Below are 120,548 nucleotides of genomic sequence, written 5' to 3' on the forward strand. Positions count from 1 at the left end.
CATCTCAGGGCTTTTTCCAACATAACCTTTAACCTAACAAACAAACACTGGCCATTATATCATCATCAGATTTTGAATTGGTGTCAGACTAAAAATTCAAAACATTCAATATCTGTTGGACTCATTTTATTATCAGGATTTTATTTTCAGTTTTTTTTCCCGTGATACCAGACCTTGTAAATTGTCTGTCTGAGTTAAACACGCAGATCAAATATTAATGCACAACTGAAAGAGAGTGTTACAGTAATATGTGACTCTTGGCGCAGGGTGGCTGTGGGCGTAGAGTGAAGCAACACATGTCACTTGGGTCAGAACTGAGTCCAGGTATTATTCAAGGTTAAAGAGTGAGCGAGAAAACAAGAGAGGCAGGTTAATGAACCATGACTTCAGACACAATGACGCACATGATGTGTAACAGAGTCCACTGTTCCACTGCTGCCTCTGTTATTCTAAAAGACAGAGGAGGAGAAGACAGAAGGAAGACCGACCTAAATCTCCCAGTCCATACATCCCACACTTGTTTGCTCTCCTTCCTTCTTCATTTGTTTAACCCATAAAAACACGTCCAGGCCAGAGTTCATCACCTGCCTTTCAAGGACATGAACCAGTTCTGTCGTCAACACACCTCAGGAGTCAAGGGTTGTGGGTTGGGTTGTATGTGCAAGATACCTATCATCTTCCATCCTCCACATCAAGAATTCTCCTCCACTTTTTAGTGAATATACAACGTGAGGCCAATACTGTCCTGTGTAAACAGGTTGATCACTATTCAACCTGATATCTGAAATCAGATATTACGTTTGGAGGAATTAATGAAGCAGTGTCATCTCTCCCTGCGAGTGGGTGTTTAATAAATATTTGATGCTAAAAAAAGGCAGTTTACTCAGGCCCAAACACCAAATATGCAAATCCCCATAATGCCTGCTGTGAGATTAATGTCCCTGCTTTGTTGTCTCTGCTAATGCTTTCTGCTGGCTGGTGACCGAGGGGATCAGGTGCAGGAAAGATGGTCCTGTTTGCTTTTCATCCGGCAGCATTTCTCTGTTGGTTTATTATATATAATAAAGACAGCAAACAGAACAGGCAACATGTTTCAGTTAGATAAGTTAAATGAGGCATTCTCTCTCTCTCTCTCTCTCTCTCTCTCTCTCTATGTATATATATATATATATATAAGATTTTCATTTAAAGATACTTTTTTATTTTTTTTATTTTAACAGTGGACCATCCCATGAATCTGCAATACCAGTCCATTTTGACACTCAGTGTGCATCAATTATAGCAGGCTGGTCTGTGGCTATATGAAGTATGAAGCTGTAGTTACCCCTCTTGTGTCATTTCTTGGGTGTAGTGAGAAAAGTCCAATAAAGAAGTGGTTGGGGAGGTAGGATGGATGATAACCAGGCTTTCCCCCCATATGTAAGTAGGGTACCTTATGTAATTATGTAACACAAGTTACATACTTCTGACATGACTTCACATACATAGGGTGAGTAATGTAACCAAACTCTGAACATTTACCAACATTAATAACAGTCCCAAAGTCATTATATGTCATGATATGTGAACTGTCTGTCAGCGAGCTTTATTTTGAAAGTCTGACCAGACCTTACATAGACCATTTATTATTGCCAACTCGGCTTTACTGAGCTTTATGACATAATTGCAAATAATTAATGCGAATTTGAAAAAATGAGATATGATTTAAGACTGTTTTTGTCAACTTTGATAAGAGCCATGCTAGCTACGCTAACTGGCTGCTGGCTGTAGCTTCATAATTTGCTGCTTATTATATGAGTGAGATAAATCTTCTCAGCCGACTCTCATCAAGAAAGCAAGCGAGCATTTTTCAAATGAACTCATGTTTTACAGCTCTGAATACCTACTGTACACTACCTGCCCAGCACAAACTGCCAGACAGACACAGTTAGCAACTAGCTAGTGAACATAGTGGAGCATTAAGAAGCTAAACAGCCAAATATCTTTCTCAGGGGTTAATGAAGACCAAAACAGAGCTGTAAAGGAGAGTGAATATTGGACTTACATTGATCAGAAGAACAACTCCTAATGAATGCTAATGTTGCTAGCCGGAGCTAGCTGGATGTGTAAATGGGCAACAGGTGATTTGTCAGTGTTATTGGTGCATTCCATTTACCTCGGCGGTCAGAAATCGGAGTTGATGTGTTCCAGTACAAGTAAAGTACAGTTCTAGTCAGGTTAGCAATACCTGAAACAATGCACACAGAAGCAACATGTCCACAGAGAAGAAGTTGGACAGTATTGTGGGAAGTGCTAATAAACAGTGTATTCTACAGCTTTCACAGCTGTTGATATGCAGGACAGGCATCTTGGATTTTGAAGTCAGTGTTGGTGAAATGCATCAGGAGTAGAAATCCGACTTCAGGGGACGCTCCAGTCTAAATTCCCGACTGGGAATTCCAACTTCCCAGTTTAAATGGAACCTATTACAACTTGTTTCTGTTGCCCCTAAGTGGCCACAAAATCAGTTAATGCAGTTTATAGTTTACCTACCATCACTACAATACTTCAAAGTTCAAACCTCTCTCACAGAGCACTTACACTCTTACAGAATTAAACTGTCTGGTCTGGCGGATTTGATGACACATGGTGCAAATGGCTGATATGTTTTAATAATAGAGGTTTTGACCTTAGGGAGCAGTGTTTATGGCTCTCCCTGAGAAACCATGGGCTGAAAGGATTCATTGCGTCACGTAGTGCTAAACTTTAAGGATTGTACCTTTAAAGCCATGACATTTTGCTGCTGGGATCTACTACACTGTAAAAAAGTAATAATACATTCAGTCATTACCACCATTGTTTTCCAAAACTCCTCAGATTCCAGATACTGCTGTTTTTCCAGGACAGAGGCTGCAGTGTTTAGCGTTGCTGTCATGGCTACTGCCATGCTCCACAGAGAATATTATGCCTCCAAGTCCTGGATCTGTAGTCTTAATCCAAACCATTTACAGACACAGAGAACAAAGCTTTGCCTTTATTCAAACCCCTAAACAGGGGTATTATATATCCCCTTCCTCCTCTGTCTGTTCTGATCTAAAAATGGTTTGCTGGAGTATACACGTGATGGTGGCCAACTCCTTATTTAATGGTTTTAAGTTATGTCTCTGCCTATTCACAGATCCCTGTGATGGGAAGAGACAGAGGGATTATGTGATGGGGAAGAGAAGTATTGTCAGACACTTTTTGGACTACACTGCCTGTATACAGTGAGATAATCACTGTGAGTGGATTTAAGGGAATTGACTGAAATACTGAGTAAAGTAGAATATGTAAGATGCAATGTCATCCAAGTACGCTGTTAACATAATTGTAGCTGTGGCGGAACGCACCGGTCATTTAGTGGATGATTTTTTGGAAACAGCTCAGATCTCAGTGAGTGAATAACTTTTTAGCAAAGAAGCACCGTGGGAGCTGACTTTGACCTCCAGTGCCAGACAACAAACTGTTACCCAGTGCATCCGCTAAAATAGTTAAAGGTGTTGTCTGTAACATTCATCCATTAAATGTGGCCTTACGTCTCCCCCTTCCACTGCATTGACACCAGAACACCACTGTTGTTCTTATCATCTGCCCCCTCAAGTGAATGCCACAAACTAACGGTGCTAAAGCTAAATGGCAAACGTTGACATTGGTAACGCTAATAAAATAATTATTCCACATTTAATAAATGCGGCGAGAGTTAGATAACACTGATACCACTCTTACATCTCTACTCTAAATATGAATCTAGTGCCAGCAGTCGATTAGCTTAGCTGAGAAAAAAGAGTGGGAAAACTCTGTCCGAAGGTGACAAAATCCAGCTACCAGCACCTTCACAGCTTGGTCACATCTGGATTGTTTGAATTGTGCAAACGGCAAAGTAAGGTGTGCTGAACTATCTATTGGCTCACGCACAGTGACTTCCTTTTTTCTTTTCTCGATTTTTGTACAAATGAAACAAATGAGATGTTAATTATAATGTAATTCAGAATAATAATGTTAATTCTGAAAAATGTGGAAGTGTTGATAGGTGGATCTTTTCACTTGAGACAGACGGCACCAGTAATCATGATTTAGATAGGGGTAGGCTCGCTGTCTCGCCTTTAGCATACACACTGAGAATGAGAGTGGTATCCATCTTCTGATCTAGGTGATGCGAGGAAGCACTTATGGCCGAACACACTTTGATTCAGCCGATCAGGATGAGGAACCACTGGCAACTACGGGTGGGATTTAGGTTTGACGACCAGCGAGAGAAGCAAACTGTTTGTTTGAAAACAACAACAGCGGCTCTTGAAGACGTTAGCCTAGATGTTGCTGTAGCATCAGTTTTATCAGAACTGGAGAGTATATTTCATTGAGAGAAGAATAAAGAACAGAACTGAAGGCTTTCCTCGATGGAGAATATGTTTTTTGCTCTTCTCTCCACTGGACTTTGTAAGAATTGATTTACCAACGGGCTCTGCTGCGGTGATCTGATTGGCTGAAGTTAGCCCGTGATAGACAGAAGGTTTGTCCAATCTGGCATGTCAGGTTAGTACAAAGTTGGAAAGAGTGCAAAGAGAAAATATCAATAAAGGTGCAAGTCTAAAAATATTCATAAACATTATCCTAAGTCCAAAATACACACAATGCCAAAATTATATCAAAAATCATATGTTGCTCATATCTTGTTATATTTATGAGAAGTGACATACAGGCATGTATGTACAATATCAAATCTCCAACACAGGTAAGTGTATATTGTTAAATTTAAAAAGAAATTCATAACTTTCTAAACTATTCCTTTGACAGAACTCCACTCAGCCCCTCAAGAGACACATTACACGGTTTTACACAGCGTGTGATTGTGCCGACTTTGGCTGTGTTTCTCTTCGGTTCATAACTCCGTCCACAGCACCTCTCAGCTGTGACAGCATAACAACAACAAAAAGCTGTTTTATAAAGCAGCTCTGTGGTGAGGTAAGTGGAAAAACAGAACAGCCACATTGTTGTTATTGGTAATACTACTGGTTCTTTTATTGAGTCTTTTAAAATTCGACACGATTACGTCTCCTTGATTATTTACTCAACTTCAGCTTGCAGCGCGTACAGCGGAATCTGTCACTTTGAATTAAGCACAGTCGTTCTATATTCCCGTAACGTATCATATGGCCTTCCTGAGCTACATTTAACTTGGTTCCAGTTGATGTTTTAGGAAACCACTTTGGAGCATGCACGAAACCCTCAGTGGCCTTTGTTTGAGACCAATAGTTAAAGCAATTTTCTCGAAAACTGTTACGCACAATCTTACAGTAGCCTGTCCAACTTGTAGTAGCCCTCAAGCAGCTCCCTGCAAACTTCAAGTGTGCCTCCTTTTTCTTTCTTTTTCTTTTTTTTTTCCAGCTTGAAGGCCTCATTTATATTTGCCCAAAGTTTCCCTGAGCTAAGCCTCTCTGACCTATTACCCAAAGTCCCACAAAACCAGGTTTGTTCAAGTCCCTTTAAAAAACACACGTTTTTGCCAGATGTTGTTCCTTGTTTCTTTCCACACTCTCATAAAAAATTATGTTTTGAGAAAAAAAAAAGAATGTTGTAATGCCATCAGGATATGCTTGTTGTTGTGCAGGAGAGTGATGTGTTCCTGGGGATATGAGAATGAAATCATCTTTGCTGAGTGCACCTACAGGAAAGACAAATCAGTCTTTCTGACGTCCCACTCCACCACGTTCAAAGTTTCGACACAGTGGTCGTTCACTTTCTGAGCTGCATCTCGGTCCCTCCTCCTGCCTCTCCTCAGCTGCTGCCTGCTTCAAAACACCTCCGCTGGTAGCATGTTTACATCAGGCACAGCTCCTCTGCCTCTTTAAGTCATTATGTTTAATAGGCCGTCACAGCACGTCCGGCTCCGACTGTTCCTCTTAGGTTGCAGTGATCTGTTCACTCACTTTTTCTCTCCTTACATAATAATTATCAGCCTGTTCGATGATTCTCTGCAGGGACAGGTACACATAGAAATTCTGGATTACTTACCATTTTCCGAAGTAAGTTTTAGAATAGTTTTAGTTTTTTAATATAATTCAGTATGACTTGAAAATCATCTTGCAAAAATGTTAAAATTGGTTGGCACAGTAATGTGAGTAGAGGCAGTTCTGAAAACTCCTCATTGGTGCGTTCAAAGACAGACAGATGAACATCATTGTGGCCAGTTTTACTAGCTCCCAAAGAAAACCCTTCTCATTAAGTCTGTGGATTATCCAAAGCTATCAGGATCATGTCCTTGGTAGATTCTGATGAAGTATTTCAACCATTTGAGTGCCAAAAACGAAATTCTTGTCCCCTCCATTGTATTTGGATGGAGGCAGATGTCTCAAATATCTCAGAAAGTGGACAAATAAACCAAAACTAAACCACTGTGGCTATGTGGATAAACAGTATGCATTTTGTGATTTTGCTGAGCTGATCCTTTAAAGCGGCTATAATTATTGTTTTTTATCAACATTGGATCAAATGACTGTGTGTAAAGGGAAAGGTGTCACTTATAGTTACAGAACCATAAAGATTAATCACCGTCACCACTGTCATATGCATTGTTTCCTGCCAGCAGCCTCTGACAAACCCACTACCTGCCCGGCACCACTCAACAAACAGACACAGTTAGCATATAGTTGGTTAACATAGTAAAGCATCTGGCAGCCTCAGAGAAAGATATTTATCTCAAAACATAGCTGAAATATGAAAGAATATTGGACTTATAATAATAATTATTATTATATCATAGTATTGGACAGAGACTCAATCCCAAATGAATTGTAACTATCTATCTAATTTTCTCCACACTTTTTGGATGACATGAAACTCACGCATCAGTCGGGCACCTCAGGCTTCCAAGTGGAGGATGTTATTACATCAGATTACTGCCCATGGTTTTGGAATGAAATGTCATAAACTGTATTATTCAGTATTTTATTTACTTTCTACTTACTCACCTTCACTCTCTCCTTAACTGGCTTGTCACTCATTCAACCAATGGAACTGTGTTGGTAAATCAGCAGGTTTTGACCCAAATAAACCCAAATGAGAGCAGAAGAACCCGTAATATCAGTAACATGAGAATGTTACACATCCTCATCAGAAAAACCACCACAGGCTATAGGTTGTCTGTGCAAGCAGCTCATTATGAGCCATATTTGCATTTCTTGTTAGGCGGCACCTCTAGTGGCCAGAGTAATCATTACGGCAGCAAATGAGGGACAAGGGTATAAAGAGTGACAGGGAGGAGGATGTATGGGTCAAATAAACACTGCAGAAGTCTGCTGTTTGGGCCTTGGGTCAGAAACCAAGAGTCAACTGTGAGTAACTTATTTTAACGTTTTCATTTAAAAATGTTTGTTAAGGTAGTTAAGTAACATCACATACATAACATAACTTATGTAAGTAATGTCCTTATTTCAACCCAAACCACGATATTTTCCAAAACTTCAGTAGTTTTCTTGCCTGAATTTAACAAAACTGTGATGTACGACCTGGGCAGGATCGAGGCACAGATATTTTGACATGACATGACAAGAGCCTGGGGTCAGGGGCCCCCTACCATCAACTGCCTGCATAAATAATGTTCAACATACATTTTTAAACATTAAAACATTTAAATATCTTAAGAATCTCTGATATATCAATCAATGTTTACATATTTATTCATTTTTTAAAACATACACATTATTTAGACTTTTCCTTTAAATACAGGTCTAATCAGTCACCTATTAATACAGATATATAAATAGATCAAATATGTGCTAAAGCGGGATAATAATTATGTGGCCTTTAAGTCTTTTTGTGTGTTTAACAAATATCAAAATGTATGTGCGGTGAATATAGACTCAGCAGTTGTATCTACCCATTTATTCTGGCACTGCGTACGATGAAGGTCCATTACGCCTGTCGCTGGTACAGTCATGACGTTTTGGAAACTTGCTCTGGCAATTGACCTATTCAGTCATTTAGGTATGAGTATGTGTTGGAATGTTAATAGCTAGCAGATTATATCCGCCCCTTTTTCACCCTGACTTAAAAAAACATCATATTAATGTAAAAAACAACAACTTCAAAATGAATTTGAAGTGTTATTGCTGTTTATATCAGTCCTGCTGATGCAGACAGATAAAGTCTCTGTATGTTTTTCAACCATTCAATTCCAGACTTGGTACTACCTTTATTTATGTATCACAACTCTGTCAGGTATTTATTTTGAACACAAGATGGAAGCAGATATAGGGGGCAGTGATTTATCCGTGCGTACTGTAAATCAGGTAATACAAACATAATGTACAGCTCTGTGTATTACAGCACTTTAATCTGTTTCCTGAATCAACCAGAACTCATTTTCATGGGAGGAGGCTCAGCGCTCCGTGTGGTGCTGTCGAATGAATGACGACCACGGATACTGTAATAGAATCAGCCCGCCACTTTAAGTCATCCCTCTGCGGACAAACAACAACATACAATGATCAGATTGTGCCGCTTTATGTTTCACTGTAACGCAGTTGAACAACTTCAGGAGATAAGAGTAAACACAAACGTAGTCAAAGCTTATATCAAAACACGACAACAGATTTGTCAAAACAGTTGCTAGCTCAGACTTCTACATTCTTCTTATTTGGACATTCATAAAAACTTCAACAGACGATATAGATTTATTATCAGAGACATAAATGTAAAAGGCTTTCGTAGCTCTACTGTAAGCAAACAAGTGGGTAACATACGTCATCAGGTACTGTACATGACTCCTTATCCAGCCTTATTTTTAAACACCATGAATATACATACAGTTTGTTAAAGGTGCAGTATGCAAGAATTCTCCAATCCAGAATTTATATTCTATACTCCAAACATGGACACTTACTGCTGCCGTTAGCTGGTCAGCTCAGTTTACCATGCAGCTAGTAGTCTTATCAGTTGACTCAGCCGGACTCGGAGCTCAGAGCACCTGGGGGACTCTTGGTGTAGACATCTTTGAATCACGTCAAAACGTTTATTTCTTCATATTCTGTTGATAATTCTATTTTCACTGAAATTTTTCCTTAAACTCAAATTCTTGCACGCTGCACCTTTAATGCAGCCGTAGGACAAAGATAAGAGACAGACAAAAAATTCTCTTGTTGTACAAAAATCACACCACAAGTTCCCTCAGAATACTTTTTTAAACCACTGGTGTCTTGCAGAGGCCTTCCATGCCTCTTTTTATGACCCTGGTAGGAGGCCACATCATTGCAAAATATCAAAAATACATGTCTCTCCATGGGGAATTTCACTTACTGAATATTCCACGTCTCTACAAGACACTGCACACAGCAAGTTCTGAAATCTACAAATGAAAATGTACAGTGACACAATAAAAATGCATATTACTTCGAGATATATCTCTCTCTTGTCTTTTTTTTTTTGAGCAGTTGCAATGACAAAGACCACTTGAACACTTATTTATTCCTCAACATGCAAAATCTTGACGGTTAAAGTAATTATCGTACGAGTTGATAAAAAATTATTATACCTGCACGACACATGAAACAGCAGAAACATCCCTCTAAGCCACCATCATCACACTGACATGAACAAAACGTCCTCGAAAAAAGTCACATTTCACATAAGAACGTACTGCAGGTGTGTCGGAGACTGTAGTTCTTTATGATCAGAACTGTCTGGGTGCCTGATTTCACTTTGCTTGCAGTCAGCTATGGTAGTAAGGACAGTTGCATCAGGTCATGCGTCTGCACTGTGTATAGGAGTTTACAGCAGTCATGCATAATAAAGATTACCCTGCTATATAAATGATGAACACTAGGTGGCAGATTGCACCCACTTTGCACACAGCTCCAGTCTGCCTGGGAATAAAATGTCAAGTCATGGCAGGGGAGGGGAGGGACGTTCAGACATTACACTGGGAGTCAGGTGTATTGCTTTTCAGAGAATGTGCGTTTATCATTTATTGAGATTTCTTTCCCAAAATATGCATACTGAGACTTATCAGACACAGAACAACTCAATCTAAAGAAAGTTTTCTTCTCTGTCGCTTTCTCCAACTCTCATCACACATTTTTCTTTCCCTTCTTGCTCCAAACAAATAAAACCTCTGGGTCCTCCCCTCTTCCCTCTCTCCTCGTCCGTCTGTCTCTTTGCTCCCCTGTCTCACGGCCTTGTCTTTCATGTTTTATCTTTCCATCACTCACAATCCCCCACCTCTGTATTCTTCCCTCCTCCCCGTCTCGTCTTCCCTTCCTTCCTTCCTCCCTCCTCCTCTCTGCAGGGCAGCCGGAGAGACTGGCATTTCTCTAACAGCAGGAGGGGAATCTGCACCCAGCCTCGGCCCACGCTGGGCAAATGGAGGGTGGGTGTGTCATGGCAGAAAGAGGTGTGTGTGTGTTTGTTTAAGTATATGTGTCTGTGTGAAGGTCTGTGACTGGAACCACAACACTAGACCTGCCAACACCTGTCTGCTACCCTATGTACGCTCTTCTTGTCACTTATTCATCCTGTTGCATTAAACCAGAGGTTTCAGAGGGACACTGTGGACTCCCCACAGACAGAAAAATTCTGCAGTTTAAAATAATAAAAGTAATCATGCACTAATTTTCAGAACTACAGTTCACTTAATTTGGAAGCTGTAAACAAGAAGTGTAACGCTGCCATGGGCTAAAACTTGAGCCCCGTTTGTTTTGACAATATTTGTTTACATTTTGACAAATTGGCGCCATAAAGTATGACAAATTAGTTATTAGCTCAGCAGGTAATTGGATTTTAAAGGTGCAATACTCCCTATGAACTCATGCTCAAAACAAATAGGGGGCAGCATATCATCAGAATAACAGCTAAAATCAGTCAGGCCTGTCCCGCTCACAATATCATCAGCCCTGTCGATCATTTGGGGAAAAAAATCAGGTGTTTACCTACTCTCTGAAGTGTGGTCTTTGATTTTCTGGAGGCATTTCTTCGTCAGAAGTCGTACGACGTAGATATGTCGTCCCATTGACTTCAATACAATCAGCACTGCAGTCCCACTGTGGCCCCAAAGCCAGATTCAGCGATATAATGACCCTTCCTTATTTTTAAGGCTCCTCGAGAACACTAGCTGCTTAGCATGCTAATGTCAGTAGATATCTCTGCAGCACAATACATAGATGCCGTTAAGTGTTACACTGTTATTTCCTCACATTCTGTTGATAATTCAGTTAATTTAAGAATGTTTTCAACTAAAATTCTTACATATTGCACCTTTAAGGTCGCTATTTGATTTCATTTTCAATTTAAAAAAATGTCAGCACTGGTGGCTATCGTATCTAGATTTGTCAAGAGATCATTCGTTTTATGCCCTGACAAATGTCATTTACATCCGTACAGTCGTATTTTTCAACAACTTTTCCCCTCAGGGATTCGGCAATAAACAAAAAGACATTACTGTAGTTTGTTATAAAGTTTGGTTTCCCAGATCTGTCCTAGGTAAAACCTGCTCCCAAACAAATCAATAAAGGATCTCTGTAAAAGAAAATAAACCCAATATCTCTGAAGCTGTCAGAGTGTCCTGTGGTGCCAGTCAGTTGATCATCTTTGTGCACACAGTGTCTGGAAGTGTAGCTGCGGGCTACCGGTCAGCTAGCTGTGTCCTCTTTGAAGTGTTGTTTTTTTTTCTTTGGACGTGTGTAATCAGGCTGGGTGGAGAGAAGAAAATATACTGACAGAATCACTGATCCTGCTTTTGATTTCCATGATCAAAACTGAAAGCTCACTTCAATCAATTTTTGATTTTGGATTGAACTTGTGACACCACTGCTATCACCAGATCACTTTGATACTGAAGAAAACTTAAAAAACGTTGATGATTCTGCACGTTAGGTCTGCAGCTGTAAGAGCATCTTCTGTTCTATGATTTCTACGTGGGTTTATAGACATTTATGCTCAGTGAACATCTGAGATGGCGTCCATCTGAGGAAAGTGTAAGTCACACTGAATCTATAAATAAGTGCATCACATCTGTGTGTTGTGGTTGGACTGAGTTATGACTCAGAGAAGAAAGAGTGTGAAACGATTGCGACAATCAGGCGCAAAGGGTTTGAGAGTACCTTAATTGTCTTAAAGTACAGTTTTTAAAGCCTATTTGAGCTGTACATCACAGCTGCTGCTGCTGCTGCTGCACCTCCAACTACTAACTGTTTCACAACTACAATAACTAACTTTTGTTGCTTACAGAGCGGCAGCATGCACCTGTCCCTTTCACCCCAGACAGTGTCTTTGCCTTCAACTCTCCTGCACCTCCTGGGGCGCCGCGCCTCACAGTTTGAAAACTCCTCAATTGAGCTAATTGTTTGGCAGCCTCTATTTCGGTTTCAAGAGATTTGGCACAGTCTGATGATAATGACGATAAACCACAAACACGGAAATCCCCCGAATGCACCTGATAAAAGCTGGCAAAGATTGTTCATCGAGGGCTCTGCTTTAATTTGGAGACTCGCTTCAATTAAATTTAGTGTCTTACACTTTCTGGGACTCCTGCCAAATGTGACTAGTGTCAACACCTGCTGAGGACAAGGACAAATGAAAAGAGTCTCTGTGCAAAAACGTGGTCAGGTGAGAGGGAATCTTTGAATGATAGTCAGTGGGGAGGAGGGGGACAGTCATGCTTCAGTCTCACTGTTCTTTAAGACAGCAAATGAAAAGTAATGCTTGATAACAGGGTGAGTTAGAGAGGAGAAGATGAGGTACAGCAGCAGGTGAGTCAGGGATGAGCGCCCGCTGCGTCAGTGTGATGTGCCTGTTTAGCTTCAGCGGCGATAAGACAGGAAGAGGGCAAGTTACGGGTCGATCCCTCTGCTCTTTTAAAGTGATAAATAACTGTGTGGGAGGTGATTGCAGATAAGCAGAGGGGGGAGGATGGAGAGTCAGGGTGGAGAGGCAGAGATGAGCTGTGTCAGGGGTCAGATATGCCTGTGTAGCTCCGGCAGCGGTGAGGAGGAGAGGGCCGGTCGCGGCTCAATTCCTCGGCTCTTCATGAAAGACAGCAGCTGGTCGGGGATCTCGGCGAGGACGTCTTTAGCCAGCCGGGCCATGCTGAGTACCTGGTTGCCAGATCTGTCGATGTAGTCTCTGAATGGAACAAACTGGAAGCATTGCAAACAAAGAATTAATATAAATTCTTACAATGTTCATGTTTAATTAGCCCTTTTTTAGACATGAACTACAGTACACACTGCTGGTTTCATGTGTCTGTTAAAGAAAAGGCAACTTCCGTTATGTTAACGTTTGTTACAGCTTTATTCCGACGAGACATGACGGCTACAGGAAGGAATGCTCACATAATATTCGGCGCCTGGTATGTGAGAGGAAATTAATGATGTCTCACTCTGCATCAGTGATGGATTTTAAAAAGTAGCCTATCATACCGTCAAAGCTTTAATTAATGGCCTCACCCCCAACAGTGAGTCCCTGCATTAATTTTCTCATCAGTTTCAATTAGGCAACGATTTATGCTGCCATAGGGAGAAAGAACATTGCGTTGTAAGTCTTTTTTGCTTACAGGTAGCGTTGTTCCGAATAGTCACAAGCTGAAACATTTTTTTTAACCTCACAACTGAAGTTGTCTCATTCACAGTGTATCGAGATCTGCTGAACTATTGATTTTGAAATGCACACTTCCTATTCAGAAACTGGGCCTTTAAACGGGCCGTCAGGACTTTTGTAAGGTTTGATGTTGTAACTGAACAGTGCCTGCCCTCAGCCACAGCCCCAGCACAGCAGTGGTCACAAAAACACTGACAGAGCTGATGCAGAAACACGGTGGGCGATGCCTGCTCAGACCTGTAAGAGTTGACCAATCAGAGCACACTGGGCTTTTCAGGAGGAGGGCCTTAAAGAGACAGCCATTAAAACAGAGCGTTCTGACAGAGGGTGAATAGAGGTGCTGCAACAATGAACATTATGAGAACAATTATGTATTTTTCAACATTAAAGCTTGTAAACATTTTCTCGAAGACACCCAAAATAAAAATATGAAACTAAATGTAACTTAAATGCCCATTCCAATTTGCCACAGACCAAGTCAACTTATTCAAAGTGGTCGAATTGTCTGACGTTCAGATAATCAGGAAAACTTATTTTAACATAGACTCACGATAGACATCCGTTTGGACTCGGACAGAGTTTGATCAGAGATTCAGGTCATGTGTTATGCTAGTAATACCCACTGTAGCCTCGAGCCTTTGGCCTGCAGCAGAGATGAAAGTGGGCTAGAGAGGTCTAGTAAGCTCCCTTCTTTCTAACACACCTCCTACTTGTTTCATTTTCAAACTACAGCCCAAACCGACTAACTTTTAACATATACAGCAGTACTTCCAAACACCTCTACAGACTTTGATGTGCACAATCTGCCTCCCCTTTAAAGATTTATAACTTTAGAATTGGCTCATTTGCTGCATATCAACGTTTATTACCCTGGGTTTATTTCCTTTTGTAACAATAACGCTGGTAAGGAGGCAGAACAGGACCTGCATTTAATCTCTATTTCTCTGTATTACATATTGTGCTGCTTGAGCATGAATGTTAATCTGACGACAGAATTCAAATTGGATTTGCTATGTTGGAAGTTGGAAGTTTCTGACTTTGTCGTACCAAGTAAAACATAACTTTTATATGATATTAACTAAGGTGCTTATTTAGACATGAGACCGATGTGGACTTGCCATCGCATTTGTCTGAAAGAGACTGTGTATCAACAATGAAACTACTCATTATGTGCCATTTTGATCCACTTAGTTTGTAAATGTAAATATAGAAATATAAATATACAAGTCAAGATAATACTTTAGGCCAACGTCTCTTTATTGTACACAGTTGGGAGTTCTAATGGGAGCAATTGACTGTTAGTTATAAGAGGAGAAAAATAATCAGTGGCCGCACTGAAGGCATTTGTCATATTGCATCATTAACAGGAATGCATGGAAATGTAAAGTGATTGAACTTTGTGTTTTTTTCTCTGCCACAAGTGTAAACATCCTGATTGAATTAGTGTCATAATAAGGTTAAAGGCAATCAAAGGATTACTGTGAGCATGCTAATGTGATTACTGCTGTTAGCGAAACAAACTGGAGGGACGGGACTGTGAAAACATGATAGCGATATCAATACAACTTTACAATGAGAAGGCATATTATCCAGCTATTAACCCCGTGTGGGGTGAAGCGTCGTACAATGATGCCTTTACAAAACAAACCCCTCCTCTGTGTTCACTGATAGTGGAAAAACAACGCAATTAAGTCAAACCTTTTGTATGTAGGAATATATTATGATTACTATTACTGTAGCTCATTAATGCGATGGCAATGTTGAAATTTTTGCAATAACTAGCTGCTCTGCTGATATCTTACATACTCACATTCTTCCTCTCTAAGTCAATACATTATGCATTTATCATTGTAGGCGCTCATTTATCATTGTACCCTCTGCTCTGACAGCTGACTGGCCAGTCTTCTCCACACTGCACGCATATTTAACAGTACATTGTTATCAGAGGCAATTTCATATGCTTCCTGTTTGTGTTCTTATCTATCTTAAAGGCTCCCCAAAATGACTGTTTACGGTTCTGGTTTTATCAGTTCCTGATGGGGTTACTGCTCTCTCTCTCTATAAAGCTCACTGTGAAACAATTTCTTGCTGAGTTTCAAAATGATAATGGATGAAGTGTCTTTAAGGGCAGGGAATGTCTTCGCTTTGTTTGGCCAGTTTTTATAGTGACGATTAAAAACTTTTCTACATTTTTTTTTCCATAAATTTACTTCTTAGCTCTAAAAATCAGATTTATGTAAATTACATGATCTGCTTGTTGAGATATTTGAGTAATGTCACCTGTTCAGTAAAAATAATCAGCGGATCACAGCTGCTGCAGACGTCCCACGTTCACTTTGAAGTGAGGAAGGAGTCATCAAAGATCCACAGCAGAAGGTTTCTAACCTTTACGGTTATGGTTAAATACAATTTGTTTTGGTAGATATACAATTTAAAATAGCTGCAACAGTGCAGAGCTGTGGAAAGTGATGGGTTTCCCTCATACAAGTGTTGTAGCAGAGAGAGTGTTCTCCAGTTGAACATTAACAACACAGCAGGATTACTCCAGAACACACAGACCCAGTTTTGTTTTATTAAAGATATTTATCCTGTGATGTTGGACAATAAATGATACTTTCATTTCATTACTCTCATACAGGGAGAAAACTGACTGTAGCATGTTTCAAACAGTAAGTTACACAAGATACAAAACGATGTGTTTTAAGCTCCTAAAGACTGGTTCCCCCTTCATATGCCTCACAGTGGTTTGTTCCACTATACGTACATTTACGTTAGTTATTTTAAACCAAATGAACTTTTCTGATCTTTTCTGTTTTCTTTTTTGCGTAAACCTAAACCTAACCAAACGTTAATAACAATTGAAGCATTCAGCCTGCTTTATTTTGAAAGTGTGACCAGGCATTTTATGTTACGTACTGTTGCCAGCTTGACCGCAGAGCTTTTATTTTGAAAGTCTAATCTGACACTGCATATAATGTATTAGTCTGACATTTTTATTTACTTCCATTTACATTTACCATTCAATTGAGCAAAACAGATATGCAGTTCTAACCAGGCTGCATTTTGTTTGATCCGTTACCTCACGGTTAAATCGTCGCCATGTTGTATCTTGTCCCTTGTGTATTGGTGCTCAGCAGCTGCTTCTTTTAGGAAAAAGACTGCTGGGACAAGCCTGAAGTAATTTAGCTTTCATTTATTCATGATAGTCTAATAATAGTATGCGTTTCCTGCATATACATTCAGTACTTCTGGTGGCACCTTTGTGTCCCCTTCAGGAATTACCAAACCAACACAGCACAATGTAAAAACCTCATTTAAAAAAATCACAATGTGCTAACATGTATGACACTGTATGCACTGTAGTTCTGCAATAGCTTTAAATGTGTTATAACTTTACATAAATCAGTCGGTTTAATATATAAAGACATTTAAAACAGATTTGTGCTTTTTATCTTGGAAAACTCTTGCAGTCTTTTATACATTACTCCACTGAATTGGATGGATGGACTCTTGAGCTGTGTGACTGAGTAAAACCAGAATCAGAGAGCAAGACACTGAGCCTGTTCTGTGGCCCACTGTAAATGAGTGATGTATATTGTATGAGGCCATCCCCAGTGTGTATCCGAGTGTGTGTCATCCTCCTTTCAGAGATATCTCCCCCATGCTGCTGCTGTTAACAGAAGCATGCTCGAGTCTAACCTGCAAGGTTTAATAGAATTATGATGAGTACCTGTACAATGTCTCTCTCAGCAAGTCGTCCTCTGGAGGACACTCTCACCTCATCTCCATCCAGCTCCTCCATAGCTAAAAGGATGGAAAAGCAACAGAGAGAGTATGACTCAATACTGAAACCGCTGAGGGAGAATATAAAGGTACAAGGTGCTCCTCTGTATTTTCATAACGTAATTGCTGAGGTGGAACACAGCGTGGGGAAAGGAACATGTATTCGACGGAGAATAGCTAGAACATTTCATGTAGAGAAAAATAGAATTTTCTTGAGCAAAAATGATGCACAATTACACTACAGGTCAGAAAATTGAAATAATTCTGGCTACTCATGGGGCAAGCCTCAAAGTGTAGCTACAGGAGCACTTTCAGACCGCCATTTCAACTATGGCCAAAGTGTGCTCTGACGGAGCACAACGTGCACAGCGTGTCTCCTGCATCTGGACTCGCTCCGGCTAAGACATGAAACAGCTGGGATGTGTGGCGCTGCCGGGGACAGGTGGCTGAGCACAACGTGAGAACAAATCAGCAGACAGACACACACAGAAAATATTAGTGGAGAAACACCAGAACTGACGGCATGAAGCAAGAAATGACATGCTGAGTTTAAAAACACTTGTACAATGTATTCAGAAATAGAGTGTACGGACTCAAGCCAGAGCAAAATACAAACAGAGGTAATTAGACCTGGCAATAAGGTGTACACACACACACACACGCACACACAGACATGCACACACACCAGTATGACCTTGTGACCCCTAAACACGCTTGAGCGCCTTCACAACCAATCCCACCATTTAATTGATCAAACAAGTAGAAAATGATGGGCCGTCCAGTGATGAGGCACAAGTCGTCACACCCTGCTGAGCAGTAACAGACTGCACACACACAAACGGTCCCCAGTGAAAAGTCATTGATCTGTGGCCAGTAGGACGCCTGCACACTTGATTCCACTGACTCTCTGCAGCGAGGAGGAGGAGCCACGGCATACTGTTGTATATAAAGAACCAATTATGATGCAGCTGCTATAGTGGTTTCCTGTTTGCTCGCAAGCGCCTCATCAAGTCAAGGAAAAGTCAAGGCCAGTCGAACGCCGCCTTTTATATAAAACATCACATACTTGTGTCTTCGCAATGTCAAGGCTGTTGAATTTAATCAACACTGTTTACATTTCAAACACATTCAGTGCACGTTTCTTCCCATAGCTGCTGCTTCCTGTGGTCGGCTATCACGTTCTGCTCAGCTACAGGCCTAATTGAAAGGTACACTGCTACATGACCTTACTATTTTAAGGGTTGAAAACACATGCGGCCATTTTGAATGGATACAAGTGATGTGTAGTCTATTGACGAGAAACATTAAAGGTGCAATATATAAGAATTTTAGTTTTAAAAAGCTCAAAACAACTACAGTTATGAACAGAATATGAAGAAATAAGGGTTTTGACATTATGTTAAGGACGTCTATGTATTGTGTTGCAGAGATATCTACTCAAGTTAGCATGCTAACCAGCTAGCACCATCCTATCCTGTCTCGTAGTATCACTCGGAGCTCCCGGGACTGATCGCTTACCTGGGTTTCCGTTGTCCGGTAATTACCGGACTTTGACCGTTAAAATTTGCCGAAGTCCGGTATTTTCAAACCCCGCCGGTCAAAATGACCGGTGAAAATATTCCCTCATAAAAAAAATATATATATATATACACATAAAAATAATAATAATAACAATAATAAAAACAGACAGACAGACAGACACACACACACACACACACACACACACGAAGTGCCCGCGATGTGTGGAACGAACATTTTTCTATTTTCATGCGGAACAAAATTTGTAGCACTTGTTTATTCAGTCTTGCAAAGCGCGCAGTACCTACAATAAAAACAACAACGTGAGCGGGACAGGAGAAATGTCGAAGCAGGCTAACTTAAAAAACTATTTTCTGAAACAAAATGTTCGTTCAAAGGAGACGGATGAGGCTGAAATCACGGAGGCGGCGGCAGGTGATGAGCCTCCCGCTGAGAAGAAAAAAAAATCTCGATTGTTCCGGCCTGAATGGAGAGAGAAATATCCCTGGCTGAGGTATGAAGTTAAAAAAAAATTTAAAAATAAATTCTGATTGACCGGAATTTCAAACATTTGTCCGGTAAATTGAAACCCTGCCGGTCACGTTGACCGGTACGAATTTTTTCTAGCGGAAACGCTGTCGCTTACCGCAAAGCTAACTGAGCTAACTAGCTGAAAGCAGTTACATGAGTGGTTGGTGGTTACTCTGGTTATATGCTGCCCCCTATTTGTTTGGAGTATGAATGAGTTGGCCAATTCTCACATATTACACCTTTATAAAGGAATTTTGCTGATTTTCAACCAGCTTTGTATTGCTACAATGTTGGCAGTACATGCAAATGAACAATGGTAAACTCACCATGTTGCCTGCACCCATATCCAAACCCAATGACGCAAAACACATCATCTGGTGGATTTTAGGGCTGGTGTATCAACTACAGATTGGACTTCTGCATTTTGATTAAAGATGTAATTTGTAAGAAATGGCCGGATGCAAGGGTAGCTCCAAAACTATATGGGGCAGCGTAATCGCTAACTGCTGCTCACTATACTCTTTGCTGAAGCCACCTGTGGCTGTAGTGAATAGCAACCCTCACATAACCCTTACCTCAGCCTCGGGTGGTTAATGGGTCACTGTGGGCAACAAGGTAGGACGGGCCAGGGCTAGCCAATTAGCATGCTAATTTAATTGACATCTCTGCAACACAATAAATGTCTTTGAGAGAACGTCAACTCTGTAGTTTCTTAACTGTTGATAATTTTTGTCAAAGGTAGTCTCAAATTTTAATCAGAAGAAAGATCTTCAGTGACTGATTTTTTATGCCTACAAACTATCTTTGTTTTCAGGATTGAATAAACTGAATAAACAAACTGACCCTAAAGGAAAACACAATTTCATACTGTTTTACTTTGTTTATATGTGGCGGACCCTGCCACCATTCTAGCTTCAAACAGTGTTCTGGGGACCTTATATCCCTCTGAGAACAGCGTGTTTATTCACTGATGGAAACAAAAAAAATCTGAGTTCGTATTATTACATCATTAATATTGTTAATATCAAAATACTGAGTTTGAATTTCTGCTTGAAAAGAAAAAACTACATAGTGCCCCTTTAAACTTTGAATGTTTTAAACCAAAACTAATCTCAGCATTTTTTGCTAAATTGCCCCTTTAAACGCTTTATCTTCTGTAAAAAACACTTCTCTTCTCTGTCATGTTTATTCATGTTGACATGAAACATTTTAGACTTATCATTAAAATGGAACACTCACCATCAAACTCAGCTGGTCCAACACCCACGATAATTATGGAAAGGGGGAGTGCTGCTGCCTGTACAGGAAAGACAATGTACAATCAGTTCAGTTGATTTATTAGATCCTTAATGGTGCATTAAGGCATATATACGCTTTGGAAAAACAACAGAGTTTTCAAGAAAGTTCCATTATTTTGGTGTAGTGAGCACTGATTCAAACATGCTCATTTTTATTCTCAACGCTGAAGCCATTAAGCTGATCCAATATCCTACGCTTTTAACCGAGCCATCAATGGGACGTCGGTTTCACCTTTATCTTCCAAATCTTAAGATCAAAAGTGGTGCAAATGGAGAATACCCATCAAAGAAAAAGGATGTCAACTGAAGGATTCAAAGCAAATGTGTGAGACTTCATCTAAGTTTATTATACACTGCATTTGTAAGATAATTAGGAGGGAGAAAATGACGAACAACTTGCCTTCGATATTCTACGCTGCCTGTCATGAGATTAATCACTCAGAACCAACCTAATTGGATCAGACACCTCTCAAACATTCATTTGACGGGTTATTGAAACAACATTGATCTCTCCACCACAGGGAGAGCACAATGCGAGCAAAAATGTCTTTTCATTTCCTCCATGATTTGAATCGGGAAGAGAAAAACTGATTTTTCGGTATTTCTCCTTTAGCTCTGAGGTATTGCTTATCGCAGGATGCTGATTGCTGGGACACACCAAGCTGTTAATATCCAGACATCACAGAGGGCATCATTCTGGAGGAAAATAACAGAGCTCCCTCCCCACACACACACAATAGGCAAGAGATTGGAGTAACTGAGGGGAAAAGCACTTCTATCCATCAGTCTGTGTGTGTTTGTTTACGGGTGTGTGAGTGTTTGTATGTGTATGTGTTTGTTTACTCACATTGACCACAGCCTCTTTGGTCTGGACCATGTCAGATATCACTCCATCTGTGATCATCAACAGGACAAAGTACTGAGAGCCATCTGTAATCTCTGCCGCACAGCTGGAGAACGTGCACAAACAGAAACACACACACAGAAAATGGACCCAGGTTAGAGCTTACAGTCTGCTCGTGGTCCTGAGTAACAGACTACTGAAGAAAACATGAAGCACACCTGCCTGGTGGTCTCATACATTATCCACTCTACTGCACCTCAGGACTTCTGTACAAGGCTGAATCAGCTCTGACTGTATGACACACAGTGACTTTTTTAACTGACCCTTTGACCTTTGCTTGCATGGCAAGTAAATGACTCCTGAATAATGTTCTGGCCCCATGATGTCCTCCCTAAATCCATAGATGCATTATAATCAGTCCATTAAGAATCACTTGCCCGGCGCATATGGCAAAAACTTTCTAGCTTGGCCCAAAGACTTTACATCACAGATTTTTAAATTGCTTTCTCAGCTCAGTGAAGGTTCGACAAGGGATAATTAACTTTGTTTGAAGTTTACAGGTCCTATTTGTAAGAAAGGTTTAGTGTCAGTATTCGACGAGTTGGGAATGAGACTCAAAAATGAACTTGTCTTACAAAAAGGCCCTGCAATCTGTCCTGTCAACATTTTTACAGATGCCTCTTTTATATTTTGGGCAGCAGAGGAATTTTTTGCTGCAATATTGCGAGTGGCATAGGGCAAAACTGGATGCCACAAATCCACCAACACTGTCTTTATAGAGCAAATGAAACGTAGTGAAACAATAACATTATAAAATAATAACCATTATATATAAATATGGAATTGTACGGCACTGTTAAAGCACTGTTGTCTATTAGCAGTTTGCGTTATCAACGGCAAGTCTACCAAATTCAGCTAACGACATGCTAACTAACAATAACAAACTAACGACATGTAAAGCTAACCAGCATGTTGCTGTCACCAGCAGCCAAGCAACAACCGATCATCCTCAGAGACCATGCTAAACTAACCAGCCTCACCAAGTGAACCAAACAAACTCTTCTGGCACACAAAGCTAATTAGCATGATAACAGTCCTCTTCAGCTAAGCCTAGCCGAGCCTACCTCACCTTAGCGATTGGTGACAGGAGAGAGTGACTCTATTTGTGCAACAGTTTTATGACCATTAGCACATACAATTCATTTGTACAATTCAAATGTTACGTAGTCCTGCTAGAAAACAATTATATTTTTACAATATCTAACCAATATATAACTGTGGAATCTCTGGGATCAAACACATTTTGGATTCAACGCTACATAAAAACTCAATTAAAATGTGTCTGTTCCCCTCCTACACACCGTGGCTGTCCTTTCATTTGCGGATGCTGTTTGCACGCCATCAGAACACTGAGTTATTTACTACCTGAAACTACAGCCTTCGGCAGGAAAAAAAGAAAGAGACCCTTCAAAAATAACAAGCACTGAAAAACACAGCGTGAAGGAAATCATGTGACCTTGCTTGTTGTTTCTCTTGCCCACTTCATTCCCTTTCCAACATGGGGTTTGATAAGAAAACAAAATAATACATCCACAATGCCGAATTTCCGCTGTGGCTTGATATGATGCCAGATGAGTTTGGAGGACGGTTTCAACACGTAGGTGTGTTTTGTGTGTGTGTGTGTGCGTGTTCGTGTGTTTGTCATTCACCTGCATTTATTGGAAGGAGACAGCATCTAATACCAGAGACTTAGCTGTTCCACCTGTCTGAACATGACATTGATCTGCAGGTCTATGTCTCCATGTGTATGTGTGTAAAATATATGTGTATGGGATTTTAGCCCCGTGTTAGGATGAGTCTGTGTGTGTGTGTGTGTGTGTGTGTGTGTGTGTGTGTGTGTTAGCACCTCTGTCTTCTTGTTTTGCTTTCTCACAGGTGCCACCTCTGTGCCTCTTGCCGCTTAACACAGTGGTGTCACACACAGCGTGGGATAAAAAACTGACAACTGATAATTCTGTGCAGTGACACGTACGCTAAAATGTCCAACACTAGTCTGGTCTAACAACCAAGTTAATACATGTTTTTCTCCACAAAAACATGGTATTGCCTGTGGAGGCAGAAACCGTTGTCATTTTCAACCTGTAACCTGTCATATATCATGAGTTTTAGCTGATACAAAAATAGACAAAGAGATTAATCAGTTTATTCCTTTAAGTGGCCAGCTCATCCCTCCTTGGTTAGTCCATGGACATTCAGTATGAGTACTGGTAGCTGGTTATGGTTCTGATGTTTTACTAATGATCTCTTCTCTTAAAATTATGGGGGCCAATCATAAAAATGATGCAGTATTCTTAGAATCATTTATAAATGCACAGATGAAATAGTACAATATTCTCATTGAAGCACAGTCTGGTTTAGTCCAGGACAGTTTATTTGCCAACATGTTCTGACTCCAAACTCATCAGATACAGCAGCTTGGTCAGTGGCCTTAAGCTTCAAACTATGACAATCTGCCTACCTCTCTAACAACAGCTCCGCATGTGAAAGGCTCCCCGGTCAAGGTATCAAAAATAGATGTGCAATGTCTGCTTAAAATTTTAAAATAAAGCTTGCTGCCAAAAATTTAATGTTATGACTTTTGGAGTGTTATTAACATTATCAAATGGTCACTGTTAGGTTTAGGCACCAAAACTAGTTGGTTAGGTTAAGGGTCTAAAATTACTTGGTCAGGTGTAGGCATACATGTGTTGATGAAGGTTGTCAGTCATCCAGGTCATGGTGATTCTTAGTGCTGTATCGTAGGCAGCTGGACTTGTTTCAGTTTCTTGAAGACGTTTCACCTCTCATCCAAGAGGCTTCTTCAGTTCTAACTAACTGGAGGAGTTGCAGACTTTTAAACTCTGTGTGGGAGTGTCCTTACAGAGTCGTTAAGGACACGTGTGAGCTCTGAGTTTCAGAGTCATTAGGGTCACTTGTGGGTCGTTGATCCAACCGGCCTTCATGTGGGTTGCTAGGGCTAGGTGAGCCCAGGTGTGAATAGTTGTTAAGCGGTCTGGGGAGGGAACTCAGTACAGCGTTGTAGGTGGGTGATAAGTAATGTCTCAGGCCACCTCCTCTGTTCCTCGTTCCAGTTTGACATAGATAGATTCCTTTACTCCTCTTTCAAACCATCTGTCTTCTCTGGCCAAGATGTTTACATTGTTGTCCTCAAAGGAATGATTTTTCTCCTTCAGATGTAAGTGGACAGCAGAGTCTTGACCTGAGGAGTTGGACCTCCTGTGTTGTGCCATTCGTTTATAGAGAGGTTGTTTTGTCTCTCCAATGGGTGTTTTGTCCTTAGGATGGACAAGTTTCTGCCTCAGTGTGTTGCTAGTTTTTAAGTGAACAAGTTTATTGAAGATCCTCCTGAGTTTCTCAGATATTCTCGTGACATAACAAATGACGATGTTGTTACGTTTTCTCGTCTCCTCCTCTCTGTCTGCTCTGGATATTTTAGAGGTTTTGACAGAGGTCCAGTTTGTGTAGCCACAGGTTTTAAGTGCTCCCTGATGTGCTTCTGTTTCTTCTCCTCCCGTCTCAGCCCGATGGTTTAGGGCACTTAGAAATGTAGGCATAAAAACTACTAGGTCAGGTTTAGGCATAACAATGACGTGGTTAGGCTAGGGCACCAAAACAACTTGGTAACGTTTAGGTGCTAAAACTACTTGGTTAGGTTTAGGAAAAGATCATGCTTTGGGTTAAAATAACTACGCTCAGTCACATCACTTACCCAACTTACATTGCATAATTAAGGCACAAATGTGAACAAACCCTGGCCTCTGGGTGGAGGAAAGTCCTGTGTATGACTTATCCAACCACCACCCCACTTGGACTCAGTTCCTCTCTGTCTAAATCACTGACCTCCAGACTGCCGTCATAATCTACAGTTAAATAAAACTCATTTGATGTAGATAACATTTCCCTGTACAAAATAGCTGGAAATGATTTAGAAATAATCTCTTCATACAGACATCTTTGAACATGGCTGATTGACAAAAAACTTCCCATAGTCACATAGATAATGTTGTACAGAAATGTATGCCCTATTAGCCATTAACAAATGCTTTCCCCAGCCTAGTCCTACATTTATCTGTTCTGCATTATATGGACACCCAATGTATACATCCTGCTTACTCCTGTGTCAGCTTGATTCATCTTTATATAACTCATCGCTGTAATGTATTTGTCCTGTTATGAACCTCAATGAAAATACAAAGATTTATATGCACCCTCCATCTGTATAACCATTCTCCCCGTCTACCTTTGCAGAATGTTTCCTCCTTTTTTCAAACTGCTATCAGACCAGATCATCAAGATGGATAATCCTCCCCGGAGTCTGTTTTGAATTTAGCGAAACTGTATTTTTGTACTGTGCACCCAGGGACTGGAATAATTTAGAAGGCAGACTTCATTTGGAAATACTCCCGTTATACCAGGCATGAGAGGCTACAGTCATAAACACAGTTTATGAAGAAGATTGAGATGTATCTGTTTTGAGTTAGTCAACTTTTCTCATTCTCTTTTCTCTCAGATCCTAAATTTTATTGTAATACGTGAATATTGTGATGTAACAATGTTTGGTGCTACAGTTCTCTGAGACAGTGCATCTCACTATCTATTCTATATCTATAGGTGTTGATGGAGTCCAGGTTCATTTTGGTCCAGTCTTGCTGACTTTTATTTTTGCCTTTGTTTATGACCTTTTCAGCCACATGCATGGTATCCTTTTTGTCAGCAAAAACTCAACTACAAGTTTGAGATGGATCATTTTGACAGTTTAAAACCGTATAAAGCTGCCAAGATCCAAAAAATGTAAACGTTCTCACTCCCAACTCATCAAATATGGCAGCTTGTTCAGTGGCCTTCAAGCTGCTGTAAGTGATATATTTTTTATTAAAATATGGCTCTATATTCCAACAGAAATCACTGTTATAAGGTGTTTGGTCAGTAAGCCATGTCTCTCCTGCTCCTTAATGTTCTGGTATCCCTGCCCGCTTTATCCAATCAGGACAGAGAACTCCATAAAGAAGGGAGGATTGCTAACTGCAAAACTGACAGAAAGTCAGCTAAAACGACATCAGGTTTAACTATGGCACTCTACCCACTGAGCAGGCAATGTCTGTGGAGGTCCAAAACAGGTTGATATCATGTCCGTCGGGCCAGGCCATGATCTGGACGTCCATTGACAGCCAGAATTAGTTGATAAATGACGTTGAGAAAAGGCGTCCAGTCAGGCCATAATGTAGACATCCACTGACATCCAGAATTAGTTGAGAATAGACGTTCATACTGGCTGTGATCTGGACGTCCACTGACAGCCAGAATTAGTCGATAAACGACATTGACAAAAGACGTCTGGCCAGCTCATAATCAGTTGATAAAAAACACTGAAAAAAGACCAAAGAAAAAAGATGCCAGTTGGGGTGGAGAGACAGCATGGCTAAGAGACTGTGTATGCATCTTCCCATGGCCATATAAACGTCTATACAACGTCCAGAAAAGACGTATAAAAAACTTTCATCCTGGCTCCCCAGAGGACGTCTTTTAGACATCTTTGGATGTCCATAAATGACGTCTAAAAGACGTGATCTAGACCACTTTTTGCTCACTGGGTACCTTCCTCTCTATCAATGTCTGGATAGACTTTCAAAATATAACTTGCTGACAAGCGTTCACAGACTGTGACAAGTTATAACTTTTGGACTGTTATTTATGTTTGAAGACGGTTGGAGTTCGGTCAGGATTGGGCAGAAAAAGTACTTGGTTAGGTTCAGGTGAAGATCATAGTTTTGTTTAATATAACTATGTTCAGACTTGTAACTTAGGTTCAAAGGTTACATAAGTGACCTAAGTTTGTCACTCGTGAAGTGTTAGTTAATATAAGTTCTTTGACTGAACAGTTATTTTGAACCAAAATATGAGCTTACTTTATGTACGTCAACTTATGAAACATAACTTGAAAACAAATCCGCCCTGACTCTTGGTCACAAACAGACACAAAGTCAGTGTATGACCCATCCGACCACCCTCTGACATAGACTTCCCTTGCTTTTTATACTACTGCACTGGAGGGGCACTTCAATAAATGATGCTAGAGCTGTACCCACAGCATCAAACATAGAAACACAGATCCACTGAGGCTGCCATATTTGACTTGTTAGGAGTGAAAATGGGCTAGAGTGTCACAGACGAATATTTAGTGAGCATTCATACTGTCATTATAGATCATTTTAAGGTTAAAGTTTCACTAGTTATACACAAAATAAGTAAGAAATCCAAATATAGAAAACAATTTAAAACTATCATGCAAGTGAGTTTATCCCAACTCTCAGTTTCTGTGCTTGTCTTTCATCCATATTTCAAAGGTTTTTTTAAAGAAGGTTTCATGGGCTAAAGACATGAATGACATACAGTGTAAAAGCACCGCATCATCACTTTCAAGTTGCTTTTTTCGACTTGTCTCTACATAATAAATAAATAAAGTTATGTCTCTATGAATAAATCATGCTCAGTATTCTCACTGATGAAGTGAACAGATAAAGTAATAAAATAAAGATTAATACATTTTAAGAATTCAGAAATCTGTTGAAGACCAAGAGGTTTGAGAATTTCTTAAGCATACAAGGAAAATGTCAGCAGGCAGTCTTTGATTGCCAGATGTATTTTGATGAAGTATTTCTGCAGCTTAACCTCTGGATTCTAAACTTGAAATTAAAGTACACAAATAAAACAAATCTATATCAAACCAATTTCCCAAAATTGACTTTTTAAATGTTCCTATACAAATCTGATGCCACGATTTAACTGATTATTAGCTTTATTAGATGGGATGCTGTAACCCCTTAATCCTGTTCATGTTGACTTCCCCCCTGCTGTTTCATAAATAACACAAAACCTGTAATCTGGTGAAAGAGCTTCTTGTGAGTCATGTCTCTAATAAGCTTTGATCGAGGCCTGTAAATATGAAAACAGAGAAAAAAACCCTTAGGTCTTGGTTGAAAGAAAAAAAATAGTATAATTGTACCCTCACTCTATCACACACGAACACACACACACACACACAGACTTACTTTGCCACTTTGTTGATGACAGGTGCAAAGTTGGTGGGTCCGTACAGCTGCACCGTCCTCAGAGCCTGGAAATAAGCCTCCAGGACCCCCTCTATGCCCACACAGTTTGGACTCTCATCTTCACCGCCCTGCAACAGGCAGTAAACAGCTCATTAATGAAGCACACAGTGTTAGTACATCCATACAAGTTTAAGTTGTCTTATTAACAGGTCAGTGTGATAAACAAGGAACATCAGAGTACATAACTAGCTCTTCCAAAGATAACTGAACACACAGCATCTAATTTCTGCTTCAATGAGTCTCTCAATCAAAACAATGAAAATAAAAGAACTTATGTAACTTTTTTACCTTAAAATAAAAGCTTCCAAATACAGTGTCTTGTAACAGGGTGAATGGTGTCTCTATTACTTGTCTCTGTACTGTGTTACTTCAGTGAGAGGGTAGGATCAGTGTTACATACATGTTTACTTCAACATACAAGTTTTCAATAACATTGTTATGAGGTAATGAGTTTTGTTTGTAGTCAGCACCTACATTACATCTGACACATTGTTACACACCTGGGATTTGTATTTACCACAGTGGTGTTCACTCACTGAACTATGGGGGCGCCGATTTCTACATAATGTTGTAATTTTGTGAAGTTGCACAGGATCATGAAAGTTGATGTTTTGGTTAACAACCATCACTGCTGATGAAAATCTATCTGATGTAACTCAGGCACAAGTGTTCACAATTCGGATATTTTATACACCACTCAACAAAATATAAAACAAAGCTCTCTTCATTTTTAGTCAGCTTAATGCAGAAATGTTACATATTGTATCTGCTTATATGTACTGAATATTCAATATGATGCTAATAGCTGTGACAATATGAATTCTATCTGCATTTAATTTACCACTGCCTGATACGCTGTAAAAGGAAATAATATCCATGTGTACTGCAAATAGAACATAGACAGAACACTCAAGAGGTTACTGCCAAATTCAAATTAAACTGAATTAGGTAGGTATTTTTCTTTGAGGGCAACACTGGTCTCTAGGGGGCACTGACGAGGATTTAAGACTCAAGAAAGCTATAATACATATTAAAGTGATAAAGTTTAAAGGTGCTCATGAAAGTTTTTTTTAACTCCTGTGGTTTTTTGTTTTACTACTTCCATGAAGTGCAGGGACTCTCAAGAGTAGTATGAAGGAAAGAAAGGTCATAATGAAAGCTGTAGATATGTCACTCTGAGTCAAGAAAAGATCCTTCATGCTTGGTAGATGACTAATATCTATTGTGCCCCCAATTCTTAACTCTCTTAGGAATTCAAACTCTCCAAGCCCAAGCTGAAATAACACTGGTGACACCTTCAGGGTGAAAAGACTAAGACTATGTATTGCTCTTTCCCAAAAACATAAAAAAAAGCATTTGCATTTTTTTTATAAGGTAGGAAATGCATTGAACTTTTGTTAGGACCTTAGGGGTACATGCATGAATGTTGATGAGTTTCGTTGAATTTAAATAAAACTGATGAATATTTGAATAAAAACTAGAATGACTGCCTTTCCTTCAATTTGTCACATTATCACTTCTTCTTCAGGCTTTCTGTAACACAAGCTTTCAGTATTGTATAACTTTGTTTTAAATAACTCAAACAGACTCATTTTTGATAACACACGGATAGAGTTGGCTTCACTTCAGCTTAGCATCCAGCGGTTTTTGACTGCTTGCCCTGATCCCTGAGGAGGATGCGAGCAGGAAGTGGAGGGGATGCTGGGAGACTCACGCTGGCAGGCTGATGAGCCAACTTCTCAACTTGTGCGACCAGCTGTTGTCGCAGCTCCTCCTGGTCCAAGCCACACCCTGCTATGTGAACTGTGTATACGTGTGTGTCTTGTATGTGTGAATTCACATGTCTGTCTGTGTGTGTCTTACCAGTGGGAAGGCGTGGGAGATTTTGCCATCGGGGGGCAGCTTAGCCCCGAAGCCATAGGCAGGAAATAGCTTGTCGCTGTCGTAGTCCTGGATAATCTCACCCACTGCTTTCAGGGCCATGGCATATGCATTCATCTGGTAGGGACTCATATAGTGGAGGGAGGTGGGCTGGGAGGGGTTACCTTGGAAGAACAAACACACACACATTGACAGTATAATAAAGTGGATGATGAAATGTCTCGCTCCTTCCATCTGTGTGGCTTGTTACCTGCTAAAATACAAAGTGCGTTGTACAATTGCTATATTTTAAACAGTGGAATTGTTGTTCCACACATGGTAAACAGGCAAATCTGACTGAATACCAACTCTGACTTCTGCCCTTGGGATAAGCAGGTCTGGACTCTCTCCTCTATTATGAAACGAGTGCCCTGCTTTATAAGAAATGAAAGGCAGGGGATGATTTGATTAGCCACGATAAATGCCTGCTCCTAACACACCTACTGATAATGTATTCCTCCTAATCCCATCTAGCTTCCAACAGCGCCGCAGGTGTACCGCGCTCCTCTGGCCGTGAAAATACCAAGCACATTCACCGCGCCCTGTGCAGCTCGCACAGTCGACTGCACTCGCCACCGTGTAAAAATAAGAGCCGCAATGTTACAATCTATTCAAGACAGCTGTGTGCAGACCATCACAAGCACAACCGTAACTACCACGGAAAATGAATAAAGGTCATGATGCATTACAGAGGGAAAAAGGGTCAAGTGCCTTTCAAATGGTAGTCTTATCCCTGTCTGAACTGAAAATACAGAACTTGAGTATCGTGAATAGTTTCAACCGAGGAAAAATACAGTTATAAGACCACAGCAAGTGATATAATTGGAGGGCACATTCAAACAGTGGAGTGAAGGTGCAAAACACACTGACTTGGAAGTCTCTTGAGCAACAAAAACTGGTTATGTTTCTCAAAGGAGCTGTATGAAAGGATTTTGGTTTTGATGCTATGTCAAAGACATGAAGGAAACAGTAAACTCAATAATGGCTTAAGCTCTTGAAGAAGCGACCATTATCCCCATCACCACCACCACCGAGCACTCCCAGGAAAAAAACATGTTTGGCAGCAATAGAAATGAGCAAAACAAGATTTAACATGGACGTTGCTTCTTTGCTGCTGAAGACGGCTCTTGGCAATTAAACAGATTAAGTTTGTTGCTGATCACGCAATGTTCTTCTAGGCTGCTAATGCTCATGTTGGCTAGCGACTGTGTATTTCCATGTGTCTTACAATCGGGGTAGACACCCCAACTCTCTGGTTATATGCTGCCCCCCATTGAATTTGACAGATGAACAGTTGCTACATGCAGCACCTTTAACGGTCCAATTTATAAGAATTCCCAAACTCATCAAATTCTGATGCTTTGAATTGGTGGCCGAGCCGACCTATAATCCCAGAGTGTCTGTATTTGACGAGTTGGGAATGAGACTCAATAATCAACTTTCTTACTAATTAGTCCTTTAATGAATGACTCATTACAATATTCAGTATAATTGCTTACCTTCGTGCCTGCATTGGACTGGCATCTAATCATTTCTCAGCAAGAGCCAATTATGCCACATGGCCAGTCATGATTTTTTTTTTCAGTCAGGCTTTTATTCAGCTTGTAGTATTTTGCATTAGTACCCTAGATCTGGATAAAAATCTATCTATCAGACTGTTCTCAGTATTTAAACTAACTAACTAATTAATGACAACCTTACTATTTTAGAGCTGATTTTCATCATATTCATTTTCTTGACATTCAGATCACTGCAACAAATACTGTATAATGCACAGTCACACTCCCAAAAAAGTTTGGATGCTGTGTAAAACTCAAATAAAACAGAGTGTGATGATTTGCTTGCCATTTTTGATACACACACATTTTTGACAACAGTACAAAGACAATATATTGAATGTGGATTGACAAGATATGATTGACACTATTTTATTAACAATTACATTAAAAACAACAAGGAGTGAACTTAATTGGATTTGTTCACTCCTGTTTTATTATATCATTATATACATTTTTTAATACTATATTGATTTTTTGATCCATCGTGGTTTGCCCTGTACCGGCTGCACCCAGAGGAGAAGCACTGCTGTGCACAGGGTATCTTTTGTTTTTTACAATATATTTCATGTTTTACCTCAACATACACAAATGATTTTTGTAAATTTTTGCGTATTCCGTATATGATGCCGGTGACATGTTTCAAACAAGTTGGGACAGAAGAAAAAAAAAGACTGAACGTTTTGGAATGCTCCAAAAACATCTATCAATATCCGTGATAGTATCATGATGGTATGACAGGAGCATCCTCAAATTCTAAGTCGTTCACAAGCAAGGATGGGGCGAGGTTCACCACTTTGTGAAACGTGATTGTATAAAAGATATTAACACATGGGCTCAGGAGCACTTTGTTAAACCTTTATTGGTAAATGCAGTTGGTTTGCAAATGATTGCATTCTGTTTTTATTTTCCATTTACACAGCGTCCCAACGTTTTTGGATTAGGTTGGTGCTATCATCGGCATACAGAAACTGCTTGAGTCAAAATGTTTTCGGTCTTTGGAAAAACGAAAACATGAAGGGGCCCAATCAGTTACCTTGTGGTACACCACACTGTAGTCGTCTCTGGAACTGACACTGTAAAAACCACTTGGCTATCTGATAGTATCTGTAAATACCAGTGTGTATCTATCGCGAGTCTCGTTGATCTTGTCTGGTGCGGCTTCCGTAAACGGCTGAGGGAGACTCGCGTGCATGCAGGAGCGTGCCTCCAGACAAATATAGTATAGTGACTGTTTAGGCTAGAAAAATGTACTAAATGACTTCGTTTCGAGTAAACTCTGGATGTCGCCACTTCAGGACACTTGGATTGCAGCGGACGAGCAGTATGGAGGAATATTACAAAGTTTTTGTGTAGTTTTATGGACCTTTTCGTCTCGGGCACAACTGACACCCATTATATGGATTTTTGCTGCAGGAGGGTACCCCCGCGGGTCTCCAGCTGCACTTTGAGGAATAAGAAACTACACCGGACTTCTCATCAGCATGAGGGTGAGTCGATAATGACTGAATTTCATTCTAGAGTGAACTATTCCTTTATCATCAGATGAATCCCAGATTAAGCAACTATTTTACATCAGCAGTGTTACAGGTACACAAAATCATCAATTTAATGGGTTAAAAAAAGGAATTGTTCATCATTTTGAGAAAAATATGCTTATTCACTTTCTCAAAAATACCACCCACAGACACCAACACCTCTAAATCTTACTAATTAAGACACTGTATCATGTTTGTTTAATCAGTATGCAAACTGAAAAACAACTGAGGCACTTCATTAATAATGAATAATGGAGCATTATTCCAAAATGTCAAAGTATTCCTCCAGCATTAGTTATGGAAAATCATCACTGGCAGTTCATATGGCCATTCTGCAAGCTATGAGCTTCTTGTTTATGTGTTTATGAGGTCACATCTGGTATATCTGTTTTTTGATGTAGTGGCAGAGAGCCAGTGTAGTGTTATAACACACAAATGCACACCAAAATAAATGACAATACATCCAAGACAATGCATATATCTAAAATACACCAGTAAGTGACCTACCATTGGATGCGGTGAAGTCTATAGCCACTGTGAAGTTCAGTTGTGTTCTGTCGCAAAGAACATGACAATCAAAGAGGGGAAAGCAACTAAGAGCATAACACTTCTTAGTATCTCCAACACACCAACACATTGAACGAGTTCGGCTGCTAATTAGTATGGTGGGACAATATTCCCTCCACCATCTTGAAGGTCTAATTAGGTAAAGAAATGGAACCAGTAATTAAAAGTGAATGAACTGAATAAATTAGGTATTTTAAATGAGATCATTTACCAATGCAAATATGAACTCAGTATGATGCTCACAAAAGCTTTTGGGAAAATCAACCTGGTATCTTCAGATAGCTCCGCGCACACACACACACACATACACGCACAAAGACACAAATAACCAAAATGGCCGCTATTGACGCTCACTGTGAGAGCAGGCCAATTATTATTCCACTCACCCTCCTCGGATGAAATCCACAAAGGTATACTCGGACTCCACTTTGAAGGACAGCAGAGTTACCTGGCAAACACACACACACACACACACACACACACACACACACACACACACACACACACACACACACACACACACACACACACACCGATACACATACAGAGTGATAAACAGAAAAGGGACCGGGGCCAGGTAGACAGGAAGGAAAAAGACAAACAGGTGGCCAGACAGCAAAGGAGTCCATGAGAAAGAAACAGATGTAAGAGGTGATGATACCTATTCAAATATGCTAGATAACATAAAATACCATTATTGACGAAATGATATGGTAGAGGTAGGCGGACTCACAGTGCCAGAATTGATGTATTTCTTCTTTTTGCCTTTCTTCTTGGGATTTAAAACCTGCCAGCGACAGGGGAAAAAGTATGTTAGTGGTGGAGAGGGTACTTGTAAAAAGCACTTCATACCCCCGAATGATGGTTAATAATGAAGATGAATAATTCATCAGATCCCTGGTAATACTGGAGGCTCATGAATTGAAACTGATATTAGGTTTAACTGTGTCTATATAGAGAGGAGAGAAGATAAAATTGGATTCTGAGAGGTGAAGAGATTAAACCATCCATCCATTCATCCATCCATGCATCCATCCATCCATCCATCCATCCATGCATCCATCCATGCATCCATCCACCCATCCATCCATCCATCCATCCATCCATGCATTCATCCATGCATCCATCCACCCATCCATCCATCCATCCATCCATCCATGCATTCATCCATGCATCCATCCACCCATCCATCCATGCATCCATCCATCCATCCATCCATCCATCCATACCAAAAGTTGGTAACATCCCATCAATTCTGACAGCCACACAGCCAGTTAGTTGGCTGGGTGGCCGATGTTATAAGATGTTGTTGAGCACCATCGGTGATTAAATCCTTACGTTACTCCTCATGACTCAAGTTACAGGAACAACTAACACTAGCTTTCTTTAACTGTTTCCTTTCTTTGATGCAGGAAACACAACACAGCGGCCCATTACATGAACGAAAAGTAATAATGGCAATAAGTGCATATTGAAAATGTAGGCTAACTACCTTCCACTTGTTGTAGGATGTATCCAGACAGATACAGATATGTCCAAAAACAGCTTTATCCTCTTTTGAAAAATGGAAACACGCACATTATCTGCAGTACCATTCTAGTTTAAGATTCAAATGACTGTTTGACATTAGTGAATGACTGGTTTTGTTTCCAACAGGCCAGTTCGCAGCATTTGACTTAAACCTCTATTAAGCAAGTATTGGTATTTTTTGTGACTTGATGGCCCTACAGTTTCTTGATCCCCAAAACACCACCCCCCTAATGAACAGCTGTATATGTGTATTTGTTGACAAGCTGAAGGATCTGAAACTTGCAAAGACGAGAAGCCAAATAACCATACTGACTTACACGGTAAAGTAATATTATTATACACATTTTGCCTATATACGTTGTTTGCTAAGCATCTGAATATGGAGTATGTGTATAATAGGGTTGGATGATTGGACAAATATATCGGCTATCGGCAAGTCTATTGCTGCTTTTTTTTTGGTGATTACTTTTGGGTGATGCGACGCTGCTCAGTGACAGACTCGTTTAGTGAGTTAACACACTAGCAGACTCAGGTCAGCAAAGACAGAGAGGCAGCGGGGACAAACAACGCGTAAAGCCAAAAATCCACTTAAATCCACGTTTTAAACCCAAAACTTCAACCAAGAGCTCACCAACCATCTGTAGATGCTCTGCCACGCCGTCAGCTGTCTGTCGATGAACAGCGTCTCAGAACCACACTTAATAAAGCCCCAATAGATTTTCACATCTAACACGATGACTTAGGAATTTACTTTGACCAAACCGGAGTTGGTGTTTGTTGGGACAGACTAACCAAGTTAGTTTTGTTGAGTTTTACGATAAGTTAACAATAGCATTAAGCTCATCTTAGGTGAAAGAGGGAAACTTGAATTCATAAGGTATAGGGTTGTATTTTCCTGTTTATAAAAGGAAAATAGGTTTAACTATATTGACTTTCTTGACATTTTGTAAGTTTATTATAAGCTAGTTAGGATAGGTTTGCAAGTTTGCAAACTTTCAAGACTCACTTGGCTTGACATTGACAAAGACTGACGACATTTTTTGACGTGAGATGGAACTCTGCAGCTAACATGCTTTCTTCCCTTTTGATGTCCATGAAAACCACACAAGAGATAGGGATTACACTGATAAGGTTACAGCCTATGTTGCTTTCTCTTGCCTGGCCTCTTGCTCGGTCACTCCATCTTTTTGTCTTCTTAGCTTCTTCTGTGCCCTCTTTGGTGTCTTGGCCTCCGTCATGATGTTCATACTGAGAATACTCAGCTGGCTTGTTCTTACAGCTAGCTGAAGACACAGTTGGTGGTGTGCGGTGTGGTGCCGTAAAGGTGATCGCACCCCCTAAACCCTAGTTACATTGGGGTTGCATAATGGGAATCAAAGAGGCACCATTCTCCCTATTAGAAGTCAGTGTCCAACTAAATTATTTTGAAGCTGTTAAACTGTTTCAGGTAAAATACTTGCATAATGCTGCTTTAAAAGTGGCTTCACCCGACCCAATCACCAGAAGAAATGTTCTAAGTTAGTGTCTGTAAAACAACGGATAAGTTCAAACTTAACGTTTCTTTATGTTGCAACTTGACGTTTGTTTAGGTTCAATTTTCTATTTCTCTCAAAAGCACTTGGTTAGGGTTAGGATAACATCATGGCTGAAGATGATCCCACTTCCTGTGAGAAATAGTTGGCTTTTGTCGCCACAATAATGGCTGATTTGGCAGTGTTATGTCTTCTTCTCGCCACCACCTTCCGCTCCATCTGTGGATGTCAAAATCAACTAATACTCATATAATGTAAACGTGATATGCAACTTTAACATTGTATCCTAGTGACTGGGCTGCCACTCTACAGATTGGCCTTATTTTAGTCTACAATTTTGTTTAAAATAACTCATCAATAACATTTCTAATCCAGCGTCAGAACAGCGAGAGTAACCAAATTGTATCAAAATCATGAAAAAAACTAAACAACACAGAACACAGGACCTTTGATTTCTGTGAGTATATTTATCCATCTGTGTATCTCTTAGTGCCATCCATTCCTCTGAGGGCCAGGGGAAAGAACTGACAGATGTTTTCAGCCTTTTTACTTTGAGTGCAGCCATTTTTATCACCCATTGTATCACCTGTATTTCATAACTTCACTCTACAAAAGGTTGTGTAAGCCTGGCTCACTGCAGGGCTTGTAGAGTTTTCCCAGTGTTTTTGAGAGCCAGCCAGCTAAAGTGAAAATATCAAAATCCCCTAAATTGGAGTTACAAGGTCTTCGTAAAACAAAAGCGGTAAGAAACAACAAACCACCCCCATGTCATGTCTCACCTCATAGACATTGAACTGGTTCTGCCCCCGAGACAGCTCTCTGTAGCTGGTGGTGAACTCGCCAATGAAGTCATGGCTGCAGACAAACAGCACCCACACACACACACACAGGCAAGCTTCAATACAAATGTTATAATCTGATATAAACAGCAATGTCTTTGTCTCTATCCACATCTCCTTCTCCATCTTCGCTCCTGTCAATCTCCCACTTTCTGCCTGATCTCTCTCCTTGCTGCATAATTAGTTGTTTTGTAGCACACAAAAACAGAATGTACACACGCATTTCAATTTCTTCTGGCATTTGAGACACATCAATGTGAATTACAAGGTTATAGTGAGCGGTTATCCACAATGATTTTACCTTCCATCTCGATCCCAGTCAAAGACATCTACCTTCACGGTCCTGGAATAGACACAGAGATAATCTTAGTTTTAAGATCTGCTCTTACCAACATCATTTCCTGTCAATGAGGGGAAAACCTGAAGTTCTGGCTAATAAAAATATCTTTTCAGACATTCTCACTGGGAATAGAGCAATTACACATTCACTGATTCAATAGTGGCAAGCTGAAGTGGATTATTAGCTCAGCAGGTACAGGTCATTATGTGAACCCAAGGCCTGTCTGTGCTCAGAGTAGTTTCCAGCAAATTAACTGCATTAATTCCACAGAAAATGGGAAGGAAATGAATAAAGCTTTTAAGTTTGCATGCAGTACTATGAATATGCATGTGAAGAGCCAGATATGCTGTATATGTTAATGTTGTAGGGACGTTCAAATGAATGGAAAAGAAACCTAATTTGGTTAAAAGGTCATATTGATAACATTAACATCAACATAGACAAATCATTTTTTTAATAAATACATATACTGAGCTTGAAGAAAGGTGCAGAATAAAATTAATTATTTTCCTTAAAAACATTATTATGATTGTGAATTAATAGTTAATCCAGGTCCAAAATGAGTGTTTTGTCTATCTCTGCGTAAAGATTCTGGCAGTTGGTTCCAGCTTCCTCTAAGTTTGTGCGCTGTGTTTCATCTGCGTCAATAGTCTTGGTAATTGCGAGTATGTGGAAAAAAAATGTAGAAATGGCTGAGTTCTACAGTGTGCGCCTAGCATGCTTTGCTGCCCTACTGTTAGCTAGCTAACTAGTTAGCAATGTTAATGTGAGCGCAGGTGTCAGCTAGCATTAGTGTGACATTAGCGTTAGCAATGTTAGCATTAGCTGGCTTTAGCGATATTAGCCTTAGCTAGCTAGCGTGAGCAACATCAGCTTCAGCAAACTGGCAACTGCTTGAGGGTTATATTTTTCACACAGCAGAAATGTTGTGACACGAATGCATGGTAAGAGGAGATGGAATACCACATTTAGTAGCTGAGTGTTTTCAATAACACCTCTAAGTCATTAGCATAGCTAGTACAGGATTTACTGTGAAGACCTGAGCGATGTGAGTAATTGCTTTGAGAGGCATTGTGGGACACTCTCCACAGCTTTGCAGTGATTTGCCCAAAAACTAAACTGGGATACATTTTTTGTCTCCTTGATTAATGTTACAAACAATATAAAGTGCTACTTATCACAAAACCACTTAAAATGGTAAAGACAGTTGCATATTTAACCAATGTTTGCCTACTGCAATTGCTGCACATACTGTATATATCTTATCATATAAATATATAACACTCACTCACAAGTATGTATTTCTGTACATATAAACATTACTATGCACCCCTTAATTGCTAAACTGTATTTTGTTATTTTAGTACGTGTACTAAAAAAGTTAAATCTAATCTAATTTAATCTAATGATTTAACTTCCAGTGGTTTCATTCAGACAGGAAGTGTAACACATTTTCACCTTGTGAAACCTTGTTATTTGCATGTATATGTCAACTGGAAACTTAACATAGTTTGTGTATATTCGCTAGAAACAGTCAATGCAATGTATCGACTGCAAGAACATCAGCTGCAAACTAGCTAGCAGTGATTGTACTGATCAATTGTGTGTGTGTGTGTGTGTGTGTGTGTGTGTTTGTATTTAGCTCATCCTGTCATTAGTTTGTGTTAGCGGACTCCATTTCTAAGTTAACGTTAGATGCTGTTGCTTTCTGTTAGCAGAGAGGAGAGAGGCACTGAGACGAGGCACATCCACAGGCTTGTAGACAGGAAGGTCTCATTTTTTCACGTCAAGTTACAATCCGCTCACATATGGCCAATAAAAAAATGATTAATACATGTAAATTATTACAACTTGTTATATAGAGCCCCTTTTAAACCTGCCTGAGATAGGGGAAAAGTAAGTTAATGACATTTAATTACACTGGACATACCATCCACTTATCATTCCTGAAAATATATGAAAAATATAGAGCAATGATAGCCTAATGTAACACATGCAACCCTTTTGGGTATATTACCACATGAGTATTACTTTTATTAGGAAATAAGTACGTAACTAAGTTCAATATCCAGATAAACTTTTAAGGGGTGATAAGTCAAAAAAACCTAAAACATATCACGAGGATAAGTAGAGGGTAATAGTTCCTATTTTTGCCAAAGTGTGCACTTGTGTATGCACACAGCATGCAATGAGTACCTGGCAGCAAGTGGCTATCAGAGCCGCTCAGCACAGAACAACCTGACTTTGAATGCAGAATAGAGAGCTGTGTGAAAGCTGAGTCAGTCTCAATAACACCAGTGCTGGTCCCTGGGACACCACGACCGACTGCTGGCATTATTCTGACCGCACCAGTAACAGGAGATGTCTTCCACATCAGGGTCTGCCTGTGCCTTACATGTTCCACGTCTTCATTTAATCGTAGAAAATGCTCAGTGCTTCTCCAGGACACAGGTATGTCATGTGGAAAGCGATGAAAATCAGGTGGCTTATTCACATCTATTCTACTCATACATGATTCTTCAGAGTCCAAACAGTAATTAAATACATCACATGACACTGTATCCGCTCTCCACATAATAGAGTGATGGAAAATGTTTTCTGACCTGTCATAGTCGCCGTTGCAGAGAGCTCTAACAGGGATGGTGAAGGGCTGCCACACCGGGTTCAGTGTGTTCTTGATCACCTCTGTCTTATGGCAGATGGTGAACCTGCCAGCAAAATGACAGACGTGAGGCCACTGAAGGCAGAGCACATTTTTATTGCTCACATTGTACCTGTGAAGATAATCCCACATCACTTATCTGCACCTTCCTCTGCAATGCTACAAAATGCTTTGCAGGTTGTTGTGTCTTTTATTCGAGCTGTTTATCCGATTATATCTGGGGGACATGGTAGAATTGCAGATTGATTTTTATTGTTACAAACATGTGGAATGAGGTAATCATTTTATATGTTAGATAAACCTCATAGGGTGCTGTTATATGATTTAGAGTTGTACAAAAAAGATGATTTGAACAGGAAACAATCAGAAACCAGATGATTTTTTTGCATGTTCATATGTTCTATTCATGAAACACTTTCCTTTTCCTCACTTGGGGATAAGTGCTGGTAAAGGCTTGTAGCAACCGCCGGCCTCTTTAACATACTCACTTCAATCAAAGGGGAATTCCAGTATTTTTAAACCTGGGCCCTATTTTGACATATTCTGGTGTGTAAATTATTCATACTTACCAAAAGTTTCAGAATCGCTCCAGCAGATTGCCTCAGCTGGCAGCTGAGACATGGGTGCAGTGGCTGCAACTTAATCCTTTGGAGCAACTATGACCGTCAGAGTTACAGCTACTAAAAGTGCTTGTTTTTGTCGCTGTCAGGTTGTTATTCTAAGTCTGCCAACATTACAGAAAACAACTCCCACAGAAAAAATCCTTTGTGATCAGAAACACAAGTCTCATTCAAGGAGACGTCTCCCTCTGAAATCTCCTGAGGTGAGTTGTTACAGTTGTTGCCTCATCTAGACCATCAAAATCAGTTGAATAATTAGCCATGACTTAAATGAATTCTTGCTGGCAGTTCCTCTAGGTGAGCCCCTAACGCCTATCTCCAACTCCAACTATTCCTGCAACAATGTCACTTCTCCTTGAGTGAGATTTGTGTTTCTGGTTACAAAAGGTATCTTCGGCGGTCTATCGCCGAAGGATTCATTTCCTTAATGTCGTCAGACAACCTCAGCTTGTTAGTGGCAAAAAAACAAGCACTTTTAGTGCACAAAAGTAGTGGACTGATCCAAAAGTTTTGGTAAGTATGAATTATTTCCACACCAAAACATAAAAATATAGGGCCCCGGTTTGAAAGTATCCCTTCAAACCTTGTACACAAACTGTTCTTTAGGCATTTTCACATAAAGTTTTCATGTATAAATTAAATTGTTGGATGCCAAACTGCTTTGAAGGTAAGGAATCCATAAACCCTATTTTTTCAAGGCTTACGGTTTTAAGGTGTTTTTATGCATTGTACAGTATGTAGGCAGATAGGGGACTTCATTAAAATGACAATGTAAACTTGAACATTATTATGTCATTTCTCAATAGCATTAACATTTTCCACATTAAAAATGAAATTGCAATAATCCAATTTGCATTTTCATTTCCACAGACTCACGTGGGTGTTCTATGGCCGTATTAAAATGAAAAAAGAAATGCTATTTGACATTTAATTTTCAACGACTTAATCTGTGATCTCTTTGGAAATTACCACATTGCCTAAAAGACATACTGATAAATGTAATTGTCCTGTTAGAATGTAATGTTCAGCTACTATGTGCATTGTTGTATTTCTGTATTATATTTTATATTATATCTGGAGGTTGATATCAATTCTTCCATTACTTTCTGTTGCCATTTATACTTTTCATAGTTCTAAGTTTAAATGTATATACCCAAATACAACGTAGTGTTTATAACATAATAATTTAACCACATAACTAAATTATTCAAATAAGCATTTTGATTAAAATGGTCCAAAACCGAGTGGATACAAAAGATAAGTGTTAATAAATATTGGAAATAGAACGGGAGGTTTTGACGAGAAGGAATCATGAGTTAGGATCACATTCAGCCATACTGCATCGCATTATCCTGTTTAAAACTGGAGGTGGATGGGGGGAGGGGAGGAGGGAGGAGGCCCAGGATGGAAATGAAGTTGGTTTGAGCTGTTTACAGAAAAAAATGTGAAACCTCTGGGGGCCATTTCCCATGCATTCTTCACTGTCAGGTGAAATATCACCTGCGGAACATCGAATCTGTTCTCAACTGAATAATTCATTCAAATTTGTTTACATCCCTTCTAACGGTCCACATATTGGGGTTTTCTCCTGGGCATAGCAGTGGGTGGTGGAAGGTTAAAGACATGCAGTGGGTGAACGAGTCCACCTTGTATGCGCCAACTCACGTTCCGTCCTCATTACTCCGATAGAAAACCAAGAAGGGGTCCGACTTGCCAAAAAAGTCTTTCTTGTCCAGCTTGTTGGCACACAACTGCATGGTAGCAATGTCCTGAGAGAGAAGACAAGCATATTTAGCTGAACGTCGATATATTCCTTCAGTTGCAATTTCATTTCTAGGGCAGCAACTGGTTGTCTTCAGGAGCTAATTTCTTGTCGATGAAGGCGCTGGTTCATTTGGAATAACAATCTTACAACTGCAAGTCCCTCAGTGTAAAAACTCATGCATAATGGCAATGCAAATGTGGATCAGAATCCCAAACATCAGCGGTCGGAACGGCTTCATAACGGATGCTTACACAGATTACAGTGATTGCAATCTAGCATTTCATTTAAATTGCATACTTCATAATTGGGAGAAACTGATTTTTATTATGGGATGTCTGTAATGTAGTCAGAGAGGCAGAGGGAATGGCTTCATACATATGAATGAATGGTGACAGCAGTAAATGAGAAACGGTGTTATTTCTGCTTGTGTTGAAATGCCTGGGAGAAGAGGGGATGGATGGATGGATGGATGGATGGATGGATGAACGGATGGATGGATGGATGGATGGATGGATGGATGGATGGATGAACGGATGGATGGATGGATGCATGGATGATGGGATGGACGGACAGATAAATTGACTGGTGGATGGACAGAAAGACAGATGGATGGATGGAAGGGTGAGATCTGTCTATCTATCTGTCTATCTATAGAGTAGAAATAACAGTTCCTCATTAACTGCTGTCACCATTCATTCATATGTATGAAGCCATTGTCTCTGCCTCTCTGACTATAGATAGATAGATAGATAGATAGATAGATAGATAGATAGACCTTAATGAGGCCTTTTAGTCAATGCCTCCAGTCGGAAGGCATCATGGGAAGCCTAAGCCTGTTATTGACAGATAGGGGTTGTCTACACACACACACACACACACACACACACACACACACACACACACACACACACACACACACACACACACACACACACACACACTTATCAAAATGAAGAGCATTTGGTACTTGTCAGGAGCAAAACCTCCCAGAGAAACGATGGTAAACACAACCAAGATAAGCCTGTTCACATAATGGTCTCTGGAGCAGACACACACACACACACACACACATGCACACATACATGCTCGCACAAGGAAATGCTGTTAGTATCTGACTGCCTGGTTAGTATTAATATGTAACTGTGGCAGGGGAATGGCAGAATTGGAAGTGAAAAATCACTTAGTTCATAGCAGGACACCATCTTGACAATTCATTTTAAGCACATTCAGAAAACTGTGGGGAGTTCTGGGTAACACGGTATCAAGTGTTTATTCACACTGAGCAGTGAAAAAATAAACTTGTCATTTACAGATTAAACTTGTTGACTTTTCTTACATTTTACGACCTCTTATTGTGCCATTATTACATGTTATGTGTGTCTGTGCATGACTGTGTGTAGGTGTGATTGTGTATGCGGGGGAGAGGATTGCAAGTGATTACAGCAACAGCATCAGGGCAAATAAAAGATGCAGACAATATGAAAATATTCCAGCAACACTGACCCTGCAGTTACTGAGCTCCTCTGCAGCAAAGATAATGACTCCACACTTCTTCCCTGGGATCCCACTGAGAGCGAAAGGAGAGAGAGTGCGAAACAGAGACAACGACAGAGAAGGAGGGTAATTGTAGCATGACATGAATAATACAAATGCCAAGCAGATGTCATTTATAGTTATACGCTGTTATTGTGACAGGTGACAGATCATATTTGCAGGAAAAAGCTCGAATTTGCAGTCCTGCATAGGTAAAGCAAAAACAAACCAAAAAAAAAAAAACTTCTGAAGTTTTTGATCCATTTTTTTGAGCATCACAACTCCCGCAAAATAACTGTTTCTTTGTCATAATTTGAGCCATTTGGTCCAATAACTAAAGAGTAGAGCGGCACGATTAAATTATTTTATCCTCATTCAGGTTAGCGGAGCATTTTTGGCTTCATGCGCCACTGAGCAGCATTCAATGAACACGGCTTGTTTACATCGCAATCACAGTAGCTCTGGACCAGCGGGAGTTTCAGGTTCGGGGTCAGGACGGACACCAGAAGGCTCAGCAGCCTCTACAGACATCATGACAGAGGTGAGGAGACCGAAGAGGACGTTGACGGAAGCTAAGTAGAGAAAAACAGTGACAGAGCAAGAACCAAGAGACAAGAGGTTCCTCGTCCTTGTTGGTGACAGCTTTGCTAAACAAAAGTCTGCAGACAGACACCAAGCTGGACTAAGCTATATGTCTTGTGTGGTAGCTCATGCTTGATGTTCGGCTGTGTTCGCAAAGTTCTGACCTGCTACTTTTTGACCAGAAACCAAGTCAGCTCATTTCAACAGAGGTTTAGCCAGTAGCATGTTATAGCCACTGAATTACAGTGTTAGCTAGTGGTTAGCTGACATTTGCTAGCGAGCCACAGTAACATTAACCGGTATTTGTTGGTGTAGCAAATGTAGCCTTATAGTTTCCTTTAGCTGGCAGGGTAAAAGTGTGTTCATTAGCAGAGACACTACACTTTTCGTGTCTTCCTGAGGAACTGGTCTCGAAAAGGGGTCATATAGTTGTCCAAAGTAGATGTTAGATTTTCACCCCTGATGCTAACTGCTAACTGGATGTTCAGCCTCTTCCCTGTCTTTCCTGGCAGGTTTCTTGGTGCTTTATAGCCACCTACTGTGAATCAGTGGAAGACGATCTTTTCCCTGAAGCTATTTTGACACAAAATGTCACAGCAGAAAAAGGGCAGGTGTAAATAATTAAGTGAATGATGGCTGAAATTCATTTAGCTGGTTCAGAGTCGTGGTATTGCAAGCTAACTAGCGAGTTTTTAATCCAAATTTAGTGAAATTTTTTAATAAAAGAGTTTCAAACAAACAAACGAAAACCATGTTTGTCTCATGTATTAATTTGTCTCTCCACACAGATATCTCTCCAAAATTAGATAGAAATTAAAAGTAACACATTTTTTTTTTCAATCAATTGGACGAACAACTTCCACACAAAAAACAGAAATTCGCTCAGGTGTATGCAGTTTAGTATTCATTCCTTCCATCACTCCTTCAGTCTTTTCTTTTCCACAAGGTCAAAGCTTGTAAACGTTCTTTTCTTTTCTTTGTCTCCCATTTAAACTCAGATTAAATTTCTCATTATGAGCCTAAACTGACTGCAGTGAAGGAACAATTCACTGAACCGTCACAAAAGGGAGAAAAACTGAACAAAAACAAAGTAGAAAGTGGATGTCTGTAGAGTAGACTCAGAGAACAGAACGGGAGGGACAGATTGGGAGTGAAGGATGAAAAATGAGAGGTAAATGTGTGACAGTCGGGCCACAAAAGGGCCAAGCTTGGCTGCTGCTTCATTATACTTTCCTGAATTACAATTACTATAAGAAGAAATGACATGAGGATGAAAAAATTGTGTCGAAAGAAAGAGAATGTTATGTAAGGGGAGGAAAGACAGCCTTAGACATAATTGATGTTGGCATGTAGCCACCAGTCTACCACATTTTAATTAAACTTGTTCTTAGTCACAATGATATCAATATATTTTAAATAAATATATAAATATCATCCTGGAACAAAATTCAAACAGTTTTCTTATATTCAACACAATTTGTATGCAAGGGAAGGATTGCCCCAGGACTTGTGAATCAGACTGGGCAACCAAACACACCTGGAGATACACCAGCATGCATACAAATCATGTCACACCTGAGGAGAATTAAGTTGTAAACTGTGACTGATTAAGTTAACTAATTCAAGAAAGAAACCCCTCAATGTTGTATAATGATCACAGTAATATATATATTTTGTGAATTTATCCATTTGTTTTCAAGGTGATTTTATTAACTGTCTGTGGAGACAACACAATCTGAGAATGAATTAAGGCGACTGGTAGCTATTGCAGTCCCATTGGCACTGTGTTACATTGTGCATTGTACTGATATTTGTATTTTTTAAGTTCCACTGTCTTGACACATAGTGTTAGAGCCTATCCTCATCAGAAAAATGACAATAAGTTGATTGTGCAAGCAGCTTATTATGACACATTCAAACATTCAAGTTTATTGTAAGATGCTGCCCTCTTGTGACCTTCCCCGTGTTGCCTCCCAGCTTCGTCCCCAGTATTTCCTCCAGTGTCTCCTCATGTCTCCAGTCCGGTTTGTTTCTAGTTTTGGTTTCTGGTTTCTCTTTTGATTTGTACTTTGCTTTTGTTTGCACTTTATTTTAGCCTTTAGTTGTTACTTTGTTTTTGTCTACTCGTTCCTTTTTAGTTTTTCTGTATTTCCTCATTTTCTTGTAATTCAGCTTTGTTTATTAAAAGCCCGCCTTTTTTGGCAATTGACCAATTCAGTTGTTTAGGTATGAGGATGTGTTAAAGTAGTGTAAGTACAACTATGATAAACTAAATTTTAATTCTTAATTCTAATTAAATTTTAGTGATCTACCTCCCACTGAACCCTCCTGTAAGGTCTGAGCTAATCACACAGACAAAGCACTGTGAGTACTTTGGTTCTCTTGCATATAAGGAATTCTGATTAAAGCAGAGCAGAAAGCAACAGCTGTAATCACTGGATGATGACAATGAAATTGGTTGAAGGCTGAGGAAAACTAGTCAGCGGACCTATGATATTTTCATGTGGAAACAACAAACAGGAACCTCCAGGGCTAAAGAATGAAGCCAACACTGAAGTGCTAAAAACTGCATTTCCACAAATAGGCACAGCTTCTGGAACAATACACACGAAGAGTACAGAGGAGTCGAGCAGAGTACAGAGTTCATTATTCAACCTTTAGGAATTATCTTCACTCTAACTTTTAAACCTGTCTGCAGCAACGACCTGTGGAGGTGCTGAAATCCACTGTGATGTAGTATAATGTTAACTCTCTCTCGTTTGATTGCTGTAAGAAATGTACTTTACTTCATGGACGTACAGAGAGGACATGGGAAAAAGAAAAAAACACTGCAGGATAACTAAAAGAACCGGACTCTCTGGGGAGTGCTGACTTTAGTCAGAGGCAAAACAACTCAATCAAAGACACATGCACACCTGCTCGCTAGCTTACGGCTAGTGTACAGTAAGGTCTTCTGGCTGTTTGGATGGATAAACCTGCGGTCAAGAAACACAAATGATCTGCGTTATTTGCGTGAGTCTGGTGATTAGACTGATGCGAGTAACGCTATACAATATTTTCTTCTCTTTCTGTAGGAACAAAGCTAGCTACTTAGTCCTAACTAGTTAGCCTTTTAGCTTGATGGTCACGTTTCAGTAACCTTCTTTCACCGTGCCCACTTACTCTCCAGCTTTTTGCTCATTTTTTGGGTTGTGTCCAAAATCACCCACGTGTTCACTACACTCTGCTCATTAGCTAGGGAGTGAGATACAGAGGACTAGTGAGCTCATCTGTCAAATAAAAAATCACTTGTGACACCACTCGGTCATTATTTTTCATTCTCCATAGCAATGCATGATGGTATATAACGCTTGGTTAGTTACCAAGTGATTGGTTGTGCACTCCTTTTTACGATGCATTGTGCGATACTTTGAGTCAACTATATAGGGTATAATAATTCCCACTAAACATTCAAATGGCACTATAAAATGGCGAACTAACTATGTATGTTTGCTTTCTATTCAGTGGGTTCAATGTGCATCAGTAAACTTGAGTCTGAAGCTCAAGGAAGGAAGAAAAACTACAACCAATTGTGCTTTTGAAAAGTTTATTGAGAGACAGCCATTGTCTGCACAGCTGACAGCTAAGTCAAATTGTAAGGCACAGCTACAATGTGTTTGGACCTTGATATCCACACTCCCTTTTCTAATCCTCATCCTTCTTATACACACACATGCACACAACAAAAAACACAATTATTAGCAATGATTTCATGTCTATAACACACTTAACTGCTATAAAATGGTGCAGAAGACGCCACTGTTCATTTGTGAGTCAGTTCAGCTTGATTTAAATGACGTCACAAGCCTGAAACTAAGATTGCCTTCTGCAATTTTCATTACAAGTAATTATTCTCTTTTGAGCTGCCTTTTCGGTGCTTTTTGGGAGTAATTGTGGCACAGCGGTGTCCAAATCCAGCATTTTGGAAACAAGGGGCCTGAGGCGAAGCCAGGAGACAGAGCTGCTGTTCACTAACTCTGAATATTTCAGCTGTGTCCCAGTTCAGTGACGATAAAGCAGACTGCAGAATAACACCCCCATCAAAGGACCACTGACACAGACTTATTGTCCTTTGATACAAAGGACAGAGAAGAAGGAGTGAGACAACTGGCAGAGGGAAGTGAGAAAGAAGTGACCATGGAGGGAAAATTGATCTGAGGACAAACAGGACAGAGGGAAAAAAGAAGATGAAAATAAAGCCAAAAGTGATCAGGGTCTGATGCAACATTCTTCCATGACGTAGTTTTGAAGTCGATGGATTCTCTCGTTCATGCTGTCGGCCAGCTGTAGCGAGCAGCTACAGCAAGAGAATTATTTATGAGTTCATCTACACAGCATGTCCAACTGCACAGCCGCCAGCCTGCCCACCGGAAACAAGAACTGCCTGGGCTCTGGAGTATATGTCCGAGCCTTGACTGCTCACTGAATACAGAATAATAATGACATGATGCTACACATGACGTGTATTTAGCCCGGTCTGTTTCTTGACATGAGTTGCATTTAAGGCCACAGAGACTTGTTAGAGCTCCGTTTTTAAGATGAGTTTATATCGCTGTAAGCTTAAAATTGAAAATGCAAAGCAAAAAGTTTGTGTATTGGAATTGGAATTTCCAAAATCTTCCGCAGTACCTTCGCAAGATACCATGCAAGTGAGGCCGCTGTGAGCTATTTCATCAGCTGTAAACAGCTCACGGGAGATGCAGCAGGCTCGGCTGCCATCTGCAATTAATGAAGCGACATGAAGTACAGTCTCTTGACAGAACACTGGTTAACCTTGGGGTCATAGCTGTCATTTGAAAAGTTCACGGAGTGCCATGCAGAAGCGTATTTGCCTGTTTTTTCTCTTCTTTTTTTTTTCTTTCTCCCCAATAATTTCTCTGGCTGGTGGACTCAGGCATTATCTAACAGCTCAGTGTGCAAAGTTTTCAGTCTGACCAAACAATGCAGAATGTGATTTCACTGATTAGCTCGCCGCGGTCGGACATTATTTTCTCAGCTTGTTTATGGACGCAGGTGTCGCAGCATTAACAATCTCCTGACCAAGTAAGAGAACAGCTTCTTGCTCTGTGCAGAGTTCACTGAAAAACATCTCATTAAACCTGTACTCTGCAATAACACTGCATTTTTTCAAAGATCAGTGTCCTTCCTCATCATTATATACGAAATGCTGACTTGTGGACTGCTTGTTTGTATCAGACACACCTGTATTGGTTTTGATAGTGGTATTGGTTGTAGTGTGATGCATAATCTCTGTTTTTAGACATAGTGTATGTTGATCAAAATGGACACATGCACTTCTGTTGAATAGCCAGCCTCATTACCCAAATCAACAACACTGACCATTAGTTCTTTATTTTAAAGGTGACATATTGTGCTCATTTTCAGGTTCATAATTTTATTTTGGGTTACCACTAGAATAGGTTTACATGCTTTAGTTCTCATAAAACACATCAGTTTTCTCATGCTGTCCACTGCTGCAGCTCTGTATCCCCCTCTATCTGAAACACTCTGTTTTAGCTCCTGTCTCTTTAAGGCTCCCCTTCAGAATACCTAGTCTGCTCCGATTGGTCAGCTCACATATGCCTGACCCAGCACCAATAACAACAGAGCAGCAGTGCTAAATTGGTTTTTACATGCCAAACTATAAACTATGCAAATGTGCGACATGGTGAAGTGGTGTGATGTCACAAAGTCACAGAATTTAAGACAAGACTACTGATGAGGCGTTTCAGGAGCAGTGTTTACTGTGGGAGAGAGGAACTTCTGTTGGTGTGGACTTTTTTTTAAATTTTCATGCACAAGAAAATATATACAGTAAAACACTGAAGGAAAGGGAAAAAAACAATAAAAGCATAATAGGTCTCCTTTAACTTGCTGATAGCTGTTATTTAGGTTATTAGGTATATTTCTATACATCTCCTCATATCTCTGCATTCATGTATATACAGTAAATGTAAAGAGTCCAGACAGTAAAACAAATGTAAGCTTCTCACAGAACCAAAGGTGGCATTACAAAGGCTTTTAGAACAACTTCAGATCAGGGTTGACAGTCAGCAACCAGGTTTTCTTGACTGAGTGATCTCAGTAGGTTGGGGCATGGATGGTTGAATTCACTGCTACAAACAGTCCCACTAATGAAGCTATAGCACAGTATCAACCAGGAAGGTCAGCTCACCTTGGAGATCTCATTTCTCTTTTAAATCAGTTTACATCCTCCCTGTGTTTCTCCTCTACACAATAAACATTTTATTCAGTCTGTGTAATTGCCTCTGTCTCTGTAATTATTCCCACAGCAGTTAACCTGTCTTTTTGTTGCACTGTTCTTCCAAGGCCACTCGTAATCCATTTATGAACTCCTTGTCATAAAATATAAACCCTTCATCCTCATTATCGTATTGTTGTCTTTGTACTGGAATGCTCCCCCTCGACCACACCATCACGAGTCCGAAATCTTAATGGCTCCCTGCTGGTATCTCCTTGTAAACAAACATGTTTTCATTCAGCGTTGCTCACTGAGGTTTTCTTATTAAACAGAAATGATTTTTTTAAATATTTCAAATTCAGCATTGTTTACATCCATCATAATTATTGAATGCATAATGTTTGAAACAGCATCCGGTATCCAGGGCCACAATCACAATCTGAAAGATTCAGAGGTCAAGAGAATTGACGGGGTTGAGTTTGAGTTAAAAACAATTCCGTTTCAAATGTCATACAAACTATTTGTTACGAGATAAGGATTAAATTTAACAAAAAGGCAAAAAAAGTTCCCTCTCTAATGAATTGACACATTGTACGAAAAATATAAGTGGTCATGAAAGAGACACAGTACATGACGTCTGTAGCCTCACTGAAAGTTGCACATTTTGATATCCCTGTGTTGATGTTCCTAGAACATCAAAATGAATGTTGTTCCAGGACCATGAATGCAACTGGGCAATTAAGTTTCTGTAATGGCACTGCTTTGCAAAGCAGGAAAAAGTACAGGAAAGACATTCACACGGGAGAAGTTATCCTGTTTTAACAAGTGTTAAACATTGTAAAAGGTTATTTTTTAACCCTAAACATGTTTTTTCTAATTCTCACCAAATATTTTTGTTGCCTTAACCTAACCAAACAGCAACGGAAAATGGAAAATAATAAGTGAACTTGGTGTAAGAATAACAAGTGAACAATAAGTTAGGAACCCCAGTCTTCTTGGTGAGGGTCCCGTGTTTAACTCATGAAGCCACAATGACTTGCTCAAAATACTGCTTTTCTCACAGATAGAAATGATGGTCCTTCACCTCAACCTGAATCTGACATCACCGGACTACACACAGCACCATGTTACCCTCCGTCACACTGGATATCTGCTGAGACTAATGTCATCTATAGAAGTATGCTTGAGATGCGTCGTACATCCCGAGAGAGGCTTTTTTTTAAAATGGGACTTGGATTTCACAAGAAAAAGTTTAGTAAACCTTAGTCAATTGATCTCTACACCGGACTGAGGAACTCCCTGGATTATAACATTTATATCAGTGTTGGTGACATTAGACAAGAAGCCATGTGATGGACTGTGTGGGTCCCTGGCCCTGGCATTTCTTCTCTGTGTGCGCAGCTGGCGGACACACACACACACACACACACATAGCACTTTTCACACGAGTCTCCAAATACACAAAACCACATTTGTCAGCCAACAGAGGGATAATTTTGTTCCCCTTCCTGACTTGTCAAGCTGTATTGCAACAGAAATTTAAATTTAAACAGAAAATAGAAAAAACAGGGCTTCTATTTTATCTGAGAAGTAGACATGTAGGTAATCACAACAAAGGACACTATGGAGAGTTCTGACATAACAGCTTATACCGAGTGATGCAATGTTAACTATATTAAATGTTGCTAGGTTAGTTTTTAAAAGTCTGTTTGTAGTGTCAGCTCTAGCTGGCGTTACACATGTTGAAGGGATAACATTTTTAATGAGGAAAACAATAGAAAGTGTATCCTGATGCTTTGCCAAAACAGATGGAGGACTGAGTGATCTGTACAGGTGCCAAGAATCACCACCATACCAGATGATGACCTCATAAAGACCTGAGCAGGAAAAATTCCAGCGAGCCAGAGAGAACTATTCTATCTTTTCCAAGTGTGAGTATGATACTGATAGACAAGCTGCACAAATGTGGAATTCATGTTCTGCTCAAGTATTTTATGTTTCATTTTTACAAAAGAGAAAGGCTTCATGGATTAAGGGAGTATTGTTTGCTTGAACTGTTTAGTGTCTCTTGAAAACTTGCACAACAGGACTAGTCTAAGGAACAATGTACAATGAATCCAGTGGCGTTAAAGTAATACTTTACTACTATAATACATTCTGTGTGAATCCTGAGTAATGGCAAAAAGCTTAGAAGCAACAAGAGGTTGTCATTCGCTAGGATATGCCTCTTCCTCTCATGCTCCTCTCGTTTGTAGGGTTCCCCAGGGGTCTTTTATGGGTCCCCTCTTGTTTTCTATTTGCATGGCACCCCAGGGGGTAATCATGTGTAGACATAATCTCAATTTTTATTATTACAGGGTTGACACACAATTGTATGTCCCGTTATGACGTGGTTTGGGAATTAAGAATTGGATGTAGAAAAATTTCCTGCTATTGAATCACTCCATATCAGGAATCATTTTAATTACCCCTTCTGGCCCTTCAGCACTGGCAGCATTTACAATCTCTCATCTAGACTGGGGGCTGTTTCTAATGAGGCCTGCAACCTAGGTGTTATTTTTGACTCAGAGATGTCTTTTGATGCTGGGGTGCAGTCCTGGTTTGTCTGGCTGATGGATTTAACCAAGATCAGGTCAATCCTTTCCTCTGCAGATCTACAAAAGGTCATCAATGCTTTTATCTCCTCCAGACTTGACTTTTACAGTAGCGAAACATCCAAAGGCCGCAACTTTCAGCTTGGCTTTCAACACATAAGAAGACAAGCCACATCACACCAATCCTTGCTGCCCTTTAGTGGTTACCTGCCTGTTTTTAGAATCTATTTGAGATCATTTGTTACTGCAAGTTTTTAGTGGGGCAGTATGTGAAGTAACAGTAATACGTTTTTTTTTTTTGGCTACCACAAAAACAGAAAAATATGATGACAATACTGTACTTTTATGATCGAAAAATGATTGGATCGCTACCACACCTACCTGAGCAAACATTAACAAATAATTACAACAGAACCTGCTGAAACTTAAAACAGTAAAACTTAGGACACAAAAATATCAGCCGATACTGATAACTGATGGTTCTCTCGGATGATTCCAAAAAGATAACCAATTATTAGAGTTGGTCCCATTTAAACATTTTCAAACTGGCTTCTTATGAGGCTTAATACCAGACTGGACCGGTAATACCGAATTTCACCACTAGCTGTCGCACGTGCTGCTCGCAAAATGAATGAGAGCCCATGAATGACAGCAGCATTACAGTCCATCAGGTCAACTGTGAAACTTTGTGTTTTTATTTCTCAAAACAACAATTCAGTTTAACTTTTCGTCTTCTAAAGTTTAACATCAAATTAATAAATAAATAAGAATTCAGCTTAGTGAACTGGAGAAAAGATAACCCCTAACCCTTCCCAACCTTACCAATAATTTCACATTTTCACATTTTAAAAATAAGTCCATAAACTGTAGTTTAAAAAGTTTAAAAAATTAACTGAAATTATGAACAGAATGGGAAGAAACAACTTTTGACAATATGACATCTGTGTATGTTCTTGCAGTGGTATCTACTGGAGTTAGCATGCTAAACAGCAGCTAGCCCTGGCCCATCCTGGTCCAAAACTCTTGTGCTATTGGTGTAAACACCAACACTCCTCCAGTGTGCCGAGCTTCAAGTCTGGACTGCTAGCTACACGGCTAACTGAGCTAACTGGCTAATAGCAGCTACAGTTAACAGGAATTAGGGGTTACTCTCGTAATATGCTCGGCCCCTTTTTGTTCTAAGTATAAATTTGACAAGTGACCAGTTCTTACATATTACACCTTTGACTGACAACAAACCGAGCGTACCTGCACAATAACCCTCCATCATTTAGTACACAATACACCAACATCTACACAGAAACATTATCTACCAGTACACACCCCAAATAATAACATTCCAGGAGATATCCCACCATGAAAAAACAACAGATTTAGACACACTAACAATGCCCCCTAAGCACAACACACTACATAAATCCAAACATATCGAAAACTACATCTGCTCCCCCTGATATACATCATGATTCCATACAAGACTGCCAAGCTCTCTATGGTAAAGCTGTCATCACTCACTCCTAATCATCCCATCTAAAAACTCTGTCTTCCTGCTTCAGATGCTTTGTTGTGTCAACAAGTGGTGTTGCTAACAGATTAGAGTTGTTGGTTGTATCCATGACTGTTACAGAACAACACTGTCACATTATTTGCCAAGATGCGCAAAGCTGGCAAGCATGAAACTAGCTCCAGGCTAATTTCAGCCTGCTCAAACAGAGCCAATTGCAAACATATATTTGGTTTGCAAGATAAAGTAACAACTGATTGTTGCCAGTTGGGAGATCAGAGAAGTTTACAGTTGTAAATCAGTCTGCTGATTTGTCTATTGTGCATCAGAGGCTGATTTCTTCAAACAAGAAGAAATGATAAAACAAAATTAAGTTCCTTTTGTATAGATAGTTCTCACAGATTTACAGTCACATCAAGAATCTCTGGTTCAGGTATTTGCTGAGACTAAGCTCAAACGTGTCACAGAAGTCTAGCAATTCGACACGGCCAAGGTTAACTATACTTTTTTAATCAGATGCTGTACTCAGCGGGGGCAAAAATTAAATGTCACATATTTGATTTGGGGGCTGATAAGGTTTAACATTCCCCACAGAAGAAGAGCAGCAGCAGCAGAAGTGTTTTGTCTTCGTGCCTGTCATGGCAGAGCAGGCCAGATGAGACCTGAACCGCCACACCAGATGGCAGGTGACTGTTCTGTAGGACACAGACCGCAGGGGACAGACAATGACGACAATAATGTGTGTTTGTGAAGGAGAGAGAGGTAAATAATGAGAAAAGGACATAGGTTTTATTGTAAGATTGGAATTTTAATTCAGAAAGTAAACTTAAGCTACTCTGAAGTCAAAACATAATATCAGTGGTATGTCAAATGTCATTTAGTCTTTTTCTGGGTGTCTTGAAAACCTAATGTCAACTGTAAATATCTAAATCATAAATGAAATACACAACGAATTGGTGATTGTGGCATTCTTGACTTATAAAGGTCAGTACAATTATTGAAGGTAGACTCCTGACATGACACCAAATGATACCAAACATGCCCATTTTTAAAGGAGCTATATGTAAGAATTCGAGTGCAAAATATTCAAAAATGAACTACAATAATCAACAGAGTTTGAAGAAATGTGTTGATGTCATGTCAAACACGTCTATGTACTGTGTTGCAGAGATGTCTACTGAAGTTAGCATGCTGACAAGTTAGCCCCTGCCTGTCCTTTCTTGTAATAGGCTACCGCTTTGTAGCTCAAAAGAGGCAATAGTGAGTTAGTGTAGCGTGAGAGGATGGAGCAGTAGCGCCTTGAGGGCAAGAAACCACGATCATCAGCAAAGAAAGAAGTGACAGAAACAGAAGTAGAACAATAGTTAGCCTAGCACTGGCGTTTCCATTGATGGACAAAACTTCAATTAGGGCGTTTTTGTGAACATTTTTGGGGCTTTTGGAACCTAAATATTAATAATGTCACTTAAAGGGTAACTTCACCAATTTTACACAATAAAGTATTTTTGTCTTTGGGAGTACTTCTGTTTATGTTAAAAGAGTAGTATACAGTTTTTTGTAGCTCCAGAGGAAGCTGCATGGATTTTGATAAAAAAGCCTCCAGTGCATTGTGGGTAATGGTGGCAACATGTTTTGAAGAAGACAAATGGACTAAAAAAGGTGATTGTTTTTCGAAACCTGGCAACTACATTACCCATAGTACATTGAGTGACATCTTTGGCAGCAATTTATCAGATTACATGCAGCTTCCTCTAGAACCACAACAGGCTTTATATATGCAGAAGTACTACCCAGGACATGTAAACAAATCCACCCTTCTTGGATCTGTGACACTATGTATATTTGGAAAGTGGACCCCTAAGACTTGTATTTGACCAACATAATCTCACACCTAAACTACTACACTGGACACTAACCTCAGTCTCCTGGGTGAAAGTCCTGTGCCTGTCCTCCCTGACCTCGGCCTAATGCAGACTTTGTTGCTCTTTTTACCACTTCACCTGACCTCCTCCTTTGCTGCTGGAGTAATTAGGTTACCACGGCCAGAGATCACCACCTAACAACCAATGCCAATATGGGTTGTGATAAGCTGCTTTCACAGTTGTCCTATATGGTTGCTTTCCTGGCCAGGAGGGGTTGATTTGACCCAGAAAATTTAGTCTGACGAGATTGTGTTTTGTCAGGTAGTAACAGGAGCTTCAGTTTATTAGCTCCCTCCAGTGGGCCAGCTTTTTAACCTGTCACAGATAATGAAGGGGTCCTGGGAATTTTCTACTTCAGTTGCAAATGTGTTTGGTAGACCTGGAATATCTACTCAGTTCTCTGTGGGATTCTGTAGGCACTGCTGCGAGACTGTCTAGTGCAGAGGTTGCTGTCAAAAACAACCTCCTCCCTGAACTCTGAAGACTGTTCACATTCTCTGTATAAAGTCAAGCACATTCAGTGTGGGTCTGACAGGTGGAGTACCTTGTCGCCTCTCCTGCTGACAAACCAAGGTCTGATTCTGAAATAGGGGGGTTTTGTTTGACCATGACCTCTGATGTTAGTATGAATAAAGTCTTGTCTGACCACGTCTGAACTGTTTAGTAGTTCTGAAGAGCCAAACTCGAAAACAAGGCAAAAAGCCAGCTGTCCAGAGGGGTGAGAGGTGATCATGTAATGAGGATAACCACACACACAGTTAGATGATCTGCAGGAATGTCTCCTGACCCAAAGGAGGGTCTTCCAGGTCAGCTGATTGAAAAGACTGTGGAATATGTTTTGCTCTGCTGCTATTGTTCATCTCTTCAGTGGATGCTGTGAAGTGACAGTTACATGCTTATTTTATGCCATGACTTCTTTGCTGTGTCTGTTTCCGTTGCACTTTGTCATATATTGCTTTTATCCATACACAAACTTTTCCACCTTCACCAAGCTTAAACACCTTTTTCGCAATCTTTCGAGATGTTTTAGAATCTTTAATTGGGAAGTAACTAGTAAAGTAACAAAGAAACTTGGGGAATGTTTGGTCATGGCTAAATACAACAGTATTCAGACTGTCTTTCTGTATTATAGCGTCTAAGTCTAAAAAATGTCACGTTGTCCAGAAGAAGCCCATTGTTTCAAAAAAATGCATTGGAGTTTTATAGCTTTGAATATCGTAATGCATTTGGAAATGCTGGAAAGGAGAAAGTCAGGTGACCTTCGTTGTCATGGTAATAACAGACAGGTGATCTTTGCTGTCATGGTAACAAAAAAACATGTAAACGTTGTGAAAAAGCAGCAGTTTGGTTGGGTTTAGACATCAAAACCACTTGATTAAGTTGAGGAGTAGATCATAGTTTGGGTTAAAATGAGTATGTCAGTCATGTGAGTTAAGTTATGTATGTATGTTTGTTTGTGACACCACAGTGTGTGTTCTCAGAACAATGTGCCTTTCAGAGCACCGGGTGTCTGTTTTCTAAATAAAGGGCTGTAGGACGAATAGGCTTTCGGTCCAATGGGACGTTTTTTTCGGACTATTGTCGTTTCAGAATAATGAGCCATGAGAACAATGGCGTGGCACCTGTAAGACAATATCTGCAGATCTGCCTCCTCCACCACTAGCAGCTCAGTAATGTAACATAACACTGCCTGCAATCTGCCAGTGTTCACTACCTTTCAGAAAATATGTCTTCAGTTCTGTGGCTGACAATGTATTTTTTGCCAAAAGTTTGTGCTACAGTGTGTGTGTGTGTGTGTTAGTCTTTGTCTATATGACATCAGCCATGGAGCAGAAGACATCCCACCAACTGGCCTCAATTACACACCCTGCCCTGTGACACACTGCACCGACAGACTGACCGATGTCTTGCAGCAGAATCCAGACAGGTACAATTTCATGACACACGCTGTTTTGCCGTCATACGCCCAGCAACATAACCATCCCTGTGGACAGCTTGTTTAGTCCTCTATCCACCTCATCAATCTACATCTGGGCGCCTGGCAGCGTGTGGGATTCTTAATAGATCAGCCTCATTCTTTCACATTACCTTTACAAATGGACGATTCATCTGGGTTTTTCTTGCTTGGAGATGATGTGGTAGGGTTAGAAAGTTTCAGCTCATGCTCCGTATTCTTCTGCTTCCTATTTAGATGAACTCCTACATTATATACATGTATGCCTGTGTGTAGCCTACCGAAGGTTATGCCTCTCTACACAAACATCAGTTCCAGGGTAAAAATACCTCTAGTACATGGTCATACTGTATGGGTGTCTGTATAATGTATCCCGCCAAGCTCCCCATTTATTTTTTCAAAAGGGTGCTTTTTGGATCATTGTTACCGCCTCGGCTAATAGCCCCCCTCGGTTACCATAGCAACACACAGGTAAGTGGAAAGGAGTGCTTAGTTTGCCACGCAGCATGAAGCCCGTTTCTAAAACTGTTGACCTATAAAAACATACACCCACCGACATGTGGAGGCTACCACAACCATATATGTTTGGAGTCTTTGTGTGTGTGTGTGTGTGTGTGTGTGTGTGTGTGTGTGTGTGTGTGTGTGTGTGTGTGTGTTTGATGACAGCAAATGCAGAAAAAAATAATCAATAACCCAAGTTTGTCTTTGTCCAAGCATTTTTATTTGTGTGAATGTGTGTGTGTGAGAGAGAGTGCGTGCGTGTGTGTAGTCTCTCACACCCTGCACCACAAGTGTAGAGATTCTTCTAAATGACAGCACATACAGAGAGGACTGTGCAGTTTGGAAAGTAAACACGTATCTGTCTCTTTCCGCCTCAGTAACATCTATCTTCCTTTTTCAATCGCACCAGCTCCCTCACCCAACTTCATCATCCCCTCCTCTCCTAGATCCTTCGCACCGTTTCTGTCTCTTTCAACACATTTCGTCCCTCTCTCTTTCGTTGAATTACTCTCCCTTACCTTTGTAGACTGAGTTGTCTGTCACCCTTTCACTTTCTATCTCTCCTTTACCTCCTTTTCTTCCTTCCTCCTCTTTTGTTTCTCCCCCTGGGGTTTGCTGTGTCTGATCTATCAGAAGCTCCAGACAGCTGTCTATTCCCTGCAGGCAGCCATCAGAGACACTGACCATATGGGAGGAATAGCGATTGCTCTCGGTTGGTCTCATATTGTTCCCTTTTCATTTTTAGCCCTTTTTCCCGAAACACTCCTTCTATATGCATTCACTCTAGTCGCTTTCATTTCGCCCCGCTCCAAATCTTTCAGGCCGTCAAGAGCCAAACTGCTCGGCTTGTGGTGGAGAGGGGAGGAGTGTGGAGGGGATGCAGGTATTTTTGTGACAAAGCCACGGACACAACGTATCGAGGGATCATTAGGGAATATTGTGACAGTTTTGCATCTTGACTGTATTGAGGTTTTTTTTAAATTAAAACATTTATCTTTAAAGGGAATCAAGGCCACCAGGTATTTTTGTCACAGGTATTTTAGGATTTTTGTATCCATGGCAGAGAAACATGGAGATAAAAAAGGAAAAAAAGCATTCTGGATAATCAGTAAATAAAATGTCAGCCTGAGTTTGATTTTTGTCATTGTACATGTCAGCACAGTACGACACTGATACAGAATATGCCACTGTGAATGGGCAATATAAGATATGAGCAGAATTTTAGTTTAAAACAAAAAATGAACTAACATCATCAACAGAGTATGAGGAATCAACAGCATGACATTATGATGTTATGTACTGTGTTGTATAGGTGTCTACTTAAATTAGCATGCTAACCAGCTAGCCCTGCCCATCCTGTCTTTCTAATACCACTTCGTACCTCAAGTTGCAAAAGTCTGATAGCCCCCGTAGTTTCAGCTGTGGGATGTAAACATGCCGTGTTCATGACTTAGCCTGGTAAATGGACAAAACAAACTCACAAAATGTCGATACAGGAAATATTTTACACTTATTTTCCTTACTCAACAGAAAAATACAACCCTACACCCTCTGAATTTCAAGTTTCTCTCTTTCACCGACCCTTCAACTAGTCGCAAAATAAACTTGATGGTGCCCCCTACAGTTTTGGAGCTACCTTTGAATTCTGTCCATCTCTTACAAATTACACCTTTAAGATGTACAGTATTTCTTTGTGCAGTGCAGGAATAAATTTACAGCTGCAATAATAAATTTTCAAAGGATCAAATGACCACATAAAATGTTAGAGTGGTCTCTCCACCATCACCCCACTCAGCAGTTCCCCTCAGCTCTTCAGAGTGTTATTGGTGTAACAGCTCATTATTTTGGTTTTACAGCCTTCAACTTTACTCTTCTGATTCACTCTCACCGAAGTCATAATAAAAATGAAAAATACTGTGCAGCATTTAACAGCTAATAAGCATATTTTTTAACCCAGGTGCTGGTGTGCTTTGTTTGCATTTTTCATGGAGTCTGATGAAACCTTTGCCTTGTCAGCTTTTCATATATATATATATATATATATATCTATATCTATATCTATATATATATATATATATATATATATATATATATATATATATATATATAGATGTATATACGTATATATACTGTTAAAGCTATTAGTGAGCTAGTCACACATGAATGGCAGAGAAAGTGCCGCCAAAGTTTCCCAATGCTAACATGCTAGTTTGACAGCGGTGAGTACTAATAGTAGCCATAGTTGTTGTTTACGCTCATTATGATGTTAGCTGTTTTCTTACATGTGAGTTAAACTAGTTGGATACAGTTAGCGATGACAACTATCTGCTGCGGCAGCAAGAGACTCGTTCAGTGGCTAACGTTAGCACAAAGCACACATCTACAGCATCAAGGAGTAACTGTCATGCCAGGTGGCCTTTTCGGACTGACGGCAATTTTGCTTGCTCAACAGAGTTGTTTATTCATGTATTTAGTAGACTAAAAATGCTAAGAGCTAGCTATCTCCCACCTGGCTAGTGAGAGCTACAGGACAGCTGTGTCAGTCATGCGTTGTGGTTAAAGGCCTGAAAGGAGGGGGTGGGAATTTTTGCTTTGATACTTTTACTTTTTTACATTATAAAGTGTAGCTTGCTCTCGCTTGTTTCTACAATCTTACCAGCCCCTGCTTTAGAATTTTGTGAGGTTAAATGCTGCATGTATTTTTCCTCATTCATACCTTAATTTGATGGATAGATTGGACTGTACAATGCTGGAGAATCCTCCTTGTCACTGTCTTTAAGCACCATTGTCCCCCATTAATCACAGAATAAGTCATTATAACAATCCTTCACAGAGGGGTCTTATTGTATGTAACCTTTCACTTATGTCACTTGTCTCATTTCTCTCCTCAAGGTGAAATCTATTAATGGATAGCGTGGAAATATGATTAATCACATGGATCGTATGGCAGGTTTGTGATGAGTGTGAGTAATTGTCCCTGTCTTTAAGAACGTTTAATTAAAAAGTGGGAGCATAAATCTATAAATTTCTTCTGTGTTGAAAACACTTGTGTGTGAATGTCTTGTGTCTGAGTTTGCACAGTTAAAAGGAGACATACTAAATGCTCATAAAAAAGACCATTAACTAAGTTATGGCTTGAAGATCTAAATAATTCTTTTGTTTTGCTTGTGTTTTTTTTTGTTTTTTTTAAATCATTTTGTTGTCTACTTTTGTATTTGCTATGTATGTGTCTACAAGCACTGGCATCACATTCACTTTAAATTCAATGATGCCAAAATGTAAAACACTGTATTCCCTCCCCTCTCTCCCCTCTCCCTTTCTGTTCTTCTCTTCGTCCCTTGCTGGTCCAGTACTGTGGCATTTGGGCCGACAGTGGACCATAACCGGCTGATTGTTTGGTCTGTCTGAGCATGATAAGCTTTCTAAAACATGTCAACAGTGTTACTGGCAGGGGACAGCTCCAGGGCCCATAAACTGGCCCCTAGCCGACTGGACTCAGCACCAAGTCCCGTTGACATTAGTGGCAGTAATTCATATACTTTACTGCCAGACAAAAGAAAACTTTACAAACCAATAAGGACTTGCCGTTGACAGATTGGAGTTTTAAATATGCAAGTATTACTTTATATTCAGAGCTGCTGGTTGAGCTTAAACTCCATCAGCGATGCCAAACAAGCTTTGGGGAGTGTAAATGATACACCTGGCAATCTTGGCCAGAAACAAGAAACTCTGGTGGAAATGCAAATAGAATATAAAACGCAAATGATTTTAGTGTTTTCTAGTTATCTTTTTTTCCCACCACTTTGGTCCAGAGTGAAATATCTCAACTATTGGATGGATTTCTATGATATTCTTTCCACACATTCATGCTCCCCAGAGTATGAATTCTAATAACTTTCCCCTAGTGCCACTATCAGGTCCACTATCATAAGTTTTCACTTATCTTGTGAATCATCTCAGTATAGATGCTGAGATATAAACGAGATGAATTAAAACAATTTTGAACAGATATTCCTGGTCCCCAGATGATATACCCTGACTTTGGTGGAGGTCGAAACTTGAGGTTTTGAGTGAAATGTCTGGACAACTTTTTAACAGATTATGATTAAGTTTGTTACATACATTCATTGCTGTATGGATTGTAATTACTTTGGTGATTTTAATTTATTCAATACCCCGAGATCCCACCGGGCTTGTCTCTGCAGCGTTACAACTGATCGCAGCCATTCTAGATAACACTGTTTCCACTGGCGTCTCAGCATAGTTCCAGAAGCAGATCTGAACTCTGTTTCGCGGAGACTAATATTTTTTACAGAAGCGGACAGCAGCTGCATCGGTCTGCACAGAACTGATCGAGCCAGACAGGAAGTCAGACAGTGGAACGGCATAGTGCAATTTTCAAAATACAACAACCGATTCGGGATCTACAGCACAACAAAGTCAAAGAAATAGGAACTACTACCCTACTTTCTGCTGTTCCTCTGTAAACTGAATATCTTTAGCTGGACAAGACACAACTTTTGAATCAACTCCTCGGATTCTGGAAACATGACAGTTTAAAGACAAAACTATAAATGAAATAATTAACCGATTGCTATATGATATGAAAATAATTATTAGCTGCAGTCCTTGCAAATTATCCCACAGTTGGAAAAGGTCTGTCTTTGCGGGCGTTCAAGTTGGCGACAACTTGGCAGCACACAACCCCACCTGGAGCGCTTGAAACAAGGCAGCGCTTCAGCTGACTCTGTCAAAGTAAACAAAGAAGTATGCTAGCCTGTCAGTCAGGGGGCAACTCACGAACAAAGCCTCACAAAATACCAACTACCTCCTCGTGCCCCTCCTGTTCTTTGACTCTATAAATTTGCTCAGTCAAGCAGATTATTTTTGCCTGTGTTTAGAGAATGAAGTCTGCAATATTCTTGAAATCAGCTCAGCTACAAATTAAACACAAAACAGCATCCCATCAAAATATGTTTCTTTTTACTCATGCAGGTAAACGAGCCGTGTGCCGCAGTATCGCTTGTTTCGGCTGATATTACTCAGCTTCTGATGCAAATTCCGCTCTATGATGAGTGTTGCTGTGAAGAATTGTTTCCCTGCTCCCTTCATGATGAGCTCCACAGTGTATAGGCAGACGTGGGGGAATACCTCATTTCCGCAGTAAAATGGGTTCAAATTTGGCTCATGACTTTTCTGACTCCTCTCTTCACTCCTCACAATACAGTGTGTTATCTAACACTGCAGAGATGCAATAACAGTGGGGTATTGTGTTTGCAATAAATACACCAAAGTTTCCCTTTTTTGCTATGTGATAAAAGATTGATTTCTTCCATCCACATATAACCAGCAGAATACATCTGTCAATATTGAAATTCTGTACTGACTTTCAACAAAATATTCGCTGGCTTCATTCGCTTTTGTGCATCATATCACAAACAACATCATCAACAACAGCTCAGTGTGCAATGATGCAACAGGTTGATCTGCCCTCTCACTCTCTCATCCAACAATATAAAAGATGAGGCCATTTAATCTCACATTGCATTAGTGAGATGACTCATAAAGTGTTGTTTTCCACTGTAGCCATCAATAAATATGAAAGGAGAGACAGAGGGGGACTCATTTCATTCTCACTTTGCTGGCCTTTTATGCTTAGATTATTTATGTGCATAACTTATTTGATCAATACCTGAACAAAAAAGAGCAGTAATGTCTTATTGATGCATGAGACAGGATGATAGGATGTCGAGGGGACTTACGAGAGGGTCTTCTCCAGCCGCCCTCCTGTGGAGCCGATGATTTCTCCGAGGGTACAGAAGGTCTGGCCCAGAAAGTCCTTTGGAGGACAAAGGACGGAGGAGACGGGGTTAGCTGAATGACGGGGTCAAGAGACAGGTTCAACCCAAACTCTCAAGTAACATAAATATAACCTGCTTATGACTTAAAGGATTCTGTCATCAAGCACTACTCACATGCTCATTAGTACACTGAAACAGTTGAGGGTTGCTGTAATCTTTCTTCCTCTTCACAGTGGCCCTTAAGGTGTCCCTTCCTAATGCTTTTCTAATACCATTTCCACACCAAAGTTAGCATGTAAATGAAGGGTTTTTTTTAGACGTGGGTAAACCTGCAAAAAATAGCAACTGACTCCTTTCCCATTGCCAGAGGATGAGTTTGCCTTTCTGTTATTTTTTCTTATGTGTCACGTTCTTCTTCACAAACGCAGCAGAAAAACATGGAACAGTAGAAAGCAGCAGATCTTAATATACCTCATTAGACTACATCTATAAGATAGTAAAGGTGTTTTTAAAGTCTTAATACATAACACTTTGACGCATTGTTTTTAAGGAGCTGATGATGGAAGTTGCTAAGAGGTGAGGCATCGCACATTATCAATTAATTAATCAATTAATCACCGTGAAGAATTAACCGACAACCAGAGATGGGCACAAATACATCAAGAAATATTTTTAATTAAAGTTCCCATGAAGCTGATTAGGTGATCTTATCACGTATGTCTTGCTCCATATCTCACCCATACATAGTTTGTTACCTCCTGGAAAATCATTAAAAATGTTGATGACTTATCCTGCCCTTGGGGGGATAAATTCATTTTTTCGTCCAATAAACAGTTTCCTTATTTTATGACGCTGCAATGGATGTATAAAAAGAGGAACACCTCCAGAGCGATGTGTTACTCAGGACCGGATGCTAGCGGGTGTTTTGTGGGGTGTGAGAGGGGGTTTAATGTACTCTAAGTGATGAGGCAAAAAGTCCACAGCCCCAGAAATGCGTCCCAATGTTCATCTGAAGCTAACGTGATGCTTCAGCAGTCTGTGTTAGACAAGTAACGAGGATAGCAGTCTTTCCATGTTGAGTTGTGACACAGGGATGGTAACACAAAAGGGAAACATTTGTATGAAAAACACCAGAACTTTGAAAGACACCTACTTAAATTGTTGAACCCTGTCTAACTGAATTTGTAATGTTTTTTTAGAGGGATTTCTTCATGGCCCGTATGAACCAGTGGAACAATTGCAGGGAATAAAAACCGGATTCAATCCTCATATTTGCATCTAAGACCAGCTGAGAAAATGTGGACCTGTACTTTAACAATGCCTTTGATGATGCAGCCATGGTGCAATTCTTAACTTTACACTCTGAGACCCCCACGGTTTGGTCACTGGTGAATAATTCTCATTTATTTCAGGAGCTCTTAAACATTTTCAACACATGAGTTCATGAGTTAGCACAGGGGTAACAGCCCAATAAAATATATGAACACTAAACTAATGACTCTACATATTTCCTGCCCTTATGTGCTCTAATAAACAGGGTTAACACTGAAGATAACAGGCTCTGGAGATATTATGAAAGACTACAAAATCAACAGGGATAGTAGGAGATATGAACGTTATTAAAATTCCATTAAAGTGCTTTTTCATCTTATTGAAGTGTCATAAGAAATTAAACATTCAATTTATTGTTTTATTCCACCTTTTATATAATGCACACGCTAACCTACAAAGCCAAGGAAGTCCCGGTGGGGTGCATTATTCAGGTGATTGTTGACTGATTATTCTTAAAGGGGCACTACGTAGTTTTGGGAAAGAACTTTTAATCAGAAGAGAAAGATCTGCACCGACTGAAACTAAATAAACAAACTCTCTTTGTTTTCATGACTGAATCAGCTGAATAAACAAACTGACCTTAAAGGACAACACAGTTTCTTACTGTTTTACTTTGTTTATATGTGGCGGACCCTGCCACCTTTCTAGCTTCAAACAGTGTTCTGGGGACCTTGTTTTCCTCTGAGAACAGCTTGTTTATTCACTTATGGAAAAAATAAATATTTCCGAGATTCTTTGACTACTCTATTAATGCTGTAAATGTTAAAATTCAGAGTTTTAATTTCTTCTCCAAAACTAAACAGTGCCCCTTTAAAAAGGCCACACTGTGAATGAGAAAGAAATTGTTTTCCAATTCAATCAGCATTTTCATTGAGCAACAGATTCTGAAGTTTACAACCAGCCCACAAATTACAGGGAAAGACATATGGCAACATAAAAAAAAGCAGGGAGATGACACAACACGATAAAACAGCACAGCACCGAGGGCAGAGCACTACGCGTTGATGTTTGTCATGTGTGGGCGCGAGCAGGTGTAGGTGTGAGTCCCGCAAACCCGACGTGTGTAGCTCCTGTAAATGTCCTGACATGCACAATCTGCTGTATTATGCCGTCAGAAACAACAACATCTGCCTTCACTTTGAAGTGGAGTTCTGAAAGTGGCTTTACCTGGGCGCATGGTAAAATGCAGACAGACAAAATGAGGCACAACACTACGGGGGAGGCTTTCTGGATGGGAGCTGTTGGTGTTCGTCCTTGATAAAATTAGATGAAAAGAGTGGGAGAAGAAAACAATAAAATTAAAGTGAATGAAACAAAAACACAAGTCTCCTGCGGGGACACTGAAATATACTGGGAAATAAAAGGTGAAATGAATGAAGGATCTTGCGGTGCCAGCACCCATGAGGATAATACAGTCAGCAAACACAGCACTCACCTTCTGCTCTCCCACGAGTTCATTTGTGAGGAAGAAAGAAAAGAGTGTCACTAGACGGGTTCACAGTGTACTTAATACTAGATTAGACAAAACAATAGACTTAATTCACGCTGAATCATTATGAGCTGTTTCGCTCATTCACTGCAAATGAGCCTCAACAGTATGAGTATCGCTGAATACAATGTGGTACGTTTGAGGGCTGATGGGAGTTGTCAGCGCTGAGTCAGAACTGTCATTTGAGTTGGACATACTGTACTTACGTGTTTGGAAATGTTACAGCTTCTGGAGTCCACATTGTACCTGCGACAAACAAATGGGTGATGAGATCGGGAGAACTCTTGACAATGCGATTTGGAACTGCATATTCAGAGCCACAGGGATTAGTCCTGAAAAAATGGAGCTGTTCACCTTCAGAAACACAAATTTCACGCTTTCTGGTAACTCAAAATGTAGAATAGAAGAATTCACTGTAAGTTTGGGACTTCCGAAGTGCTATGTGGCTCCGCACCATCATCAGGGCTAAGCTAGCTGCGGTCAGCAAATATCTAAAAAAAAACAGACGCTGGTTGCTTGTCAAGATAAAATATCAGCGTTTATTTCTTCACAATTAAAAATAAAAGAGACGTCTTACAAAAGAGACGTAGGATAAGCAACCATAGGCCGACTGTGAAAGCTGAGTTATGACCTGTGTTTACATTTGTTGTTCGGAGGTGACCTCTGGTGGGCGTAATAGTTATTACGCCGAAAAAAGGAGGAAGTCAGGCGAAGTAGTATAAAAAGCACCAAGTACAGATAAGGAAATGCCAGGCTGGACAGTTGGGTTAAACAAGCACAGGGCTTTCATGTCAGAGGCTGCTGTTCATGTCAAGTGTGTAACCATAAGTTTGTAACTACAGTCACATCAGTAGGTAGTCATTTTAAGCCAAACCACAATGTTTTCCTGAACCTAACCAAAGTGAGACCGTATGATGAAGGTCGGAGAGCAGCATCAGTTGTGTTTTTTGGGAACAGTGATATATATTGATTTGGGAGTCACTGGCAATTGACCTTTTCAGTCTTGTACGTATGAGGATGTGTTGGTTTGGAGTTTGTTTTGATGGACAAGTTTGCCAAGCTGGGTTGAGCCACGGAAAGTCATGAAAAATGTCAAAAACATTGAAAAGAAAGAGTAGCACATCTCAAATTGCCAAGTCAAGGAGAAGAAAATACTCTCATTTGACCTGTTTATTCAGCTCACATCACAACAGATAAACTCATCGCCAGTTAAATTAAATGAATTGTCGAATTATTTTGGGTATGTCAGACAGCAAGGAAGTGTTCCCTTTACTACACCTTTGCATTGTGAACCCACACTTCACTCAGTTTCCTTTACGACCAAAAAACCTGACGACTATATCAGAGCTTTTAAGCAGTTTAAACCTAGGCCTATTACTAGATATAACCTCAGCAGGAAAAGTTACCACATTATTAAAGGTGCTGACAAAGATGGACAGATATGTATTCAAGATAAGATCAATTATTGGTGGGAAGCCCATAAAAAGTTAAACGACAAAAACATTATGTTCTTTGACCCACTTGAGTCTGAAACCCAGTTTATGGTGAGAGCAAAAGTAAAAACATCTATAAGATGAAGGTTACATTAACTGAGCCCACCTCGGAGCCTAATAAACAAGTCAAATGTGAGTATTTTGTCCTTCTTCGCTTTGAAAATGGGAGACGTGCTACCCTTTCATGTTTTTTGGAATATGCTCAGTCGAATTTGGGGCTAGAACTCCACTGAGAATCCCATTGATGAAACGCAACCTCCTTTTCCAATTGATGAAACGACTTCATGAAATTCACCTACTTTTGCTGATTAATAAAACAATTCAAGGAATCGCTCAACATTTGGGGAAGTTTGCTTATTTGTTTGTTGTCTCAGTTGCGGAGATAAATAACTCCAGCGCTTAACTCCAATTCTGGTTTGTGTATGGATTAAATAAAATGGATATATCATGTTAATTGCTATCGTTAGAGGTGCTGGTGGACATATTTTGCCAGAACAAGTTCCACCTGCCTCTGCAGTATTTGCTAATCAAAGCTAAACGATTCACAGCTCTAACTTCACACTTCACACAGACATGAGAGTTGCATCCATCCTCTCATCTTTCTTGGCAAAAAAGCATAAAATTCATTTTTCGACTTCTTAAATGTACAGTATGTATGGTGATGTTGTGAAGTAGCCTGGGATCATGGGAGCTGTTGTAAGTAATAAGTAATGCAATTGATAATTCCTTAAATAACTTGCCAAGCACTCTTCATCATTAGCCTACCCTTTAAATTTGTGTTTATTTTGATTTATTTTTTGAAAAAGCTGACTTAAAACAGCCAGGAATCAGTCACAGTAGTGAACGTAAAAGTTGACTTTACTTAAAGGGGCACTACATAGTTTTGGAGATGAAATATTAATGAGTTAAAAATTTCCCATAACTGAATAAACAAGCTGTTCTTGGAGGAAAATCAGGTCCCAGAACACTGTTTGAAGCTAGAAAGGTGGCAGGGTCCACCACATAGAAACACAGTAAAACAGTAAAAGTAAAAAGAAACTTGTGTTGTCCTTTAAGATCAGTTTGGTTATTCAGTTTATTCAGTCATGAAAACATGAGTTTATTTATTTAGTTTATTTTCTGAGTTTATTTATTTAGTTTGTTTAGGCTGAAAAAAGTCAGTAAGTGAAGACCTTTCTCTTCTCCTTAAAATTTCTTCCCCAAAACGTGCACCTTTAATGGTACAATATGTAAGAATTTTAGTTTAAAACATTTTAAATACAACAGCAGAAAAACAAATATGCAAGCAAATATGATCAACAGAATGTGAAGAAATGAGAGTTTAGACAACATATTAAAGTTGTCTCTGTGTTGTGTTATATATATCTTCTGAAATTGGCAGCTAACCAGCTAGCCCTGACCCGTTCTCTTTCAAAATACCACTCTGAGCTTCAAGTTCAGACCGCTAGCTGCATGGCTAAGTAAGCTAACTAGCTAACGGCAGCTACAGTTCGCAGCTACTCTGGTGATATGCTGCCCCCTACTTGTTTGGAGTATGAGTTTGAGAGACGGCCAATTCTTACATGTTGGACCTTCAAGAAATGTGAGGAAACCACTTACCTCAGAAGGACCAAGTAAAGTCGTCTCTTACATTTCACTTGTATGAGCTGAAAAACTTTAACAACTTAAAAATGATTTGTCTAATTCACTTGGTAATTTTAAAGTAATTCGATGCGTCGATTTCAGCTTGTCAGTTTTTACAGTATACTGAAGCATCTGTTTGTTTCACAAAAAGACCATTGTTTGTGGATTGAAAATCGAAAATGACCTTGCATAGCAGGAGGAATGCTTTTAGGTTAAAATATGCACAACACCAACACAATAGCATCATCACAAACAATGCTCCTGTTCCATTTTCATGTCCGTCTTTCACACTGTATACAAGCTGCTGCTCTACAGACCCCACTGAGCAGTGGAAGCACGTCTGTGCCTTGATTAAAGCTACAGAGGCATGTAAGTGATCTTTCTCTGCTATTGATTAATGAGAACAGGTGAACTGAACAGAATAACCAAGTGGGTAAACACACACTAATTTAATCAGTGGTGCTATCAAGTGGCCTCGGTAAGAGGCCTTTTTTAAAATATCTCCCTCCATGGCATCCCAGCACCTAATTTTAGCAGTGATTGGCCTGTTCATCTATCCTCATCAGCCAGAATCAACTCAACACCTGCAGAGAGAGAAATCATTCGGATTTAATCAAAGGTATTGTTACCTAAGCTTCCTTACTTCCACACTGAAGTATTGGCATAGCAGAATGTGCCCAAGTTTGTAATTAAATGAATTCAGATTTTATTCAGAAAAGTAAAATAAATACTTACACATCAAACCTCAGGTTTTGTTTTTCTTCAAAGAAGAAATCCAGGACAAACTTCCTGACGAAATCTGGATTCCGAGTGTTATCGATGACCTCTGTCCTGCCAAACTACGAGAATAGAAAGAAAGTGATAATTGGTGGTGATTGGCGGCACTGATTAATGAGTCAATATATGCTTATTAGGCTAATAAGGAGGAAGAAATGCACTGGAGAAAGGAGAGAATACATTTAATGAGATTCAGCATGATATTAGCATTGTAAAATGCTAATATCATGCTGAAAAAAGGGTTTGGAATTCATAAATACAAATTTCCTCTGTAAAAATATGACCGCACTGTATCTCACTGGGCTTCATTGTGCTGTGTGCTAAATCTGTGTCCCCAGAGAAATCAGGAAGCTACATTGGCACCAGCTCTCCACCCTGCGAGCCCACAGAGTTCCGTTCCCAGCCTCCCTCCTGGGCCGTGCCGCTCCTCCATCTCCGTGACAATCACACCAATAATCCCCCCAGTGGACTGCCAGCCTCGCCTCTGTGGCCTGGCCCGACAGCACCGTGTAATGAGCTATTGATCTTGGCACTGCCTCACCCCAGCCTCAATACCTCTACTCATGTCTTTAGTGTCCAGTGCACATAATCCGTGCTATCAACTGCGTCCCCAGCCTATCCATTACTGAAGCCTTGCAGGGGAGTGTATTGGACCTCAGAAACTACCTGCCACATCGACCTGAGGGGAAAATCTTGTGATATTTCCCTGTAGTGTTTCTAATTTTAGGGCTGGGGGCCTTTGATTTATAATCTCACTCAGGCGTGATTGGTTAATAGGTGCTGGGGCATTCTGGTTGAAGGTTGGGGAATTGCTTTGTTACTGGGGAAGAAATAAGAGTATACATAGCAAATGGCAAGACATTCATTGGTTACAGCACAGGCTATGTAGACCTATCAAATGGGTCCATCACAAATACCATGGTTTTCTTTCAAATATCTCTAACGTAACCCTTCACCTTTTTCAGTAAACAATCATTCGGTGTCAGAAATGCAATGTTAAATAAAATCAACAGCGGTGCACAAAAGAAGGATTTGTGCTTTGAGTTGTTGCCCGTGTGTGGATATGTACAGCTGTTGTGTGTTGACGTGTAAAAGGTTTACATTCATTTTGAAGCAGTTTATTGTAGGGTAGTTGCCTAGGAAATGTGCAGGTCTCATGCTGGGAACTGGCTGTGTCTAATAGCTTATTTAAACGTATTAGAGTAAAAATACAGCAGTACAGAGGCTGTACAATATGTATTGTGTACGGTATAACGTAGGCTGCAGAATGCAGGGAACTGACCCTGAACTTAGCACTTTGTTTGTGTTTTACAGCATGACCTTGGTAGGACTCATGTGGACTCAACACCTGGAAAAAACCCAGATTAACATGTATTCAGGTTTATAATAATAACGTTGGCCCTGGCTCAGGAGGTAGAGCAGGTCATCCACTAATCACAGGGTCAATGGTTCGATTCCTGGCTCGGACTGCATATCAGAATGTCCTGACAATGAACCCCAGATTGCTTCCAATGGCCGTTCCACTGATCTGTGTGAGAATGGCTTAGAGTAGAAAATTTGTGGGGTGCATTAGTATGCTCTATTGCTCTTGATGAGAAGGTCAGTACCTTGCATGGCAGCCTCTGCCATCAGTGTGGGTGAGTGGGTGAATATGACAGGTGTTGTATAGTGCTGTGAGTGGTCGTTAGACCAGAAAGTGCTATATAAGTGAATGTCCATTTACAATTTGAGAGGATAACGAGTAGCCTAATCTACTCTAATGAGTTCAAAGTATATTACTCCCCACCTTGAATATGATCTTCAACATTTCATAACTCTTTTATAGTCATGACGGAATATACAATAATCACATTTAAATAGGTCATTGTGTGTTAGTGTCGGATAGTGAGAAGCTGATGAAGAAAATGTTTCTTTCGGGACCTTTAATGCAAACAAGAGAACCTGAAAATAATCAGACCTCACACCAGAAAGCTGCAGAGCAAAATCCATCTGAAGTTCCTCTCAGAATATTTAGTTGTGTAAGGTTGGTGACATGGTGAAGCTGGTGGGCTGACTGTTATTATTCTAGCCAGCAGGGACAGGTTAATGCTAGTCAGTCAATAGCTCCTGGCACTTTTTTTTCTCTGTCCGTCCCTCTTGGCATCTCGTTGACTGGATTGCAAATTGTTTAATTCAGTAAAGAGTTTTATTGCGTGGGGGAAAAATGCTCTCAGAGCTAATAACTGACAGTGAGCCTGTTGCTAAACAAGATTGTTAGCTTGGTTGCCAACTAAGTTAACACAGTATATTCATAAGATTCATTTATAAAGTGTCTCAAGTGACTGCAGACTACATTATACCCCAACAGTGGAGGCTAAAATAGGAGTTGATTATGCGACAGAGCTAATAGGCTTTGAAAGATTCCAAATTTTGGAGCGTAGATCTATAACCAAAGATGGCACCTAATCAGTCCAATGAGAATTACTAGCCTGGCGCATACTGCAAAAAGTTCTCTAGCTTCTGGGTTTACTTCCTGGGTATTTGACCAACTGAATATACTTTATGCAGTAACGTTTCATAGCTAACGATGTAGCCCATAGACTACATTGTGATGATGTCACAGATTTTTTTTAATCACTTTTCTTGGCCCAAGGAAAGTTTTTCAAATATGAAACCTCCAAGGATTCGAAGTGTCCCGTTACAGATGTCTCTTTTATGATGGGGGTCTACGGGGTAAATGCTTTCCAGGTCTAATCCAGGTTGAAATAATACATCCATGCTCTCCAGCACTATCAAGACAGTTAGTTAATGATCAATGTCAGTGTCAAAGTTTCGATAAACTTTCCACGGATTTACTTTACCCCCACAAGTGAATGCACTAACACACCAACTACATTAAAAGCATTGATTTCCCCACAAAGTTTTGTTGTTCTAAATGCTGCAGTGAGTCAGGCCTTTATTCTGATTTTACAGCATTTAGTCACACAGATACGTCTTTGTAGTCTTCCATGGGCAACCATGATGATTATTTGTGGGAGTGTGTAAGTGGAGGATGGTATCCATGGGCAGGGGAAATTGGAACTGCTTGTGATAAAAAAAATTTAAAAAATGTGCACAGCCTGATGCAGCGGGAACAGTAAACAGTCATAAAAGAAGCACAAAATAGCAACAGCTGAACACAAACCACTTTAAAAAAGCTCTCTATTATGGAGGGTTGAAGATGGACTATTTTGAGACATCATGTTAGACCTTTAGGATATAGTAGAATAGAACAAATGCTACTTGCACAGATCGATCTTTGCTTGCTAATAATGAATGCTAATGCCCTTTTTGACAAACTTTCATTGGCAAATTATAGAGTTTTTCAAATGCAAAACATGATGTCAAAAGAAAAGAAAGGATTTTGTCAGGTTTCTATTCAAGCACAATTATCTGCTCATAGTGTCTATGTGTACGGCTGACAGCGAGATGTTTACTCTGCTGATTGCAGTGCAATTCATGCCGTGTTTTTGATTAAGCCCTGCCACATGGAAGAAAAAGGTGTGAGGTGTCTTGGAATGAGGGGATCAGCAGAGCCACCAATGACACATCAGTGTTGACTTTGAATTTGCAAATGGGCAAATACATCGACTAAGGGCAGAATGTCATCGGCAAATTAGCTGAAGGGAAATAGGGCTAAGAGATGACATGCAAATGCGTCTACAAGCCAAAGAGAGTAACTGAAAAAAAGGAAGGAATTCAAATGAGCAGAAATGAATGGAAGGTCACGTGACCTCGCCTTAAAAAAGAGTGACAGAGAGCGAGACGGCGAGAAGTTGAGCAGAGCAGACGATGCATATTTGATGAGGAATCTCCCAGCCCTGAGTCATGATGTGAATTCATTTTATCTAACATCAAACACCTGGTATAATGAGATCAATTTTATTTATTCATTCTTTAACCTGTACTAAAAATTCATCAGCTTGGGTCAAGCATATGAAGCTTTTCCTTCCTTCCTGAGTCTATTTCCGACAGCAGTGGTTACACTTGTGTGGGCAAGTGAAGAGGTTGACACTTTCAATTTTCTACAACAATGTTCTCAGGGGCTTGCAGTGAGTTGCCTCCGGACTTCATCTTAATAACCCTCTCGCTTAGCCCTGACTGAAAGTCCTAAAAGTTAACACTCATTATATTAAATTCCTAAAAGAAATGCACATATCTGGCAGACAGGTAGACACCGATATTGGATATAAATGTTAGAGAACAAAAGGTTGCTTAACTTACCTCCCTCCATTCTTTGGTTCCCACAGCCTGCAAATATAACACGACCACTGGAAGGGAAAGAGGAGGAGAAGAAGCCGAAGGGGAAGCGTGATGAAAAGAAGACAAAAAGAAGCTATTCAATTTAGTGATTAGTCTGATGGGGTTTTTTTTTACATGTTGGCACCTGCGGCACCTGAGAGATTTCAAAACTCTCAGGTAAGAAAATCAATGCTACCCACGCTAATTTTCATTAGATCTGTCTCAGCTAGAAGCAATGTCGATAATTTCTTAATAAAAAAAAATTGCAACACCGTTATCGACAATTAAGGGATTGAATTGTATTTAATCTTTAATAAACACATTCAACAAAACAAAAGAGGAGTTCAGGATAATGAAAAAACATATTAACAGAATATTTTTTTCCTGGGCTCATTCTCACTTTTCCTCCATGTATACCTACATAACAGTGAAGGAGTAATCAATCTGGACATTTTATGCCTCGCAGATATGTTGTCACCACCTTCAGACAGGCCTCTCCCTGCCTATTAATATCTATAATTACAAAAGGCAGAACTACTGTGTATGATGAAATGAAACATATAGCTCATTGATGACTGTCCTCAGTATTTTTAACAAGTCTCCAAAACACCATGTTCATGCTGCCATAGTAATTATGACTCATGTCCCTTGTGCGCAAAGGAGGTCGTTGACGCTATTCCCAACAGCTGTTTGATGTCTTGCCATTAAATCTTGCAGACATTCATGATCCCTAGAGGATGAAGCATGCTGGCTTTAGTGATCCTCTGGCTTTCCCACCAGTTCCACCAGTAAGTCAACAGTTTTGGTTCAGAGTGAAATATATCAACAACTGATGGATTGTCATAATATTTGGTACAGACAGTCATAGTCTCCAGAGGATGAATCCCACTGATGTTGGTGGTCCCTGGGTTTTTCATCTAGTGCCATCATCCAGTCAGAAATCTCTCCATCTGCAAGATGGACTGGCACAAAATTTTGCTAAACATATTCATGTTCCCCAGAGGATGAATCGTACTCACTTTGAAATTCCTCTGATTTGTCCACCAGGCGTCAAACAGTTTCCATCAGAGAAAAATGTCAACAACTGATGGATTGTCATGAAATTTGGTCAAGACAATCAGGGTCTCCAGAGGATGAATACTACCATTGTTGGCGATCCCTTTACTTTTCATCTAGTGCCCTCACCCAGTCAGATATATCTACATCTCCCAGATGGACTGGCACAAAATTTTGGTAAAGATATTCATGTTCCACAGAGCATGAATCCTACAGACCCAGTTATCCTGATTTTTCCACCAGTTCCACCAGGAGCATGACAGTTTTGGTTCAGAGTAAAATATCTCAGCAACTGTTGGATTGTCATTAAATTAAGTACACACAATCATGGTCTCCAGAAGATGAATCCCACTGATGTGGCGATCCCCTGACTTTTCATCTAGTGCTGTCATCCTATTAAATATCTCTGCATCTACCAGATGGACTGGCACAACATTGTGATACAACAAGATATCTGTGTTCCCTCTCAGCGATTATAAGCCTAAGTTCAAGTATGGGTCCCCTGACTGACCATTATTTGTGCCTTCCTGTTTACAAAATCCTACAGTGGTTTGTTCACCAAACATTACATTTGTCTTCTGCAGAGAAATCTTGCTTCGAGTGTTCTGCATGAATAAGGCGGCGGCAGCCCAATTATAACTCACATATTTATCATGTTGTCATGTTAGGATTATGTTCATGCATATGCAAACAAAGAATGCTCACTAAAGGCTCTTATGGGATGTATTAATAATTGGCCAAGTGTTGCTGTTGGTGTCTAGACGGGCACCATCAGCGACTCTGTGCCTCTGTGAAGTTTGGACATTAGCTCTAATGAACTTCAGACTGTCTGGACGATTAAAACCACATTTTCCCTCCTAATGAGCAATTAACAGAGGGGAGATAAAGAGAAAGGGCAGCAGGCAGCGGACCTTTTGGGCATTGTGTCTTGAGAAGAAAACAAACATTTCTTTGTCAGATTGTTAACAATAAGGGAAAGGTTTTTGTGAATCAATTACAAGTTAATCAGTTTGTGAATGTTAGCCTTCAATTAAATTACAGAAACAAAAAACATTCAAGGCAAACATACTCCAGAGATTTAATCTACTTGTATCAAAGTTACACCCCAACATTCTCTCTGCCCCAACAACTAAAATAATGATGTTCAAGAGGCAGAGAGTATGTCTCTATCTGAGATAGAGAAGTGAAGTCACAGGACCTTTATGTCTACCCGGGCTGCAGAGTAACAGCACCACAGCTAGACAGTGGACTCAGACTAATCTGCGTCAAGGCTACATCAGTGTCGGCAGCGTCCGGAGAACCTGGCTGATTGCCTGCTTCATGGAAAGTGAAAAGACGGAGCCCATCTGGTCAGCCACAGAGCGGCATAATCACAAGGCAATTCGTTTTTACTCTGAACCCTACTCCAACTACAAGTCCCGACAACGGTCTGGCACAAATCATATACAAACAGGAAGAGACACTTTGAGATGCAGTGGAGCCCCCATTCCTTCTCCTGTTGTTGGCAAACTGGATAAAACACTGATGAAATACAATGTCCAATGTCATTATTGTGTTAAAAAATGTACCTCGTCGATAAACGCTTCTCACTTACACAAAAAATGTGAACTCAAACGTACTTCAATGTAGATAAAACATTTAAGAACTACCTTACTCAGCCCTTTAAAGGGGGTATTGTCACTGGAATGTGCAACATTATTTAATATGCAAAACTGCCAATATTCCAAATGTCAAATAACACACTGTAGTAATTAAGCTCCACATTAGAAGGAAGCAGTAGACAATAACAGACTTAACTTTAACACATCTAAAGCTAGCGTTATATAAAGTGTTGAGGAAAACAACGACGAAAAATGTTCACAACAACAGCTTTTCCATGATTAAGACAAGACAATGACAAACTAAAAAGAGATCTTTGTTAATAAAAACTGTGACAAAATATATGTTTTGTTTTTGCCTACAAGACACAACTAAAATGTTTGTTAATCTACCAGACATCCGAATATGCACGGCAGTGAGGGTCTAGTCTGTCTGCCACAATAGTTGCAGATACACAGAATCCCAGGCAATGCTGTCCGAACTGACAGCGAGGAAGTGACATCATGATGGTTTCAACCAAAAAAAGGGGTTTGGTCAGAAAATAAAAAGAATAGATCTGTGGAGAATATAGAACTCGGCAGAAAGTAAAACACAATGCAGTAAAAGGAGACTGGGAGATACCCTGTGGACTGTAAATTAAGTAGGAGGAATATAACCGGCCTGAAGAGACAGCTGAAGGTGAACCAACCTGCCATTAATGACAAGGTGAGTCAGCTATGTCCCAGTGTTAAATAAGCATATACGTTTCCTAACATTAAGTCAGAGTTACTGGGATGTCAGGTTGTAGCAAATTTGCTAGCAAGCGATGTTAGCAAAATGATGAATGAATGAGTCTAACTTCAAGTCTAACATCGGCTACGCTAATGCGATAGCTAATGTTAGTTTGGCAGCTTCAAAGCTGGTGAGTGAAACACAACACAAGGCTTGAAATTAATGTTACAACTTGATCAGGACAAGTAAAGGTTTTGGTCAGACAACTGAAATGATATAGTATATATTGTTTACTTTACTGTTTTCACTTACTTATTCCTATCTAAAAATACTTAATTCAAGACTTGATCCATTATCTGAAACCCCAGCTGACATTGGGCGATGGTGAGGTAAACCCTGTATAAGTCGCCAGTTCATCAGAGGCTGACATATAGGGATAAAAAACCATTCACACCCACCCGATAGTGACCGATTAACCAACCTTTTTTATTTTTTCATGTCTTTGGATTGTGGGAGGAAGCCGGAGTACCCAGAGAGAACCCACATAGACACGGGGAGAACATGCAAACTCCGCACCGCCCAGGTCCTTCTTGCTGTGGGGCAACAGTGCTAACCACTGCGCCACCGTGCTGCCCCAAGCCTGGAACTTGAGCATTGCAAATGCAATGGAGTCAACAGGAGACAACTGTTCTTTTGGAAGATATCTGTGTATGATTTCTTAGCTCCAGGGCCAGGTAAGCATATTTATGGATACGTTGTTTTGCACTAGTGTGATATTAATGGTAGTGTAAGTACAACCTGCACAGCAGCCTGATCAAACTGTCTGCCGCGCTGAGAAATCTGCAAATAGAGTGGTGTATGGATGGCCTATTTTTGTAGGCTAACCCTGAAGTAACCATTGCCCTGGTTCTCTTGACAAAAAGCCTGTGTGATATTTGAACTGGACTTTTGAATAAATGCAGAAAATAAGCTCTGTTACAAACTCAAGTTTATGATACTTACACGTTATCTTCAGGAAGATAATCTTCACAGATGGTCACCACTTTTATGGTTTTTGAAGCATTAATTAAATCGCTAGAAGTAAAAAGCTAATGCTAGGCTATGAACACACTATTGCAGCTGCATGACTTAAACGTCACCACCGCTAAGCGTCTTACTACAGGATTACTACACACGTTTTCTATAAACTGATCAATGTACAAGTTGTAAAGTTAGAGTCAGAATAGTCGGTCTGAAATGACGGACTAGTGAGTAGATGAGCCTCCGTGTTCGCTGTGATGACGTTTAATGTGCCTGACAACCTCTGTCATCCCATTTGGCCAATAAAACTACGAAGGATTAAAGTGACTAAAACTAATAAGTATTTTTGTCTAAAGACCAAACCTAAAATAGCTGCCAAAATTAACATCGCAAGGATAAAAATTACTACGAGGAAATAGTGTTATTAATCGTTAAATAATGCAACAAGGCAAGAAGCAATGCAACATAATGTCAAAGGATGTGACTGAGGTAGAATTCACTGCAGTGTGACAAACAGACGACCAGGGAATTAAAAAAATAAATTATGAGGCGTATATTAATCTTCTCTGGATACTGTGTCAGTCAAACAAGCAAGGAGATACCTGCTCTATTAATTCAGCTCCTGGAGGCACAGTCACCTGATGTTAACGGTGTTATATTGGGTTTAACAGGGATAATTGTGTGTAATAAAAATCAGAAAATGGTGTATTAATATGTATTTGGCCCAGAGGAGGTCGAACCACTTAAGCTACCATGTTTGCACGTCACTGTCAGCACATATTTCACCGCCATGCATTTCTTTAACGGATTGCTACGAGACGTAAAGAACATGTAATCTCCAGCACGCACATATGTACTTGCAAGAAATCCCTTCTACATTATATAATTTATGTCCTGTCGGTGTGTTGAGTGTAATTGAAAATGCCAGAGTTTCCTTTTCGGACTCATCCGGCTAAGGCTGAGCAAGCTGACAGCAAGAGTCACCTGTGTGAAGGGTTTTTTTCGACTTGGGATTTCTTGCTGCCTCCCTCTCGGATTTGCGCTGCAGGAAAATATAATCAGAGAGTAGGCAGACACAGACAGGATGCCACAGGCTTACTTACAGGCTGAGGGCACAAGCTGCTCACGGTGAGGTGAGACAGAGAGGTGGTCGGGAGGCAGGAGCATGGGTAGGTGGGGGGATGGAAAGAGAGGACTGGAGGACAAGATTGAATATTAAAGAGAAGGACAGGGAGGGAAGGTGGAATAAGAATAATAGGTAAAGTGAGAGGGACAAAGACTAGAGAAAATGATAAAGAAAGCAAGGCATGATGAAAGTAGGAGATGAGACGGACAGATGATTGCTTGGCAAATAGAAGCTGAGTGGAAATCCGAGTCCAACACAGTCAGGTGGTGGCAGATTTCAGCTGGAGAAGATGCGGTGGGTTTATGGGCTTGACTGTCAGAAATCCCCCACAGATGCACCTCTCACACAACAATTTAGGTGAGGCACGGTGGGCACACAGCCCCCCCGCTAATCTATTGATCTCCTGCCAAGAGAGGGATAAGGCGAGAGAGCCCCGACCCTTTGGCGGCCATTTCTTGAACCTCAGTGGAGCAGCTATGACAAAGCTGCGTGGTTGGGAGCCAATATAGGGAGATATTCTCCACCTGGCAGGGTTTTCTGTGAAAATCCAGCCTTCTTAAGAGCCTAAATCATAAAAGAGACGCCGCAATAGCAAAGAGCAAGACATCACTTTTAACTGGAATAGTAGATATTCCCAATTGATTCTTAAAATCATGTTCATGTGGGGATGTTTCTCTGCCCAAAATAATAAAATTGAATCCCAAACCAAAAGACTGACTTATGACCATCACATAACGGTTTTCTCATTTTAACATGCACACACTGAGCAACAATCTTTTGAAGAATTTAATTCCACCAGTCCAATATTAACTTTCATTTTAGCTCTGTTTTGATCTCTAACAACTCCTGAGGGAAATATCAGGCTAAAGCAGCTAAACGCTCTGCCAGGTTCACCGCCTAGTCGCTAACTGCCTGTCTGCTGTACAGTAGGAAGTGTACGTTTTTTTCACTGACACTTGCTGCTGCTGGCAACTACATTGGTGAGGGCAGTGAGACAAAACAGTACAGTTGCAGGCCTGAAAATCCTGAGAAAACTGGGACGCGATTAGCCTAGCTTAGCATAAAGACTGGAAGCAAGGCAAACAGCTCCAAAAAACACCTAACAGCACTGTCAAAGCTCGTTGCATAAGATAACACATTGTCTCTTGGTTTTTTTATCTCTGTAATTAACACAAAAACATGAACATTTAAAAAACAAACAAACAAACAAACAAACAGTGGTTATGCAAACTGCAGCACTTGGGTTTTATTTCATACATTGAATTAATTCATTCATTTATCATCACTTGGTTATCTGTGGAGGGGCCATCCTGCAGTCAAGGTAAAACAGGGTATTAAATTGCTCCTTAAAGGAAAAATTCTACTCACCTCCATGCCGACAGCAAGTCAGGTGAAGTTTTTTAGCGCACAAAAACATTTCTGAGGCTTCACGACAAAAGCAATGTGTCAGCTTTCTCCTAAAGTGAAATCTCGTAATCTAAGTATCCAGAAGCTCAGAGATCCCACGCTGTTTGAAAAGATGTTATCTATACAAACAACAGGAGTACATTTTGGCTTAAAAAGGGTGTAAATAACATCTTTTCAGATCAATTTCAGATTTCCGAGTGTCCACAGACGCTAGACAGGCTGTATAGAGCCATTTTATGGGGTGTTGTTTTTTTCACAAAATTAAACAAGTCCCAGTCTAGAGCTACCCGTTGTTTACTGTTTTGCTGGGAAGTTCCAGGAATGTTTTGTGGACTACGAAACTTCACCTGACTTTCCATCAGCATGGAGGTGCAGTTCATTTTTGGGTGAACTGTTCCTTTAAAATGCACACAGCCATGCTCATAACTGTGAACCTGTTAACGTGAAACAGCTGAATACTGCTTCGCCATATTGTCTTAATGTGTGTGTCAACACAATCCTGACCGAGAAGGGACACATTTTATAAAGAATAGCCTTTTTAAATGAATATGGCAGTTAAATGGAGTGGGGTGGAATCAACAGGGGTCACTCACTCTTTCAGATCTCATCAGGAGATCTGAGGACCAATTAGAGACCAGTGACCTTTATTTAGATGGTACGGCTCAGGCCTTGCCCTTATTCACCTCTGCCACTGAGCCTTTATTTAAGTGTAATCGACCGGTGTATAAACAATGAATGAGGAGGATGTTATATGTCATTTTTAATGCCATGCTTTTCATCTTCCAACAATTAAAAGCAATTTTCTTAAAGCTTATGCTCAAACACTTACAGCAGCGACACCCCCCCATCCACACACGCACGCACACATACACACACACACACAAACACACACACACACACACACACAGAGAGAGAGAGAGAGAAAACATTGCCTGCAAAAGTAATAAAAGACCCAAAAATAACTGAATTCTAAATGAACAAAAAGACACCCAGCCAGAATCATATAGTTTATTTATCAAAATCTTCCAGATGAGTCATTTTAAAACCACAGCGGGCACTGGAATGGATTTTTAGAACAGGAAAACGAACAAACTCTCAAACCACACCTGCTGTGCTATAACAAAACATTCACTCCTACCTTACAGTGAGTCACAATCCTCCACCAGATGCAGCAAACTGAATGTACAGCGAGCATCACATCTAAACAGTGTCTAGAATTTAATCAACATGACTCACTGGCTTTGCAAAGAGAGACCACACAGAAGAATCATGTACAATTATGTTAATCGAATCGATGTTACACATAATTGTATTTAATTTTAAAACAGTTCTGGGCTGGTGGGAGCGGGGAGGCCGTCTCTCCTACTTTAATGGAGTGAAACACCCATGCATGTGGCTGAAAACTGTCAGTACTCCACTGGCAAATATGTTACATAAGAGAAGTGGGATGTTTCATATGGGAGCCTGATAGCAGTTTAGATGGTGTTGGTTGGAAATGAAAGAGCCAGATAAATCGTGCAGGAAGTGTGTAGCTGGAGGAGCTGCACAGTGAGAACATGAAGCGGAGAAAATATTTCCTCAAGTGCTCTCTCTTAAACTCTCAAAGTTTTACTGAGCCAATGTCATCAGTGATTTTCTTTTTTCTTCGGGGCTGACATGATGTCAATGTAATACAAGATTTGAATAGGAATTGGAGACTGAAATTACGCTTTTTGAAGTGCAAAAGGGTCACTTCAGAGGCAGGAAAGCTGTGCCAAACACAAAGAAGTACAGTCGTAGCTTTGGGAATGAGAAGAAAAATATCTCATGAATTCCATTATTTTCATCTGGGTCCAAAAGAATATATCAGACCGATGCATTTGTCCCTGACCAAATGACAGAACAGCCTGTAATCTCTCTCGAGATTTCAATTTCTCTTATTACCGCAGTTCAAATAGAGAAGAATTCCACTCGCTCGGGGAAACGCATGAGAGCCGTTTGCATCCCTCCAAGGGCGACATCAATGTGGCTGAGGTCACACATGCCTAGAATGTGTGAGAGCCCCATTAAGAATGGACCGAGTGAAACTGTTCAAAGGAGTCACCATGAGTATCCTGACAAACAGCAAGCAGAGCATCACTTGAGAAAAGAGCATTGTTTCAAATCAAATATCCATCACTTAAAAAAGTGACATGCATGAATACTTTCCAAAGAGACTTAAATAACCCCTGTAAAACCAGCTAGTGATTAATTGATTTATTATACAAATGGTGATGTAAGGATCTCTTGAATCAAGTCCAAGTCCAAACATGCTTGAGAATGACCGAAAATAACCACAAAAATACTCAAATAATACTTTTAATACAGTTATCTTACTGATGCTCAGAGTCTTTTGTGATAATCAGTGCACTCATTTAAATTTAGAAACATTTGTAATGTGACAGAAACAGACTGCTTGTAGCTCAGATCTGGCAAACAGGATTTTATATTTATCATTATTTATCTTTACCAATGGCTACTGGGTGGCGCTATTGTTACCAGGCTTTAATATATTGTGCACATGCTCATGGAGAACTCATTTACCAAATTTCATCTTTTTAAAGACCACAGCATTGCAGAAGTAGTGTTTTTTATTGTTACTGTAGCACCCCCTGGGGATGAAATTGTATGAAAATTGACAACCATGTACAATGTGGCTGTAAATACAACATTTCCAAATTTGGTCCTAATCAGATTAAGCATTGAAGAGTCGTAGCCTGTCAAACAAATGGTTAGCTATATCATATGTCGGGGTTCAGCTAATCAAAAAAAAAAAAAAAAAGGCAGAAGAATTTCCCATGTCCAGGCACTCAGCTTCGTCCAAGGAGACCACACTACAGAAATCTTTCTTCGACTCCACATGGCTCATGAGTTATTAGCCAAAATGTTAAATCCTCAAAAAATTAACCACCTGTTGGTGCTATTGAGCACATGCTTTAATATGTTGAGCGTGTCTCCATGTGTGCCCAGCAGGATTAGTTGGCAGCAATCATACAAACATTACCTGACTCATAACTAACTGGGCAGGATGTTAAGGCAGAAATATTTGTTGGCCCTCTTTGGTCCAGAACTATCAAACAAGCTGAACATCACACATCTGACACTTTATTATAGTGTCCAGTGTTCACTCTCCTTTTAGCTCTGTTTTGGTCTCGGCTCCTGAGGGAAATATCCGTCTCCTCTTCTGTTCACCAGCTCATCTCTAACTGTCTGTCTGCTGTTTGGCTCTGAACAGGTGGTGCTGGGTTTATCAAAGCTTTCTAAAGGAAAACAACACAAATGCTACCAACGCTGTTTTTGGGAGGGCGTCTGAGGTCCATCAATCACAAAAGAATTTTTATGTCTACTCTACTGAATTCATATAAATTCACATCAATCTAGCTGTAACTTTATGATAAATAGTGTGTAGCCCAATTACATCTCTCCTATAAAAATAACTGTCCTGTCTTCCCTTTGATTGACAGTCAATTTCACACTGTTTTCAGAGAATATTAACTGAAAATATAATCCAAGAATAAGTCTGTTGTTTTCAACCCCAAAAAAGTAGAGGAGAAAGCACTTTCTTCAGTCCTGAGCAATAACTGCAGTCTTTCTTTCAGGCTGGCTGTGGTCCAAACCACCTCTATGAATCAGGTGAGGCAGCTTCTGAGAGGCTGTTGCCTTAGAGGCAAAACACAGGAAAACAAAGTTTTAAAATCCCTTGCTGTTGCTCGAAAAACTGTAATTGAGAACACAGTAATAATTAATGCAGACTTGGAAGAGGGTAGCAACACATTTATCAATTCCTCTTATCTGGATTTTGGCAACTGGACAGTTAGATGACACCATTTAGAGAGATTATAGTTGGTAAATCATAATGAAAGTGTAAAAGGTATGAGACTGAGCCAAAACAGTGATGTTGTGGGCTGTAAAAAAAAAAAAAAAAAAAAAAAAAAACTGAGCTGAGGGGAGCTAGTGACTGCTCAATCTCTTTGGTTTTTGAACTATTAAAGACCTCTTTCACATAGCACATCATAAAATGAGCTGTTGTTGATTAAAACAATGTTGATTATCACAGCTTTAAAAACGTTTGTGCTTTAAAAAACAACAACTGATTTGCCAGAAACGTAGGAAGGAAAGGAAAAAAAGAAACAAGAAAATGCAAAGAAATGGACTGTGGAGATGACAGGTGTGACCAGAGGCCAAGAATGAGACAAGACCAAAGTCCAAAATATCACCCAAAAATAGTAGAAGGGATTCGAGCACTGGAACCCTTAACTGCACTGGCTGAAACCCCTAGAACCAACTCTGACCACTGCATGGCTGACGTTCCTCAATGTACAGTATCTTGCACTGTTGAGGCCTTATAATGATGATGACAAGATCGAATTATGGCAGAATTATGATCACTGGACAGAGTACTCAGTTTGCTTCTGTTAGTTCCAACTACAATAAGTGTCTCCTGGACCAGGAATGTGGGTCAGAGGTGGAAAATGTGGGGCCACACCTCAACTTCCAGGTCCCCTTATTCGGACCACGTCCATCTTTTTAATAAACTAAAACAAATGTTGACTTGAAATGAAAATATGTTTAAATGGTATAACTGCATTTTACAGGTAAAACAGTCGGAAAACCTCACTCAAGTCACTAGCTTAGCAAACCACGGCTTTATAGTAGACAAGTCCATCTTATTTGACATGTTTGTCAGTGGTTATACCTGATCAGGTGTTTGTTTAGTCACGTGCCTGTTCAGTCTTGGAGGCAGTGCTACCCATGCTGAAGAGCCTCTCCACAGGCAGACTGACAGTGTAGCTGCGTTGAATTTCACAGATATCAGCAGATGTTTTTTGTTCAAGCATGCATGAAAAGGCAAGTTTGAGGATATTTTCACTTGTATTGGCCTAATATGCAAATAAGTGTTGAATGAAACTCAAGTAACGACATATTTGTTTGATTAGCGACTGTAGTGTGGGAATTTTGGAATAGTAACGACATGTAAACATCTGGCACAGTACTCAAAACTGCTTTCACGGTAGTGGTAGTACAAACAGACTCACAAAGCAAAACGTTATCAGCCAACATAAAGAGTAAAAGAACTGGAAGGTTTCTTTTGCTCAGAATGAAGAATAGCTGTGAACTGTAACTACGTTGTCCTCGTATGTGTGCCTGCTTCTCTCTGTGCTTCTGTTTATTCACGCCCATCCGTTGCAAGCAAGCTCCCTGGTGTAGTTCCTCACCTCAGACAGGAGAACACATTTATAGCAAAGTTATACATCCTCCATGTGTGGGCGGATATGAAGGTAATTTGATGGTGGAGTAAAAGAAACTCAAATTTAATTGACCAGGTAACGTGATACAACTTCCCCAAGGACAAAACCTGAGTCATCAATAAATTAGATAAGGAGAAGTGCTTTACAGTATTGCTCTGGTGTCTTGGCACATTCTTGTACAAAGCTGCAACACACAAACACGTGCAATAGCAGATGCACACACACTTTTGGCTTAAAACGGTTGGCGCGGTTAACGACTAAAACCCCAGAGGGGGAACATGTGAGGAAGAAAATCCTTTATAAATTTTTTCACATCACATTTTTGAGGAGCAATCGACCACTCCCTCAGGTGTGAGAAACAAAACAGGGATTCAGTGCTGCACAGAAAACAGAGTGGATATCACTAACTGGATCACTGGGTATCATAAAGTTCATCTGGTTTAAAGAACCTTCAAAGTGCAGAAGCCTGGCTCTAATTGGCTCTTTCTTTCTATTTCTGTATGTGTCCCAAATGTGCAATCATGTGCTTCCATGTTTCAAGTCTGCGTTGTTATCTCTCGTGGTATCTGTACTGCACTGGAGGTCTGTCATTGATCACTAACTTTGATCCCTGAAACCCTCACATGATAATATTCGCTCTCATCATCATAGCCTTGGAGGCTTCCACACACTTTTTTGTCTTACTCTCGCTTTGCTTGAAGTATACATCTCGGGAGCTCAGTTTCACTGTCTGAGTTTGGCCCTGAGCTGCAAAGCTTGGGTACAGACCTGCTGTTATAGACTGATATATGGTTGAACATTCCACAAAAAAGCAAGCAACTGGACCTTGAGTTAAAGGTCCAGTTTGTAGGATTTAGGTGCAGAAATTTAATTAATTAATAATAATGAGAAAAATCAATGGAAACTAAGAACAGTTGTGTTTAAGGATAGAGGAAGGCCATTCCATAAGGTAGGAGCAGAAGCTCGGTCACCTTTAGTTCTCAGCTTAGATTTCGGGACGGCAAAAGCCTTTCGTCATTAGACCTCGTGGTCCCATCGTGGACAGGGGATAGAGCAATTCAGAAATACGAAGTTGGTCCAGCCCGTGTAGCGATTTATACGTGATTGAAAGGATTTTAAAAACATTGACCGATCCAAAGACCCACCCCTCCTTAGTTACTGTTGCTAGGTCGGACAAGCTTGACAATGGCGATGCCGGCCCTATCTAGCCCAAGTCCCCAGGAAGAGCGCCAGGCTTTGAAACCAGTTTTCGTAGTGGTCAAACTGTGTAATTACATTGTTGTGATGCGCTGTGGTCCAAAAATACTTTTTCCCCATAAGCTAACATTGTGAAAGAAGCATCTGTAAAACAATGGATGAAAAATGATGATCTTAATTTGAGCCATACGGTCCCAAAAAATTTGGAATGTCTAGAAGAGCTGCATGATTAAATTATTTTATCCCCATTCAAGTTAGCCGGGCGTTAAACCAGAAGTTAGCTGGCCAGCTGTCCCCTTTACCCCTTCTTGGGATGGAAAAAGTTTGCTATGGATTTAACGTTATTCCTGACTAATGATACAGAACATGGTGCTGACCTTTATCTGTTAGCTAGCGTTTTGCTAACATTGGCTAACCTAAGATGTTACTGTACACAATGTGTGTCCGTCAAGATATTGGCACCAATATAATGTGATTGTACATCATAATGTTACTTTTGAACAAATGAGGGGTCTTGGGTGATGGTATTAATGTTCAGATGAATGTGAGGTCGCACAGCCTAATTCACTCTTCACATTGGACAAAATGTGTCTTTGTTTTGGGGACCGGGATAAATACAGTGTCTTCCACACAGTCATGGTGTCGAGTGTCGCCCAGCAACATCTTTTAACCATCATGTTTAGTTGTTTTCCTTTTGAATACAGACCAACCTAGCACATAGAAGTTGAATAGTAAGTGGGAAAGTTGGCCAAGGGACATGGTGGTACAAAGCTTGCTCAATTGTTATTGGACCACAGGACAAAAATGGGGGGAATTTAGGAAGGGTCAATATTTCACTCTATTATCAGTGTAGATTGGCCAACACTGATGTAATGTGTGACCTACGTCCTGTATTTGTTAGAAGCCTGGCACATTTTGGTCAAACTGGGGCCAAGGCATAGGGGAGCGACTCAGGGTGTTGAACAGTAAATTACAATAATCAAGACAGCAGAAGACAAACATTAATCACTTTTTCCAGGTCTTGAAAGGATCATAAAGCTTTGATATTGGCTGTTTCTTTGTTGGAAGAAACAGGATTTGACCACTTCCTTTACATGCCGTTCAAAAATGTTCTGTTGATCAAGGATAACTCAATTTTTTTGTGTCTTGTTTAACATTTACTGCTAAGGGACTAATATGTTGTCTTATTTTACTGGAGATGCACTCAAGGGCTATTAGGAGGACTGTTGTGTTGTCAGGATTAAGTTGGAGGAAGTTATCTGACATCCATGATGGTGACAGTTTTGCAATGTTTACTGAGTTTACTGAAGTCACCCTATTTGAATGAAAAGTATATCTGGGTATCATCTGCATAACAGTGATTGTGTTGAAGGTGAAGGGGCAGGCAAATCTAGAGAAAGAGAGCTGATTGTTGAGTCTGACTCTAACCCAAAGCGTCAGCATTTGGTGACCTGGGAATGAGACTCAACAACTATCTTTCTCCAGAATCATAGCCTAACTTTTAGGCGTCTAAATAAGGAATGGGCAGCATTTCCAGGGAGAATAGAACAGGACCAAGGACAGAACCTTGGGGTACGTCATATGTCAGTCAGGCAGATAAGGAGACATAATTGTCAGTGTCCACAGAAAAACTCAGTCCCTGTTTGTGCAGGAGCCCAGACCAGACAAACCAATCACTGGTTCTAGAGAGGTCCCCTTTTTGCATTTTTATAAGCCACCATAGTTGAGGGTGAGATGGTTGGTTGGAATCTGCAACCCCACTGCCTGATGCCACTAAATCATACACACATGACCTTTAAGATTTTTCTTCTGTTAAAGGTCAGACTTTGCAATAATTGAGGAATCTCAGTTTGTCTAGGAAACTGTTTGTCTTTAATAATTGATTACTAATGTCAGAAAAAAGATTTCCCAGAGTCCAAGAGGACATCTTTCAATGGGCTAATTTTGTTCTACACAGTCAAAAAGACCATCAGGCAGCGACTTGGGACTGCCAAGTATCCCAGAATGCATTCTGCACTATCCAGAGACAATGGCGGAGCTGAACACTCACTACTGCATCCTAATTTTCAAAATACTACTGTTGTATTGTCCTTGAATTTAGTTATGAGACTTTTTAGGCGGGAGTGTAGTTGCTTCAACTTCAAATCAAAAATGGTTTGATTGATTAACAAAGAGGCTACTTGAAAATTTGGTCAATGCTCATGGTACCTCGCCGAGAACAGCGAGGGCAAATCCTTTTGAAATTTGCTGCCTGCTATGATGTCTCTGTAGTAGTTAAACATGAGATTTAATTCATATTGGGTATATCTAATGGGTAATCTTTGTTCTCAGAGTCTCTCAGAGCAAAGTTAAGGCTCATAATGTATTTTAATTCAACTAGAGCACTGTCTTTGTACTTTTGACAAATTGTTTGCTTGTCCTTATTCCCTATTGTAGAAATGTGTTATACTTGTTATTATGGCTATTATTATGCATTAAAACTAAAGTTAAGCAATATCTCAAGGGACAACTAGGAAAACTAGGCCCTTATGACTGGCGGGTGGCCAATGAGAGCCTCTTCACCAGCATGCAGAAAAACTGGGACTGAGTATTGATTTTGAGTGCTTGTAAAAGTGAGGGGAAGAGTTGGAGCCAGGTTTCCATCCATAATGATAAATATCTTATTGAAGTGTCACTGTGTTACTCTTTGTTTTGCCCAGTAACTCTGTTACTTCTTCTGGTGTGGACTGCAAATCATGCCAAGAGAAAGTAGAATAATTTATAAGACAAACAAAAATGTTCCTGGTTCTCTGCTTTTGGTTATATACTGAGGGAGCCTTCTTGAGATTCTTTTTGAAGGAACTGCTGAGCTTTAGTTTGCCAGGCCAGAAATGAAACCTAACACAGACAACAACACCGATGCAGTGGTCCATGGAATTAAGTGTACTTTTGGTCTGTGAACACATTCATCCAGTTTCACAGTGTAATGATTTATACCCTATTTCAGAAGCCTTCGCACACCCACGGGCAAAGGGGTGGTGTGCGTGCTGCCACCTGGTAGTGATACTGTGTAATGGATGCTGTACTCGATTCCGCCCCTGGCAAACCCGACTGCTCGTACAGGCACCACGGTCAGCACACTGGTCATCTGCAGAAAAGGAATGTTACATTTCTTCTGTGACTGCGGAGGAGGAAGAAGCCCTGCCAATGACAATTTTGATTGGTTTTTTACAAGTGTTCTGTCAAAATTATTGTGGGTGCAGCCAGAACTTTCTCCAGTGCTGACATAGCGGTCGGGCTATACGAGACTACCCTGTAGGAGGCTCCACAGGCAAGCCAGCAGACTGTGACCAGCACCTCCTTTTCATGGCTCCATCCACAGGCTCCAAAGCTCCAGAAAAGAACAGAGACAGGCAAATGGTCATGCTTTGTAAGGGACTTTGGTCCAGAGCAGTATTACCCCCTCACACAACATGACAAAGCTGAGCCACTCACTGCCACGAGGACGTAAAGATGCACACCTGTTTTCACTTTCACTAATTGAGCAGATGAACTGCCTGCATCACAGGCAGAAGGAAAAAATCACCCTAATGGCAACAGTTGACTGAATTTTATTACCTAACACATGAAAAACTGTTGTGAAAAGGGAGGGAAGCAGCCTTTTCACAGCAGCAAAACCACACATCTGAGAGGCAGGAATCAGAATAAGTGAATTTCCATTCTCTGGTTTGTATATGCATTTTCTATTTGCACATAAATACAAACCTGAGGGGGAATGCCAGAAATGTTAAAAAGTAAAAACATTGATATAAAGTTTTCACGCATTGGTTGAGGTGGAAAAAACAGACCTAGCAAATAAGTCATGATGTACATCAAGCATGTGACTTCAACATCCACTGAAGCTTCTGCCCCACCGAGGAGACTAAAGCTGACAAAACAACTGTATTGCCAACTGGAGAGTTTGTGCCAACAGCTGTCAATCCTGATAAAACTAACTCCTAAAGTTCACAGAACACAAAAGACGCATAAATTAAAATCTTCTTTTGCCAATTTTCTGGAAATTTGTTTAAAATTTGCACTAAATTTGGTGAGTGACTTTGCTTGATGGATTAAACATATGAATACAAGGAACTGTCAATTGGCTATAAAACAGTCTCAATTTAATACTGATGCCTCTATATGACCTACATAAGCAAACAAGACCATCAGTGAGAAGACTGGCTGTTTTTATCAATTCATGCACTTTAATGGGCCTTGGTCTGAGGCCTTGCATATGCCCTGCTAATATCTCTGTTTTTCCGTATTTCTTCATTCTTTTGAAGTGGTCCCACCTGTGTTCGACTGTCAAAAAGTCTCACCCTATGGACAAAACTTTATCTTCCTCATCTTCTGTGTTGTGTTCACTGTCATCACAACAAGCCTGCAAGGGTGTGAGACTGCAAGACTATAGAGCCTGCTGTTTGATCAGCCTAAAGACCACAGAAATAAAAAGCATTTTGATATATATTTCTGTATCATGATGTGGTTAAATATTATTTTGGCCTATGTAATTCAAATAACGATGAAATAAAGTGACTGTTTACATTCATAGTGAGTTCTTTCTTTTAGCGGACTCTCTGGAAGTCTGCAGTGAGTCCGCTTGAGGCCCCTTGTGGATTGAATGAATTGTGGGTTTGGAGAGCGCTCAGCACTCGCACACTTCCTGGGAAAGTCTCCATGGGCCTCAGCTTTAGGTCGCCCCCCTCCTCTGTGCTATTGGCTGCTAAATCTGGGGACCTGTAGCCAATCAGTCCGTCTGCGGCTATAAAATGCTGAGTAGCTTCCAGGCCTCATGGCTATGTTTGCCGCCTACTTACACCCAAGAGGATGAGTTATTGTCTGTAACTCTTTTAGATGTTTGTGTCAGATTAATGTCAGAAAAGCAGTAATTGTGTTTTTAAATTTCAGTCAACCAGTTAATCTTATTATCTTAACTTACTTTTTTTGTGCGTCTTACCTGTTGTCTTGGATTGTAACTTTTTTTGTGACTTAATTTTGTAACTTATTTTTTGGTAGTTTTTTATTTCATTAATGATTTTATTTCTACTCAGGGCTGCTTAGTTTGTTATTTTGGCCAGGTATCTCCCTGAAGCTACATTTAATCTTCAATATCTGTCAAATAAAAACTGAAACACCTTTACGTCACTCCCCCTCTCTAACTTGAGGTTCTTACATACAGCTGAGTGCTCCCTGTCAGTTTTTGAATGATATTAACACCAGAATAGAGAGTTTAACTTGCTTTCAGCTCTCTGGTGTTGTTTTGACCTGGCTGTACATCGTGTATTTTCCTCTCTGTCCTGTTCAGTTACAATATTTACCATTCTCATCAGCAGACTACGGCGATTCCTGACATACAAGTAGCTCTGATTGAACATGCGTAATTGGATTAAATGGCATACACGAGAAGTGGAAAAGGAATGACTGATTAAGAGGGTCAATCTCCTCTCTCCTGTACGGCACCCACACTGTTAATTACCTCCTTCCTGTCACAAACTGCAGTCACATTACTGCCATGGCATTTTGCTCCCATGTAGCTTTGCTGCCAAACCCCCAACAGCTGAGACTCGACAGTCGTAAAGGCTGGACAGACAGCAGGGAGCAGCTGTGACCGTAAACTCAGTTAACTTAAGGTTCAACGGTTTGTGGTCCAACTTATGACTACACCTGTAGACAGGTGTAGTCAGATACATGTCCAGATAACACTGTGTAACAGGGATACAATAACAGCACTCTACATAATGTGGTTTTGTAATGGACACAGAGTTTCTGTTATGATTGTCACTGTGCTCAGAGAGTTAGTTTAGATAAAGACATTAGTGATAAATGGCCTGTAGAAGTGCAGTTACTGCTATTTCCAGAACATTGTTAAACCTGTCACTAATTTCAGCTCCCTATGACGGCCTCTGTTTGAAAGTTATTGTGCGCTTATTAGAACAAATTAGGTCAGATGGCAGCAGTTCACTAGAGTTTCTTAATTAATCAGGATATTATAGTCAGATAGTAAGATATAATAACAAAAACTGCAGCTTCTGCGATGTGGATATAGAACTTGGCCATCAAGTGCTATATTGTGGCAGAGTATTGGCCACCTGTCAAATCCATACTCAAATCCACACAGGGCTAGCATATCATCAGAGTAACCTCTAATTGCTGCTAACTGTAGCTGCCGTTAGCACAGTTAGCCGTGCAGTTAGCAGTCTGAACTGTGGGGGAGTGTTGGTGCTTACACCACTAGCATGGGAGCTTTGGACTTGCTGGGCTAGCTGGTTAGCATGCTAATTTCAGTAGATATATTTTCAGCACGATACATAGACGTCATAATGCCAAAACTGTTATTTCTTCACATTCTGTGGATAATTTTAGTTCATTTTGGAATGTTTTCAACTGAATTTCAACATACAACATATTAATAGTTTTTTCAGGGAAGATGGAAAGTGGGATGCAAAAATGATCATTCCTACCAATTGTGAATCATATCTTGTTCATAATATCTTAACATGCAGCCCTATGATACACTTGCCAGCATGATACCAGCCTGTTCTCACTCCCAAAGCGTCAAATACAGCAGCCTGGTCAGTGGCCTTATGTTTCTAAGTTTGAAGCTGTAGTTACCCCTCAGGTGCAGTCGTAAAAAAAGAGAAAGAAAAGTCCAAGCCAGTCGGCGGTCAGGTTAGTTTGATGGGTCACATACAGGACTATGCAACATTTTTGTCGGTAAGCTTTATTTAGAAAGTCAAACCAGACATTGCATTATTGTTGCCCTTCACTCTCCCAAGCTGATGCTGGAGGTAGAGCGTCATAGTTTGAAGTTTAAGTGTTGGTAATACTTAAACTGGTAATACTATCAAACCTCTGTAGGAGGGGGACTGTAAGGACCCCAAGAAAGTTAGAGGACACAGATTTAGCTTACAAAACTTACTACTGTAACTCGTGAATTGAAGAAACTTCCTTTCTTAATTAAAGTAAAATATATGTTACTGACAGAAACGTATTAATACAAAAATACTAAATAATACAAAAAAAAAACAACCCAAAAAAACAGAATATGTGAGAGAGAGAGAGAGAATTTGGAGATTGGCTCTCCATTAGGTGCTCACATTTACATGTGGCTGCCAAAGCACCCAAGCACCCACGGAATTGTGCCTATGCCAGATGACACTGTGTTGTGTTGCAGCAAAAGTTGAGCCAGGTTCATCAAGATGACCCTGTGTTTTTTTCTTATTATTCTAATCCACCGTGTTGGCACCTCTGCCAGGCCAACACACAGCTCTCACTGATAACAGACAGAGGAGAGGGCATTTTTTCAAGCATCGCTAATGTTTGTCTGAACACGATCCTAAATTATATCCAGGGATCAACAAATAAAGATGTTTCAGCCACCACTGGAATACTAATAGTGATGATATTGGAATTAATAAGCCTTAATTAGTGAGCATATGAATGCACTGGAACAACAGACTACTTAGCATGGTTATTAAAATGAAACTTAAGGTTTCCAAGTGAATCCTCCCTCATCTCCTATGTGCAAAGTTCACTTTACTTTTCAGCCCAGCCGCCCAGATATAATGTTTCTGCAAACCACAATTATTTCCAAGGTTGACATTTGTACTAAACTTGGCATATCACATTCACATTATATGCTTATTTGCTGATTTTCACATCGGAGGTGAAGGGGAAGGGGGGAGTTATTACGAGCCACAAGGCCACCAAGCAGGCGACCGCAGTTCGACTCGGGAAGGCGTACCATCACTAGCCATTTTTGTGGCGACAAAAACAGGTGTTTTTTTGAGGAGACCTCTGGACATTTCCGGACATTTGTCTGTGGCGACCAAACCCGACAATTTTTCATGGGAAGTCAGACCATCTCCATCCATGATTGAGGCGACTAAAACAGGTATTTTAAGCAGAACCATGATGTTTTCCTAACCAAAACCAAGTGGTTTTTGTAACTAAACCTAAGCAGACTGTAAGTACAGCACTGTGACAAGACAGAAATAGAAAACTGAACTAAAACAAACGTAAAGTAGCAACATAAAGAAACAAAAAATGCAGCAAAAGTGCCCTCCTGGATGCCCCTATGGTAGATAAAACTCAGTAAAGTGCCCAAGAGAACCCTCTACGGTGTACACATGAATGTATCACTACTTTCTACACACTGGTGCCCCACCACATACAGCCGGTGACCTTTTTATTTTATTTTTTGCCCCTGCCCCTCAAACACCCAGTCCGCCACTGCAATTGGTATTAGTGTCTGTCCTGATCTTCCAGCTGTGAGCTTATTCCAGCTGTTTATGTTTCCTAGACTGAAGGCTCATGCACCACTTCTCCCTGCTCCCTGTCTGTACTGGTTGGAGCCCAGTAACTCCACAGGATGCCCTCACATCTGTGGCCAGTCACGGACAATATCACTCGAGCCTCAAGACCAGCCCGGGTGAGGTGTCGGACAGCTGTGCTCTCCAGCTGTGATTTGTGTAACTCATTTACACCGACTGTCTGGCTGATTTGGGGTCACATTTGTCTGAGAAAGTTGTACCCTATGGGCTCATAAAGCTACCACGCAGATTTCTGTTCAGAGGCTGCTCAGCATGTTCAGAAGTTTTAATGTAACGAGGACAAAAGGGATAAACAACTAAAACTTGTACAGAGAAGTTTGGATTGTCAGGTGCAGAGAAGACGCACTCCCTCTAATGTTCTTGGGCTTTTTGTAGTCTGTTTGGAGGCATGAACGCACTCGGTCTTGTTGTCAAAGCATTTCCAACTAAAACACTGTCTTGGCATTTTTCTGTTTCCTTGTCTGCCACACTTTTTGCTCTGATGATTGTGATCAGAGATACAACTTCCAAACACCTGCAAAGCTTAAAATTATTATTTTATCAGGGATTCAAACATATCTGGATCTGAAGGTAGTTTCGTCCTTGTCAAAATTCTTAAGACAATGCATCAATTGATCTCTTGTGTTTTACAGTTGACTGAAGCACTGCACTAACATATTCTGTCCCACTTTCCCTTTCTATCGTACACTTCCATAGCCTGTGCCGACCTCGTTTCTTGTTTATTTATTGTTATCTTTATGTCTTTTAACTGCCTCGTCAGCTCTCCTCGTTTTATTCACTTATTTTCTTCACCGGGCAAGATTCTGTGCTTCAACAATGAAATAAAATGTAAGAGCTTCTCCATTTTCCTTGTGGGTTATCGGTGGTGATAACCAGGCTACGTCCTGCAAAGAGATGATTGGCAGCTGAGCCTCAGAATCAAGATGGGAAAAAATTATAGATTTTCAGTATTCCAGGCAAAGCCAGACAAAATAGTGCGCTGTGAGGTGAATTTACGTTCACGCTGCATTTATCCTGTCAAAATGTATTATTATTATACTCCTGTCTTGGTCTTAGCCTTTATGCGAATGTGACACATTGGATTCCAGTGGCAGCTAGTGGAGATGATGATGCTAACCAAGACTTACACAAAGTAAAGCTCTGTAGGGCGTAAGCCATGAGCTGTGAGTGTCACCAAACATCATCCAGCAGAATGGGTTAAAAGCACAGAAGCCTCCCCTCACACAAGTAATGTTAGCATAAAAATAAAAGTAGCACTAAGATACTGGAAGAAATTCCTGTTGTTTGGCTGCTGCACAGGTTAAGATTACAGCACCTCATCCTGGATAATATATTAATAATGCACACATGTATGAAAGTCCCACTGTTTGCTCAGAACATACAAGATACACCCTGCCCTCATCAGCTGGATCCTTGCTGACATTGGGCGACGGTGGGGTACACCCTGGATAAGTTGCCAGTTCATCACAGGACTGACATATAACTGACAAACAACCATTAACGCTAACAATCACACCTACGAACAATTTAGAGTAACCAATTAACCTAACATTTGCATTTCTTTGGATTGTGGGAGGAAGCCGGAATACCCGGCGAGAACCCATGCAGACACGGGGAGAACATGCAAACTCCGCACAGAAAGGCCCTGCCTGTTCTCGAACCCAGGTCCTTCTTGCTGTGGGGCTAAATTAATACTAATAACTTTTGATTTATGTTCATAACTGAAATTACATGAGTAGTTATTTTAACCCAAACCAAGATGTTTTCCTAAACCTACCAAACTGGGATGGTACAACAAAGGTCCAGTATATCTGTTGCTGGTACGCTACAACTGTCCTGTTGTTTTGGGAACAGGTTCATTTTGGGAGTCAGTTGCAATCAATCTATTCAGTCGTTCAGTAGGTATGAGGATGTGTTGACTCTAGATATGTGTTAAATGAGCTGTCTTGACTTTAATCTTTCTCCACCTGCCCCTGTGAAGAACCACCAACCATAGTAGTACTTTACATCATCTAAAATCTAGGCTTTGGAGCTAAATGTTGATTCTGCACTGTGAGCAAACTGGGAAGAATCCTTGAGGTAGTGAACATTTCCAACTCATTAACTCTGTGATTTATGCAGTTGAAGGCACAAAAACAACTTTTCATGTTAATCCACCTATAAGCTCTCAGTCTTTGTAAACTGAGACTAAATGCTGACAAAACTGAAATGATTTTCAAGGTCGAAGAGTACAGATGTATATCAGATTGTTACTTTACGTGAGAAGGTGATTGAGAGAGTCTCACCTTGCAAATACCTGTAAGATCTGTCATTGAAACATCACATTAAGTGTCTTACAAAATAGCTCAGCATCAAATGAAGTTTCTGTTATACAAAAACAAATGATGTTTTTCTTGTTTTGTCTTTCTGACTGTTATCAGCAGTTGATTAAAGTGCCATTTTATATATGCATGCAAATCCATGTTACATTCAGTTCACCATGTTGCACTGCAATTGGTCTCTGATTTGGCTTTTTGCACACATCACTGCAGCTTCTTTTAGATGAGACAATTGGTTTGTCTTTGGTACATATTGCTGCCTCCTTATTTGCGTCTAAAAATGGCAGAATACATTTTGTTATGATTAAAACAGATAAAAACGAGTTATTTATTTTATTTAAAATAAACAAGTAATTTGATCACATACAGATTTAGCTGGCAAGTGGCAATAACTGATTTGATACCCCTTTATTTGTACATCCCATGACTGTGGATGACGCACAGGCAGAGGTATTATTCCTTATTATTGACAATGTTGACGTCATACTTTAAGTTTCCAAATGCATATTTGTTGCGGCTTTCCCTGAAGACATAACTCTGGTCTTGATTTGTTTACTGGGTTTTAGGTTGAAGAATGCAAATTGAATTATGTGGTTGGTATAACTCAGTTAGGATGATGCACGGCTCAGACACGTGACACCTGCTTAGCATCAGCAGCTCCAGTCCTGCATCAACGACATATTGTCCCTAGAAAGCAAGCAAAGCGCAGCCACACTTTGGTACACGAGGGGTGAATGACGACAGGTTTTTGTGGATCCAACTGTACAATCTCTCAGCGGCAGGCTTTTTAACCCACGCATTGTCTTACAGCTCTGACATTCCCTTAATTCCTCACCCCTGTCATTTCTCCCCTGCACAACACACCGACACTCAGCCAAACTCAAGTCTTGACCTTTGTTCAACCTTGACTTTTCTGCCCCTCCTCACTCTTGTATTTTATCAGCAGAGTTGTCAGCTCTGACCTTCTAGGTTATTTAACAGTGCAACAGCCTGGGGAAAGTAAAAGTCATTGTGTCTCACTGCCTTTCTTTATGTAAGGAAGAATACTGGTGTAGAAAGAGCATGCATAAATAAAGCAAATGCATCTCCCAGTTTTTGACATACTCATATTAAATGACTTCAATATCTAAATTGGCAATAAAATAGTTTATTCTCTAAAGCGATGGCCGACAAAAGAAGTCAGTGTTCTGCCATCAGCAGCATTTCAGGCAGTAAAGAGTTCATACATACCAGGATCTGACTTGGAGAATGTGTCCACATCCAGTAGACTCCTGTGGAAACAGCAACAGTGCAGGTCAAAATGGATCCAAAGGGTCCAAATTGTTTTACAGTAGCACAGCCTTATGTATGAGATTGTTTATAATGATGGCCATTTTATCAAGATTTAAATTTATTATACATTTAATCTGTGTTAAAATGTCATCCCATTCATTTTCTGGACACAATTCTGTCATCAACATTCTCCTAAACAACTGAAGTAGATGGGGACTTGTTTTAAAATGTAAAAAAACACGCTTAAAAAAAAACCCAACATAAAATGGCTCCACGGTTTGTCTGGTGTAATCCAAGTCTCTGGAAGCCAGAGATCCCAAATTGATTTGAAAGACGTTATTTACGCCCTCAACGTGCAGTCGAGCTCATGCACCCACTTCAGATGGGGTGTGTGCTAATGCTTTGATCTTAGCAGCTACAGTGATTTCAGTAATTCATAAAAGGGTAAATAACATATTTTCAAATCAATCTGGGATCTCAGGATTCCAGAGACCAATCCGAGTTTGAGACTTGGATTAAGCCGGATCCTGTGCTGATTTGAAAAGACGTTATTCACATGACAAAACCTTTGTAGCTGCTAAGCTAAAAGTGTTAACACGCACCACGTCTGAAGAGAGTGCACAAGCTTGACCTTGGGTGTAAATAGCATCTTTTCAAATTGATTCGGTACCTCAGCTCTTCTGCAGAGTTTTATTACGCCATTTTATGATTTCCCTTTACATTTCAAAATAAGTCCCTATCTACTTCAGTTGTTTAGGAGAATGCTGCATTGCTGTTTTCCTATGAAGCTCCAGAAATATTTTGTGGACTACGAAACTTCATCTGAATTTCCATCGGCATGGGGGTGAGTATATAATGAGTGAATTTTCATTTTTGGGTGAACCTTTCCTTTAAGCCAAGCTGACCAGCTGCTGGCTGTGTTATTGTCATTACGCAACCATGGGCCTAAAAACACAATAATTTAAGGTAAAAAGAATGGAAAAATACCCTAAATTTACACTGAAGTTTTGTACAAAACCAAGCCCAGAAGAAAATGTGCTGCTCACAATCGTCTTTTTTGTTTTTATCAGAAATAACTCTATTTATCTATTCAGAGATTATGCTGAAATGTTTCTCCCAACCCTCCTCCCGTCCTTTGAAGAAAAATAGGAGAAAAAATAAATAAATAGATCTGAGAATATGTCAGAGAATACAGTAAACACAAGAAAAGCCAGACTTCTTTTGTTGTGTTCTGATGTTTGAAATGCTTCTTTTTCCTCAATCTATGGAGGGAAATGAAAACACAAAAAACTTCCCCATCCATCTCCCCCATCTGCGCTCAAGTACCCCCCCCCCCCCCCCCAGGTTTGGGGCTGTCTAACTCAGGTGTCTGGCCACTTCAAGTCTGGCTGATCTCAGGAGGGAGCAACAGCCATTCATTATTCAGGAGTGGATCGGAGAGACAGTCAGCACACCACCAGGCAGAGGCAGGCAGGCAAGCAGGCAGGCAGGCAGGCAGGCAGGCTGATGGTCGGCAAAACCCTGACTGAGTTGCACTGCTCCGTCAGTTAGTCAGCCAGTCGGTTACAGAGCAGCCGAGCATTCAGTTAGGGCAGGCTGACAGCAAACAGGTCAGGTACATGTGAATGACGTTTTGTTTCAGGGTTACAGAGTCAACGTTAAAGATGGATCCTGAGGATTATGACTGAATTCTACTGTAACTTGATACTTCACAGTGTCACAGAAAGCAATCCAGCTGCACCATCAACAATCAACCATGCATGTCTGTGAATATGAAATGTAATCATCGCCAGGATTTATGGAAATCAAGGTTTTTCACTGAAGGCTGCTGATTTACATAAGAGCAATAAAGGGCATCAGAAAGTTAAAGGTCATAGATAGATAGATAGATAGACAGATAGATAGATAGATAGATAGATAGATAGATAGATAGATAGATAGATAGATAGATAGATAGATAGATAACCTTTCTTTGAAGATCATTTTTGCCCGCTGATTTACTTAAATGCCTTACACTTAAAAATCTTAAATATCAGAAATATTCAGGTTTGGTCTTAGAGGTGGTGGAGAGGTGGAGGCACGCTGGGGAATAACCCTCAGCAGAAGGTACCAGTGATGGATCAGAAGAAGAAATCTAATTAACTTCTGTCACTTTGATGCTGCTGCATGTGAATTTGAATTTCACATCAGACAGATTCTGACATCACAGACTTTAAACTGCATCATATATGCATCTGTATGAGAGTTATTGGACCTTACCGGCACGACACGGTAACTTCTATCTTAGTTGCAGGGACTCTGGTGTTGAGAGGGTCGAATTCCCCTATTGATGCCATCATCTCGACTCACGATTCCAACGAGCATCCGCCAAGAAACTAGATCGGATCATTCACAACAGGCTCGTGATCGCAGTAAATCCATTGTCTTCCTCTTCTTCTTTTTCTTCTTGTGCGTTTTTTTTTCTTTGCGCTTCTGGAGCAGAGAGCAGCGGAGGAGGGAGAGACAGGAAAAGCACTGACAGAGGAGAGAAAGAGAAACAGAGGGAGGGAGAGAGGGAGTGAAAGTTGTGAGGCAGATTTAAAGTTCATTCATCCTTCATGCGCTCACGGTGCGCTCCATGTGTCCGTCCGGCGCCGAGGAGGAGGAGGAGAGCGCAGCCAACCGGAGGCACCGGCAACAGCACGGTAGTGTTCCCTCCCCCTCCCTCACTCTTCCAGTGTGTGTGTGTGTGTGTGTGTGTGTGTGTGTATGTGTGTGTCATTTATTCACCTGTTACCAAGGCTATTAACGCCGGTATTCATCTAATACAGTGGGTGACACTTTATAATAACCATCATTAATAAATGGTAAATGTAAAGTTAATTCAATTTAATTTATTTTAATAGTAATTTCACTGTTAATAGACAATGAAATGTTTTATCAATCATTTTGTTAAGCATTTTTTTTTGTATTGGAAATTTGCACCTGATCTTTATAGTACATGTAAATAGTTAATAAATGATGTGTAGTTCATCTTTAAACATTATTCAGATGTCATTATATGTTTATAAACCTTTACCATTTCTAAATAAATGGTGTGTAATGTACTTTATTGTTTGTCAGCAGTAAAATAACTGTTAAGTTTAATTAACTATGAATGAACCATTTATTAATGATGGTTATTATAAGTGTCACCATCTAATATTTTTCTAGGCTTGAATGAATCAATTAGCAAACCTTCATTAGTTTAGTTATATTTTTGCTCAATTTAAAGGAACATTAAAACACATCAGTTTTCTCATCCTGTCCAGTGCTGCAGCTCTGTATTCCCCCTCTGTCTGAAACACTCTGTTTTAGCTCCTGTGTCTTTAAGGTCCCCCCTCCCGAATACCCAGTCTGCTCTGATTGGTCAGCTCACACACACCTGACCCAGCATCTCTAACAACAACAGAGCAGCTGTGCTAAATCATTCTTATGCGCCAAACTAGCTTCTAGGCATAAATTATGCAAATGTGATGTAGTGTGATGTCACAAAGTCACAAAATTAAAGGTGGGACTATTGACGAGGCGTTTCAGGAGCAGTGTTTTCTGTGGGAGAGAGGAGCTTCTGAAGGTGAGGACTTTGACCTTTTTAACTTCCAAGATCTTTTACATGCACCAGAACCTATATAAAAAACTGAGGGAAAGGAAAACAAAAAAGCATAATAGGTCTGCTTTAAATTGACAAAATTAGCAAACTTTTAATTAGTTTTTATTTTTTGCATCAATGAAACATAAAAATTGCAAAGGTAACAAATAATAACTAATAAATAATATATATAGGGAGAAGCAGAAAACCCAGTGGGCTTATTGAATGCCACTTCATAAATAATATTAAAGGTAGAGAGAGCACAAAATTAACATACAGAGAATAATTTGAGTACATAAAGGTTATGGCAAAATATACTGCCAGTAAAAACATCAATATAAATGCATAAAATATGACCTAAAGATGTGTGTGTATGTGGTTTCTTCACCTGTACTGACTCCTGGGCGACAGTAATAATACATGTCACTATGAGAGACATAAATAAAACATGGATACTCAGAGATGTTTTTCTCCTCCTTCCGTCTCTGCTGTCTCCTGAGGTGAAATGTCTCCTCCTGTGTTAAAACATAATGATGGATTTTCTGCAGTGTGGCACCTGTACAAGTTCAAGTTCAGCTTTAACTCTGAAGGACAGGTGCTTTCGCAGCATAATGTGCAACGTAAAAAGAAACAAACACACATGAAATAACACAGGCTCAGCAGCACTGCAAGTAATTTTTCAGATGCTGTGCGACAAGAAGCTGATTTATTTGTCTGTGTCACTGTTGAGGTGAATTTACTTTATTTTGAAAGTTGCTGAAATGAAAATGTGTAGGCAGATGCAGTAACACTAAATATATACATAGATTCACTGGTTCAATACATTAATTAATGTAGGATATACTGTGTGAATCCTAGATTTACTCACTATTACTAAATGATCGAGTCACTGTGAGGTTTTCATTAGTTAACACATTAATGTTAAGGAAAGGTTCATCCAAAAATCATTATGTATACACCCTCCATGCTGATGGAAAGTCAAGTGAAGTTTTGGTAGCTCACAAAACATTGCCCAAACATTGCATCATTCTCCTAAACAACTAAAGTAGATGGGGACTTTTTGAAAACCTAAAAAAAAAAAAGAAAAAAAAAAAAAGAAAAACTCCATACAGCTCATCTGGTGTAAACCAGGTCTCCGGAAGCCCAGAGATCCCAAATTGATTGGAAAAAAATGTTATTTACACCCTCGACATGTGGTCCAGCTCATGCACTCACTTCAGCAGGGTGCCTGCTAAGACTTTTAGCTTAGCAACTACAGTGAAGATTGGTAGCCATTGGTTTGAGAGTGAGTGGATGATGACTGAATTTTCATTCAACTTATCCTTTAATTTAGAGTTTGTTGATACACTCATTTGCCACATGATAGCTGGATTCAAGTTACATAGAAAAAGAGCATTTCAGATCTAAGTCTTTCTTTCTTTCTTTCTTTCTTTCTTTCTTTCTTTCTTTCTTTCTTTCTTTCTTTCTTTCTTTCTTCATTCCTTGTACATGTTCCTTCCAACACGTAGCAGGTGTCAGGTGAACACGGACAGACAGGATTAAGTTTAACAGAAGCACCAAATTAACTGACTCTATAGAAGACCCAGTGAGTGTTCATCATGACCTAATTGCTACCTCATACTTGAGATAACTTTACTAAAATAATAATAAAATGAAGAAATTTACCACCCACCTATAGCACGTAAACAAGGCATGGAGATCACTGAGTCACTTCTGTGAGAATACCTGGTCTGTTTTCAGAGATACTGACCAACATGCCTCTTTTTCTATGCAACTGGGATCCAGCCCATTTGATAGCATATCAATTAATGCATGAAGTAGCTGTGAATTCTGATTAATGTGTTAACAAATGAATAAGTCACAGTGACCTCATCATTTGTTGATGGTGAGCAACAAGGATTCATAATATATCTGGTAATATTAAATTATGTATTAAATCATTGTGAGTCATGTATCAATAAACCATCACAACCTTGTATGTCTGGTACCTTTATTAAATGTTACCATAGATGCATTGAATAGATTATAAGCCAGTACTTAAATAAAGGTATTATTATTACTTATATTGTCTGTTATAGATTGTGTCTATGTACATCCACACATGCAATAAAAACATAAATTGTTTTAAAATGTCTAAAATGTTACTTTCACATATAGTCTGTCAGGATTCTACACTTCAGCTCAGCAAATGAAAATATTCTGTTCAGGTAGTCTACAATGAGTTTTAGAAGCTGGTGGGTTTAATGATCCCTCTGAAGAGAAAAGGCTTTGTTTGTTATGAGATTTAGGTAAGATTGAAGACAAGGTCCTTTTCATGTTTCTTTGCTCATTATGTGACTTTTTAGGGAAAGTTTTAGCACCAATACTGAATTAAACCATAAATATTACCCCGTTTTAGAAAATGAAAAAAATCAATCTCAACAAGGTAAAATAAACATTCCACATCAATAATACAGGGATGTCCATGTAAAATGCCCTCAAAAGAATTTTCTTGTAAGCAGCTGTTCAGTCTGCTCCAAATCATTCACATTTATGTCTTGACATTTAGAGGTTCCCTTCTTTTATCACCTGTGACTGCCAGAGGAACTTGCTTCTTACTGCTCCACCAACCTTTGGAGAATAAATCCCAAGGTTTATATTATTTTTGGACATTCGAGCCGAGATTAAAAAATATATAAATGATAAGGGGAAAAAAGACATGATAAAATCTAACAGTAAAAGTCTGTCTGGTGGTGATTCCCATTGAATGCATTTGAAAGGTACAGAGAAAGCTACTGAGTGCACCTTCAGTTTGGATTTTTCATGTTTTCTTGCCAAAGTATCTATTTCACGGTCTAGTCAGGTTATATATACTGCTAAACATTGTCATTAGGCCGGAGGCTTACTTCAAATCAATTTGTTTTGGAAATTTGATTTCTTACTAATTTGTTTGGGAATTGGGAATCCAGCATCAATATATGATCTATTGTATAATCCTGCAAACCCAAACAAATAACTAATGTACTTTTTTGTTAGTGTTTCTTCAGTTTGTTTCTTCTGAGTGAAGGAGGTGCTACAATCTAGTATCACACAAAAGTCGCAGGTCATACAAAGCACAGGGCCTTAACACAGAGAACAGGGTTTACATCCTGACTCCCATATGTGTTTATGTTTAGGCAACAAAGGCACTTTGGTTAAGGCCTGGCACCCTGGTTATTCATCGAAAGTAAATCTGTTTTTTTTTCATCTGTTGATGCAGACAATCAGATCAGATGCTTCTATTCACTCATTTGCTCTTGTGTTTTTTTTAATCAGTCAATGTGGACAAACAATCACGAGTTGGATCAGCATGCCAGAAGCTTCTCTGTTGCTTAATGACAGTTCAGGGGGTTAAAAGTTCCCCAACACTATGTTGCACAAACAGGCTGTGAAGTGTCTCACCCAACCCTATGGCTAATTGCTACAGCACCTGATTTGGTCTGAACAAGGCCCTAACCATTGGCTACTTGCCACAAGCACAATTTTCCCGTATTCCCCAATATGTCGTTCTTGTCTGACAATATGTAATGAATTGTCCAGTCTTAACAACTACCGTCCCGTGGCCCTCACCCCCATCCTGATGAAGTGCTTTGAGAAACTGGCTCTCCAGCACATCAAAGCCAACATCTCTACCAGCCTGGACCCTCACCTGGATGCTTTCAGAACCAACAGATCCACAGAGGATGGCTTATCCACTGCCCTCCACTCACACACCTTCAGATTAACAGCTATTGTGCATTTTGTTGACTTCAGCTCAGCATTCAGCACAATCTAACCCATAAAGACCATTAGAAAACTTCTCACTCTGGGCTTGAGTGCCACACTCTGCAACTTGTAATTTGACTTCCTTACGAGCAGACCCCAGAGAGATTGGCAGTCACACCTCCTCTACTGTAGTGCTCAACATCAGAGCCCTCCAGGGCTGTGTGGTCAGCCCCCTCCTGTTCACACTGTACACCCATGACTGCACTCCCAGACATCAGGAGAACACTAGTATGCTGAAGACACCAGCTTACTTCAGAAATTCTGGAGCCAAATCCTTGGCAACTTTTACGGAGGAGCAATAGAAAGTATCTTGACTGGAGACATCACAAACTGGCATGCTTCACTCACGGCCCAGGACAGAGAGTCTCTGCTACCCATCTACAGATCATCAGTGCGATTGGTAAAGTGAGATGTCTGCCCAGAGCTCAAAGGATATTGAAAGACAACAGCCACCCCAGCCACAGTCTGTTCAGCCTGTTGTCAACTGGCAAAAGATACAGAAGCATTCACTGCCATAACACCAGACTCTTTAATTAATCATCCACATACTCTATAAAAGAGTTTCTTTTCTTTTTTTGTGCTCTTATGTAGCATGAAGGGACTTAAACTCTGGTGTTGTTACAAATACTTTTTTAACCTTTAACCTTAAATGAAACGATCACATACTGACACAGAAAACCTAGGCCAGGCAGTATTATTCTATTTTAGGTTTCCTGGTTGGTCTCTGGACATACATTATAATCTGCTGCGTGCACTGTACTTAACAGGACCTTGGAAGTGACATATGTAATAAATAAAGAGCATGTGGAGGTGGGGGATCAATGGGCGTACATACTATTTTTTTTTACCCCCTAGCTGCCTGGCAATTTAATGTTGCCATGGCAATGAACCATAAGGACATCATGTTTCTGGAGGGAAGTACACGATTAACCTGAGAACAACAATCTGACTCACTGCACGATGTAGACAAAGAAACACCAGAGAATATTTCACCTGAGGACACCCTGGTCAGGAAGCACCATCCCGCCCTAATTTATGCCCCCCCTCCACCCACACTTCTAACAATCATGCCATGACTGCTCACCTTATAATAGCAAAAAGGGACGGTTACATCATATGCTGCTTATATTCAGTGGAGCAGGTAATCAAGCAGTCGGGCTCGCACACCCCTGGTCAATTAGTCCAACAGAAGAAACAAGCTGTCATCCTCTAATGAGATGTCTGCGCATCTATATCTGGAAGGGCTACTCTGTAATTTTCCATTAATCAGCTCTCCTGAAAGCATCATTCATGACACACGCTTTCAAGCCTCCCGCTGTGACCTCATCACCCGCATTACATTTTGAAACTTCGACAGAAATAGCTGCGCTTTAAAAGATGGTATTTTTAGAAAACAAAGCCGCAGAGGTCTTTGAGAATCAGACAAAAGGAAGGAGGAATGTGTGGATGTGTTGTAAGAACAAGAGGAACAATGGTACACGCAAGAGCAATGTCACCATTTAGTATAAGACTAAAAGGTGATGAAAAGGGGCCAATAAAAAGGGTGTAAGACAAAAATGAAACTGTGGCAGCTTGATCTTCTGCTCAACATACAGGTTGAGTCTTTGCGTGACAAAACCAGACTCATATATGGATCTATACAGAGGTAATAGACAGTGAGTGTGACTGCATCAGTTCTCCCGTGGCCTTTTCAAACACCAATAATGACATACAGTTGTTTTTCCCATCTACGTGTCTGTGTTTGTGTGTGTGTGTGTCCCTCTGTGTGTGTGCAGAACCACTCAATTTTGCAGCTGATCAGGCAGAAATTGAAATTTTTCATGGGCTGAAGAAAACAGCGGCGAGAGAAATGGGGAGTGAGACAGAAATGGGGGGAGGATGGATGGAAAACGGCGGCCAGATGAAGAAAATGTGAGACGGGGGGAATAAAAGGAAAGAGTGAGAGGAGAGAAGAGAAAGTGTAGTTATTTAGCCATTTTCCACTCCCCCATCTCCAGATGATCTATAAATAAAGCGAATGGACGATGGAGTGGACAGTTTGTGTGTTTGTGTGTGTGTGTTTGTGTGTTTGTGTGGAGTGGCAGCTAATTATTAAAGGAGGAGAAATCCTGCTTAGTTTCCATTTCAGTGCAGAGCAAAGCAGGTGTCAGACAAATAGTGAAAACCTCCAGTAATGCAAACAGAAACAAACAGACATTTGCCTTATTCCTACACTTTCTTCAGTTACTTTTGCTTACTTCCTTTCCCATTCCATAATACATCTGCTGAGGTCACTGTGCTCTAAACCTTCTTATTGAGAGATAACGATAAAAACCTAGTCAGAGTAATAACAGTAATTCACACAACAATTATTGTATGGACTCATAACAGAGCAGTAGAGAAGAACTTACTGTGACTTAACAGATCTTTGCCTTTGTACCTTAATGCTATTTATTTTTTATATTTTGATGTACTGTATGTTCAACAACAACATTATTTCTTTAAAATAAGCATTCAATTTCAAATTGATGTCAGTACTTTGTTGCGGGCTGTACAGAAATGAATATGGGACATTAGCAAACAGCCGCGTGTGTCGTTTCTGCCACAGTCACAATTCTGTCTGATTAGGAGATGATAAGCCTGTCTGAGTGTGCTAAATGAGACGCGACATGGTTCAAATATCTAGCCACAAATACACACAAGCAGATACTGATGATGCAGGTAGATGTAAAATATCACTGAAGAGTGCTTATCCAGTGTACTTGCAGACACCCCCATGGGTTGCTTCTTATATTTTTTCTCAGAACTGAATGAACTGGTCTCTCCTTTTGTTTCTTTGTGTGTTTCTGAGTAGATCTAGCCTTGCAAAATCTTACCATGTCCAATTTCCAGCACAAATCACAGTTTGAGCTGCCTTTGATGATGTGACAGCATATTTGATTCGCAAGGCTTCTGTCCGAATGGCCCCGACCTCAGCACAAGCACTGCCAACACGCAGTCTGTGATCAGCTGGACCAGATGAGACAACTGGAACAACAGCTCACAACAATCTGAGTTCAAAAAAACCCAACTGAAACAGAGGAAGAAAGAAATATTGAAGCTGTGAGACATCCATCTCAGTCCATTCACAGAGGAACTTATTGTTTTCAGGGTCGAGAGTCAGGGTGTGATGTGAATTTTGATGATATTGCCGCACAGCTTTGTCCACATGTGGCTGATTTTTAATTAGAACCAAGAATCAGGAGTCAAAACACCCACACTGTTATATAATGATCAGTGGAGAATATGCTTTACAGCTGTATTTCTCAAAGTGAGTTTCTTTCTTTCATTTTCAAAGGCTGAGCTGTGAAACAACATAACTATAAAGAGCAGAATGACCCTGCCACAACAGAACAGCTATTATTGCTTAAAATAAATAGTCCATTGACAAGAAGAGCAGTCTGTGCTCTAACTGTACCAGATTTGATTAAATGCTTCCTTCTAGTGTTCAATTCATGACATTGCAACTCAACTACACTTACCATAAAACTTTGGTTGATGTCAAATCTTGGCATTTCAAATGTTTTGTCCCCAAAGGAAACCTCTTTGATTTTTCAATCAGTTCCTCTATTTTCTGGTCTTTTTAGCCACAGGCTGCAACATCTTTCTGACCTCAAGACAAAGAATAAAATCAACAATTTATAATTTACAGTTGTAGAAGAACGACGCAGACCCCTTACCTTAATATAACTACTAATACCAGACTGTAAAAATATAATGTTACAAGTAATTGTTAAGTTTTTTTTATTTATTTCACATGGGGTGGCAACCAAAGATTATTTTCATTCTGGATTAATCTGTTGATCATTTTTTCCATTAATCAACTGTTTGTGATTATTTTCTCAAACCAATAGTCCAAACATCAGAACTATTCAAAATAAATTAATATATTAAAAAGAAAATCAGCATATTTTAACATTTACAAAACTTGTAATGAATGTTTTTGTATGAAATACGACTGACAATCAAAGCATAAGGGTTACAACTGAGGATTATTTTCATTGATGCTTCATCTTTTCATTACTTGATTAATCGATTAGTTGTTGTAAAATTGTGAGTTAATGGTCAGTGTTTTCCAAAGCCCAAGATGACATCTAGATGACAACTGTCATAGAGGAGTACAGAAACCAGAGTCAATTCACATTGAAGAAGCTGGAATCAGAAAATGTGGACTTTTTCTATTAAAAAATGACTCAAACTGATTAATTGATTATCTAAATAGTTGGCGGTTAATTTTAATAGTCAACAGGTTATTGATTAAACGTTGCACTGTCCTCAGTTCGTGCCATACAGCTCAGGTAATTGCTATCAATATTTTAACATATTTGTGAACTTCTGACAATTCAATAGAAAACTGTCTTCGTCATAGTTGTGCAGTTGCATTTGTTACAATGTGAGAGTCTATTATTGGTTTCAGCTGCACATATGAACTGGTGGGTGGTTTATGAGCTCTTTACATGTTTGTATACAGAAATCTTAACAGGTAAGTGACAAATGTAGTGGAGTAACAAGCTGTATGTCACGCTGAACCGTGGTGGAGTTAAAGAAGAAAGTGTCATGAAGAGTGGAAGACTAAAATAGAAGAACCCCAAATTTGTAAAGTGTAGTACTTCAGTAAATGTACTTAGTTACATTCACGCACTAACAATTTATCAACAAGACTGTCGCATGAACATATCAGAGCATATTAACCAGTGCAGTGAACAGATTTCTAGAATTGCTCTGGCCTCACATTCAGGCAAAACAGTATTTTAGTTTGATGGTTCAGTGTGGATAGAGAAACAACACAATGTTTTGATATTAAAGTATCTGCAGTAACTTGTTTAACACTGTTATGATTCAACTCCTCAACCCATGTGTTTGATCCAGATTCTGAATGCACAACTACTGTCCCCAATTTAATGTGATTTAATCTTTAGACTTAAAATGAAACAGGTGATTTGCAACACACAGATACACACATTTACTAGATGCTGTATCCCTGTGTTGACATCTTTTCTGTTTTTTTCTTCCTATGACATTGAAACTGAGCACCTCAGGCTGATAAAAATCATAGCTTTCTGATGAGGATTTTGAGAATTACTTTTTCTCGATCAATGTACACCATGGTGTAAATAACTTTGGGCTGTTTAAACTTAAAAATGTAAGCTTAAGTGCTGCCATAAATATTTAAGTGAACTCAGTTTAGGTTGGATAATGAGTTCAAAGTCTTCTTCTGAGTCTTCTTTTTTTGTGAAACCAAATTTTAAATTAACTGAACTTGAGACAACATGTTATATAACCTTAAGATATTAACCTGAATCGACTACTGTTCAGTCACACTGTTGAACATTACAAGCATTTTTTTTTTTTTTTAAATATGATAAGATTGAAGAGTCAGTTTTTTTCCTAAGTGCACAAGTGTGAGGTGGTAGATTGAAGACTGATTCAATGCTAACCTGAAGTTTAATTAACTTGAAATAAATTACAGTGTATATCTACATTGAGTTGTAACACTTTACTATACTGTTTATACTGTTAACTGTCCAATATTTTAATTCACCAGTTTTCTTAAATTCTGTGTAATACCATGTGCAAGATTTTACTGTTATAACATTTATGTAGCATTTAATTATACTGTTAACTACTACATACTGCAATATTATTAATACTGTAGTTATCATGTGATACTAGGCACATTATTACATCTCTATTTCTAGTAGCAATTCTATTTTTATATGTAAATGCATAAACAGTTGCTGCATGTACAGTAGTTTAATGCAATTTATATTTTATCACTTGTATATTTTATTTTTTCTTCCCTATTTATATTTTATTCAAATCTCTCTATAGTGTGATATAACTATTCTAAGAGAAGCTACTTTAACGCACCAATTTCCCCTCAGGGATCAATGCAGTACTTCTGATTCTGAAGAAAGTATTAGTTGATTCAACTAAATTCCTTTTCTTCTTTTACAGTGCAAGTTGAGCTTCCATAAACATGTATTCACGAGCACATAAAGCAGAAAAAAAAATGTATGGAGAAAAAAATATTTTTGAGAATCCTGCTGTCTCTGGTCTTTTATTAAAGAACTAATGTGAACTCCCAGGAAATATTCAGTCGCTAATCATCAAGTAATGAGATAGTAATCAGTAACTACTCAGTATTGTGTATCACTTAATATAAAGGTACACAAAAAGCTAACGATTCAGTAATTACAATGAGTCACTTGTCGCTAGTTTGTGCCATTCAGCACAGAGCAACCCATAAAGAAAGTGGTCTGTGTGTTGATTCACAGATATTTATGAACTAATCATTAGTTAACTTATCATTGGATAAAGTCTGTAAATCACAGTTCCCCGGGAATTACTAATTAAAGATCCGTTAACTATCAAGTTGTTCCACATTCATTCTTTACTCGCTCCTCAGTAACTACTCACATTTGTGTACCTTACTGTAGTTTTACTGATATATCTACTATATAACATATTTTCAAATCAGTTTGGGATCTCGTGGCTTCCAGACACTTGGATTACACTGGACTAGCTGTATGGAGCAATTTTATGTTTTTTCTTTTGGTTGTCCCATCTACTTCAACTGTTTAGGAGAATGCTGTGAAGCTGTTTTGCTGTGAAGCTCCAGAAATGTTTTGTGCATTACGAAGCTTCACCTGACTTTCCGTCGACGTGGGGGTGAGTGGATAGTGACAGAATTTAAATTTTTGGGTGAACTTTTCCTTTAAGCTCTTAAATGGCTCACTATTGGGAGGCAACTGGCACTTTCCCATTACAGTTGCAGTTCACTGTCATTCCAACAGATGGCAACCTAAGACAAGATCATATGAACCACCGTGACATACTGAGATGGAAACATGCATGGAAATACTGTTCAACATACAAGGTCTAAAAATGTGTCATATAGCATAGATATAATATGATGACAGGACAATCATGAAGAAAAACAAATTCACAAATGTGGACACACATACACACACACACATACACACACACACACACACACACACACACACTGTTATCGCCTCTTACTCTCATGAGGTGTTTTACAGCTGCATGAGGCTTTTAACACACAAGCGCAGTCAGGCAGATGTTCACACACACAATTCTCCAGCCCTCTCTTTTCCTTTATTCCCTCTCTCTGAAAACACCTCCCATGTCTCAGGAGGCGTCCCCTCGCTGTGTACAAGTCTATTTTCTTCCACTGACATGTCCTCACTTCAGCAGCCACACTGTACCTTTGCTCTCACTCTGCCAATTTTAGCACTCACTCACACACACACACACACATGCTCACACAATACACTAGCACACATGAGCACACGTGAAAAACACACACACAAGAGCGCGCACACGCACAGCTTGTCAACTCCCCTGCTGCTGCTAACAGATGACAGCAGGCCTCGGGATGAAGAAAGATAGCCTGAGTCGGGTGGAAGTGGAGGGCAAAAATACGTGTTTGTTTAGACAGCATCCAGATGTGCTACGTGTGTTCTGAGCGTTCGCTACGGCCAGGAGATAAGACAGGAAGAACGAGCGCAGTGCATTATTAATCAGATTTCTACATATATGAACTGTAAAGCGTGTGGAAACATGAAGGGATGTGCCTTTGTTCCTCTCAGACCACTGCTGCGTATTTGTTCTGTAAAACTCAAACACAACTTACTTGAAGACCAGATTTGGGCCCGGCAGTGAACACCACACAGTACGCAACAGTCTTTGTACGTTCCACCTCTAAATCCTACACTCACTCATGTCTTGGCCTAGTTTCCATGAACATGCTAGCTGGAGGGCAGATGCGTCTCTCCCCAGAGTGAGTAACAGAGCTTTTAATGGACAGAGAATGAAGGCTTCAATAGTTAAGGCAACATCTGGCCCTGAAGGGAAAAAGAACGGATGAATGAAGAACACACAAGTGAGTACTGTAACGTACAATGCTGTACAGCAGTCATTCTACACGTGGGGATATTCTGTGGTGTTCACACGTGATTATCACCGTATCTGCATGATCACCAGAGATAAAATAAAAAGAGATTCATTTGATTGACATTAATTTGTTGGTTGGTCGCTCCACCACTTTGATCCACACCGAAATATCTCAACTGTCAGATGGAATGGCATCAAATTGTTTGCAAAAATTCCTGGTCCCCTGAGGATGAATCCATCTGACTTTGGTGATCCCCTCACATATCTTCTTCTAGCACCACTGGTCGGTCTAAATTTTCACTTGCCCTGTCAAATATTCTTCACCACGAGGTTAACATTTGTGATTTTCAGTGAAATGTCTTAACAACATACAGTGCAGGATGGATTGTCATCACATGGTACAGACTTTCACGTCCCCATCAGGATTCTACTGCCGCGTTCCAAACAACTCCAACTTCATGAGGGAGCAGTCGTCTGATGTCACACAACAATGGCAGCACCCATGGGGAGGGGGCAGGACGTATTTGTATTGGGTGAATGGAATATTTCGATCAATTTCCAAGTATAAAAAGGGCCTTAAAATAAAATGTATAATGGTGTCTATTACCTCATATGTCGAGTTCCCTCTTCTGTTTGGATTATATATGCAAGTAAGCAACACTGGTGAGGATGCAACTGTGTGTCCACTTGCCAGAGAGACATCATTTTGTTGCTGTCAGGCAAGTTTGTTTTTTTTACTTTGGCATTGTGCACCTGGAATGCTTTGAGGTCGGAAGTTGGAAGTTTCAGAAATTGCAACCTCCAACATTGACTGGAATGCAGCATAATAACTTTGCTAAACCGCTCGCCTTTCCTGTAGCGCCACCATCAGGTCAAAATTTCAATTAAATTTTAGGTTATGACTTAATTCCTGCAAAACTAAAGACGTTCCCATCAGTCTCTAGTCCCTATGGGGACAATAAAGTGTATCGTATCGTATCATATCGTATCGTATCGTATCGTATCGTATCGTATCGTATCGTATCGTGACATCAGCGTGTTATCAATGTCAGTATGAGCATGTTAGTTGTGATGTCACAGCTTTGCAACTTGTGTTGGTGTCGTTGATAGAGCATCATAATAAATGTTGCTCCAGGACCGTCATTATAACTTTCGAAAGAGCGACGAATTCCACAGCTGAAGCCCGCCGTCATGGCTGGGTTCAGTATAGGACTGTCAATCAGGAGGCCGGGATTTGTATCCTGGGACATATGATTATTCTGTTCACTTAATATTTTAACACTAAGTTCATTTATTATTTTCATTTCTTTTTAGTTTTCTGTTGCTGTTTGGTTATTTTTTTGGGAACGAAAATACTTACTTAGGTTAGGAAAACATGGCTTGGGTTAAAATAGATCCTTTCTCAACGTTAATGTGTAAGAATGGATAACTTCTCCCATCTATGTATGTTTCCGTTTCTCAGGTTATTTTCAGTGTAACCTAGCCATCCTCATCAGAAAAATGACCACATGGTTGATTATGAAAGTAGCTTATTATGAGCCATACATACGTTTCTTATTAGGTGGTGACCTCTAGTGGCTGCAGTAATTATTACGGCAGCAAAGTAGGAAGTCCAGCAAAATAGTACAATGAACTAAAAGTCTATATGGGGAGGAGGTCAGGGACGGGTGGTTGGGCCAAACACGCACAGGGCTTTCACCCAGCAGGCTGCTGTTCATGTCCAGTGAAACCAAAACTCAACGGTAAGTTATTTTAACAGCAACACTGTAAAGTTTGTAAAAATTTAGCTTGTACAACTTCAATTTAATAGTCTGCTTTACTTGCCAATTTTGAGGTAGGGCTTACTTACTCAACTTTACTTTACAGTGTAACGTAGCAAAGTACATTACTGAAATTGTGTACATAACGCAGGTAAGTTCTTAACTGAAGTCACAAAAGGATTGTACTTATTTTAAGCCAAGCCACAATGTTTTCCTAAACTCAACCAAGTCAATTTCTTGCCTAAACGGTAAATTTTAAAAGTTGACTTTACTTTTAAACAGTCAGGAAACCGATGACTTCAGAATTACCAAGTAAAGTGGACTATTGAATTTAAGTTGTTTGAGCTAAAAAGTTTTAACAACTTAAAATGATTAGTCTACTTTACTTGTTCCAGCTTCTTCCATTTCCTTTAAGTGAAGTCACTTTGACAGATTTTACAGTGTGTGAGCACAAGACAAAGGTCCGGTACATCCTTGGTGTGTTTTGGGAGCAGTGATATATAATCGTTCATAATTGTCTTTTAGATATGAGGATGTGTTGACTTTTCAACCTTGCAGGTTGAACATTGTGATGCTGTTAATGCTTTATTCATGTAAAAGATCACCACTGTTCATGTGATTAATTCATATGCAGTTTGCAAATGTGTGTTTTTTGGTCACATATTTCATTCACATATTTGTGCACTCTATGACACACTGACAATTTGAGTAAAACAAAATCTCACTGTAGGGAGGTGTGGTATGAAATATAAAATTCCAGATGTGCTGACACGAATTTCACATATAGATTTTTGTAAGATGATTACTTCAGCTTCAGCATCAGCACATTCACCGAAATCTATTATAGATTAGCTGGACTGGGAGCAGACTGGAGCATTCTGAATCCAGGTTTTGACTCCATCCACACGTGAAC

The 120,548-nt window shown here is 39.9% G+C and overlaps 1 protein-coding gene across 2 annotated transcripts; it reads right to left on the minus strand.

The window, feature by feature from the left end:
* Positions 1 to 12,962: 12,962 nt before the first annotated feature.
* Positions 12,963 to 104,886, minus strand: LOC140999898 (copine-9-like). 2 transcript variants are annotated; one of them, XM_073470463.1, is made up of 21 exons: positions 104,807 to 104,886; positions 102,506 to 102,546; positions 77,206 to 77,252; positions 72,922 to 73,025; positions 69,277 to 69,316; positions 69,017 to 69,019; positions 66,211 to 66,287; positions 45,121 to 45,184; positions 43,518 to 43,621; positions 41,174 to 41,278; positions 38,532 to 38,573; positions 38,171 to 38,246; positions 35,063 to 35,116; positions 34,716 to 34,777; positions 34,270 to 34,316; positions 30,612 to 30,793; positions 28,689 to 28,816; positions 21,583 to 21,685; positions 20,677 to 20,734; positions 17,336 to 17,409; positions 12,963 to 13,145 (listed from the first exon to the last, which is right to left on the minus strand). In XM_073470463.1, the coding sequence occupies exons 1-21, from the start codon at positions 104,884 to 104,886 to the stop codon at positions 12,963 to 12,965; spliced, it is 1,674 nt and encodes a 557-aa protein (XP_073326564.1). The 2 variants fall into 2 exon arrangements, with proteins under 2 accessions (XP_073326564.1, XP_073326565.1); XM_073470464.1 differs by lacking the exon at positions 69,017 to 69,019.
* Between the last annotated feature and the right edge of the window lie 15,662 nt (positions 104,887 to 120,548).

The sequence above is a fragment of the Pagrus major genome, chromosome 7 (assembly GCF_040436345.1).
Source record: "Pagrus major chromosome 7, Pma_NU_1.0".
Lineage (NCBI taxonomy): Eukaryota > Metazoa > Chordata > Actinopteri > Spariformes > Sparidae > Pagrus > Pagrus major.

What these genes read in the sequence shown, in the direction of transcription:
- LOC140999898 (XM_073470463.1), bottom strand. Translation starts at nt 104,886, where the DNA reads ATGATGGCATCAATAGGGGAATTCGACCCTCTCAACACCAGAGTCCCT. An exon ending in GAAGTTACCGTGTCGTGCCG is followed by an intron (nt 102,547 to 104,806) that starts GTAAGGTCCAAT and finishes CTGTTTCCACAG; the next exon opens with GAGTCTACTGGATGTGGACA. An exon ending in AATACATCAATTCTGGCACT is followed by an intron (nt 34,778 to 35,062) that starts GTGAGTCCGCCT and finishes TGTGTTTGCCAG; the next exon opens with GTAACTCTGCTGTCCTTCAA.